Source organism: Crocodylus siamensis, chromosome 3 (assembly GCF_052110815.1).
Source record: "Crocodylus siamensis isolate JL-2025a chromosome 3, ASM5211081v1, whole genome shotgun sequence".
Lineage (NCBI taxonomy): Eukaryota > Metazoa > Chordata > Crocodylia > Crocodylidae > Crocodylus > Crocodylus siamensis.
The window spans coordinates 6,547,132-6,691,310 of NC_143397.1; the positions used below are offsets into that span (position 1 = coordinate 6,547,132).

Consider the following 144,179-nt stretch of genomic DNA (forward strand, 5'->3'; position numbering starts at 1 on the left):
TATGAAATCCCATTTTCTGAATAGAAAATATTGCATTGAAAAAATATTTTGATCATGTAGAGTGGAAAACATTCCTTGTTCTAATGCAGGTTAGCTGTCAGGGTGAGAGAGATGATGTCTCAGGTTACCAGGACCAATTCCTAGCATCCTTTTTTAAAAGGTGCATGGGCATCTTGAACTGGGATCTGAATCTGTTTTCATGAGATTTTTAGATATATATTTTGACTTCCGCTAAGAGCAATCAACAGGATTACATCAGGAGCTGAATTGTTTGGCTGAACTGGGTCTGATGTGCTCCATGTATTTGGAGTATTTGTCAAATACCATGTTCTGTTCCTGGGACAGGGGGACTGGATGAGATGACTCCATGTATTTGGCAAACTTTTTCCAGTTGCTGAGTCTCACTTCCATCTTATCCAAAATACCTTATATATTTCTCACCGCTCCCCACCCCCATATTTTATGGCATGAAGAGTAACACCCCCTATCCTCCTGGTCCCCAATAAAAAAAACAGCCAACAATTGAAAAGCTACAACTACAGTAAGAACATCATGATTGCTACTCTGGGATGTTAGGAGCAGCAGATAATAAAATGCTACATAGTTAGTTTCTTCTTTTTCTTTTTCTTTTTCCTCCATAGGAACTGGTTTCTAAAGTTTGGCCAGTGGGATGTTACTTATGAAATGTTTTGTTCTTCTCAGGTTTGTTTCTATGGCAGTACTGGTGTGCTACCACATGGAAACGTATATGGCATGAAAAGAACAAACGTCTATGTTAAAAGATTATTCAGGTTGCTATGGCAAACACTCAAGTGTAAAACAATATCAAAATTACAGTTGACTATGGGACTTGAATATAGCTCCATTGTGGTACGTTAAGGTACAGCCTTTAACTACATCATTGCACACAACTACATGTCAAGTTGTGTTGACTTTAAACTGTATCTCCATGATTCGTCACTATACTTCTTGAGAGTTACAATTCCAGCTCTTTCCTTCTACTGTTCCCAGTGAGCAGCTCCAACCTGAACCACAGCTCTCACCCACCCTGATCTCTTACGATCACTGCAGATGGCCTGAGCTACATACTAAAATGACCAGAGCCCAAACCGCTATGTCTATTCTGCTTCTCATCCCATTCTGCCTTCAGGATCTGCCACAGCATTGCTTTACACAGAGACGAGAAGGACACTGGCAACAGCCAGAAATGATTGGCTTGGGTATGTGGGCACAATTAATGATGCTCAGTCAATGGGTCCTGTTTGGATGCTCACAATACAAGTGTTAGCCAGACTGGGGGTGAGGCAGGAATTTCCTTCCATGTCAGATTGTCAACTACCATGTTCTTTTCCTGTGACAGGGGCCTGGATGAGACGACCCAGAAGATCCATTCCGTTTCCATCAGAAGAAAAGTTGTATTCTGGAAAACTGCTCTATGTGTATATAAAAAAATAAGGGAATTAAAAGATGGAATAGAATAATTTCTTAGCTTTGTTTGAGAAAACTTAGGTAAATTGGAGGGGTAGAGATGGTGCGTATATTGGGAGAAGAGGAGGAAAGGTTTCTCTGAATGATTTCAGCAAAATAAATAAATATTTCCACCACACAAATGGTGTTGGTTTGAAGCTGCTTAAAAAATATGAAGAAAAAAAGGAATTAAAAAGGGGGGGAAATATGTTTGCATGTTAAGATAAATCCCTGACTTAACAGGTTAAGTACAGTTGAGGAAACCAGAACTACGTGTTGAACTTATTCTGTGGTTCTGCTGTTTGTCACATGCTGCCACTATTTATCACCTGCCCATATTTATGACTTTGATTCTGGACATTCAGATATTTTACCAGTAGATACGTTGATGGCAGACACTTCTGTGGAAGTATATTAAATCTAGCTCCTCCATAAACTATGTGAGGCTGTAGTTAAGCTTCTGTGGCTGTATGTAGTTTATGGGAATTGAGTTCCTGGGCAATATGGGGGAATAATTTTGAAAGGCATGGAAATCAGTATCAATGGGATGAATCTGGTTTCTGGGCCATCTGATGCGTATCTAGGCACTCAGAACCTTATTAGGCTGCAGGAGGAATAGCTACCTCAATTTTTATGATATACCATAGAGCAGAGTAACTCTTCAGCCTGGGAAGGCAAGTATGTCCTTGCTGATGTTCCTTTATAGACTTTTTTTCTCTTCTATTAACTTGTGCTCCAGTATGGCTGTCCTGCACCCTCCCTCACCCGCTTCACACACACTGCCCCATACAAACTTCTTGATCCTTTTCCATAGCACTTCTTCCTACTCCTAATATGGTCTCCTTGTTACTCACCTCCAGTTACCATTTTCATATCATATCCCTTGCTGTCCCCCTGAATTCTTTCATCCTTCTCCACACTCATGTCTCTTGTACCCAGTATATTTACTTGACAACATTGCACAGTGACATTCTCTGGTGAAAATCCATTTGCTCATAACAAATCAAGACAGTGACTTTAAAACTTTAGTTTTTCAAGTGTGAAAAAATATGGTCAAGTTACTAAGTAACATATAGATTCTTAAGTAGCATTGATCAAAACTTCCTAATCTAATGTTTTTCCTCTAAAAATATGGTTTTATTGAAATTATATTATTCCATACCAATATTTTGATGAAACTATTCTACTTTTCAGAATTTCTGTTTTAAATTATTTTTTTCTAGGGGGGAATTTCCCCTTTTGCTTTAAACAGTTATACTTTTGACATTTATTAGCATTCCTGAATGTAATTATACTTACTTCTGGAGGGTTTCCATTGCTGATGGTAATGTTTCAAGGCTTTCAGGTGTATCTGATATGCCATCCAAGTTTTACAACAACCTGATAGATGATACGATTAGTTTTGGTCCCAGTGTCACGATTGTTGAAGACATACTTTTGGAGATGTCCAAAGGCAGCATTGTTAGGTTTTATCTGGGGTTGAGTATCATCAACTATGGCTACTTTTTGGGAAAGCTGGCTACCTAGGAAGGAGAAATGCTCAATATTCTCCAAGGATTGCCCTCTAATTATAATATGTCGAATTGCTGCTGGTTGATTTGCCATAGATTGGTAAACTATCCTGTTTTTTGTGAAGTTGATAGAGGGCACATCTACACATTCCCCTACGGTGCTGCTGTTACTGTTTTATGCCATCAATGCACAGTCATTTTTAGCCACTACATCACCATAATGATGTGCTATAGCGAGGGAGTGTATTGCTACAGTGACATAGCATCTTATGTAGACATGCCCAGTGAGTCCAAGCATTCATATGCTTCACAAAAGCAATCAAAAGTGACCTGGAGTTCTTCAGTTAAGTGGGCACACATGACACAATTATCAGCATATTGAGATCAGTAATGGAAATATTGATTTACTTGGATTTGGAAAACAAACAAACAAATATGTTCTGGATCAAGAAAACACTACAAGTATGGAAACCATGATTATATAGGACCAGCTCCATTGGGTGGGACTTATCATAAGGATGCCTAGCAACTGGCTTCCAAATCAGGTCCTGTACTCCCAACTCAATAAAGATCACCACACAATCCAGCAGGCTTGGGCACTCAAGGGAACCCACTCCTACTCCAGCCCCAGAACAATGTGTAGGGAAGACAAAGGCCCCCAGTGGGACGCTTGCATGCCTGTACACCAATGCCAGGAGTTTGGGGGAAAAACAAACAAACAAAAAAAACAGGAGGAATTGGTCCTCCTGCTAAACAGACATGACTATGAACTCATAAGGATAATGGAGACCTGATGACACAGGTATGGATGGCTATACCTTGTACAGGAGAGATCGTGTAGATAAAGAAGTGCGGGTGTAGCTCTGTATGTCAAGGAAAGTTACATGTCCCTGCAAGCTGACATTAGGACCCAGGGTAGATGACTGGAGACTCTTTGGGTTAAAATTTGTGGTGCTATGGCACAGGGGATACAATGGTAGGAGTTTACTACAGACCACCTAGCCAGGAACAAGAGCTCGACCAGAAATTTACCAAGGAACTGGCTGAGGCTGCATGCTCCTGGTGCATGGTTGTTGCAGGAGACTTCAACTACCCAGACATGGGAAGAGTACTCGGTCAAATCTAAACAGTTGCAAAGCTTCTTCAAGTGTGTGGATGAGCTCTATCTGACTCAAGAAGTCTATGGACCAATGAGAGGCAAAGTGCTGCTCAACCTGGTACTGGCAATGAGAGATGACTTAATCAGCAACCTAATGATTAAAGGGAACCTCTGGGAGACAGTGACCATGAGCTGATCACCTTCACCATCTGCCATAAAGCAGGCAAGTCAGTCAGCAATGCAGAAGTCCTTGAGTTCAGGAAGCTGACTTTGACCAGCTCAGGAAGCTTATTGGCAAGGCCCTAAGGGACCATGACCTGAAGAGGAGGGGAGTTCAGGATAAGCGGGTTTTTTTCAAGGGATCAATCCTGGAAGCTCAAGCAATGTCTATCCCATTTTGGAAGAAAGGCACCAAAAAGGCACAGCAGCCCCATTGGCTCTGCAGGGAACTTGTGGACCTCCTGCATTTAAAAAGAAAGACCTATAAAGGATGGAGGACTGGATCCACCTGAAAGGTGGAATACTCTGCACTGGTCCAGACCTGTAGGGAGCAAACAGAAAAACCAAGGCTGTGACTCAACTCCAACTGGCTACGCGTATCAAAGACAACAAGAAGTCCTTTTTTAGATATGTGGGGAGCCAGAGGAAAAGCAAGGGTAACATTGGACCCCTGCTTAAACATGTGAGAAAACTAACAACCAACTCCCAGGAAAAAGCCAACCTGCTAAATGGGTATTTTGCATCAGTTTTTCACCAGCCCCAAGAGACAGCCCTGCTCAATACAGTACGGGACAGCTAGGGTGAGGGAGAATTGCTCCTGGGGAACTACAGGCCATTCAGCCTGACCTCTATCCTGGGGAAGATCTTGGAAAAAATTATCAAGGAGACCATTCTTGACAAACTGGCTGATGGCAATATCCTGAGGGATATCCAGCATGTTTTTGTAGCAGGTAGGTCTTGCCTGACCAATTTCATCTCCTATGACCAGGTGACATATCACCTCAACAAGGGCGAAGAGATTGACATCATATATCTTGATTTTAAAAAAGCCTTTGATCTGGTGTCCCATGATCATCTCATGGAAAAATTAGCCAACTGTAGCCTTGGCTACATCACAGTCCGATGGCTGGGGAATTGGCTCTGAGGTCAGACCCAGAGACTGGTAGTCAATGGAAGTAAATCATCATGGTGCACCGTGACCAGTGGGGTCCCTGAAGACTCTGTCCTTGGGCCTATATTCTTTAACATCTTTATTAATGATGTAGACATTGGTATCAGAAGCAGACTGGCCGAATTCACCGATGACACCAAACTTTGGGTAAAGCGTCCACACCCGAGGACAGGATGGTGATCCAGGCCAACCTTGAGAAGCTCAGAAAATGGGCGGATGAAAACCTGATAGTATTCAACACTGAAAAATGAAAGGTACTCCACCTTGGGAAGAAAAACCCGCAGCATGCTTATAGGCTCAGCAATGCTACACTTGCTAGCACCATGGCTGAAAGGGACTTGGGGGTCATGATTGACCATAAGATGAATATGAGCCCCCAGTGTAATGTAGCAGCTGGTAAAGTAAGCAAAACTCTGGCTTGCATCCATAGATGCTTCTCAGGCAAATCCCAGGATGTTATCCTCCTGCTGTACTCGGCCTTGATGAGGCCAGTGCTGGAGTACTGCTTCCAATTCTGGGCTCCACAACTTAAAAGGATGTGAAGAAGCTTGAAAGAGTCCAGAGGAAAGTCACGTGCATGTTCAGAGGACAGGAGAACAGGCCTTATGACGAGAGGCTGAGCACCAGGGGACTCTTCAGCCTGGAAAAGCCCAGGCTCAGGGGTGACCTGGTGGCTGCCTATAAGTACATAAGGGATTTGCATCAGGATCTGGGGAATGCCTGTCACTAGAACACCCCAAGGGATGACAAAGTCAAACGGTCACAAACTCCTCCAAGACCAAGATTTCCCAAGGTCTCTTCTAGCCTTAATGTCTATGAAATCTGTGAAACCCATTAGAGGTGGCCAAAAAGAAGAGGCTCAAGAACACCGTGAAGTACTGCATATTAGTGTCAATACCTGGTAGTCTCAGGTGCTGAATCATCCCCAGTGCCATCATGATATACAAAAAGGCATTGATCTTGTTGAGCCAACTCTCTCCACTCTGGAGGCAGGCAGATGAAAGAGACAAGGGGCAAGATCTGTGACCCGACGGCACCTGGATCTGCTCCTCGCTCCCAGAACTTTTGCTATGTCTGAAGTAGAACATGCAGATCTTAAATTGGACTCCTCCATCATCTATGGACTCACCAATGACTTTCATTATTGGAAGACTGTCATCCTCATATTGAGGGACTGCTATTGATGCTGCGTAATTATTGTTTTCCAACTGCCTCAACTGAGAAGATAGCAAAGAAGTGTGAAAAAGTTGGGAAAGGTGAAACTTTGTCTCATGCTGACAGGGGAAAATGATGACATGTTATCCCTTCTAACTTTAAAAGCTATCACTCTGGTAATCAACTTTATTATGCATTTAAATATACACCATAATTTGATTATAACAAACTCCCATGGGAGCAAAAGTTCATTAAAAGAGGATATTCATTATAACCACATTGGTCAACTGGTTGCATATCAATGGAAAATACTGGTACCTGCTATTAGAATTGTTAAAAGTGGGGGCTTGTTAAAGCAGGGTTTCTTCTGAGGTTCTTCTATACAAATGTATTGAGCTGGTCTGTTTGTTAGAAACTGTCCAGTAATGTCATAAATTACAGAACATGACAAGGGATGACTTTCTTCTACACCTCTTTTTATTGCACTAAATGGCAATCTGTATTGAGCTTTGCCTTAGATTATGTCTACTAGGTAAAAGCATTCGTACGGCAGTGAAAAGAAAACTCTAATAACACATGGCATTTGCTCCCATCCTGGACTCCCCACAATCAGGGTGTGAATTAATTGGCTATTAGTGTAGTATTAACTGGTTGGTGCAATATGGAGAGAGTTGATGAATGCCAGAACACCCTAAGGCTTGTACTTGGATCCCGCTGTGGATTTTATTACTGAAAATCATAAGTCTCCTCCCAGAGAGTCAGCGCTATGTCCAAAACAGGTTCTTAGGGATCAAAATTCACCTTGATTTCCTAAATGATGTTTGGGGGTTGGCCTCTTTAGAGCAGGGTGGCCTATCTACGTGCCATGGGCAGCCTATGTATGTGGTATGCAGCAGATCAGGGAAGGAACAGGCAGCACAATGGCAGACAGGGTGGGAAGCAGAAAGCAGAGCAGCACTTTAGCCAGGGAAGACAGGGCAGGGAGCAGAAATCTGAGCAGCAGCTCATGAAAGAGAAAAGGATCAGAATGGCTCTTAGGGAGGGTACACAGATAATGTGTGGCATAATTGCCAAAAAAATTGACCCCTCCCCCACTGTGTTAGAGCATGATCACCTCTGTGACCCACTCTCCCTACTCAGTCTCTGTGCATCAACTCCTAATAATGAGACAAAGTCATTCAAGTAGCTTTGAATATATGCCCCGAGCTAAGATTAGGCTGTCTGACTTCGGTTCATTCTCCACTTTGGTCCCAACATATATGCACGCAGAACAGCAGAGTGGTGAAGGCATTTTCCCCAGCAGGGTTCCCAGGCACAACATAGGGATGGCATAAACGGGCCCCGAGCATCTTCCTCTCTGCACTGTGTCACTGAATAGGTCCAAGGTCAAGTTCAAGTTCTCTAGGGCAAGGATACTGCTTATGGATCAAGGAAATGGAAGCCAATGTAGCTGGGGTGAACGTCACCACTCTGTACATGGTGAGCTGATGGTGGAGGCCTGAATGGGGACAAAATGACAAGTTGCCTTTGACCTAACCCTCTGCCCAGGGGTAGATGCCAGGGCTCACTCTTAGGAGCCTGAGAAGCAGGAAACACTTGATTCAGGTTTAATGATTTTTTTGTTTGTTTGTTTGTAAGCGTTTGGGGAAAGAGTAATATTACAATCCTTCTTTCCTTTTCTCTCATTTACTATTATATGTGGGTGAGTGGGGGATAGTGAACAATAAATTACACTACTTAGAGATGTAGGCTAAGGCTTTTCTTGTCAGCTGTGTCAATAAAGTACACACAGAACATCAGTTTCCCATTACACACATCATTCAGACTCATATATTACTCAGTATAATGGGAAAAGGGGCCACTGAAATCTAAAATGAAAAGAGAAATTGAAGTACAACCAGTGAGTAGCAGCTGAACCAAAAGCAGCTGTGGCAGTGAAACATTTAGTCACTGCTTCTGAAAACAGAGGAGCTACCAGCATTGTACCACCGTGCCATAGCCCGGAAAGATTCACACCAGTTGGGATCTGGGGGACGGGAAAAGAATCCTTCCTTAGCCTCTTCCCCTTTGAAAAGTATTTGCATGTCATTTAAAAAAAGCAAATGTGTGCTATTGGCCAGGTGCCTTAATCGCTGGATGATATTAAGGAGTGAAATTGTACAACCCGTATCTATTCTGCACACCGCTTACCTCACAAAGAACCTCAGCTGTTGGCATCATCCTATTTCCATATCTATCTGTGGGATGCACACTGGTGCATGACCCCAAGGGCAGCTCAAGAAGATAAGACCTCATAAAGGGACAGTTCTTCCCCGACTCCCTGCTGATCCAGTCGGTAGTTAATCTATTGATGGCCCCTAAAACTAAAGAGTGATAGTTAGACCTGTTTGTCTCAAATCAAGCTGAAGAATAGGTAGATTTGCACCTTGAAGACCAACTAAATCAGAAATGAAAGCAACTCTGATTTAGTTAGTCTATAAGGTGCAGATCTACCCTGCCTTCTGCTCTAAAATTAGCACACTACTTCCCTCTGGGCTATAGACTTGAATCCCAGTCCCTGGCCCGCTCCAACAAAGTATGCTGAGGGATCTGATTGGTTTCATAACTTTTAACACAAACCATAGTCAGAAAAAACAGTGAAACGAAATGACTGTTTATCTGTCATGCAGAATATTTTTAATCTTAAACTTCCTATGACACGCTGGGTGCATCTACACGTGAGCTTTAATGCGCATTAATCTATTTTAATGTGCATTAAGCATCCCTTAAAAACCTTGGGCACCGTTACATGGGCACCCAGGCTGCTCCAATGAACTGGAATTCCAGCATGTAGGAACAGACTTGATTAATCAATTAATCGAGTCTGCTGGAGTATGGTAATTGCCATGCTCCAGCAGCCTCCTGTGTCTCATGTATCTGTGCCTCCATGCTTAAAAATGATGGCAGGGGTGCTTGAACTAAAGGTCATCAAATGACCTTTAGTTCAAGCACCCTTACCACTATTTTGAAGTGTGGGGAATGCTGATACAGGCTCCCAGAGCTGCTCTATTTAAAGTGCCTCCCCTCCTGCCCCTGGAGCACATGTGAAAGTGCCCCATGCTCTTTAGTAAATGCACATATAGACAGGCAAATGCGCATTTTCCTGGTACCTGACAGTGGAGGTTCTAGATTTCATATGTATTAACTAACGTGTGTTAGTTACACACGTGAGCTTTAATGCACATTAGCCTATTTTAATGAGCATTAAAGCACCACTAAAAAAGTGTGTGTTCACTACTGCACATTAACGTAGGTTAATTCACATTAGAGCATCACTAAAAACCATGAGCACTTTTCCATGTGCCCCTGGGGGCGGGGAACTGGTGCTTTAATTAGATCAACTCCAAGAGCTGCTCTATTTAAAGTGCCATAGCATCTTGTATCCCTATGCTTAAAAATGGCAGCAGGGGCGCTTGAACTAAAGCTTGCTTGCTCAGTGTCCCATCACCATCAGTGGACACTGATACACGAGATGCAGGAGGCTGCTGGGCCATGATTATTACCATGCTCCAGCAGGCTCGATTAATTGAGTCTTTTCCAATGTGCTGTAATTAAAATGCACTGGAGCAGCCTCTGCACTCGTGTAGAGGCACCCCTTGCTCTTTAGTTAATCCACATTAAGATAGGCTAATCGAGATTTTCCTAGTACCTCACAATGCAGGGCATTTATATATATATACTCTTTTGTCTTGCAACTTGATAACTGAGGAAATCAGCTGAAATAATTGGAGATATATATCTATATCTATATATATTTTAGATTCCCCGCTATTTGTGCCAGAGATCATATCAGACGATTAATTGAGTCTGGTCTGCATGCGAGCTGATGCACACTGCACTGCATGACGTGCAGTTGTATAAGCAGTGAAATGCATGTCAGCATGCAGAAAATGGTCACAATACACTTTTGAACTAAAGCACCTTCTGCATGTTTTAGTTCAAAAGCACACCACCACCATTTTCTCAGTGCTGCCACACATTTCACCACTCATACAACTACAATTGTTGTAGTGCCGGACGCTTTTCCAAGCCTTCAGTGCTGCAGTGCTTACATGTATAAAACTGCTCAGAGGTTCTAGATTTAATGCACATTAACTAAAACACATTAATGAATGTGTAGATGTGTCCAGTGTGAAGTACACATGTGTACTTCCTGTGAGGTAAGGATGTACTCATGGGCAGATCCTGAATATTATGTGATGCACAATGAAACCTCTGTTACCTCAGTTTAACTACTAGACTAGAGGATTGCAGACCACTGGGACTACCCTCTATAATGCTTATTATAATTTTTCTTTGCATTGTAATATCTCCTTACTATTCCAACAAAGTTTGGTGACCCAGTGTGCCAGGGGCTGTTCAAATAGTGCAGGGCAGTGTTTGCCCCGAGGAGCTTGTTTCTCTCTAAGGGGATAAGATAGACAAAATATATATTCATAGATGTTAGGGGCTGGAAAGGACCTCTTGAGATCATCAGTTTTAGCTCCCCTGCGCTTGGAAAGACTGTTGGGGTCAGATGACTCCAGCAAGATGAGCATCCCGGGATATCCAGAGTAGGTGATTGTTCCACTTCTGGTGGAGTCTATTCCAAACCTTGGACACTATATGGCCACTATATGACTTCACTGCAATACAAAACCACCAAGCTTGCCTATTTAAAGTGAATGCAGGTATCTGTACACTACACTGAACTTGGCAGGGGCAATATACCCAGACTTCAGGCACAAAGGAGGAGAATTATTCCCATCTTGTAGAGAATAAGTGGTCCATGCAGTCACAGAGAGAGTTTGTAGCAGGGAGAAGAATTGAACCCTGGACCTGAATTGCCTTAAGAGCAGAACCACCTTTCCTCAACATTGGGAAGACAAGCTGAGGATGGAGCAGCAGCCTCATCTCTGACTTCAGCATGGCAAACAGGAAAGTAAAATTCAGGCTCCTTATTAATTATCACTCGCTGTGGAAGGCCTGAGGAGGGGGAGTGGGGGTGAGATTTCAGTCTATTTCTGGCCTAATACTCTTAAGAACTGGATGGCATCTTCTGTGATTTCATAAACGTTTTGGAAGAAAGTGTAGTGATTACATAATAGCCCATCGAACGGGTGGTTGATTAGTTTAGTCAATTTGGCATAAATTTCAGCTATTATTTTCTACTAAGAAGCAGGAGGCTGAACAACACTGTTGCCTTTATCACGTGCACTTAGCAAATGAGCTACCTAAAGATTCTGCTGCTTTCTTTCACCCCCTGTGCTATTGGAGAATTAGATGGTGATAATAGTGGGGAATCTAAAAAAAAAAAAAATTATATCCAATTATTTCAGCTGATTTCCTCAGTTATCAAGTCAGCCGATATTTTTTAAGAGGTTGATTTCTGCATGGATGAAGTAATTCATCAAGGTCTTTGACAGGTGTTCAGTATTCCTTCTCTGCCCCCACCCTTAATTTGATGATGGAGTCTCTCAAATAAAAATGGATTCTTTTCTGCAAAATTTGCCTTTATCCAATCATGTTTTCTGGGGCTTAATACAGGGAAATCTGGATGAGACAAATAGTATTATATAGGAGGCCTGAAAAGAGGGTCACACTGGTTCTCTCTGGATTTAAAATCCATGGATTATTTTAGGAAGTTGGGATTGGGTTTTTTTCTCTGCTCTTGACACATTGTTGGGATGTCTCCAACCATTGTACTCATTTCCTTCTGATTAAAAGGTCAAGTTTGTGACACTGCCTGAGTGGCTTGGGAACTGAAGTCCCACTATCCTCCACCATTTTGTTCCCCAAGGTGCTTTATACGAAGGGACCATTATTTCTCTCTTTCTCTTGAGTTTACCAATTTCCCCATGGCTTTCCATACCGGGGGATGGGTCTCATATACTTGTGGAAATTTTGTAGTTTTGGGAGATAGGCTATGGGAGCATCTTGTGGATCATGGGCCAGTTCATGCTGGAAGCTGTAATGGAGATTTAGCAAAGGGCAGTGGGTAAACTCAAGGTATCTGCATTATTCACATGTGAATCCTCCAAGTTCCTTGTTCACGTTCCCTGAACTGTGTAAGGTGGATGCTCATACGGCCGTGGAGTGGTTCTTGTGTTACACTGTGGTATACAGAAGAGGGTTTAATGTTGCTGAGCCATTTGGCCCTTCTCATTTTTAGCTTTCTTTCTCCCCCCCATTTCTCTTCCCACAACCATCCCCTTTCCTCCCAAGGCATCCCCATCCCACTTCTCTCCAGGTCTTGCTGTCTCAATTCCTCTCTTATTTTTTCCCCTTCTCTTCTCCCCAAAGCTCTCCTCTCCATCACCTTGCATCCCTCCAGCTCTTCTTGCTCTCCCTATCCATAAAATAAAGCTTTTAAAGTTTATGTAGTTAGTGTATGTTGCTTGCTCTGAGTGAACAAGGGACACAGAAAGTAGTGACTAATATCAGAATCATGAGTGAAGATATGTTTTATTCATAAACCCTGCTTCTCCAGTGAAATTAAAAGCAAAGCAAAGGGTCGAAGCTCTGAACCCTCTTTCCTGGAGCCTGTAAACCAATAAAGGCTTTATATTAGCTATCGATATCTATCTCTGACTTGGCTTAATAACATCTTATTCCCTGTTTTCAGCAGCCATCAATAATATTTCTGCCTGCCCGCTCAGGTCCCCATCTCTGCGTGCAATTGCATTATAAGGGTCTATAAGCCCAATTTGCTTCACATTCTTATTTTTGGAAAAGGCTGGCTGGCTTTTGTAATGAGAGCAGCTGCCAAGAAGGCTTGACAGAATTTGTAGCCCATCTGGCTTATAATCTTCATTCAATATCACAGGAGCCTAAACTCCCAGACCAACTGATAAGTCAGAGCATATAGGCAAGCAATGGCAGTAATCTTCTTTGTGATTTCTCATTAAGGACAGGGACATCTCTGTGAATCTCTCATATCCTGAATCTCACACACATAGACCCACACACCCACCCACAGACATACGCACACATATACATTTAATTTTCTAATAACACCCAAACTGTTCAACCTATAAAAATACGATGATAAAAGATACAAGGATAAAAGGAGCACAGTACATTCATGCATTCACTTTCCCCTGTGTCAGTGTGAGGACGCTTGGAAGCCAGGGTCCAATGCTGCCTTTGAAATCAATAGCTGTTTTGCCAATTGTTTTCAATTGAAGAAGGCATGCATATGCTATGATGATCATAACCATATAAGTATCTGAACAGAGAGCTGTGTACCAGTAGACAGAGCCTGGAAATCTTATTAAATATAGCAGTTAACGATTGAATAGAGCAATTACTTATCATGATTCTCACTTCATACTCCCTAATTATATGCATCATGCTTAAATCATGAGGATTTTTCCTTATGTGTTTTTTAGATTTTATTTTTTTCCCCTGACCTGAGCTTGAACAAACACAAAACACCTAATATTTTCAAAAGCCAAAAGAAAAAAAAAATTATATCTGGCTAATCTAAATGGATCATAGTTTCACAGATGTTAGGGACTGGCAGGGACCTTACAGATCATTGGGTCCAAAGAGAAGTATTTATACTTAACACAGATAAGCATACATACTTTACATGAAGTTGTTAATACCAAGCCTGACATAAAATATATACCTGATAGAAAATTTTCAATTTCGATAACTTTGAAATGTGGTTTTTGTTTTGACTTTTATTTTATTTTTTGGTTTGTTTACATTACCTTAATTTAAATGTTACGTATGTTAGAAATGCTAACCATTAGAATTGGACTTTTTAACAATTTCCACAATTTCCCCCAAATATTTTTGTGTTGAAAAATCCACCCAAACTCACCCTCTCCCGTGAGCTGGTTCTTTTGAGTGAATCAACCTTTTCTGCAGGAGAAAGGGCTTCGCTGAAAAATCACCAAGTGGCAATAATTAGCACCTTTCTCTTAAGACATATTCAACTCATTCTAGATTTGTTGTGGCTTCTATTCCTTTACTATCCAACAGCCTTATAATTTTTAATGTGTTTATTGCCACTTGGTCATATCTCTATGAAGTAGGGAAGTGCTACAGAAAGCAGGAAACAAAGCACAGAGGCTAGGTGCAGACATTCAAAAAGCCCGAGGCAAAGTTGACCTAAGTTGCGTGGCTTTCTAGAAGTGGTGTAGTTTAGATTAGCAGTGAACAGAACAGATCTTCACTTTTTGGTGGAGGCAGGGGGAAAATCTTAGACCAGGTTCCACCATTTTTAAACCACTCCGTGTGTGCTGAACTTCTGTTCTGTTATGGGTGTAGATCAGTTTCCAATCACTTATGCAAGTAAAAGTGTAATGTTTGTACCTGGCCAGAGATACTAAGGGCAAATCCAGAGTGGTCTATTTGGCACTTCCAGTTAGGCATTGCACATTCCAGTTAAGTGCCTGGGTGCAGAAGGGTGATCAAAGAAACAGAGTTAGTTACTTATGCTCCCTATGCCTTTAACACGCTCCTACCCTGGGGGTCTTTAAGAGGAGGCTAGATGCATTTGACCCCAGTACTCTTTCCTGCCACGGCAGGGGGTCGGACTAGATGATCTACTCAGGTCCCTTCCGACCCTAGAAACTATGAAACTATGAAACACTTTAGAGTTAGGGCTTGCCTTTACTGCCTCCAGGCCATGGTTGGGAGCATCACCAAGAGGGTCTACCACCCCTCGCTCCTCTTCTGCTCATGCCAAATCCTGAAAATGAGGCAAAAAGCACTTCTAAGGTGTTGCTCTTGGGTGTATGCTTAGCGAGTCTAAGCCAGCCATACTACCTACCTTCTGGGTTTTGGCACGTGGAGAATGGGAGTGGCAGGGTAGGATGGACTTCTCAACAGGGTTCCCAGACTAAGGACAGAGGCAGTGTAGACATGCCCTTAAGGGCTTCTGAACAGGGATTTAGGGACTTCCAACACTCTTTGGGACAAACATAAAACACAAACACAGGGGCATGTTGGAGTTCCTGTCCCTCTCCAGAGCTTGAAGACCTGATCTAGGAAAACGTGCTACAAGCCACCTTCCGTTTAGGATCCAATTGCATAGCCCTCCTCTGAAAAATAAATGTCTAAATCATGTTGCAGCAGTCGTGGCGGTACTCAGCTTTTGATAATGGCTTACTAATTAATGTAATCAGAAAATGGGAAACTTGGGCTCTAAATCCTCCTCAGCATCAGAGACCTTAATCCACATCTCTCAACTGCCAGGAGCATATCGTACCACCACCTCCAGCCCTCATTTTCCAGTTGAGGGCACTTACGGGCACATCTTTACTACTCTAACGTACTTTGTTACATCTGTGTAAGAAGCTAGCACACACAGAGTGAGGTACTCAGGGTTTCACTGCAGCACCCCTTCACGGAGTCCGTTGAAGGTGTAGAGCTAATGAGAGCCTTGTACCCAAGTATTCAACCTCCTTGATGAGTGCATGAACCATCCAGATATTATGGAAAAGATGGACACCAGCTCTATGCCTTCCTCTTCCTCTTAAAATTTTGGGTGAAATAAGGATGTGCTGTATTGTGTCCTGCACTCAAGGCTGACAGCATTAGTTAATGGATCAGGTACTTCAGCAGCGTTTAGGAATTGCCCTAGCTCCATTCTGGAGTTCAACAAAGCTTAAATAGGAATTAGGCATCCTCACTAATTAAACCTGGGTGTTTCACTGCATGCTCAGAAGCTGAACTTTAGGTCCATAGGGACATTTTTTATACCAGCGTATGGGTGCTGAACGAAGGTGTCTTGGAGCTGCTTCTGAGGAGTTGATCTGGTTTGCTTTTCTGTGATTTGAGTATTTAGATTTTGCCTGTCTTCCATCTAGCTGCTTAGTTTGCCAGTTTGGAGCTGGCCTTAAAGACTTACTAAAAGCACACAGGAAGTCTGTGACAGAGCAAGAAAAAGAATCCAGGCTTTCTAGATTAGCTGCTAGCCCCCCTGTCACTGGCCTATCTTTCCTCTATTAGGAAATTCACTTAATTGGCCTGTATGTAGCCTATTCCAAAGGTTTTGCCTTCTCCTATTTCTTTTTGCTTGAGAAAGAAATGTAAACCCTTTGTGTGTCTGCTTCTAATATGCTAGAATATGATTAGGGTGAATCAGTGGAAGAGTTTTGCATCTTGTTGCATAGTCCTAAGACCCTGACGTCCTGTAACATAAATATTGTAATAGTTAATATTCCTAAATAAGAAGGCTTCCTGAGTATCTAAGACAAGAGATAACTAATAGAATGAAATGTGGAAAAGCCATATAACCAAGTATCACAGTAATATATATATACAAAAACCCTCCAGTAAAACACCATCTCATAAGTAGTAGTAATGTGTATTTCTTTATCACTGGACAGATTATTGGAGACTATGAGCTGTCATAAACAATTAGCAGGGACTTTGCCCCTTTTGCTAAAATCTAAAGCACAATCTGGCATAATATAAGACCTCTTTGGTTTAGGATTGTATGTAGCTGGATGTGCCATTGAAGAACCGGGGCACAGAACAAGCAGTTCAGAAGGTGATTTGAAACAAAGAGAGGGGTTTGAAGGACATTAGGGATATTGGGGGTCTGAGGTAAGGCATGCGATTGGTAACACATAAAGCTAGGACTCAAAGAAGAGTTTGAGGCTAGTCTATATTTCTTCTACCAGCTGACCTAGACATAAATCCAGAGGACAAAGAAATAAAATGAGGTACAGAAAAATCCTTAACAAAGTAAAAAGAAACATATCAAACCATAGCTTCCCATGGAATGATGACACAGCTATCTTTTGACAGATGTGAAGAGTGAGAACATTTGAAAGTCCCATGAAACCCAAAGAGAAAAGAAATAGGACTGGATAGTTCAGAAATTGCCATAATGGATTAGTCAAATGGTCCATCTACTCCAATATCCCATCTCTGAATGTAGCCAGGAGCAGATGCTTCAAAGGAAGGTGTGAGGAACCTCACTGAGAACAATTATGGGATAACCATAGGGGGAACTTTTTCCTAATCACTTTTAGCTTCTGGTTATCTTTTGCTTTGGAATTGGTATGTTTAAAACCCCTTCTAATTTTGTAGGGAGGTGAGAGAGATGCAGAAGGCTGCCTCAAAACCTTTAGTCTGAGATGTAAACTCACTATACAAGTTGCTCAACTGATTTCCATTGTTTGCTCTATTAGGTACTATTCAGTGCATATGGGGAGATCACAATGTAGTCCTTAATGATTATGTTGGTACGATGCTCCAAAACAGTAGTATGAAGAAAACTGATTCACCAATGGCATCTGAGAAGAGTTCTGCTCTTTGCAAAGCTAAGTTGCTGTGGTCTGAGCTGCTGAGGAGAAAATGTGTAGAGGACTCTAATTCCAGGTCTCACAAAGGTGTAGAGATACTTGAACTCATTTTGAAGAAAGATGTTTTGGGAACCATAAAGGCCCAAGCCAGGGACATCTGCTAGGTGGCTAAAGGTAAACAACCACCTGAAAGATATATTTGCCTGTTTGTAGCAGGGAACATCAGCTCATTAGATCATTAACTCACAAGCTCATTAGCTCTCTGCTCATTAACTACTTAGCTCCATTTAGCTCTCTGCTCATCTTTCTGTTCACCTCTCCCACATTACTTCGTCCGTGCACTGGGCTTAATTCAGAGCTGGTGTTAAGCAACCTGGCTGGATCCATTGGAGTCAGTGGGGCTGCATCTATTTACATTAATGAAGATCTCGCTCTGAAACCTTGTACTGCAGCCGAACGAAAATAAAATAATAATACAGCATTTTTCTTTTCTTTTCTTCTTTTCTTTACTTTTATTTGCATTTTTACAGGACTTCGGGAGGAAAATTAAACAGCATGACTAAGACCATTAGAGGAACAGTCTCAAATCAACTTTGTCCACACATTTAGGCTTTTTTGATACTAACATTCATAACTCTACAATCATGTTTCATTTTTGTTCCGTTTCAATGTGGCATCATGAGGTGAGTGGACAAAGGACTTGATTGTGCAAGGTCTGGGGAGTCTGGGTTTTGATGACCACCTGCTTATAACTTCAGGCTATGATTAGGCCCATTGAAGCCAACAAGATTAATCATATCCTTAAAATGAAAATGTGGCCTTCCAGGGTTTCTTGGATCAACATCACAGGACGTTGTTCCAAGAAGAAGGGCTGTTAGGAAGAGACAGTATCCACCTGATGATCTTCATAGAAAGCTTGCTAACTTAGTGAGGAGGGAGTTAAAGTAAGTTCACCAGGGGATGGAGACTGAAGCCCTGAGGTATGTGGGGAAGTGAGTGACATGAAGGAAGTGCAAGCAGGTGTGGGCAAAAGGGGAGGCCTTTTCATTCTTCCTAAGTAGGGCAATCAGCTACTTACCTTAGGTGCCTGTTCATGAGCGCACAAAGCAGGGAGAATCGGAAGTCCTTGCTCAGACATGGCGCTGTCATGATTGGAATAACAGAGGCTTGGTGAAATCTTGCATGACTAGAGCACTGTCATGGATGGATACAAACAGTTCAGGAAGGACAGGCAGGACAGAACAGGAGGGGGAGTTGCACTTTATGTAAAATAGCCGTATGATTGCTCAGAGCTCCAGTATGAACCTGGAGACAGGCCTGTTGATAGTCTCTGGGTTAGGGTCAGAGGGGAGAGCAACAAGGGTGATTTTGTGGTGGGAGTCTGCTATAGAGCACCAGACCCGGAGGAAGCAGTGGATGAGGCTTTCTTCAAACAGCTAGCAGAAGTTTCCTGATCACAAGCCCTGGTTCTCATGGGGGACTTCAATCACCCTGACATCTGCTAGGAGGGCAATACAGCAGTGCATAGGTGATTCAGGATGTTTTTAGAGAGTGTTGGGGACAACTTCCTGGAGCAAGTGGTGGAGTGGCCAGCTACGGGCCATGCTTTTCTTGACCTGCTGCTCACAAACAGGGAAGAATTGGTGGGGAATGTAACAGTGGATGGCAACTTGGGCAGCAGGGACTACTAGATAATTGAGTTCAGGATCCTATGAAGGGACGAAAAGAGAGTACCAGAGCAAGGACCTTGGACTTCAGAAAAGCAGAGCTTGACGCAGTCAAGGAACTCATGGGCAGGATCCCTTGGGAGGCCAGTTTGAGGGGGAGAGGAGTCCAGGAGAGCTGGTTGTACCTTAAAGAAGCTTTACTGAGAGTGCAGGAACAAACCTTCCCAATGTGTAGGGAGACTAGCAAGTATGGCAGAAGACCAGCTTGGCTTATCAGGGAACTCTTCAATAAACTAAATCACAAAAAGGAAGCTTATAAGATATGGAAATTTGGACAAACGACTAGGGAAGAGTATAAGAGCATTGCTCAGACATGCAGAGATGAAGTCAGGAAGGCCAAGGCTCAACTGGAGTTGCAGCTAGCAAGGGACGTGAAGGGTAATAAGCAGGGTTTTTACACGTATGTCGGTAGCAAGAGGAGGATTGGGGAAGGTGTGGGTCCCTTACTGAATAGAGGAGTCAACCTAGTGACAGAGGATGTAGAAAAGGCTGAAGTGCTCAATGTCTTTTTCACCTCAGTCTTCACAGGTGAGATCAGCTCCCAGACTACTGCACCTAGCAGCACAGTTTTGGGAGAAGGTGAACATCCATCAGTGTAAAAAGAACAGGTTATGGACTATTAGAAAAGGTGGACATGTACAAGTCCATGGGGCTGGATGCAATGTATCCAAGGGTGCTTGCTGAGGATGTTGGCCAATTGGATTGCAGAGCCACTGGTCATGATCTTTGAAAACTTGTGGCAACTGGGAGAGGTTGTAAATGATTAGAAAAAGGGCAAATATAATGCCCATCTTGAAGAATCTTCAGGAAAGCCAACTTTGACGAGCTCAGGAGGCTTGTCAGTGAGGTCCTAAGGGACCACGACCCCAAGGGAAGGAGAGTTCAGGAAGACGGGTTGCTTCTCAAGGGAGTGAACCTAGATGTATAAGCTAAGGCTATTCCGCCTCGGGGGAAAGGCAGCAAAAGGGCACAGCAGCCCCCTTGGCTCAGCAAGAAACTAGTGGACCTCCTGCATCTAAAAAGAAAGACCTACAAAGGATGAAGGACAAGGTCCAAAGAGGAATATTCTGCACTGGTCCAGACCTGCAGGGAACAAACCAGGAAAGCCAAGGCTGCAGATGAACTCCAACTGGCCACTAGTATCAAGGATAAGAACAAGTCATTTTTTAGATATGTGGGGAGCTGAAGGAAAATCAAGGGCAACATTGGACCACTGCTAAACCAGATGGGGCACCTGATGACCCATGTACAGGAAAAAGCCAACCTACTAACTGGGTATTTTGCTTTAGTCTTTCACCAGTCCCATGGGACAACCCTGCCTATTGAGGGAGATTCCTTGCCCTTCATCAATGCTGACCTTGTAAAGAATCACATTGAGAAGCTGGATTCCTTCAAGTCAGTCGGCCCTGACAGCTTACACCCCAGGGTACTCAAGGTGCTGGCAAGCATCATCGCCCAGCCCCTGGCACGGATCTTTGAGAACTCGTGCCGCTCTGGTGAAGTTCCTGAAGACTGGAAGAAGGCCAATGTGGTGCCTGTCTTCTAGAAAGAGATGAAAGTGGATCTGGCAAACTACAGGCCCATCAGCCTGACCTCTATCTCGGGAAAGGTTATAAAAATGACCATTCTCATTGGACTGGCTGATGGCAACATCCTGAGGGATAGCCAGCATGGGTTTGTTGCAGGTAGGTCGTGCTTGACCAATCTTATTTCCTTTTATGACCAGGTGACCTATCACCTGGACAAGGGGGAAGAGATTGATGTTGTATATCTTGACTTAAAAAAAAAGCCTTCAGTCTGATATCCCATGATCACCTCTTGGCAAAACTGGCAGCCTTGAGTCCACCACGATCTTCTGGCTGGGAAATTAGCTTTGGTCAGACCCAGATGGTGGTGGTTGATGGAAGTCAATCCTTGTGATGCCCTGTGACCAGTGGGGTCCCTCAAGGCTCTGTCCTTGGAGCTATTTTGTTCAATATCTTCATTAACGACGTAGACATTGGTATTGGAAGTGGACTGGCCAAATTCGCCAGTGACACCAAACTTGGGGTTAAAGTATCCACACCTGAGGACAGGAGAGTGATCCAGCCTGACCTTGACAGGATCATTAAATGGGCGGATGAGAACCTGGTGGTGTTTAACACCGAAAATGCAAGGTTCTCCACCTTGGGAGAAAAAACCCGCAGCATGCTTATAGGCTCAGCAGTGCTATGCTGGTTAGCACTACAGATGAAAGGGACTTGGGGGTCATCATTGACCACAAGATGAACATGAGTCTTCAATGTGATGCTGCTGCTAGTAAAGTGAGCAATATGCTGGCTTGCATCCATAGATGCTTCTCAAGCAAATCCCAGGACGTCATTCTCCCCTTGTACTTGGCCTTGGTGAGGCCGCAGCTGGAGTACTGTGTCCAGTTTTGGGCTCCACAATTCAAAAAGGATGTGGAGAAGCTTGAGAGAGTCCAGAGGAGAGCCACGCACATGATCAGAGGACAGGAAAACAGATCTCATGATGAGAGGCTGAGAGCTATGGGACTCTTCAGCCTGGAAAATCACAGGCTTGGGGTGATCTGATGGCCACCTATAAGTTTATAAGGGGTGTTCACCAGTATCTGGGGGAACATTGGTTCACCAGAGCGCCCCAAGGGATGACAAAGTTGAATGGTTATAAAAGTCTTGCTCAAGAAGTACACATTGGATGAATGGACTCTGAGATGGATAGAAAATTGGCTGGAGCAGTTTGCTCACAGGGTAATAATCAATGGGTAGCTGGTATCAAGTGGAGTGCCCCAGGGCACTGAGGCTGGTTTTGTTCAATGTCTTCATCAGTGACATCTGAAGTACTGTGTCCTGTTTTGGGCCCTCCACTACAGAAAGGATGTGGACAAATTGAAGGGAGTCCAGCAGAGGGCAATGAAAATGGTTGGGAGCTGAGGGACATGACTTATGAGGAGGAGCTGAGGGAACTGGGCTTATTTAGTCTGGAGAAGAGAAAACTGAGAGGGGATTTAATAGCAGCCTTCTACTACTGAAGAGGGGTTTGAAAGAGGATGGAGCTGGACTGGTCTCAGTGGAGGCAGATGACAGGACAAGGAGCAATGGGATCAAGTTGCAGCAAGGGAAGCTGAGGTTGGATATTAGGAAAAATGTTCTTATGAAGAGGGTAGTAAAACACTGGAACAGTTTACCCAAAGATGCTGTAGAATCTGCATCCTTGGAGGTGTTTAAGACCTGGCTAGACAACACCTTACCTGGGATGATGTAGTTGGGGATGGTCCTGCTTTAAGCAGGGGGTTGGACTAGAGGTGACCTCCGGAGGTCCCTTCCAAGCCTAACTTTCTAATAGTCTATGATAGCTTCTGACGTCATAAGCAAAAATTATTAGCTATATTTATTAGTGCTGATGACATAAAAAGCAAAGAGCATTTACCTTTATCAGAATTAGTACCTCTAATTTTCTATGATTCTAGGATTTTCTGAACACCCTGTAACATCTAGCCCTCAGCTCCTGAAAGCAAAGAGAGCACATTCACTGACAGGGACAATCCCCAGCCAAGGTGATCAGAATTGGACCTGTGGATTGCTAACATAATTACATTTTCTGAGACAGGGTCATGAGGTCCTTTATGTTTTGTTGTCCTCAAAGTTCAATCAGAAGGTGGAGATACATTAGCCAACGTCAGGATTATGTCAGACACACGACTATCATTTGTGTTACCAAAGTGTCTAGAGATCTGCAGTGAGACAAGATTGGGATCCCACTACGTTAGGTGTGTTATATGTCTGTAGGAAGAGACAGTGGCTGCCTCAAAGAGCCCATATTTTAGATAGTCAAGATAGGCTTTTTCTAGCTATGTGTGCTTAGACAGAAAGCATCATCCCCATTTTGGACACGGGGTACTGAAGCTCAGATAAGGAATCATTGGCAGAGTTGTGAAATCCCATCCTAATGCCTAAAGTTGAGCAGCCTTCTCTTTGAACCTGCATCTGCTTTCCCAGCAGTGTACATCTACAGTAAATCTTTTGCCCTCAGTTATTCAGTATCTTATTTTGCTTTGATGTATACCTCTTTCAGATATCTATAATTCTCTTCATTAGACTCGATTTATTCCTAATATACACTGATGTAACTGAGATCAGGTTTAGGTCAAAAAGAACTTGTCTGAACTGACATAACTGGAAGTAAGAGCATACATTGCACCTGTATGTCCGGAGGCACTGAGACATACTCCCCATGCATTGCATTGGGGCATATTTCTGAGGGCTTTTTGCTGATATTTGCACTTGCCCACCCTCCTGAAGGGAGGAAATGTCCATAGAGGGTGAAATAGAAGGGGGAAATAGTACCAAATTAAGAGCATATAAAATATTTCTAAACGTTCCCCACAGAGACAGCAAACTGCATGCCTAACAATGTGTGGAACAGAAAGGAATTGGGGAAAAAAGGGGACGTAAGGGGCAAAAACTAGGCTGTTAAAGTCAGCTTCATTAATAGGACATACTGTAGGAGGGGAGTTCAGGGATTCATTATCTCAAAAATAGCAGTCCAGACTGACAGGGGTGGGTGAAAACTTCCTGACCCCACGGGCTACTGGATTTCACAGTTCTCTGTGTTTGCCTTTTTAAAAGTTAGGAGGTGGGGGTGAGAGGGGTGGGGAGTCGAGTAACCTGTTCTCTGATGCCTTGGGGCTTTTCTGCTACTATGGAAAGAAAAGGAAGCAGGGGAGGGGGAAAGATACATAAACACAATATAGTTCTTGCCTGCAAATAACCAACAGAGACTGAAAATGCCGTTCCAACTGTACCATAGTTTAAGGTCAGTGTATTCCCTCTTCTAAGACTATGAAAACCTGACCCATATAAGGTATTAAAATTCATAACACATGAAAATTAGGAACTCCTGGAAGCAGTTTCTCCTTCCATAAGTACAAATTTTCACTGCCTGCATCTAGCATTTAAAGGAAACCATCCAGATAATTAAGATGCCTATAAATGAAATGTCAAAGTTAAATATTTTTCCCCTTCCCATTTTGTCCCCCCTCCCCCTTAGTTATTTTTTTTTAAAGGCCTAATGATTAGGCAAAGCAAAACCTTTATTCTAAAATAATATGGTTTAAATACCGGTATCTTTTTCAGAGAACAGAATAATTAAGGTTTGCCAAATAAAATGGGTCTATAGGTCTAACTCTCTCTCTGTTCAGTGAGTAACCTTTGTGAAGGGGAATATTATAATAAGTGCATATATGGTTTTAAATACTGCCATTATTTCATAATTTTAAACATGAGTCACAGTGGATATAGCTGGGAGTCCAGTGCCTAAGGAAGGAATTAATCACATATACAGAAGACAAAAAATAAAGTAAAATTAAAAAAAAAAAAACCCACTTTCAGTATTTGGCAGCTCTCAGGTTTCTTTATATGGTTCTTATTTTCCTCTGATAGATAGACCTAATGAAAGCGGGAAATAAATTGCGTGCAATTAAAATAAGGAGAAGGCAAAATGATTGAATCAATGATTATGCTAAAAGAGAAAGAGAGAAAGGACTCTGTATTATTAGGAGGATTCAAATATGGATTGGGCTCCGAATTTTGTCATTTCTTGACATCGGTACCTGAATTTTAATTGAAGCTGTCCACGTGGCTGGCTTCTCTCAGAATGAGCTAACGTGTACAGTTTGCAATGAAACAAAGAAAGATCTTCTCAGGGAAGAAATGAGAATTAAACTTGCTGCAAAGGAAAACTTTTGTGCCTAGATAGTCAGGTGAGGACAGTGGTATAAAAATCTCCATCGACTAGAGCAGAATGGAACTGAATTGAATCAAACAGGAGAGAATCGTTGAGAGCTATAGTCTGCAATTAATCTCAGAGGGGGTTGGAGACGGTATCAGGTTTCCTGGGCAGACGTTCTTGGGCTTTGACTTCTGGTCTCATTGTAGAATGGATTTCAGTTGAACTAGGCAGAAAATGAGGGGGACGAAGATATGGGGAGGATGAGGGGGTCCCTATATTGTGGGCAGGGGAAGGGCTATATGATAGGAATCTCTGGTCATGTTTTTTTTTAGGGAGAGGTAGCCTTGACCTGGAGTGGGGAATAAAAGCTTGCTCAAATTATACTGGGCTTATCCGAACCTACTCCCTCTGGCATACCTTCATAGATGTCTTGGCTGAGCTCTCAAGTGAGGAGGCCATGCATGCTGACAGAAGAGTCATGTCTGCTGACACATTTTTTTTCCTGCCAACCTAGTTTCACCATTTCCTTGGACTCCCTAAAATAGGCATATCTGTGTTCATGCCAGGCACTTATACATGATTAGAGGGCATGTATACACATGCATTTCATGCCCGGAGATCCAGCATGTTGGAGCCCACTCGATGAATTGCACACGAGCTAATGCACACGGCACCGCATAGCTTGCAGCTGCATATGTGGCAATATGCGCATCAACATGGAGAAAATGGTGGTGGTGCACTTTTAAACTAAAACACCTTCTATGTGTTTTGGTTCAAAAGCACCATGATGCCATTTTCTCCATGCTGCTGCTCATTTCGCCACATATGCAGGGCCAGGAGCTTTTCTAAGTGCCTGGCGCTACAGCACTTGCATGTGTAAAAATGCCCTTTTAGTGTCCTATCTATTACAGTGAGGAGGATATACTTGCTTATATATGTAACCCTTCTGCCAGGCACCAGCCAACAGCAGAAAGGGCCGGGTTCACATTTTGGGGAACCCCATAAATTATACCACTGGCTCGAGCCCCCCACCCAGAAATCTGGGAACACTAAATTCTGGGGCTTTCTGTATAAACAAAACCCCTTCTCACAAGCAGCGTAAACACAAAAATCCCCAAATTATTACAAAAAAAAAAAAACACACAAACAAAAGGAAACACTAAATGTAATTTAAAAACACTACTAACTTCAAAGCAAGATCAATAATTGGCACCCTCTTGGGGAGGCCTCACCCATACCCAGGCAGTCTGGGACTTGGGGCTTCATGACGGGTAGTTCTGGGGGCCTGCACCTCTACACCTGCCCTTCAGCAGTGGGCTGGAGAGTGGGACCCACACCAGAGTGTCCTGAGCAGTCCTTTGGTTCACTGCACTGCGGAGAGCTGCTCAAGAGCATGGGTCCTTCTGCATTGCAAGGGTATGTGTTGCTCCCGGAGAAGTGGTAGAGCACTGATCTTGACTTCCACATGGTGGCTTTGAGGAGTTAATTGCAGCTTTCATCTGCATACTGCAACCCAACATTACTAGTCCCTATCCCAGCTATGCTGGGCAGAAAACTACAGAAGAATTTGGAGGATAGGTCAGGCCTATCTGGGTTTGGGCCTGAACTGCAACTAGTGCCCAAGCATACCACTTGGTCGAGACATGAGCTATAAAAGGGACCAGACCGGGCAACAAAAGCCCAGCCAGCCCTATACTGCACCGAGGCTTGGATAAACAACAAGTGCCAGGTCCCACCCTGGCTTAAAGTATGCCAGGCTTCACCCCAGCCTAAATCTGCCAGCCAAACATAGGGCTGGGGGTTCAGCCACACCGCTAGGCTGAAATGCAAAAGCTGTGAAACAGCAAAAAAGGGCCCAGGCCTATGGCTGTAATGTGGACATCCAGACTTGGTTATTCCATAATGCTGAGACATTACAATTACAAAACGGGCCAAGGCCCACGTGGCCATTAACTGCCAGGACCCTTTCCTGGTCAGTCTGCTCCAGGGATGAATACCCCTATGGTATTATCCCACTCAAAAAGAAAGGGGGAAAGAGGGAGGAAATAGGGGTCTCGAATTCTGAGACAGACTTTCTCTCCCAGTACCTAAGGCTTTCCCATCCCATAGCTTTTGCTTGCCTCTCCAGTGAAGAGCGGGGAGGAAACCCTCCACTCCACATGGGGACAAGTTTTTCTGGCTCTCAATTCAGCTGTGCAACCATTTGCCATATTTTGTCCGTGTGCAGAGCACATGGCCAAAACAACAGGGGCCATCTTGCTCACATAAAACACACACACATACACAAAACACAGTACACAACAACCAAAAGCACACACTCGACCATATGCAACCCAATTGTGTGTGGGTGTTAAATATACAACTACAAAATGTGGTGATGCTGGAAAAAGTTTGCAGTGTGGGTGTGGCCATTGTTATAAGGAAACAGCCCCACCATATTAAATCAAATGATTTTCTTGGGGGCTAAAATAATTGGTTTTAAACAAAAAGTTTTGATCATTGGTGATTTTTTTTTCAATTCTGTAGACAGCAAGCTGATTTTACTATATATTTATATTCAGTGAAAACCCAATTTATTTATTATGTATCAGAAAACAATTCTGACTTAAAAAAAATTAGCCAGCTCTTGTCTCAGTGGATCAACCATGTTCTGCATACAGAAAACTGCATCATTATGTGGAAGCTGCCATCTTGATCAGTATCAGGTCTTTGAAAGATTTGGAGGAGCTCGCCATGAATAATACTAAAAGCCAGCCGGAAAGAGTGTAATGTATTTTTCTATTTCTTTAGTAGATTGTGCATAACATAGGCTGACCAGTGGATGACATCTATAGAGACAAAGTTGATGGAGCTCCCGGGCTGGGCTATCCCTGTCTTATCTCAATCTTGTTTGAATGGTGTTGGGGTTTGGGGTAGTAACTTACCTTTGTAAGTTAGTGTTGGTTCAGTGAGTATTACCTTTTTTTTTTTTTTTTTTCGGCCTTTGCTTTGGCAAGAATCCACTGGAGTTTGACAAATTTAGTAAACTGACCAATACAATGTCTTCTTGGCTATTGGAGAAATTGGTGGGTTTGAGAGAGAATTTGTGCAGCCCATCAGCTGTCCTTAGACTAGACTCTGCAGAGGTAGGGAGTCCTCTGTTATCCAAGTGGGATAGGAGGGAAAGGAGAGTATGGGCTTTACGAGCTGTAGAGTCATAAGAGATCTGTATCAATTGGCGATTCCTCACAATATTCTAGTTAACTTTTTTGGTGCTGCATTGTGGAAAGCACTGGGAAAGGCCAAAGCAAGTTATATCCAGCTATGTGAAAGTAAAATATCCAAGGTCATCTATAGAGACCCAATACGAGCTAGAAGTTTAAGCGTATCCAACTTGTAATCCAAACATGCTTAGAGGTTTTCAGAATCTCATATATAAACTGGAAGAGAAAAGACAGTCCAATGTCCAGGAGGTTAGTTTGGGACTTGAGAACTCCAAGTTCAATGGTTTGCTATACTTTGAATGTAACCTTCTGCATGACCTGGATCAATTTCCTTAAATCACTCTATACTTTGCTTGCCTGATGTAAAATGGGAACCTTTAATATCTCGTGCAGTTTTTGTGAAGAGGAATACCTGAAAGTCTATCATGTAGTAGAAGTGCCTAAGATGGAAAGAAATAATAAAGCATAACAGAAACTTGTGATTCATCTTGTGAGGCCTCATTTTGCCTTTTTAATGCACCATGCAGTCCAGGGACCTTTATTAGGTTCACATGGATGTACAGGATGGGAGATTTCATTCCCTGATGCTGTTCTGCAACATTAGTAGACCCTCAGCAACAAATGCTTCAAATGGGTGAATAGTTTTCTTAAAGGGAAGTTTGGTGTAAAGGAACATGGCTTGTATCATGGTGATTAGCAATAGAGAATACAGCATTTTCCTTGTGCAATAAAACCCATTGCAGACGTGGCACTAGAAGGATACAGTGGTAATAACGTGGTTATATAAAAAGGGATCAGTGTTCTGGGCAGGAGACATTTGGAATTTACTGTTTCTGATGGAGATGAATATCTCACCATAGCCTTCCACATCTCTTGGTAGACAAAATGGACTAAAAGCAAGTACAACTTGGGCCCTTCATCATAAATGGGACCTTATGGTCCATCATATATAACACAGAATATAGATGCATTTTATCATTCTTAGGCCCACCTAGATTTTCACAGTTGTTACATGCTGGGCTGTGCAGAACCTCATATATTAATGGTGATAGAGCCCACATTCTCCTGCTCTAAAAGCTTAGAGCTCTAAAATCTGAGGATGTGGCTTAGTCGTTAACAGTATAGGGTCTATGACACACAGAGTTGATTCTGTCAGTTGTGTTGGACTGCCTGGAGAACCAGAGTATTATGCCTGGACTTCATACACTTCTCTGCATCGTGATATCCATCACAAAAACTTAATTCTTTAATTTGCTCAAACTGGAATGCATCTGAATCAGTGTACATGGGCTGATACTGCTACAGGACTTTAAATTAAGGGTGATGATAAATAGTAGTGTATTGAGTTGTGGGAAGGAGTCTAATGATGTGCCTCAAGGACTGGTGTTGGGCCCAGCTTTATCTTCACTAATGATCTGTAAATGAGAGTCAATAGCAGAGTTATTAAATTAATGGATGCTACTAAATTGGGAGGTGTTGCAAAGAGTAGTGAGGTGAATGGAATAATATAGAGAGATCCATGAGACAGTGATGAAAGAACAATCTGTGATTCAAACTTTTACTGAAGCCTGAAAATAAGCCAAAAAAAAAAAAAAACAACCCCAAAAACCAGATATACAATGGGAGGGAGACCCCCTGGGAAGCAGTAATGTAAAAGAAAAAAAATCTAGCAGTAATGCTGAACACCAGATTAGACACCACTTTGCAATGTGATATGATATGGCAGTAAAAAAAAATAAAAGAAAGAAAAAAGAAAGCCTGATATGGTTTTGTTCACATACAAAGAGATAGGAATTGTTGTAGGGAGACAGAAACCTGCAGCTTTAGATGCCATTTGTAGAAATTACATATACTGCTGACCACTGTCAGACAGACACTATAATTAGGGATAAATTCATCTGTACAATTGATCTGACTCTGCATCAATAAGCCCTTTTTAAGTTCCATATTTAGGGGTGATCATAGGAAGAGTCAAGGGCCTGATAATCAGTGGCTTTCAGGTGGCTATGTAGGGACATGTACCATATTACAATTTTCAAAACCATCCTCACTGAGTTCAAGAAGAATGAAGAGGTAGAGCCAATCAAGGACTTAGGCACCTCCAGCTTCAACACCTAACTTTTCATATGGGGGCCCTTTCCTAAACACAAAGAAAGGCCCTTTGGATCCTTATTTAGTTGGTGGATGGCTCATACAGTATCTGAGCTCCCATTCCTCTCTTGGGCTTAGAGACTGCCAGGGCTAGAAGAAACTGTCTCCATCCATGGGGAATCCAGAGTCCAGAAATGCCTGGTGCCTACATGTAGGTAATAGATGCCTTCATCTATTTTCTTTAAAAGAGCTGATCAGGGCCCAACCTTTTTATGTATGGCTGCATCCTGCCTTTCATACAATGTCATAATGGTTAGAACACTTGTCCAGAAAGTAGGAGATCTGGGTTCAATGACCTCTTTACCTTAATGGAATTCAAACACCCTTCTCATCTCCCAGGCCTGTCCAACAAACCCAGAAAACCAGCTGAGCTGGGTGAGGATAGCTCCTATTTCTCCAGCTGAAACTTTCCTACTTGATGGAAAGGATTGTGATATTCAGAGGGTCAAAAAAAAGGGATGTGAAGTGGAAGCTGGAGACTGAATCGTAGTGGTTAAGAGAACACAGCTAATGGGGCAGTCCTGGGTTCCAAGGATTATTCCATGAATTCTTTTTTTTAAATGAATGATTATTGAAAAAGAAATGCTAAAGCAGTCCTAGGAGCTGGGGCCAGACCCCAGGATTCCAGTCATGCCAGCAGACTGCCATAAACACTAACCTACAGGGCATGTCTACATGAGATGCTTAATGCTCAGTAGCTTAATAACATGGTGCAGTACTGTGCCAGGCAAAAAAAATGTGCTAACATGCTACTGCACAGTAAATGTCACAAAAAAAGACATTTGCTTGTGCTGCTGTGCAGTAACTGCAGTTACTGCACATTTACTTAGTACTAATTAAGTAAGTACTAAACAAAATCTGCAGTAACTACTGCACAATAATGAACATGTGCAAGCACTCACTGTCTTGCTGCAGTTACAGTCATGCTCTTTTCTTTTTAGTCCCATTAATCTTGTGTTTCCTCCTGCACAGTAGAGCAGCTCAACGGGAGGAATGAAGAGTGCCTTTTCTTATCTAACCAGTCTGTAGCCCAGTGGTCCAAGCGGTCTCATGGGATGTATAGGTTTGAAACCTTTGGGCTAGTGAGGGATGAGAATCTTGGTCTTCTGTTCCCTGAGGTCTCTAAGCACTTGGTTGCTCTGTTAAGATGGAGGTAGTACAGCTCATCAACTATGGACTCAGTTTTAAAAATAAAATATCCACACCTGCACTCTGTTATAGGCCTGACCCTGTGATGGGCATAACCAGGTCTCTCAGAGGAGGTAGATACAAGGGGTGTGTGACACTTCGGTCGCCAATTCGATTTAAAGAAGATTCAGCCTGATTCGGAGGCCGAATCACTGAATCAGAATCAAACCAGGAGACCAAAAAAACCTTCTGAATCAATTCAGAGCCTCCAAATTGATCTGGAAAAGATTTGGGGAAAAGGTTTGGAGATTGGGAAGGCAGTCTTTCAGGGGAAAAGAAACTGAGAAGAGGGAGGGGAGGGTGTGTGTGTGGTGGGGGAGACTGCCATTTGTAGCTGGCCAGTGACTGTGATCTTACCCTGAGTCCCCCTCCAATCACAGTGCTCTGTGGGAGGGACTTAGAAACAGCATATAAGCCTCTGTCTGCAGCCTTGCTGTGCCTTTTGTGAGCTGTTCCTGCCTAAGCAAAAGAGGGGTGGGCAGTTGGCCAGAAACAGGTGGGTGGGCAGAGATCTAATTGGCACCAGGAAGGCCCCCTGTTACAGGCTATCATCCCTCCTGTTTTAATCCAAATCTGCCCCAAAATGACAAAGTTATAGCTATTACAGCAATTTCCCATTATAGCCTATGGCCAAATCACCAAATCCCTCCGAATCACCGCTGAAACTTCCAAAGCCAATTCAGCTGAATCTATTCGGGGCATATATCCGAATGATTCAAATCACTGTCCTCCGAATCAGCCAAATCTGAGCCTGAATTGAGTATTTCCCTATTTGCACAGGCCTACTAGGTAGCTTGCCACCTAGATTTTAGTTAAAAATCATAGGAAAATGGGATCAGAGGAAGCTTGTTTGACTATCCTGTTCAGTTTGTTGTGGACTTAGGCTTGAGCTGAACTCCTGACTGTTCAGCCTGTTCAGTTTTGGTCACAAGCATCAGTAGAATTGCCTGCACCTAGGCAACACTCACATCAGACAGAAAGGTCTTCGATCAGTTCTAGCAGCTGCTGGGCAGGAGATTTGTGGATTGCAATTTTGGACATAGGTGCCTTTAATGTCCTGTTTTAGGTGTGTTTTGGATCTGTCTTCAGGTCCCAAAGTATTTTTGGAATTCCTACCAGGATCTTTAATTGAATAAATGCCTTAAAATGGGGTTTAGCTACCTGTATTATTTAGGCCCCGCAATGGCAAGTGGTTAATGTGAAGGGTCCTCCTGACCTTAACAGCCTACATGGGCACAACCATTAAGGCATATTAGTGTCTGTGGCCAACTCATATGCAAGAAATTGAGATGGCTAACTTCATATCCAGCTGCCTTTGACTTCTCAGCCCAAATAGCCAGGTGTGTATGTACGGGTGGGTTAATGGGTATAGCCTTTTATGCAGGTACTACAGGGCAAGGTTTAAATTCACATCTCTGGAGCTATGGCAAGATACCATAACCGTGCTGCCCCCACAGACCAGAAACAATCAAATGTATTTGAAAACCTGGGCCTACTGTTTCTCAAAGGTATTCAGGTGTCAGCCTCCCCTTGATTTCAGGTTAGTGCCACATAGAGAAAGGAGAAAGGATAAGAGATCAAACAAGGTGGTACGGCTCAACACCTGTCCCAAACGGCAAAAAAAAATTAAACAAAGACAGAGGAAGTGTGATATTGCCAAGGGAAAGAACATATACTGGAGATTAAAGGCAGGATTGAAAGTGGACTGGAAAAAGTCAGATGTGAATGTGTCCCATATATGATAAAACAAGAAGTAACTGTCTACCCTAAATATTATTTGCCTGAAATCTCAATAGATTACAATACTCTCGTTGGTGGCATTTCTGTCTTGACCTTTTTGTTGAGTGCTGACTCCTGTTTTTCAGTTAATTCTTAACCAAATTAGAAATGCTCTATTTCTCTTCATTTCTGTCATAATGAACTTTAAAATAATTATGAGGAATGCTTGTTAGGCATGTCCCTCTTTTTATTAGGAAGAAAGCAAAATCCACACCATCCTAGACACCTCTCATTCAGCTATCAGCTGGTAATCCAGGCAAAACAGAACCTTTCTCCCACATGAGAATTAAGCTGCTTAGACAGAGCATGAGGGAGGGAAAGAAATCTTGCGTGATTGAAAGAAAGCCATGCCAGAGTGCTACGATGTGCTTGCAGTCTGCCAAAAATAATATCAATAGATTTTTTTTTTTATTTTTTTTTTTTAAGGAGCTGCTTACAGAGGACCTTTTATGTTTAGATAGGAAAAAAAAAAATCTATACTAAATTCTTTTTAAACCTTGCTGCTTTGTTGTGTTTCTTTAAATCTGGGTCCAGAGGGAACTGTAGTATCTGTAGTTTATGGAATATGGCATAGATATGATTAAATTACCCTTTCAATTTTGACAACGACGTCAAGACAAGTTGTCAAGTTGTGGGGAAGCCCAGCACTAGTCTCTTTTTCTTTCTTTCTTTCTTTCTTCATACTTATTAATACTTCCTAATGCTTCCCTACTGGAAGTGCCTTTTCTTTAAAAATCTCAACCTGTTTTGCAAAGATGGCTATTGCAGTATGACCCCCTTTTGACAGATTAGGAAACAGAAGCAGAAAAAGGTCAAGTGAGTTGCCCAAGGGCATCCAAGTAGAGACAGACTGTGACGTTAATACTAGCCTCTCTAAGCTGATTTTGTAGGAACAGCGGACACATCTACATGTGCATTAAGGTGCTTTCCCTAAGGCACATTAAATTTATTACCTCCACTAAACAAATGTGCAATAGGCTACCTTAATGCACAGTAACAAATGTTCATGGTGTTTGAGTGACACTTAATGGACAGTAGCCTACTTTACTGAGCATTAGCGAGATAGCACTTTTTATGTTACACTTTAATGCACAGTAAAATAGGCTACTGTGCATTAAAGTGCAGGTGTAGATGTTCTCAGTAAGACTAAAACTGATCCCCTTTTGGAAAATCCCAATCAGAGTATGGACTAGAAACCAGGTTCCTAGCACCAGGTCAACTCTAAACTACCCATGGTCAGCTCCCTGAGTATTACTGTTCTTCCACATTTGGATTACTTTTGAATAAACAAGAGGCTTTCATTTATGTAGGTATGCTCTTTGAAACAAAGAGCCATTTACAAACCGAAAAAAAAAGCCTTACAATCTCCCAAGAGATAATCCTATTCCTATTTTACAGACAGGTAAATTGAGGCACCTGACACTTGAAGACAATTTGATAGCTGTAAGGACTGGGTCACAGGGATGTGTGCCCAAGAGGATTTTTCATGGGGCAATTTTTCCAAGCTGCTTGACTTTTCTTAGTTGCATTTTGATCATGACCCTAAAGTCATAAGTTACTGAACACCTCTCAGATGCTAAATCTGTGACCCCTTACCTAACTTGAATCATCTGTTATCTGGATGTGAAAGGATCAATAGTCCACGATTATTCCATTGAGCTAATCAGTCTTTGAAAAACGAGTCCCTAAGTATATCAAGAACATCAATCTGAGGATTATACCCTTAGGCTACATACATTACTTGTTGCTCATAGAGATAACTAGTTAGATACATGGACAATTGTGGATTCTGCATATGCAAACTGAGGTTCAAAATAATGTACTCGAATCATCAAACCATCATGAGCTAGCCCAACAGAATTTAATAAATAATGATGAACCTTCTTAACCATCTTTTAGAATTCTGTTCTCCAAAGTATCTATAGAAATGTCTCATTCTCTATTGAATTCAATAAATATTGAGAGTAATTTCTCCAACACACTATTTAATCTCTGTGGAAACACATTGATTCCATCTCCATTAAATTCTATAGGACTTTTTCCATAAGGGCAGGCTTTTATAATACTTTGCATTTAATTAGCCACTTTCATTTGAGAGACTGTTTAAGTGCTTTGGTCCTTGAACCTGCAAACACTTACTCACATGAGTAAACTTTATAAAATGACTATTTCAGTTCAGATGTGTAAAATGATCCTCATTGAATAAGGAATTAAAGGAACACCTTAGCTGTCATATCCCCACCTTAAAATACTTTGAATATTCCTATCTAAAAGAACACCTAAAATCGGTATCACAGGATTTAGATTTTATTTCTTTTGTACTCTCTGTGTGCATTTAACTTCCCTTTGTGCACATCTGATTCCACTATTTCTCATGTATCGTGGTTTCCTTGCTTTTTCTCTCCCTCTCCCTCTCTCTCTCTCTTCTGGCAGGGAGTAGTGGTTTTTCATATACTAAGAAGGAAGAGAAAGATGCATTTTAGAACAAAATTAAAATATATAACTAAAACAAGCAGATGCTTTTCAGCAAATGCAATATCTGGAAGCACTTTAGATTATTTGTTCTTAATTGACTTGATTTCAAAGTTGACTGTGTCTCTTTAAGCCACAAAATGCCTTTATTTCCAGCATTATGGAGATAGGACAGAAAATATAAAGGCCTGATATTGTGGGATGATGAAAGCTCATTGCTTCTATTGATTTCATCTGGAGCTTGGCATACTCAGTGCCTTTGAAAATTAGGCCCTAACTGACTTGCCCAGAGTCAAACCACAGGCCAGAGGCATGGATGAAGACATTAACCAAGTCTGCTGATTTCAAGTGCTGGGCTCTCTAAAAAGAGGTGAAAGTAAAGTCCCCAGCTAGTATGACTAAGAATAGAAGTAACCAAGACTGCCAGTCAGTTTGCATTCTGGGGGTTAATCCCTGCAAAACCACATACCACTAAGTTTTTGTTGTTCAGTTAAGGACAGCATGGGTATGCTGCTGTTCCTCCTTCACCTGGCTGGGCAGGCAAACCTTAGACGCTTTGGAAAAAAACCTTACTCTACAGCATTATTAATAATCCAGCACCCACTTGAGTTAAAGGATTGAGTCCTATTGAATGTAATAGGTAGTGGATTAGGTCTTTAATGCAATACCACAATCCAGTGATTTGTTCATTATGGACATGATCCAAAGGCCATTAAAATCAATAATAGTCTTTCTGTTGACTTCACTGGGCTTCTGATTGGTATCCAGCAAAGCTCTTAAGTATGTGTTTAAATTCTTTGCCTGATGGGGGCCTAACTCCTCCTAGATCACATGAATCTCACCAAATTCTTTTTGTGGCTCTAATTTTATTGCAAATCATTACATTGTGATTAAAAAGGTGGGTCTTTGATTTTCATTTCAAAGAGTCTTTGATTAGTATATGCCCGAATTTACTGCCCCACCTGCTTCCTTCTGGGAAGAAGCAATGGCTAATTGTAAGAGCTATGGCTCTTTACATTTGCAAAGATATATGCAATATTTCACCTGATTTGAAAGCAATCCCATTTTGCCTGTTTTCACAATCTTGAATTGTTGTTTTTTTTTTTTCAAGAACCACAGGAATACATTGCACAGTGCTGCACAAAAATTGCACAGGTTGTAAGTGAGGCTAGCCAAAAGCAAGCTTTAGGCTTAGGTTACAATACAGCTGCTAATGCTGACAGATGATAGAGCGTGGACTGTGAACAGTGTTAGATGCTTCTAATGTTGGAGATTTTAACATAATTATCAATGCATTCCATTCAGCTATTATGCCATTTTAACTGCATGCAGCTTATTTCTATGGCTTATAGAGCTATATCTCCAACAGGAAAATGAAAGCAGCAAAATGAAAATGAAAGAATTATGCTAAGGAATCTTCTGAATTCCAAATCAATGCTTTCTACTTTATATGTGATTCATTTTTTTTTTCTGTTTTGCTTTTATGCTTCTATTTACTGTATGTCAACAGTTGTCTATGCCATTCTTCTTTTGAAAAAAACAGTAGTGTTCTCAATATTGGCAAGTCTGAGCATTCAAAAACCATGCTCACGTTACCCAAAATCTTTACATAGACTTATAAAACTCACAGAATTGTTGTTTGTATTTAATATGAATGTTCTGTTTCTTCTATTTGCTTTTTTGGCTCTTGAGCCTTGAGCGTGTACTTGGGTCATGTTTTCTTGCACCTTAGAGGGCTGGAAGCTTATATGCTGCTATTCAGAGGTAATCACATGTATCCAGGAGCTGAAACTGTGAGAGAAGCACCACTTCTAATGTTGTTTGTGAGAATAAAAATAGAGAGAGAAAACTGTACTGTAAGGCTGGGAATAATATATGCTTAACCCATTTTTCCTGGGTGTTGGAGGTGCTTGGGTTCTGTCCCTTGCTCTCGTGCTGAATTGAACCCTATTCTTTCATATATGTGTGTATTTTCTTAACACTGTTTGTGAACAGTTCCCATTGAAGTTTCTCTGACTTTGGTGGAGTTACTCACACTGTGCAATAACCAGAGCAGAATGAGACCAGAGCAGAATGAGGCCCACTCTTTAAAACAAGGGAATATCTTAAACGTCCTGGTGAGAGAAAAAAAAAAAAAAAATATATATATATATATATATGTATGTATGCATGTATGTGTATGTATATATGTATGTGTGTATATGAATGTGTGTGTGTATATATATGTGTATGTATGTATGCATGTGTGTGTACATATATGTATGTATATATGTATATATGTGTGTGTGTGTGTATATATATGTGTGTGCGCACCAGAGGATATGGTCCCTAGCATATAGATATAGATATCTATCTATCCCTAGCATATAGATCTATGTCTATATGCTTGGGACCACTAGGGACAAAAGAGGACCAGAGAAGGGCCTGATTCAACATTAACAATGAAAATGATATATGTAGTAGGGTAAACGCAGAATGTCTGACATTTGATAGCAGAAGTTCGTGCTGCCTGGGTTTAGCAGAGCATAAATAGCAGAAAATAAAGGACCTCTAGGAGATATTCTATACTGCTTCCATGAAACACCCAAGGTTGGTACAAAAAAGCAAGCTCTGCCCACTTGCTGCTTTGTTTTTGCAAATCCCTGATAGAAGTCAAAGTAGTCACCTTAGAGTGTCCCTAACTGTAAGGCTCCATTTCAGATGTGCTCATTGGCATGTACTTATGCCACTGGCTACAGTGCCTCATTTCTAGGCCTTGGTGCTGACAGAATGGGAGCAAGTGGGTGGTTCAAGCTTCTCTGCAGTACTCTTGAGTAACTCAAAGTAGTGTAGACAAGCCCACAGGCCATATTCTGCTCCACCGATTAGGCAGATGAGCGGACTTCAGCATCTAAATGAGATGCTATTCCACCCTGCTTGAGTCCCTGAAAACTTGTTAATGAAATGAGTGGGTGGGTTTTCTTCCTCTTCACTGCTTTTTTGTGACTCAGTTTTAAGGTTTGGGTGACTGTGTGTTAAAAAAGTAGATGCATTTATGGATTTTCAGGGACTTCCTCAAGGTGGAGTAGAATCACACTGAGGCACCTAAGTCTACTTAAATACACAATCGGTGGAACAAAATGTGGCCTTAAGTGTCCACAAAGAGCCATTTTCAGCATAGAAGAGACAGGAGCTGTTCTGTTTTATTCTGTTTCGTTTTGCTCATGGTAGGACATGGTAGCAGGGGACTTCAAGTAACTTGCTACAGGGCTAGATGCAGAATCTGAGGCCTGTTCTGGACACTTGCTGAAGGCTGCTCATAGCTCACTCGGCTGTAAATAGGAACCTCATCAGGCTGAGAAACCAAAGGTGCGGGACATAATTCTACGTGCACCCTTATGTGTGGTTGGGAACAAGAACTGTTGTGCTAACCATGCGGCTCTTGACACAATGCTACACTCATTATTGCAGTATCTAAGCATCCTCTGGTAGTTCATAAAATGATGTGACTCTCACCTGCAGCTTAGTCGTCCATCCTTGCCCCTCGGGGGAAGATTGCATGCACGGCGGAGCATGTTTTATGTATTCAGTTTTAAATGCACATATTGCTCTTGTTTTATGGTAGACAGACAATGTCTAAGAGTGTGGGAAGCTGGAGGTTTGGGGAGGCTGAGGTCCCCAGCGGGGTACAAGCTAGACTTGCGGACTAGTTCCTAAGCAATTCTGTCTCCTAAGCCATCAAGGCTTACCTAGCCCTGGCAAAGCTTCATGTTGTGTCAGAGAAAGAAGAGTCTGCAGACCATCTTCATCTCTTGGATTTCTAAGTGACCTTTTGGATATCCTGGGCCCAAAGGTGTCCAGCACCTTGGAGATAAAGGTGGCTACCTCAAACTTCACTTAGCATTTGCATTGCTAATCCAGCTACAGCTATGCCATCTTCCACTATAGGAATGGGGCGATGCAGCAGTCACGAAAGTTACTGGCACCTTGAAACTACTGGAGACAAAGTTCTCTCCTATGCCCAACTGCAGAAATCTGTGCTGCATGTGACCCATGAAATTGGGACTTCGCCCCTGTAAGAACAATCTTGTCTCCTCATGCTCACCTCTCTGCAGTCTTTCCCCTGTTCTGTTGAAGGGTCTTGAACACAGCTAGCTGAGTACAAACTCGTTATAAAGTGGTGCCTTGTCCTTCTTTCTGTAGCTGATGTTCCCAGCAATGCCTGTTCACTGGAATTTCACAACACATGACATTGCATGTCATCCACTCCCTCCCCCCCTCCAAACATTAATACTTATTACAAAGATTGCCAAAGTAAGGAATTAATAATAATTAGATACTTATTGCCATTGTGAAGCCAGAAACACAGATAGACCACTTGCTTTCCCCTTTACAATTCACTTCTTTCTTTTGGTTAATCAGACAGTGTAGCTGTATCTTGAAGGCTCAGACTGAGCGAAAACATTACCTTCCAATTCAGATATCACCATCATTCCCAGAAGTACAAGTTCCAGTCTGCAATGCTTCTGAATGGAGTTAACCAGTGGACAAAGGTGTTTCGCACTTACACCAGAGACAACCCACAGGGCCATGCAAGATGCTCGGACCAAGAGAGATGACTGCAGCACAGGATTCAAGGAATGGGGCTTGTTGTCTCAGTTCTGCAGCAAGAGCTGTGGAAAGTTGCTTCCCCCTCTCCCTTTCCTCTGCAAAGATTTTTCTGTCTGTTTAGACTGTAAGTTCAGTGGGGCAATTAATGTCTCATTTTATGTGTTCATACAGTACCCAGCACGCTGGGGCTCCGATCTTTTATTGGAGTCCTCCAGATACCACAGTAATTATTATTATTAACAATAGATCTTTTCAATGGTTTTATTATAGTTCCTGTGAATTTGCACTATTGGAACAGAGATCTGAATCAAGCCCCTGTTTATATATATGTATAAATATGCTAACTGCCAGCAAGTGAATGGAAGAAAAATAGGAGGGTTAGGAAATGTCTTGTAGATAAGAATTTCTTTTTAAATGTTAATTTTTTTTCTCACTTTTTTGTGTATATCTGGCTGTAAACTTCATCTTTAAACTTCTTTTTTTTTCATTATCATCATCATACCTAGAGCACATACGGGCAGAACATCGGTTCAGCGTGACCTTTCTGAAATCATAAGCAATTCTTTCTCTTTGTCATAGCGATAATAGAATGGATCAGATACTTCCTGAAGACATTATAATAGAGTTCAACTGTCTAAGCTGTACACTAATGAAAAATGTAAAATCCATCTCTTCTCTACAGTGGTCTCCGGTAGAACAGAAACGCTGCCTTGCAGAGAGCTTTCCATATGGTAGGCTGGGCTCTGTGATATTTCTTGCACTTTAGAGGTAGCTTGTAACATGAGTATGCTTCTTTTACCCCCTCTGTGCACCATTTCTATAAAGACACAAATGTATTAGCTAATATGCTTTTATCTACCTTTTCCCACTCTTCCCTAACTTCCCTCCCAATAGCAAAAGTCTAATACTCTCCCCCCCAACCCCATTTCAAATAGATCAGACGATAGTGGGGGAACATGATAAATACTTAAGTCCTTTTGCTTTTTATGTGGGAGTGGTGTCAATCGGCATAGGCCACGTTACCTCAACGAGACTTGGATGTACAAACCAAATAAAGGATCTGACTCATTGTTTAAACAGATCTGACATGTTAATTGGGTCTTTTTTCCCCCCCTTTCCTTATAAAAAGAAATTGTTAAGCCTTCTTGCATATGAATTAATGCCATTGAACAAAGAAGGGCTGAAAACCCTGGGAGGTGAAGTCTTGCACTCACACAGAGCCCAGGTATGGCATAGTAGTAGAGCTGTTTGAAACAGTGTAACCGATGTAGAGTGCTCCTTCTAAATTGTGCACAGGAAAAGGCCTCTTTCTCCTCGATCCCGCTGGATTTGCCAGGAAAGTGGAAAGTTTTAATTTGAACATCCAATTGTCAGCGTTCTGAAATGCCACGTTACATCTGCCTCGAAAATAGTGGGCTTTTTTGCCAGGGCAGGGAGAGAGCGGGGTTCACTTCTCTGTTCCTGAATATTTTTCAGAACTTTTTGTTCTGTGATCATTTTTATTATTTGTATTTTAATTCTGCTTCAGGCAGCAAACACAGACTGGAGTCATAGCATCTCATCCAGAACAGGAAGGCTATTTTCAGCAGTTTCAATGGCTAAAGCAGAATAGACACTTCCTTAAATAATACTACATTGCCATATGCCAAAAACAACCAACCAACCCTACGAAGTACGAAGAGTGTGAATTGTTCATTTTCAAATATTCAGTCAGTCATTAGCCTCTCTATTATGACTGACAGAAAGAAAATAAAGTTACCAAGGAAAAAAGGGGGGGATTTTTTAATTACGACACTGTCTTTGTTTTAAGATGAATTGCCAAGATGGCTTCATGCCCAGTAGTTCTTACCATAGAAATGTATGCATTTTGCTTCAGCGGTGTGGGTCGTAGGGTGGAACTGAAGAGATCTGGGCTAAATCTTGTGCCCTTTACCCTTCATGCACACCAGTTTTTGGCACTTAGGTACAAATAGGGTTTGGGTTTCTACTTCCAGTTGGGCAAAATAGGATTACTCAGTGGTCGTATACTTGCCGCACAAGGAAATGGAGAGAAGGGCCTTCAGCCCAATAGGAAGTCAAGGCTCTAGTTACCCACAACTGCCATCTCCTCTCCCAAAGAGGTTTGAACATCAACACTGCTTTGACCCCCAGGCCATAGAGCCTAGTCATTGGCAATCACTTACCCCAGTCCATTGCACCTTGCATGTAATATCCAATGGAAAAAAAAGGATGAACAGTATTGGGAGGGTTTCTACCCCTGTGTGGATATGGATTTGGACTAGGAACCCAAGGACCCCAGCCTCACAGGATAGACTCACAGGTCCTCTTGCTTGTTTTCTTCTTGTTCCTGGCCCTACATATCTTTCCTCCCCTGGCTGCCCACTGGGTCAGTGTTAAGAAAAGACCTGAAGAGCACAACATGTAAACTTGGTAGGATTCATAGCTCTGCTGAATCCTAAATGGTATGTAAGTACCAAAACATAAGGATTTGTGGCTACATAAGTATTAATTAGACATGTGGAAGGAAAATCTGGTCCTGGTTTCCATTCCCTGCCCCAAGACAGATCTCCTATATGCTCTGGCATAGGTTATTTCACCACTGCTTCCCTCATAGCCTTTCTTTAATTCTTCTAGTTAGCTTACAGCTCTTTGGGGTGTCTCTTATTGCATGCATGTGCTGCTTCTAGTATCATGTGGCTCGGATTTTGTCTGGGGCCTCTCTCTGCGCTACTGTAATCAACATATTTATAACCTATATATTAAATTTGTTGCATTCAATATATAGTCTAGAGAAAGCATTGTCAGTATCTGTGGCCTGCCAAGCCACATCTATCAGACATTCAGCAAGAAATGTAACGCTTGTTTTGTAATAATAGTCGTAATAAAAATAATCAGGTGGAAATTAGAACTGGCTGGGAAACGCATAATCTTTTCATGAAAAAACAGCCCATGGTTCAGCATTTGGCTTTGCTCAGCATTGGATGATATGGAGAATATTCAACATATTGAGGAAGAAACAAAACAGAGATCCAAACATCTTCAGACAGACAGCGATCCTTGAGTTACTGGGCTTGGGGAGACCCAGGTTCAAGTCCCTAAAGTACTTGATTCGGACACAGGTCTTCTCCACAACCCAGGATAATGTGTTGATCATAGGGCTATTGAGTCACGCTCTCTCTGGGGTACAGTGACCAGTTATATAAAGGGGAATGACTCCACCTACAGACATTCAGAGATTAACACCAACATAACTGCAGCTGAGTGTACTTCAGTAGAATTTAAGAGACCTAGGTTTAAGGCAGGGGTGGGCGAAATGCGGCCTGCAGGCCAGATGCAGCCCACCAGGACGTTCTATCTAGCCCGCAGGGCCCCTAAAAAATTTAGAAAATTAATATTAACTGCCCCTGGCTGCTGTCATGTGGCCCTCTGCTTGTGAAAACTCAGCAAGCAGCCCTGCACCCTAAATGATTGCCCACTCCTAGTTTAAGAGCTAGTAAGGTGTCGTAGGAATCTGTATTTAGGCATTCCAATGGTTGGCACTAGGCATCTCGTCCCAGGATGGTAAACTTTTCCAACTAAGCTTCTGTATATAGGATCTTTTTTACAGTCTTTAAGGAGACTTGGGCATCTGCAAAAGATGATCCAGAAAACTGTAAGGTGCTAAAAGCTAGTCCATGAGAAACACCAAGCAAAGGAGCTGAGATGCTTTATATGGGCTGTACATTCGCTGCTTCTTTTTCTTTGTGATCAAGTCCTGATTTTGAGAGTAAGCACCTGAATAACTACTGAGGTTGGTGGTCCCACTTTTTCCAGAGTAGGTTACGGATCTATGAGTGGTTAGATCACTTGTCTGGGATTCCAGGCTCTCTTCAGCCTGAATGACTTCAAAATCACATCTCTGACTTCCCAGGGGAGTGCCTTAACTAAGCTATAGAGGTAAGCACCTTCTGGCTTGCTCTCCTTTAACCCAATGACTTGCAATGGCCCAGCTTCAACAGTAGGAGAGCCCTTTGGAGAAATGAGGTCTCTAACAACGGCAAAAGATGAGAGATACCACTAATTTGCTTGGGCTGAACTCAGTGCTGTTGGTTTGAGTTAGATATGCTCACTGCACACCTACAACCTTGTAGGTCCAAGTGGAACTTATACAGGAATTAGGAGCCTCATTGCCCAATCTGCATCACTTCTGAGCATAGCCCAGAAGCCCAAGTGTAAGTGACTGTAGAACTTTGCAGGTACAAATGAAGACCTCACCTGAATTGAGTTTTGTGCTATGTGAAGACAAAGACTTGGCTGGGGTGATCTAGCTGGGGATGGTCCTACTTTGAGGGGGCTGGACTAGATGACTTCCTGAGGTGCCTCTAACCTTAATTTTCTATGATCCTATGAAACAAGAGACAACATGGACTGATGTTTGGAATTTATACACTTAATGCACTTTTACATGTGCTCCAGAGGTTGGGGCACAGCACTTTAATTACAGCGGTTCCAAGAGCTGCTCTAATTGAAGTGCTGCTGCGTCTCATGTATCAGCATCCCCGTGCTTAAAAATGGTGGGGGGGGGCAGTTAAACTAAAGCTCGTTCAATGAGCTTTAGTTCAAGTGCCCCTACTGCCATTTTTAAATGACTGATTAATGGAGTCAGCTCCAACACACAGGGATTCTGGCACTTCAGAGCAGCCTCCGCGCTTGTAGATAGGCACCCTTATATTTCATCTCAGTCTTGTTTAGGACCCTATATATAACCAGATTGTTTCTGGACCTCAATCTCTATTTTAGATCAGGCAGAGTAGAGACATGAATTTTGGTTTCTCCTAGGCAGTGACCTAAGAGCTGTGCTGCTTGATATTGGGAGGTGGGAGGGGATGGAGGTGTCATTCTTCTCTCCCATTTTGATGCACAGTTGCACTCTGGACCAAGGAAGCCTTCCATCTAAAGATCTGTCAAAAGCAATGTGCTTCTGCATAAAGTTTTGGTTTTAACCAATGTGTGTTTTTTAATAGAAGAAACAGTTTAGTCAGTAATTCCTGACCAGTGCTAGTGAGACTATTCTCACCCAAGTCTACTTGTGTTATCAAAATATGCCCTTTGGAGAGGAATTAATCACAGTGCAGTTTGAAGACAAGCTTTGAGAGGAGCAGTTGGTGTCTCTATGCTCCCTTAATGTACAACAGAAATCCATTTACTTCTCTGATTTCCCCCTTCGTTCTCAGTAAATAATTTACATAGGTTTTCATTAGCTCAATTTGTAAAAATTGAGCAAACAGTGTATTTTTCTGCAATTACACCAACGCAGGAAAGGAAGGAAAGTCTGACTGGGAGTGAGAGAGACTTTATCTGTACGGAAGAGACATTTTGTAGAAATGGAGCATGAGAAGGAAATGAGGACCGAGTTAAATTGGTTCTGGCCAAAATCAGGGAACCAAATATATTTATGGTAGCAATTGTTTGAAAGGCAGGGTAGATTTTAATTGTTGCTGCTACAGATTCATGGCAATGTCCAGCAAGATACCAAAAAAGATTTGCCTTCAATCAAAATTAAAAAGAAAAAAAAAATCGGACTCATTCTCTAGTAAAGTGAAGTCTTAAATAATGATTCTTATAGGGTTAAGTGCAGGGGTCATACTGCTTATAGGGCCAAGTGCAGGGGTAAGGGCAAATATCCCAGGGTTTTTTCAGTATTAATGTGTAGCGTTACAACTGTACTTTAACCCTTTGCAAAGCAAAAGAGATACGGACATTCATTCAACGCCTATGCAGAAAAATATTCTTTAGCTAAGCACTAAGAAAGCCTGTTCTAGGGAAGAAGTAATTAAATATGCTGGTCTGATATTCTTTCAATCTGGAGAAAGTAGACAACTGAAATTTAAGCACACTGCATTTGGTGCCTGCTTAGCCAGTGTGGGATGCACGCTGGATCTGGCATCTGGGGCTGGTTTGTGGGCCCACTCTGACCCCAAATAATTCATCCAGCCCATGGATAGGCCCCGTGCCACACATCTGTCCTGTAGGGCCATGTGCTTTTGACACACTTGTCTTATAAGATAGGATGCTTCCTTGTGAACCCATTAAGGACCAGATAAAACTACAGATGAATCAGATGAACATAGCTATGCAATTAGGTATATAGCACACTTCTCTTAACACTGGCTAAGCTCTTTTGGGTATAAGCAAGAATGACCTTCAGCTAGCTTTACCGCTCAGCCACCTTTCAGTTGGCTTTAGATATTGAGCAGCTAACTAACCCTAACCCTACAACAGAGTAACACTGGTATTGGTGCTCTATGGTTTATATTTGTTTAACCTTGAAACTCTATCTGGGATATTTTCTTCTATAGATAGAAAAAGGCGACAGAGGATAAGCTTATATTAAATTTATTTATTCGTCAGATTTTTTTTCTTGACTGCTCTTCTTTTCCCCTTAAAATGTAGAAAAAGGAAGCCATAGCAAGAAATCTTTCACACTTAGAAAAAGAAAAACCCAATCCATAGTTCTGTGTTGAAGAAAAAAAAAAAAAAAACTCTTTCTGTCTCTCTCTCTCTCTGTGTCTGTCTCTGAGAAAGTGTGAAATTTTCTTGCTCTGAGAAAGGAATGTTTCTTGGTTTTGGACTTTTTGTCTTTTTGTTTGGCTAAATTTCATCTGTTTCCTTTATAAATGCCACTGGTGTGATGTCAGTAGGCATACATGATTAATAAGGTTGGTGCTATTTATTAAACAAAATGGGTGGAAAATAGTTCTACCCAATGATATGTTGGGTGAAACAATATATGTAGATCAGGTGAAATATAAGAAAGATAGCTATGACAGTTTGACCCCAAGACCCTCAGATCTAAGTATAATTAATTAAATAATGGTGAAGGTATTGCTGTATGACTCAAAAAACCTACGTGAAAAGTCTCTTCTGTTTTCTACTTCTTGTGTGACTTTTAGGTAAATCACTTCTTTCTGTCTACCTCCATTCCCCAACTGTATCAATGGTGATGATAGTATACTGCTATGCCAGAGGACAGAGATGGTGAAAATAGAAAGATGCTCAAATGCTGCAATAATGTGGCCCTTCAGTACGTAGTGACACAGGACAGGTTATTCTTTTTAATTAGGGGTCTGTTTAAATTACTCTGCTCTTTAATACAAAACCACACAAAATCAACTGTATGTAATGGACTTTTGTCAGCTTTGTCTTTGATTAATACACCCAGCATTCCCTATGCTAACTGTGAGAAAATAGTGTAAATATTGTGATACAAAAACCTAGCATGTGGAACATCAATATTGGGGGTATGAAACATGAATGGGAAGCAGTGTGTCTTGCACAATTTCAGATGAGAGATGGGAGGTTTTTATGAGACAATCTTAATCTTTAAATGTACTTCTCCCAGCAGTATTTGCGAATGTGCTCTGTTCAGCTAGCCAAGTTGGGGGGAGGGGGGGGTGTTGCGGGGTAGAGGTCTAGTGACGTCTGTGCTCCTGGCTGAAGAGTCCTTTCCTTCCTTTCATATAAATCACTTAAAAATATTTAGGGTTAAACATCTCCTTGCTTGTTTCCAACTAAAATGATTTCCTTTCTTCCAAAGCTGGAGTTTTGATGTATTCATATATTAATATGAGTGGAGTGGGATTGTGGTAGAAACTGGGCAAAGACATTGTACGAGAGACATCATTTACTCTGAACAACTTGTAGGAAAGACTATAGAATGAAAGGTCAGTTGCAGTGCTGCAACCAGGAGCCAGGTCTACCAAAACCCGATCTGGTGAACCTTTCTATTGGACCACTTGTAAAGCAGAGATAGCCAGATTTTCAGACCTTGGTGTCCATATAGGCCTTGAAGTCCATAGCTAGGGGGTCTGGTTTTATTAAAACATTGATAACCAAGAATCTCCAAATTATTTTTAACGGGGATTCTGAAAATCTTGGCTTATGGACAGGGTTTCTCCCCACCCTATTTTTGGGTTTTTGTTTTGTTTTGTATTGTTTTGAATTATGCCTAAGTGTCATGAAAGCCTAAGTTGCACTTTGAGGCTAAGTACACAGTCAAAAATCCCAGGATTGAATCAATTCAATCTTTGCAGGTTAGTCTAAGATGCACAGATTGAATCAATAAGCAAGTGAACAGACATTCACTTTTGATTCCAGAAATGCATCCAAATGCCTGCAGTGGCTCAGGCCAGAAGCTGGAGTGGGGGCACTCCTGCTACCCTGAGACCGGGGGTTTTCATGGGAGGCACAAAGCATCCTGGGGTACTGTGAGTTAACTTGAATCTGGAGGGGATCTGGCACAGAACTTCAATAAAACTATTTAACTTAAATCAGTTAAGTCTGATCCTACATCCATCCAGGTTTGTCTTAAACCAGTTTCAGCCATTTTGAAAGCAGTTTGTGTGCACCGAACTTCTGTTGTGTTAGAGATTTGAACCAGTTTCTGATCACTTATACCAATGCATGTGTACTTTCTGTTCCTAACCTGAAAGACTTCCCTTACCCATGACATGCTTATCAGCCTCCAGTGGGCCCCAAACAATATAGGCTTTTAAGGGACTCTATAACTTTTAAAAACAGGACTTAAGGGCCTAAAACAATTTGATGATGTCAAACTATTATTCTTAGGTTCCTAAATCACTTAGGACTAGATCTAGGTTCATCACCAACATGGTTCTGCTTTTAGGCACACTCCTATTTCTGCACAAAGGTGGGAAGACTGGATTTCTGCTAACAAACACATATCAAGGCAGAGTCTGAATTTATAATATCAGTCCCCAGTGTTTACATTTGAATGGCGTCCTCTGCAAGCACTTGGACCGATTCCAGATTTGCACTGGTTTAAAAAGATCAGAATCCAGGACACAGAGAAGGGTACTGTTTTTTAAATGATTTAGCCCATCCCATCAAGCGCTGGTATAATAGGTTCCCAAAAATACTCTGAATACACTCAGTTCAAGTGTGGGTTTTAGTTACTCTTTAATAACAGTTCAGCCCAACCATGGTATTCTTCAGGGAGTGGCATGTTGACATGCCCTAGCATGTTAACAGCAGGGAATGGAAAATGAGCTTAGAGCCAACCTCAAAATTATGAGTTCTAAATTTAAATTTGGAAGTTGAACTTTGAGGGTTCAAGGACTCTTTAGGTCTAGAAAAATCTCCATGTTTTTGCTCTGTTCCTTTAGCTATCCTGGTAGCAGGAGGGAAATTGCTATTGTTTGTATGACATAAGTTTCCTTTAGGCTATTCTTTCTGTATGTCACTATGATAGGTAGTATATTAGGTGGAAGAGACAATCCCAGCCCTGAAAATATTACAGCTCGCTTAAGCAAGGAAGGAGCGAGAGTATGGTTACACTGATCAGATCTAAGTAACAGCAGGTCTGAAACAGAGTAGGAACATAATCCAGGTCTTTTAATTCCCAGGACTTTTCATTTGAAACTATAAGATGGTACCACCTGGGAAAATATAAAAGACAGATAGATAGATAGATAGATAGATAGAATCAATCAATTCTTACGCACACGTACACTTTAGCTGGAAAAAATATTACTCTGAAACCCAATGATATGAAGTAAAGGGGGGAAATATAACATTTAATTAAAAAAAAATCATCTCACCCTAAAAAAATTATAAATTTAAGGGACTTGGGAATATCCACAATACTTGCGATATTTTTCTGACACTATGGCCACATCCAGACAAGTGTGACCATGCTGTATGTGGCACTGCAGATCTGCCTGCGGCCCCACATATCACACATTCAGGTATTTCCTGTGCTGCTACCTTGTACTGAAAGCTTGGGGTTTTTTTGACCTTTGGGGATTCAGGGGCCAGAAAAACCACATTTGTGCAGAAAAAATGCAGGGTGGTGCATGTGGGGAGAGTATGTGCTGCCCAAAACTGGAGCCTAGCCAGCCAGAGTCACACTCCAGCTGCCAGCCAGGCTCTAAGCTGCAGAAGCACCGTGGCTGCCGCTTCCCCAGCCCCCAGTACCCCAGGTAATAGCTGCTGGGTCCAACCACTGTTTTGGCCCCAAGCTCTTCTATCCCACCTGGGGTAACCTGCCAGATGGCACGTGGCATGGGGATTCCCCAGGAACAACTAAAAGTGGCACAAGGTGTCCTGCTGCAAGTTGTCTCTGGGGAACCAAACATCCATGCTTGTCTGGACACGGCCTATGTCTCTTCTGCAGGGTTCCTGCAACTTCCTGAGAAGTCAACGGGTATCCTGTGGGTGAGAAACAAAAGGGGAGAGCAACATTGAATTAAAAAAAAAAGAAAAGAAAAAGTAAAATAAAATCAATTCATAACCCCTGGATCCCAGCCTTTTCTCATGTTAGAGTGTTTGGGACCTAGATTGAAGGGTTTCTGTTCATCTGAGTTTTAAAAGAAATAAGAGGTAGATTTTTTTCCTAGTGTAAATTGGGAAATGTCGCTCAGGTCAATGTACTTTTAGTCTTTCGTATATCTTACAATCCAGGTGATCAAAATACAGCCCACAGGCTAGATCCAGCCTACAGAGCCATGTCATCTATCCCGCAGGGCTTCCCATGGGTCCAGAAATCTGGTGGCATAGTGAGCTATGGTATCATTAATTGCTGGGGCTCCTGAAGCCACGGCGATGAATTCTGCTGTCACTCATCCTGTCACCAAATGCGCAGGCCCATGGGGAGCCCCCCGGGCTGGACCCGGTTGCAGAGCGGTGTCATCTGTCCTGTGGGGCTGCTCACAGGGACAGAAAGTCGGGGGTGGCAACTCCCACAGATCTGGTATCCGCAGCAGTTAATACCAGTGTTGCCAAATTTCAGCTCCACATGCAAGATGGCATAGCTCTGAGCTCCGGATCTGACTCATGGACCAATCCTGTGCCACTCATCCAGACCCTGGGGCCAGATGTGTTAGACACCCCTACCCTTTGGGGTCTGTCCCTTAGAAATCAGGATGCTAGAGAGCTCTCTGTTTCAAACTTTCCATTTCTTCTGTCTTCATACAGGACTGGGAATGACCTCCTGGGTCATTTAGTCTAGCCTCCTGCAATTGCAGGAAGCCATGTCTTATAATCCTATTTATAAGCTCATCAACTTCCATTTTTAAAATTATGTTGTTTGCTCCCACTACTATTGATAGCCCATTCCAGAACCTCACTCCTCTGATGGTTAGAAACCTCCTTCTAATTTCCAGGCTAAATTTATTCATGGCCTGTTTATATCCATTTGTTCTTGTGCCAACATTGTCCTTTAGTTTAAATAGCTCGTCTCCCTCCCGGATGTATTTTTGAACTGTTGAAATATCTGTTAAGCTGGAAACACATTAGACACTGGGTGAAAATCCAGGCCCTTCAAAGACTAATAAGGGTCAAAGACAAAGGAATTGTAATTCATATTTGTGTCTTTAATCTATAAGCTGTTTTACAACAGGGACCTGTGCAATTTTTGGCCCAAACAATGCACCTTATAGGGCTGTGTGTCCTTGTGCAACTATATAAATGATAAATGGTGATAGTTCCTTTGGGTTTTAATGATGTTTAATAGAGAGACTGCATATTTTTTAGGGCCGGGATGACATTGACCACAGCGCCAGCCCGGTTTTCAAACTTGGATGCAGAATTTGTCTGTTCATACAAATGGGATCTTGGCTTCTTGTCCAACTTGTCCAACTTGTTGGTTTCCCTGGGAATTAAAGCAGGCAACTGCTCAGCTTGGATCAGCACAAGTTTCCTTTCAACCCTGCCATGGCTGGAACGGAGTCTCATTAGCTGATCTGCCAAATAAGTCTAACTCTTTTTTTTTTTTTTTTAATAGGAGCCATCGCATTGTGTTCCCTTAATTACACCATGTCATGTCACGTCGCAATGTAAAATGACACAGTGTAACCCTTTGTGACATGTGATAACTATGATGAATTACATCCAGAACAAAGACTTGCTTTGAAAGGATATATCTGATCTGGGGGAGAGCAGGTATTTCAAGCACTCCATGGATATTTTGGATTAACGGATAATTCCCCATCACATATCACAAATGTTTAATAATAAGATTATGAACATGCTGGCAGAGGATTTTTCCTGACTTTTATCCTAACATATCAATTTTTTATTTACTGTAGCAAATTAATAACTTCTATGCTTACAGTAAGAAAAATATAAAAAGCTAGCTACTTTCAGAGAGATTAGCTTCCTATTTGATTTCTTGGAATAATCATATTAAGCGATAAAATTAACGTCAGAGAGGAGAGAGGTACTCGCCCTAGCCACGGTGGTTCCAGAATAAGAAGGAAAAAAAACCCCTCCCACCAATATCCCAGTGAAATCGCTGATCATTTTATCAGATGCCACAGAAAGTTTAAGTATGAATTCTCTTAAAAAGCAGTTTTAAAGTAAGAAAAGTGGCTGTAAAATGCCATTTTAGTTGCTGACAAGGGCTTCCAGCTCAAATTTCCTTGGTACATATCAAAACAGGATTTTCAGTTGTTTTTTTTTCTTGATTGCTACTGCTGTAACTGCAACTTGGGATATGAAAATCAAGCTGTGTTCTTCTGTCATTTGCACCATCATCAGCAATGAGGATCCTGCAGACAGAACTTAGCTGCTGAAAATTTTGCTGATGGGACTTAAGACAGACCCAAATCCATCTCTCCTCCAGCACTGTATTGAATCTGCAATGTGGTGCTTATGCTTTTTTATTATTATTATTTGCAACACAGGCCGGTGCGACTCAAAGTTAAACAGGGAGCAAAACTACTGAGAAAATAGGCACCATTATTTCTGGGGGGGTTTCATGCTGACTGTATTATTTCATAATAAAAATCCTCAAGTAAATAGATTTTTAAACATAAATATTCTGGGGTTTTTTTTAAGAGTAATATGAGCTGAGATCCTGAAGTTTTAGAACGTGACCTATTCAAGGTAAAATTAATCCGGCTTTATCGTCTATTGAACACCTAGGGTAAAGTAGGGCGAATATAATCAAACTACGAAATTACTGTTTTGCACAGAGGGCCAAATTATGCAGGAGGATCTCTTTTAATAACATTGAGTTTATTAAAGCCCTGAATGTTTAAAGGACAAATCTCCTAAGTCCTTTGACATATCAATGCTTGCTCAGACTATCTTACAATACAATGTGCTTCATTGGAATCCTAGATAGTGTTAGTGACCCAAATTTGAGGCCATTTGAGTCAGATATTCCTGAAATATGGCCCTCCCCACTGAGAAACACCCCAGCATTTTACAAAATCAGCAGGTTCTTAACCATTTCTGCACATCTCAGGAGCTTTGATGTGCCCCAACTTGTTTCAGTTAATTGAGCTCTCTCTCAGCTAGTGCATAACACCCACTTTCCATTCAGGAAAGCAATATTGCAGATGTTACTGAGGAAGTGTGGGGCTGTCTAAAAAGGTGTTTTTGCTAAATACTCATGCATTAAATATGTAAACATGTTCCTGTGAAGCAAGACCACGTAAGGATGTTTGCAGGCAGGTAAGTTGAGACTGGGGCTGGGGATGGCTGTGTCTGGCGGATAGCTAGGAACAGAAATAGCTGCAAACTTGCTTATAAATACTTGCAGATCTCAACTGAGGTAATGTTGATAACTGAACCTCCTACTTTTTAGGTTGTCTCAAATGGTAAGGAAGGATTTTTTTCCACTTAGTGTTCAATGTATATAAAGGCATGTGTACAGGGGCCTGATGTATATGGATGCATGGGGTTGCCTTCCTGTGAAGGATCAGAGTTTTGCTTGGGATAGAGATAGGGGATCACACAGACTAGACCGGTGCAGAGGTGGTACGTGGAAGCCACTGTCTCAGATGCATAGAACTGCCTGAAGCTTGGCATCTGTTCGGTGGCCAGTCAGACATGGCCCTCCTTCACACCGCATGTCTGGGGGGCAGAAATTGTCCTAGTACTGTCTATCTACTGCATTCGAAGATGGGAATAGAATAGAGATGAATGCAAGGTGAAGAAAAGTTACTAGGAACATGGACCAGAACATATAGACCCTTCTGATGTAGCACACAATCATCTCATAGAGATATTCTCCTACCAGCTTATCTCCTTGCAGCAGTGCAGCGATGCAGTGAGGTGCCTGAGGTCAGGAGAAGCGGTGGCTTCCAGTTGCTGCTGTACTTCCAGTGTCATCATGTGGCACCCAGGGCAGTCGTCTCAATCACCCCACTCTAATTATGTCCCTGCCTTCTTCCTCCAGCCCCTCCTGGCTGCATAATTGGCCAGCTTCAAGAGGAGGGCTGGAGAGGGCTCTGGGCAATGCCTAGATCATGGCTTGGTAGTTACAGACCACTGCTCAGAATTAGACAAAGGCTCATAACCTCACTGAATAAGGACGCTGAGAACCTTTGTCTTTGTGAGCATGTCTATAAATGTATCTATGCATGCCTAAACTTAATGCACCCTTGCTTAGGGTGCATCAAGGTGATTTAGGTGTGCCGCTACATGTGGACCCACTAATGAGCATTAAGGCTCATTAAATTGAGTTACAAATAGCTAAGTCCCCCTAGCATATGCACAGATGCATTGGCACAGTGTATGTCCATTGATTCACACAGTGTTAATGTGCATTAGTGCATCTACATGTGCACTAATGTGACTTAGCTATTCACACCTAAATTTGATACCTGCTTTATGCATATCACATAGCCTTAAATCACCATTTTTAAGGGTGCATATGTGCAGACATGTGCCCTTAATATGCCTTAAAAGGGTGATTTTAGGCTAAACCTACCAAAAAGAGGCACATACAGATGCACTCTGTTTTGCCAGGCAAGTACCCTAACCAGTAGGCTATTGGGCTAAAATGTGGCGGCTGTTCCTCCTCCACTTTTCTTTCAGTGTGTACCTGGATGATCTTATTCTGGAAATAGAATAAAAGCTGTAGAAGTGCCAAAATTGCTCTTTCATGGCTATTTAAGTACCACTTAGAAACTAGGCATAATCTAACAGCTAAATACCTTTTTACCTTTTTTGCTTTAGGAATCTATTATGGATTAGGCTAAATAGGGGTTTGCAAGTGGGTTTCCCAGGTGAGTGCCCAAAGCCCTGGTATATTAGGATTACCATATTGCCTGCTTCAAGCTCCAAAGAGTCTTGGCTCTGGCTGTCTTTCATGTAAAATAGGCACACTCAGATATTGCCTGTTGAAATGGGCTCAAAAGACATTATAGACCAAGTAAGACCTAGTTCTATGGGGACACATGGCCTTAGAGTGACCAGCATAGAGGGCATTCCAGTTCTCTGCTACTCTGTCCTCTGTCTTCTATTGATGTAAAACCCAACACCTTTATGTCTTCTATTTTGCTCTTCAAGAGAAACATAGAAGACATAAAGGCATCTGGTTTCATATCAGTAGAGGACAGAAGACAACCGGACTGTCCTCTATGATGGCCACCCTAAAAGGCTTACAGGCCAAGCAGGTCAGCGACACCAGCAAGTAGGCAGGTTTGCATGTGCTCACTGATAGCATCTTCATTGCTTTGGCCCCTTATTAGGAGAAATGTGAATTAGGAGAAACCTTATGACATTAGGTTGTTGTTGGAGTAAATGGCAACTGAATGGGGTCTGGAGGATCTAACTGGTGTAGGAATTAGGCACCTAGTTCCCTTTGTAAATCTTGCCCTAAATACTTGCCCAAGAAGTCCGATGAGCAGTGTGGACTAAACCCCTGGTCTTCCAGACTCGCGTCTTAGCCACCAGACCACCTCCTTCCTCTCTTGGTTTCTCTCAGATCTCTATCCTCCCTTCAAAAAACACCTACACTGAGTCCACACTAGCTCCTGCATCTTCTTCCCCACTCCGTAACCCATGGGTTGGAAATGTTTTGACGCATTTTTAGTAAGAAAATGAAAATTCACTGAAAACAAAACTTTTTTTTTTCCACAGGAAATAGTCAACACTGACAAATTTCTTGACTTAACATTTTTGGAGGAAGATGAAAAAAAATGTGGTTTGACATTGCTGAAACATCCTGTTTGACATTTTTAAAAATGATAAATTCAATTGTCTCCAGTTACAAATGACTTTCTGTTTTTAGAGAGAGCTAATTAGAGCTGTCAATAGCCACTGGGAATTGCCTACATGCTCTCCAACTGTGTTCAGTATGTTAGGTGCAGCTGTATTGAAAGGCAGAGGGATTGGTTGGGGTAAACTTGGTAGAGCTGTGATTGTAATCAGAAGTGATTTGGGAGATCCTGCTTGTCAAGGAAGGAGATACGAATGTCCCTTCTCCAGTGAATATAATGAAAGGAAATTTGTGTGTATACAAAGGGATGCAGTTCATGGCATTTCAGTGCTGAATTGTGAATGTGCATTAGTCACAGAGCCCGGGGATCTTTCTCCCAAGGGGATTATCGGCGTTGACAGGTGTGCCTGTGCCATGATGGGCATCTAAAGTATAGTGTTATATGGCATCCTGTTTGTAAGTGTGAAGAGGCTGTTAAAATAGGTGAAAGAGGTCTGGCACGTAATAATGTTTTTTGTGGAATAGTCTGTGTATGAAAATAGGACTGGTATCGGCCACTCTTGTTCTTTAAGGCTCATATAAACACAAGCAATGCATTAGCGAAAAGAAGGCATCAGACTCGGTACTACAGTCTATGTGCACCTTATTCCCCCCAAAGCTTAGCACAATTGGGAAAGGAAGTGTGCAAATGTGGGTATTGTGGGTGTGCTGGGGCATTGCTCAAGAAAGTTAGCTTTCAGAAGAGTAATTCTAGCCACTTTACATATTCTGGAAAAATGTTAGGTGCCACTGGACCAGTTTAATTTGGCCATAAAGAAGCCCAGGAGACAATTCATTCTGCTGGTATTGCTGTCAACCAGAATAGCAGCTATGAGGTCCATGGCTTCCCTCTGATTAATGCTTCTGTACTTGAAAGAAACTTGGGATTCAGTGCAAAGTAAAGGTGAAATCATAACACCACTGACCTCCCCCAGTCTTAAGTGGGGCCAGGATTTCATTCGATGAGTCTTATCCTGAGTGGTGCAAGACTAGTAGTGCCTGATCCAGTTTCCATCAAAGATAATTACAGACTTTTCATTGGAATGGGGCACTTTGAATACCAAGGGATTTCTTTGCTGCTAAAGCAGATCATCCTTACAAGAAGAAAAGTGCCTTCAGGCTCTCATTGGAAATCACTAGCAGTTGAAAGCATTTAGCAACTTCCATAACGAAGCAACTGAGCATCAGCAGAAGTTGTGGCTACTGAACAAAGTACTCAACAACTCCTTCTGACCAGAATCCTCCAGCTTTCATTCCTTTGACCAGTCCCTCTAAGTCAGTGGGAACAATAGGGATGAAGACTGAAGCTTATTGCAGAAGTCGAGAGAGAGAAAGAGGTCTCCTGCAGTCCATACCTCACATAAGTAATACTTATTCACATGGTAGTACCATTGCAGGCATGGATAAAGGTCATGCATACAGGTAAATGTGTGTTCTACTGGGTCATAAAATAAGTAAAAGCACTGGATTGAATATATGGTTTCAACTGTGGACACCAGTGATGTAAAAGGAATAGCACTGCATAGACCTAATTGTAGTAAGGACTGTAGGAGGGGAAATGAATAAGAAGCTTAATTAAACAATGGAAAAATGTATTGCCCTGTAGAAAGGAATAAAATAAGTGGGCTACTAATACTATACTCTTATTATTGCAAATATACTGCAAGCGTGATAACATTTAAAAAAAAAACAGATTTATTTAAAGACAAGTTAGAGCTGTGCCTTTAACGTATCATAATTAAAAGACAGGGTGAACTTGTTGGGGGGGGGGGCAGCATGCTGAGACATTGTATTTTAGCTGTGAAAATCAATACATGCTCTAGAGATAGGGCACTTGACCAGAAAGGATATTGCAAGATACAAAAGAGCAGATATGAAATACCATTCCTGCAAAGTTCATTTCTTGCTCTTATTACATCAGTTCAGCAGAAAACACGGCATGCATGAAACTATGGTAGTGCCGACAATTTATTGTTGCTTCTCTAAGTTTCTTGGAAGATCTGCATGCGAATTTAGTTGCACTCCTACTTCTGCTCTTGCTCTACTAGTAATTCAGTTCAAGGTCCAGGGCAATGCATTTCTAAAAGAACATCCATATTCTGCCCCCTCCATCTCCTCTGACTTGCTCCATCAGTAAATCTGTTGACAAGATTTGGGTAAGTCACTCTGGGAAGCAAGAAGGAACTGCAATACACACCCACACACATACACACCCACACAAACAAAACTTGAAGAGAATTTGAGCCCAGGTCTTCAACAGTCAGGTGAGAGTTGCAGGTGGTGAGATATTAGATGCAACAAAGGGCTCCTTTTCTAATTCTTTCTTTCATTTTTGCCCAAAAAACTAGATCCTGGTTGTGAGACTATTTTGCCAAAATAGATAATTTCCTGGAAAATGTTGTCATTTTTAATGTATCCTCTTTTTTAGACCAAGACACTTTTTGTTCAATAATTCCTGTTCAACTCAATTGGACAACCAAAGCTCTCTTGTTATAGCTCTAAAATGGGGATAATGACCTGTATGTGTTCTTGAATAGTGCTTTAGGTCATAACAGCAAAAAACAACAACCACAGAAAATACACCATCCTTTACTGTGAAACTTGAAGCAAATTCTTGAATCTAGCCCCAGCAGACACTTTCCAAGAGAAGAAAAAACAGCATATGGAAAGCTGCTGAGATATGGTATCGCTGGCTTTGGACTGCAGAATGAAACCAAGTTAAGATGAGGAAGAATTAGTTCTTTCAATACTACTCTAACACCATTGAAAATGTAACCATTAAAGGGGTGGGATTATTGCTTTAGAAAAACTATATCAACAATTAGAAGTAATGATGTTTTCACTCTTTAAACTGTGATCACCATATTACAGTTGTTGGTCATTTCAGTGCAACATAGTACACACGTACATGTGTCCTGGCTACCAAGATATTTCAAAGTGACTCCTTTGCCACACTAGTACTGGAATGGGAGGGAATGAACCAAGCAGAAAGTGTTGAGACACATTTCATGAATTACCATCCAGTGGTTCCTGAACAATTAAGGTTCTCATTACCTATCCCTCCCCCAATTGCTCCCCCGGTCCTTCCTTTTTCCTATGAGGTTGAAAAGCAACAGGGAGGAGAAACAGGGACTTTAAATTTGGAAACACAATATTTGCTTTTTCAAATGGTTGTCAAAAGCATAATACACTTATTCCCCTTTTAGTATCTGAACATAATAGTGAAATTAAGAATTAGGGAAATAATAGGACCTGATCCTATGAAATAGATGAGGGTTATTATTTCCATTTTACAGAATGGAAAAAAGAATTGGGGAAAGAAGAAGTTTCAGAAAAGAGGTAAAAGAATGAGTCATAAGCATTAAACCATGACTCAGAATGACAGAGCGAAGCCATTTACAAGTTCATCAGAGAGGAAGTTAGGGAATTCATAGTCTCTGGGTACCTATGGGAAGATGTTTTCATCTGAAAACATTAAAATGTAGCAGACAGTTATTCTCCTTATCCATATGAGGCAAGGGAAGAAGTAGGAGCCTTCCATTTTAGCAGAGGAGATTTTGATTAGATTTTAGACAGACCTTCCTACCAGTGAGGGTGGTCGAGCACCAGAGCACGGTACCCACAAAGGGGATTGAACCTTCATGACTGGAAATCTTTTAAGTGGACATTAGACAAACATTTGTCTTGGATGGCTGCTGGAGTAGAGGCGTGGATGATATAAATCCCTCTTTTCTCTTGATGGTGTAATTTTAAACCTGTTCTCACATCTAGCCACCTTTTGAGAGTCTCAAGAGTCACCTGCTTCACAGAGACCTACTGACTATTCTTTGTATAGTTGAACCTGATACTTCTTTTAAAAAAATACAAAGATTGAAACATCTTGGGACAATTGTGTATTACGCCAGGAAGAAGTGCCTACTTTCCTGAAGTCTGAAGATGTTTGTGGAGCCTGCTGGTAAATGAGTACAACACATTGCTCTCTGAGACAATCCACACAGGATCTGACCCTCTTCCAAACCTAGCTAAAAAGCCCTGTCCTTTATTGCTCAAGCTGTAGCATCACCAGTTTTCAGCCTCAGAGCATTCCCTAATGTGATGTCCAAGACGGCCGCTGTCAGATTTGGAGCCAGAACCTGAATCTGGTGCATGATTTCTCCACCATAAGGTTCATATCTGGATCTGTGGCTTAGATTCTCTCATCTTCATGGAGGCTCACATTCATGCTTTTGCTCAGGGGTGGTGTCTCGTCCTAAAGTGTAAAGAATGAGGTGAGGTTACAGCTACTTTGAGTTCAACTGTCTGACTGCTACACTGCAGAACTAAACCATGAGTACCTCCCCACAAAAAAAAATTCTCTTTGAGAAATGTGTAGCTTGCACAAACACTGTGAATTTTTACAGCAGACCAACACCATGTTATTTAGCACAGGTTTTCTGTAATTGTGATACAGTGGGAAAAATCACAGTGTTCAATGGCCCTTAAACTCTCCCTTCCATCTTCGTGATGGGGTCGTCTTAACTGTTAGTACAAAGGGTGCAGAGGGCTGTAATATAAAATGCGTGGGAATAATGGCAGACTCAGGACCTGTTTAAGAACCTTTTTGTTTCCGCAGCGGTTAGTGCTTCAATTGTTTGTCTGTGTCTTTGCTTCCGTATTTATAGAAAGGGTCACAGTCCCTATGCTGCTCCTGCTGAGCTACCATCAGCCATTAATGTTCCTTTGAAATCTGTGAAATGCTGGAATGTACCTGATTCATTCAGCATCGCAGGAGGTGCATTTTACTAGAGCATCCTTAGGCTTGCTGCAAAACAGGCATTGGATATCTGCACAAATCAGTGAACATCTTTGTAGGCACCTTCCTATCAGCACATTTACTTCAATCACTTGGTAGGTGAGAGGAGGAAGAAGATATATTGTAAAGGAGTTAAAAAAACAACAACAACAACAAAAAACCTCAAAGGGGGTATTTGGAAAGACTTGGGGAATACCAGAGGTGGTTGGGATCCGTTCTTCTTTCATATGATAAAAATGGTGTTTGCATCTTTATCTTTGTGCACGTTGGCATTTTTGTTGATTCAGGAGCTCTTGGCTGTCAGAGACATTACTGGGGATCACTACGTGGAAGTGGCTCTTGTCAATCCCCAGGATCCCTGCGAAGAGTGAGAATATCTCAAAATAGTAACACATTCATACTCACAGACAAATAGGGCTGGAAGGGACCTTAAGAGCTCAACAATGCCAACCCCTTGCTCAAAGTAGGATCCACTCCTGCCTAAACCATCCCAGACAACCGGTTGTCTAATCTGCATGTTAAAAACCTCCAATGATGAGACTTAACAGTCTCTTAAGGTCAAGGGTGAGGGCATGGCAAACTTTCCAGCAATTCTTAATATTAGCAGGACACAGAACTATAAAAAGCCACAAGAAGCTCTAAGACAAAAGTTAGGCTAGACAGAAAAACTGAGAAAGTGCCCAAAGGCCTTTAAAGCCCAATAGCTTGCTAAGACTTTTATTTGCCAACTGCTCAGTTGGTCTAATAAAAGAAATCACATCTACTCACAGAAACTTGCCTGATAAAGGCCTTGAAGAGAGCTAAGATCATACAGGAAAGGTTGGAAAATATCTGAGAGAGCAACAGAGAGCACCAGCAGTGGGTCAGAAAGTAGGGCCAGGTTGTGCTAGCATAGCCATGGGTTCAGAAAGTAGAGGTGGGCGAAGCGGGTCCTATTTGATTCAGATTCAGATTTGACCTGAATTGGGGAGAGTGATTCGACTCATTGATTTAGATCACTGCCCCTGATTCAGTTGGGCTGAATCCAAATCTGAAGATTCGAAGCTGATTCAGAGAATCAGCGATTCAGACATAGACACAGCTTTCAATGTTTTTTCTACATACCTCGAGGTACCAGCATGGCTTGTGAACACTCCAGTGCTGTGGGATGGAGCATCCCACAGAAGGGTCCCCCTGCATGCTCGGCAACAAACCCAGAAGGGAACCAGATGTGCTTCTGGTCCCTTTCTGGGTCTGCTGCCGAGCATGCTGAGGAGCCCTCCGTGATCCTCTGGGACGCTCCATCCACCCCAGCATCGCAGCACTCATGAGCTGCCTGGTACCTAAAGTTCTGTAGAAAATACATTTAAAGCTGTGTCTATGTTCAAATCGCTGAATCTTTCCGAATCTCGCCAAACTGATTTGGAGGGCTCCAATTCAATCTGGAGAGATTAAAGTGTCCTCTGATTCAATTCAGAGTCGGAGATTTGGCCACCGAATCAGGACCGAAGCTTTGCACATCCCTATGAGAAAGAAGGGAGAGAACAATGTCTTTGAGAAAGGAATCAAGCATGATGGAGTCCTTGTATCACCACTTGGCATCACCACTAGCCTGTCCAAGATGAGGGGGATGGTCCAGCCCCTTTCCTACTTTCTACCAGACTGTGGTTAGTACAGAGGGATGCAGATATTGTGCTCTCTCAAACTCCAGAAGAGGCACAGATACCTCTTAGATTTCCAGGTAGGGCAGTGTTTGAGACCACTATCTAACTTGCAGTATAAGAGCAGTAGTTAGATGCTATACCTGAACCAGACTTACTTATCAGATGAAAACCAATTGACTCCTTTTTTGGCTTACGTGGAGTGACTGCATCTCTGTGAAGCCACTTTGCTCCTTCCTTGTGTCCCATGGATTTGGACTCTTCTTCCAAATGTTCCCACAGAGATCCCTAAATGTGGTTATTTGAGCTGGACATGAGCAGAAGGTTTGCCCTTTGCAGCACACTGGGTGGCATTCAGAAAGTGTTTCATTACCGCAAAATGCATTCTTGGATGGCATCCTGCTCTTGCTGAAAAGATGTTAAAGACAAGCCACACAGAAACAATACCAGACAACTTGGAGGATCCAGCTCTCAGTTTGAAAACACAGTGCTCAGATGAATAGCTGGAGATTACAGATATGTATCCACTTGAGGGCATTGTTATGGCCTAGTTAAACTGAAATAAATTGCACACTTTTAAACTTGCAAGTTTTCTAGTGGGAATACTTCACTGTAGAAACATGTTCTAAATATTGGATTAAATGGTAGGGTAGGACCCTAGCGAAAACCATTTTTCAGCTTTGGAATGAAGCATTGTTCTTTAAATATGAATGGTTTTACAAATGAGAATACAGCAATATGGAGCTTTATTTTTTGTTGGTGTTATTATCATAATAAACAAAACCAGTGAATATAATAAGTGGAGAACACTTCCTTCTGATCCACAACATTCAACTCTAATAGGCAAAAACTCCTCTTGTTTGGACTACAGCAATTTTAGAGTCTACATTTAGTTTTTTATAACGAAGAGTAGGTGTAGATGGCTGAATATTTGGGCTGGCTGAATATTTCCCATCAAAATGCGTTTTGTTTTAAAATAGGAAAGTGAAAATTTTCATAGGAGGTGTTAATAATGTTTAATTTTTTGTAAGGTAACAGATTATTTCCCTCCCTAAGATTCTTTTAATTTTTCTTGGCAGTTTGGACCCCAAAGTATTTCTATCTTCAGCTGAAACTATAGAGGTTTCATTTTTCTGGTCAAGCTGCATTTGCAGGTCTAGTAACATGACTTACAAAGGTTGGAAGAACTGGGTACATTTAGTCTGGGCAAGAGAAGACCAGGAGGACCGATAGTTGTCTTCATATACCTACTGGTTGCTTATAAAGGTGGTGGTGATAGGAGGCTGAAGGGGATAGGGCAAGGAGTAATACGTAGTCTTAAATGTCAACAAGGAACTTTTAAGTCATATGTTAGGAATATTTTTTGCGTTATGAGGTAGGTTCAGCCATACAATGGACTACCTAGAAAGGTTGTACAATTTTCATCCTTGGAAGTTTTTAAGAGCAAATTAGTAAATACTTGCCTAGGATGATTTAGACAGACATGAGCTGACCTCTGGAGTTCCTGCCTAGCTCCACTTTTCTGTGATTCCCTGTTTTACCAGTTTCAATGACATTTTCAGTTTTCATATTTTCAACCAAAAAAACCCACTAGACTTTCTGATGAAAATGGTGGTGATTTTCTTCCTCACCATTTCTCATCATTGTTTGAAGTCAGGCAGATTCACACGCACACCCTAATCTGCACTGAAAAAAAAAATATATATGGGAGAAGTGCTCTCATGTCTTTAAAAAGCCCATCTGTTCTGTGTGAATCGTCTATTTTACAGTCGTTCAGTGACATTAAAAGTGTTTCATTCTGTGGGATGAGAAATCCCTCTAGCCCAGCAGATCCTGTAAAGGCCCAGGGCTCCACATACTGAGCTCCACCACTTCCCTTTTCCGTATCCTTGTGACAAGGTATTTAGCAGGATTCACAGATTCGTTGGCATCTGACCAGGGCGTGCCCTGAGTGCTTCTGCTGTGGCCTAGCTTCACCATTACACATCAAGAAATGGAGTTATGGACAGATGTTCAGAAATGAAACCTCTTGTGTACTCTGTTGAGGTGAATGAGTATTATTCCTTTGCATTTTGTGGACGTGTGTAGGACTGAACAGAAAAGCCAAATGTTGCCAATTAAGTCCATGGCAAAGTTGGATCTACACCCCTAGTATTTTTTTTCGCACAGTCTCCTACATCTGCCAAAAGGCAGATCTATTTATTTCCTTGGTCTTGGGGAAAACGAGCCACTAACAGGTTAATCCCACAGCATTGTATCACACCTGCAATTGCCTTTCTCTTCTGAGTTCCCAGCAGACAGCCAGCAGCTTGGCTGATGTAATGCTGTTTGGCTACACTTTAACTTTCCTCTTTGTGCTGTGTGTGTATATGTACTCACTTTATTACTAAGGAGAAAGATAACCCATTTCCAATCCATCTATCCCAATACCATAAGAAGCTGAGGCAATAACAATTATCTCTATCCTTACATTTTCTCCCTTCTCTGGATAGTTCTTGTACAGTAATGAATTGTAACAGCTCCTTCGCACAGACTTCTCCCCCATATAATTAATGTCCTAAGATATTCTATTTACTGGTGAAGCAGTTTGAATCAAGAAGTGATTACTTTTGAAGTAAACAGAGCTGCTAACCACATTTCACAAACAAAGAAGACAGTTTTCCTTAAAAAAAAATAAAAATCCTTGTAAAAATGGCCCTCTTGCATTTGGATTTTCTCTTCATATATGTGTGTCTGTATATATATGTGTATACGTATGTGCGTATGTGTGTATAGAGACACACACATATATCTGCATACATATGTGTATGTATATGTGTAGATATGTGTGTGTGCTTATATGTTTGTATATATATATATGTGCGTATGTATGTTTGTACATACGCGTGTGTATGTATGCGTATATATATATGCATATATATGTGTATATGTATGTGGAAATATAGATATAGTGTGTGTACATATATATACACATACTATACACACACACACATATATATATATATATATATAAAGAGAGAAAATCCAAATGCAAGAGGGCCATTTTTACAAGGATTTTTTGGTTTGTTTTTTAAGGAAAACTGTCTCCTTTGCAGAATGTGGTTAGCAGCTCTGTTTACTTCAAAAGTAATCACTTCTTGATTCAGACTGCTTCACCAATAAATAGCCTATTTTAGGACATTAATTATATGTCCTACATGCATACGTACATATGCATATGTGTATGTTGTGCCAGTTTCCCTTTTCTCGATCACCGTCCATATTGGTCCAAGTGTGGAATGACTTAATCGAAAGACTGATTTGTTTTTTAAGCCTGGAATTGTAATTAGGGTTTGTTGCTTTATACCAGGGCTGTTCATCTGGCAGACAGCAGGCCTGTGAGGGGTGTGTTTGCAGCCCCCAGATTTTTGGCTGGCCACCACTGCCCACACTGCTGCAGCTGCAGACGCAGCAGCCAAAAGCTCTAGGTGTCCCTCCCTTCTCCGGTGTATATCCTGCTCCAACCCCTCTGCGGGGCGGCACAGTTCAGCCCACGGCTTGGGGAGTTGGGCAGGTGACTGGGCTACACACAAGGCACTTGGCACATGGAGGGTCATCCGAGTGTGGCACAGTGCAACAGGGAAAGGGAACCTTCCTGCACGGCTTGAAACATTACAGCAGGGAGGGTGCGGGGGGGAAAAAAGAGGGAGCATTCATGGTGGAGCACAGTGGGGTGGGGCATCTGTGCATGCTGCATGATAAAATATGGGGTGGGGAGGGTAATGTGCATGGCTTGAGGACCTCTGGTGCAGTGTGGGGATGCACCCAGAAAGTGTGCAGCCCTGGGGAGCAAATGGTCTATGCAGGTGAAGCCCCCAGGCTCTTAAAAGTCAGACAGTCCTGCTTTCGACCACATTAAAAAAAAGAAAGAAAGAAAAAAAAAAAAAGCATGAACTCTGAAGAAGCAAAGATTTTTTTTTTCTAAATAGAAAGCTTCGAAGGTAGCTGCACAGTAAAATATTTGAAATGTAGAATACAGAGAATAACATGCTTAATATTCATACAGGAAAAAAGAGAGGGAGAGAGACTCAAAAATGAATACATGCACAAAATGAATGTATTACGGCTGAAAGGAACCAGATTCTTAGCCCTGAAAACCAAAGTCCTTGTATTGTAGAATAACTATAGTAGGAGCACTGACAATGCAAACTTCTCTACACTTGGTTGCAGGGTCACCTGTGTGAAAGGCTTTTTCTTTCTTCAAAGACTGCTTTGCTCCCTGCTACCTATGCTGTAGTTCCCTACCAAGCATGTTAATGAATGCAAACTATAGTGATGGACGTGGGTGTTCCAGTGAGAACCAGACGCCCAACTTTATTTTCATAGTGGCTTCCAAAGAATAAATAGTCTATGTGACTTTGTGTATTGTCTTTGGGAGAAACATGCAAATATTTTGGGTGTTAGATTTGCAGAGCTTCCTCCTCACATATGTATGTGCTCCCATCACCGCAGCATCTGAGAACCTCACAAACCCTTACAACATCCCTGTGAGGTAGGGAAAGGGTATTTCCCTCATTTTGCATGGAGGAAGCTCAGACACAGATGAGATGAAATGCCCAAGAAGAAAGAGCCAGAAAGTCAATCTGCATCTCCCAAGTCAAAGGCAAGTCATACGGCTCCTGAATGATCTTGCCTCTCTTTTGTGATTTTTAAGTTAAGTTAAAATGATCATTTGAAGAAACAGTGTTATATAGCAGAGCTTTAGACAACCATTTCTGTGAACAGATGGCACCCATGAACAAATCTGCAATGGACCCATGATGTCAAGGCTTCTGGAACAAGTGTCCACTCTTGGACCCCCTCGCAATGAGGCTCCCCATGGAAATGGTCACTTGAGCAGAAAGTTAGCAACACAACAAACTACCTTTCCTTTCAAGATTGATCTCTGCAGAAATTATCAAGAAGATAAGATCCTCGTGTCCAAAATCTCACTGACAGACGGTCTTCTCTCCTCCTCATCACTGATCTTTTCAACTACCCTCTTCACATCCTGACTTTTGGCACTACATCCCTTGCATGCAAGCACCCCACTGACTTTTGTCATTATTCTCTATCGCTGTGGCAGGGCACCTGGGCTGAACTGGACTTCCACCCTTGAGTATGAGAGTGTAATCATTGCATGAGAATATAATGATCATCAGCTGGGTTGCCATAGCAGATTGAACGAGGGATCTTCAAAGAAGAGGGTCTGAACCATGGTAGCTTAAACTAAGTATAATGTAGCTGCTCTGGGTTGTCAGTGCTGAAGACCTAAGTCCCCTTTAAATCAAATCCAGAAAGCAGAGAAACCCAGTGACTGGTTTGCAAGCATAGCTGATCAGATAAGATTCCTACTACTTTTACCCTTGCTCTTTTGCCAATGTTTGTAAGAATCCAGTCCACCGAATCTCAACCTTGGCTTGAATTTTGCTTCTGTCAAACACTCATTGTATACAACCTCGCTCACATTTATTAACATAATTTCCTCAGTCCTGAGCTTGAGTTTTTAACCACTCAGTTGCATCACCTTTGCAGTGCTGTGGTTTCAGAAAAAATACTGCTTTCCTTTGTCAAACTGTGAGTTCTTACCTTTTTCCTCTGCGGGTGCAGCTCAGGTATATAACTGAGTTTCAGTTTTATCACAGTTAACATTGTGGTCCCTTTTTCCTGAAAAGATTAACTAACAAGATGAAGCAACTCTTATTATTTGGTAACAAGTTCATATATTTGTCCCGGGCTTTTACTAGCCTAATGTGTGAGTTTGTATTTATTTAATACATTATAATTGCTATTATTTCTCATATGATTATAGTTCGCCTACAAAGAAATCCTCAGCTGCTTTTCAGGCATGTCTCTATGGAAGCCGGAGCCTTTTAGAAATTATGTATTGTACAAGTGGATACAAAGCCACATTTGATCTGCAGTTATTGCCATGTACAGACCTCGCCTGAGTACTACACTTACTATCTCTGATATTCATGAACCACTGGATAGAATGGTTCACTGCCTATTCCAATTGCTTCTAAATAGTTTGGTACATCAAATGTAATCTCAGGTAAAAAAAAAAAAAAATTCCCTTTAAAAACATTTTTAAAATTCAGCTCCTGTGCCTTACTGTTAATTTCAAAGTCTGTTTTTTTTTGAATAACATGGGGATTTAGATTCTCCTGGTAGATGGAAGGCACTATTCTCTTTCCTGAAAATATGGAGAAGAGTCTCCTTGATAGTTACAAGGTATGAAAAAATAAGGCATATGACTTCTGAAGCCCTTTGAATTCAGACAGCAGACCAAGTATGATTTTAGTTCAGCAGCTTACTGAATGTAGATTGATTTTTTTTTTGTGCCTTTTTTTTTTTGCTTTGTCAGATGATAAAGCACAACAATTTCCTAGCTCTGCTTCATTGTTAATGAGTGCTTGAGATTTTAATGCAATTATTGTTCTATGCTGCCATTTACATTTTTCCATTTCCAGACCTTTATGGTTTGGATCTGAGGCAAGAGACTGGGAACGTGATGCTTGTAGCTTTTTTTTTCTGCCTCTGCCATTGCCTTGCTGTGTGACAATAGATGAGTCATTTCTCTGTAGCTCTTGTTACACACCTGCAAATGAATGTATGAGTAAATGGGAGCAGAAAAAGTGGCAGTTAATGATGGAAGTCTTTGTCCAACTATGGACTGAAAAGGGTTTATTAAAGGGGAAACAGGATAAGTGTATTGCTACTCCTTGGATTACCAGGGGGATCGTGAGGTTAACTAAATGGTTGCAAAGCACTTTGACCCAGGTGAGATCAATAGATACCTTTATGTACACCCCTAGGAGCTGGGTCTTTGAGAGTTTTGGGTGAAATATATTAAAAATAGCAGGCTTTCCCACTTTGCTGTTTTATCTGATAGTAGGTCTTCTCAGCCAGTCAGTGGAAAGGGGAGTAGAAGATGTCTGTGCCTGGCACAAATTCCCTGGGTAATTTAGGCCAGCCATCTTCACTCTTAGGCTTTTAGTTTCTCATCTGCAGAAAAAAAGATAATAACTATTTCTTCATGTTAAACAAAGTTAGGCAGAAGGCAGGCACCTTGTAGGCTAACTTGTTCAGAGAATCAAGAGCTCTCTTAGGTCCATCTACTCTAGAATGACGTCTCTCAAGGACACGGCTGGCTCTTACTGGTCGTCCTTGGTGACATTTGGTACTACTGATAAAGAATAAATAATACTAGGTGAATCTACTGACACAAAGGGGTCGCACTTCACATGGCTGCAGAATGCCTGTATCCCACACACACCAGCTATGGCGCTGGTCCCTATAACCGAAGATCGGCTTTGTCCTTAGTACCTACAAGTGATGCTTTAAACTATGTGACAAACATCTGTCATGCTTGGTTGACCCTCTCCTCCTGTCACCAAGGGGAGAACCACATACTCAGTAGTTTTATCCTGGTAGGCTGTTTTCTCATGTTGTATATTTATTAATATGCAAGCTGCTCTGCATAACTGATAAAGAAGTTACCTTTGCCTTCGAAGCCGAAGATGGTAAGGTTTGTAGTGGCCCTTTTTTCTAAAGACTTTTACTGCATAATCTGAGACCAGCCACCCAGAAAAACTCTGTCAGCTATGCAAGGGAGCTCAGAAGATGCAGATAGCTCCATCGTGCCATGGGACTGAACCACAGTCAACCACAGTCTTTCTTTTAGTGCTTCAGGAAATCATTTAGATAGGCTGTCCCAGTGACTCAGGGTATGGAGTGCCTGGGTGATAAGAATAGACAAAGTTTTTTGGGTAAACCCGGCATCTTTTATTATTATATGTTTTATTCCAACTCAAATAGTTGGAAAAATTCTTCTTTACAAGCTTTTGGGTACAAACACCCTTTGTTAGGCAGAGGACGTGTGTGCATATGGTCTGTGCTTTTCCTGGATGGAGTAGTAAATCAACCACAAAACTGTATCTATACAAGAAAGCCAGTCAGTTAAAACGTAAATTGGGTTGGTCAACAGGTGAGAGGCAAGTTGGGTGGGGGGAAGGGGAATGGAGACAGCTGTAATCAAAGGATGAGAGACAGGAGGGGGAAGGGGAATGGAGACAGCTGTAATCAAAGGATGAGAGACAGGAGTGGGAGTGGGGAAGGGAATGAACATAGCTGGTAAGAAATGAAGGGTTTACCCGGGGAGTCAGTTGTTATGCAGGTTAAAATGTGTCATAAATCCAATGTCTATATTTAGTCCATGATTTTTGTGTATCCAGTGACAAGGATAAGATAAGGATGGAGATATGGTTTGATTCAATCCAGTGATAAGGGTTGGTGATAAGGATGGAGTCTTAAGTTTGATTCAATAGTCTATGGAAGCCAGTGTAGCAAAAGCAGGACAGATTGGTTATCTCCACTGTGATAATTGGTGATGATACTGGAGCACTCTGTATGAGCTGATCTCTCCTTGAGGACCAGTGACCCCATTTACAGCTAGATTATGTTTCTGCAGTCCAGACAGGAAGCAATGAAGACATGAAAACCCGAGGCCAGGGGACCATCCATCTGGATGGGAGGAGCACTCTAACCAAGTGGTGACAGTAGAAAAAAATTATTCACATATGTGAATGGACAGCTTCAGCAATGAATCCAGGAGCACTCCTGCACAGCAGCTGGAACTGACCCATAACAGGCTGTAATTGCTCTGTCCCAAGCAGTCAGGGTGCAGATGTAGGGTTTTTTGTTTGGTTGGTGTTTTTAAAACTTTCTGCCCCTTCACAATCCCTTGCAGACAGACCTCTAACATACCCTGTTTGTGCTTGTCCAGAAGGAAAGCTTGTCTAACTTGATCCCAAGTACGTAGTTGCTCCAATAAAAGATAGTGCCCTAATCAATCCCAGTCAAGAAACAGCAATGATCTCTGATCACCTATTGGGTGCTCGTTAATGAAATCTGTTTCTCTGCTGCTAGGAGTAGCAGAAATCCCACAGCACCAACTCTGAATTATAGTGCATTTGCCTTGCTCCATTTCTATACCTATCCTTGGGTTGTTTCTGGCAGCTCGTGGCCATACACAGGACCAGATTAATTAGCAAATTTCCACCTCACTGTCACTCAATTTGGGTGAAAAGTTAAAAAAAAGTCAAGGCAATAGCAGAAGACGGACGGCTCTCTATATAGAAAACATCCTGAACATTATTGCAGCCAAACATTCAACCCAGATCCTTTTCAATCCGGAGGGCTCTACCAGCTCTGCCAAAAGGGAGCCTCCCCCTGGCTGAGCCTGCAGGAGCCCTGCTGAGATTGTCTCAGCTGGAAGCCACCCTTAGTATCTATTACAAGGCTGCATCTGTGTTAATAATGTTTGGTGAGTCCTTTGTTTCCAATTTGAAGCTGAAATGTGCAATCTGTACAGGATATGGGCTTATTTCTAAATCCCAGCGGATGAATGTTCTGTATCTTAATAAATTATTTGTGGAATATAAAACCTTGTTGTAAATTAAGCCCTCTATTCTGATATGGGTTTATCTTGGATGAGGCTGACGCTTGCTGGAGGACTCCAATAGCTTGAGTGTTGCATGGGATACATCCCTCCTGCCCTCTGAATTACATGGTCAAAAAATTGTCATGACAGCTGATGGCAGTCACAGAAGGGCTACCAACATTACCTGGCATGGCAGAAAAAAAGACAGCATTTGATCTCTATATGGAATTGCCTTTATTGCCACTGATAGACATATATGGATGCAAAAACCCTTCTAAAGTTTTTCTAAAATTTTGTGGCTACCAACAATTACACACTACTGGAGTATGTTTTGCAATAACCCATGGCCCCTGGCAGAAGTTACACTTAAGACTTAACTAGCTAACTGTGCACTGCCTGAGGTGTTGGCACGGTGTACCCGCTTTTATAGGATCTCTACCTGCTAGCCTCTTTGATCCGTCTGGCTCCCTCCACCTCTTGTCTGTACTCTCTCCTTTCATGACTTGATGGAACAAGTGGGTGGGGAAAGGCCTCTCCCGGGTGAGGAGACTCTCAGATACCAGGGCCATGTCTGAGCTGGGGTCTTCCTGGCATCGGCCCGTTTTTTTCTTTAACTGTGATTACTAGCTCAGAGCCTGCTATTCAGGGCTGCACGCTTTAGGTGTAGTGGGCATGTCACAGGCCTGAGGGCCTGCTGCCATGTGTCCTGCCACCGGCTTTCAGTCCTGGCTGGCTTATTTCTGCCAGACTCAGAGCTAATCTCCCAGGGCATTTATACACGTGCTCTGGGAGGTGGCAGGGGGGCACTTTAATTAGAGGAGGTCCAAGACCTGCTCTAATTAGAGCGCCTGTAGCATCATGTGTATCAGCATCCCCCATGCTGAAAAATGGTGGCAGGAGCACTTTAACTAAAGATCATTCAACGAGCTTTAGTTAAAGTGCCCACATCACCATTTTGTGCACAGGGACATTAATTCACATGACGCTGGAGTCTGCTGGAGTGTGGTAATTATCATGCTCCAGATTACTTGATTAATTACAGTGCATCAGATCAGCCTCAGTGTAGCTGTACAGGTACCCCTAGTCTCTGCATTTTGCCTTCACAATCGTGTTTGAGCTTTGGGGTGCCTCCTGAGCACCCCACTTTCAGTGGCCTTCATTTCACCTATAGGAGCAACCCAGACCACTGGGTCATGAATCACCCACACTCCTGGGCATTGCCTTGACTCACAACTGGGGTCAGTCATTTTGTTTTTTGTCTCATCCTGGGACAGCACTCTTCATCCAAAACTGAAAAGAACAATAAATTCCAGAACTTATCTGGTTCCCAGCACAGTCACTGGTCTTTTATGCCCATCTTCCATCCAGCCCTTTCTCCCTGGCTCTGAAGTCAGGCCCTCTGACTCTCTTCATGGAGCTTGTGGCTCCAGGACTGCTACAGCCAGACCATTTTTCTGGCCTGAGGCAGCTCCTCTACTTCTACCCTGGGGTCATCAGAGGACGACAGTGCCTGGACCCAATGGCCATCTTGTTTAAAAAATCCTAAGCATGCTAATGGGGTGTGGTAGCACCCTGAAACATGAGTACTCGTGACCAAATGATGCAGGGGTGCAAAGAGAAGGAGAGAAAGCGAGAGCAAGGGGGTAGGAGTAGGGAAGACCACACCCAATGTGGGCAGGGAGACACCTCAAAGGGATAGAGTGAACAGGAAACCCCAAGGGTGGGTAAGGGAGGGATTGAAAGGAAAGAGAAAGGGGGGAAGGGAAAGCCAAAGCATCCCCACCCCTCTAGTAAGAAGGTGGGGAAGCCCCACTACACTAGCCAGTTAACCAGTTCAATTGTGACTTAAAGTATAACCCAGCCACATGTTCAGGCAATAAATGGTACAACAGAAAGCAAAACAGACAAAAATGTGTAATTTGTTTGGCTCTTTTCCACTGTGACTTAAAATGAACAGGTGGCAGAGTGGACTTCACCAGAGTCTGAATTGACCTTGGTGCAATTCCTGCATCCCATGGGGTTTGGAGGCTCGAAGTGCTCAGTGGGCCCCCAGAGCCAGCTGATTATTGGACACACTTGCCAGTGCAGAGGGAGACCGAGAATATGGGCTTCCTCGGTCCGGGAAAATATGGCAGGATTGGAGACTGGTCCTCAATCCCAAAATTTCTTGTCCTACTGTGCATTATAGCATGGCAGGAGGTGTGATTGGTGGGATAGCAGATCAGATCCCAATACGCCTTTAACTGAATGTCTGTCAGTGGCTCATGACATAGAGTAAAGGAATATGCAATAAATGGAACAAATCTTGACTTCTTGATCCAAAGGCCTCTGGCATTAATGGAAGTCTTTCCATTGGTTTAACATGTTTAGGATAGCACTGAATTAGGGCCACATGTCCAGGCTCCAAACAAAGAAAAAAATATTCTGATGGTAAGACTGTGGAATAGTCTGCTAGGGGAAGTAATGGGGACCTACTTATACGACTCATTAGAACTGGAAAGGAGAAAGAATTGAAGAATGTACTGTAATGATCATTATTTGTGTAACAGATAAAGGGGTCTCTCTTCTCTTTAGGACTTTGTTAACATCTGGTGTAGAGTTAAGGCTGAGAAGTAAAACCTGGATCCAAATTGGAATTTCAAACACCACAGAGGCTAGGGTAGCTCAGGTGGGGAAACTAGGCATGATCGGCCCCTTGAAAGCACTCTACAGTTGTGCCCTAACAGAAGTGCACAACTGCAGAATGCTTTAAAAGTGCCCAATCATGCAACAAATTAACCCTAATTTAATGAGGGTTCGAAGTGGAGTGCATTCATTAACTTCTGTTTGTTGGTCTGTGGGAGCAGGTAGCAGTGTAAATGGACATAAGCAGCCGAGCCCTGCCCCTGGTGCTGTCATGAGGATGGGAGGGGGAGAAGGCAAGCAAGGCAACTCCATTCTGGGATCTTCCTTGGCTGCACTGCCAGGGGGTGGATTGAAGCCCCCCACCTTGGAGGCAAAAATTATGGTGTATCATGGGAAACACAGTCTGACCCGGAAGAATGGCAGATAGAAGAGAAAGGGGACATGCGGCTCCTGGGAAATACCATGACAAGCTTGTTGAATCATTTATATTTTTTATGGAAATAATGTTGAAGGTTTTTTTGTTTATTAATTTTTTTGTTTTTTGGTTTCCACTGATTCTTTTTTTTGGAGGGGGGAATCTGAGGGGGGAGCCCCCCTTTTTACTGGGAAACACAGTTTTCCTCATAGGTATGTCTACACTTTCCCACATTGTAGAGTGCAGGCATATCCATAGTCTATGGGAAATTCCAATTTCTGTCCTAGTTGAGACCTTGAAGTGCATATACACTCCATAAAAATAGACAAGAAACAATAAAATACCCATTACAGCAAGCTTTTTAAACTACTGAAATGAGATATTGATAGTACAGTTTATAATGCAAATTTCCTTATTGGCATCAAAAATATAACATCTGACCAGGCTCAGCAACCTATATTTAGGCTTCAAATCTTCCCACCTTCTGGTGTTTACAAGTGCGCTTGGAAACTTAGCTATAAATATTGAGCAGAATCTAAGTTTTCAAAGAAGAATATAAAAGGCTCAGGGGGGTATTTAACTTTTCCTATTGCATGGGAAAGAGGGTTTGAATGATAAAATTAAAGATAGATCTAGAAGTAAGATACTTTTAGTGCTGGCTCTCTAGAGGTCACACTTCGGGCAAAATCCACTACTAGACGGTAACGTTCAATGGGTTCCTAAGTCAGAGCATTAACTCTGGAGGCAGGAACTGTCCAGTACCTTGTACATTGTGGCTGTTACTGGCATTTACGTATTAAATAGTATACATAAGAGTAACTGCTTCGGGGGAAAATCAATTTTAGAAGTGTTCTGCTGAAAAAACAAAGAAAAATTAAACTAGCTACCAACAGAACTAAAGGAGGGTCCCTTGCCAAGTGACTTAGTAGTTAAGTTGTTTGCAAAAGGAATGCGAATCACACATCACAGACCACTGTCGCTCCGCAAGGGTTTGAATCTACATTCCCCACTTCCAAGCAAAGTGTTCGAACCATCAGGCCATAGGCAAGCCATTGCCCACAGTGCTATTCAGCCTGCCTTTTGACACAGGCTATTGGGCAACCAGACAGGAAAAATATGTGGGGCCAGGAGCAGTCAAGCAAATTGGAGAAAGGGTGGCCCAGTGAAATAGGTTGTACCCCACTCCATTCCCATGGTTACCCAACCCCAGTAACACTGATCCCCCTCATCTCCACCACACAGATGCTGAAGTAAGATTACTAGTCAAACTCCATGGTAATCCTATGGTGCCAGTGCACTGAGACATGTTTCACCCACCAATAGCTCAGCTCCCCTCAGGACGCCCAATATGGTCTATGCACCCTTTCAGAATCCTTTGATTTTTCCTTACTTACTCAAGGGCATAAAAAATGGTCAGCACAAGCATCAATCAATTAGCACATCATCTCAGACTCTGCAGTCAGTCAACCAGGATTCAACTGTCCACACCATTATTGGGCACTTCTCAACTCTTTTCAAACTGGGCAGGGTCACTGAGCCTCAAACCTATACCAACTGGGACTTTGAAATGATGACAAATGCCCTTATGGACAAGTTCAAAGTATGGTCCACCTTGTTGCCTTATGTCCATTTACACTGCTACCTGGGGGCCTTTAAGCTCTTCACACTAGTGATGACATTGCCTTAAGATGGCTGAAATAATAAGCTAAAAACACATACTGAATAAGTGATATAGGTGCTTCTCTAGAAAGGGGCAGGGGCAGATTTTGACCCTATCCCCAATAAGGGAGAAACTCAGTTATTCAGTCATTTTATCCAATGGATATGAAATGCAAAGTAGAATAGGCTAGTTTCAAGAGGAGAGCTCTGTAGGAAATGCCTAGCCTCTGATGTCAGGGGAAGTGGTAGGAGTTGCTTCATGTTTCACTTTCTGGGTGTAGAAGCTGGGTGTCCCAATAAGCACCCTTGGGTGAAATGTTGGAGAGTCCTCCTCCTCCATTTTCTTTTTGACAGGCATGCAACTAGGACAATTCCATTCTACCATGGATGGATACAGAATCCAAACCTTGCGTCAAGTATTAAAACTTCAGTCACACAGCTAAATAAGTGCTACTTATGAGTGTAAGGGTGAACTAGATTTTGCCTTTAAGATCTTAAGCTTCCTGTGGCCTAGGTAGTCACATCACTCTTTTCTTTCCTTGGCCTCCTAAGCATATTCCCCAGGCCCATTACTGTTCATGGAAATTGAACCACATGACCCAGAGCCTTTATGCCCCCCAGACTGCCACTAACCCTGACAGATTCCCCACTGGCTGACTCCAGTTCCAATCTTGCATCCCCTTTGGATTTGCATTTCACACAACAGAGATGCGCAACAGCTGAAACATACAGGTTTTACAAAGGTCAGTTAGCCTGTGGAACTCATTATCACAAGGTAGCACCAAGATCAAGAGTTCAACAGAATCAAGAGAAGAATTAGATGTGTATTCATGTAAGGTTACAAGACTATCCAGCGCTGAAAGAGAGGATTTTATACCAAAAATAAATAAATAAATAAAAACAACCAGAAACTTCAGTTTGGAGGTGAGCCCGTGTACAGATACAGAGATGAAGAAGACATATTTCATGTGGGAAAGTTGTTTCTATCCTGATTACTTCAGAGCTTCATGCACCTTCTCCTGAACTGTTGGAGACTCACCACTTTGGATATGGGATATTGGACTAGATCCACCATTGATCCACTTGGCATTGCATTTCTTATGTTCCTATTACACAATTCTACAACACTTCATATACTTTCTTCAAAATAAATTGTCTTGGACTGGGGAGTATAAAGCACCTTCACAGTGAAGTGATTAGTCCATTGTTCAACATAACCCTCCCAAAAGCTAAAGACGATGCTTTCCATTTTTGTACCTGATATATTTATTATGGCTATGCTACATACTTGCCTCTTGGAGGTGGCAGAGAAATGTGTAGCACTTTCTCCTTCCCCACTCTCCAGAAGAAATAAAATTAGGTCTAAATGTAAAGTGTTTTATAGATAAAATAAATTACAAGTGAGTGTTGTGGATAGTTGCTAGGTAAATTGATTTCTGTGTACAAAATGTCTTTTCCTTGATCTGTTGATAAAATTTTAATGTTATACATGTTAGAACTGTTAAACACATCATCAGGACATGCAGAATTTATTCCTGTAACATTTTTCCTGTTTTCATTTGTTTTTAAAGTAGCATCTAGCACAATATTAGACACTTTGCACATCAGGTATGTTGGAATTGAAAAGTTTAACCATTATGAATGACCCAGTAGGGCACAATGCCTACTTTCATATATGCCCCCTCTCTGACATGGATCTTAGTTCTTTTATTAGCTGGGGGAAGGAGGGGAGAGGGATGATTAAAATTAGTATGATAGCTGAGGGGAAAAAAGTCTTAACACATTTTTTTCTTGAAACTGCTTATTAAAAAACAAATTAACTCTTTTGGAAAGTCCCAGCAGATGGAGCTTACTCAAATTTGGGAATACACATAAATACCAAGGTGTAGTGCGAACTAGTAAAGCTGTGTCAGCCTTTGAGATAGAAAGTCAAGAATACTCATGAGAGTGATGCTTTACGAGATCAGACAATAATCGAGGGGTTGAGCCACCAGATTTTAAAAAAAAAGGAGGATTGCCTTTTTTATTGTTATTGGCAATTTGGCTTAGAGGAGTACTTAAAAGTCCAAAGCAATATTAAAGCCCCATTGTGCAGTGTTGCACTTGTTCAGAGTAAAAGACAGTTGCAACTCGGAAGAGCTTAGCTGCAATGTAAGCAACATGCGGGAGAACCAGGATAGTATCGCAGTGTTATGCAGCGGGGAAGAGCAGGATAAAATGACTTGCATAAGGCAACATAGAAAGTCTGACCAGGATTTGAACCAGAACGCATAGGGTGTGTGTAGGTGAAACAGGGGACCTAAATTGAAGTGGTGGGTTTTAAAAAACACCGCTTCAAATTAGAGCGGATTAACACCCTGTGTTGTGCACACACCCCGCTGACTTATCTGCCTCTCTGGTGGGGAAAGGCAGGCAAGCTGCCGGTGGGTGGAGCGGTCCCTGGGGTGCTGGAGGGGGCTGGTGCTTCCTACCATGGCAGCAGTGCCCCCCCCAACACAGCACCTGCCCTCAGGCACCTGGCTCAGGCAGTCCTGGGGGGTGCCACAGCCGCAGAGGGAAGCACCGGGCCCCACGTGCAGCTCAAGCAGGCTCCGGGAGGAGGGCGGGGAGGGATATCAGGCTTGTAGCTTTTCTTGGGTGGAGCCTGCTTTCCTGGGCTGCTGCCAGGCTGCCTGCAGGGCTTCCTGCGGAGCTGCACAAAACCTGGTGCTCTGCTCTGCGGCTGTAGGGGAAGCTAGCTAAAACTCCTTGAAGCAGTTTTAGTTTGCTGCGCCCAAGTCATTTAAGGCACATTATACCACCGAATTTCCTACGGCAGCTGGAATGAATGTGCAATATGCTGCTCAGGTGTACAAACACCAACACCATTAAAGTGGTGCAAAAGCATTTATCCCACTTTAAAGTGTTGTGCACATGCTCCCCTTTTTTGCCTACACACATCCACAAGGAGCAAGTCAGCACCATAATCCAAAGACCACTTCCTGCCTTTGCATTGAGCTTCAGTCAAAAAAGTGAACTAAACCCAAACTGATTTTATTTTGTAATTGTAAGGCCTATAGGACCAAACTGACTCAGGATGTAAGCAAGCATAATGTGAGCAGATGATGTCAACTGTTTGCAAGTGCATGCACCTTGTATCATAATGTTAGCTTATAAAAATGAGTCATAGAGAAGAAGGCAGGTAAGGTTCTTTGGGTCAATATGATAGCTTATATTAGGCCAACCAAGTAGTTGGAAAATAGTTCTTAGCAAGCTTTCAGGCGAGGTCATCCTTCGTCGGGCATAGGCAATCTCTGCTGGAATGAATTAGTTCATTTAGCCCTTTCTTCCACTGACACAGGCTGCATCCAGATGAGCGCAGCTGCGCATTGTGTGGCACTACAGTCAAGTCTTTGGCACCACATACCACATGTTCAGCTGTTCTCCATTCTGCAAGGTGGGGGTTGACCCCTGGATATCCAAGGGTAAAAAAAAAAAAGCCAAAATAAAATGGAGTGGTGCATGTGGGGACAGCAAAACCAGAGCCATGCTCCAGCAGCTGGCCCACAGCAGGATCGCCACTACTGAAGCCCCAGGTGCCTCCCAGGACCCCCGGAGTAACTTGCCGTGAACCAGTGAGTGTGTGGCAGAGGCGTTGCCTGGGGACACGTAGCAGCAGCACAAGGTATCTTGCCGCTAACTGTCCCCGGGGAATGAAATGTCCACGTTTGTGTGGACACAGCCACACCGTCCAGTTCTTTACCCGAGCTGGATTTAAATTGATCTTGCTTCCACCTTAGCCTTTGGCATGACTATTAAACAGGCTAGTAGATTTTATTGCCATAAGGATTACCTGGGATTCACGCAGCATTTTCCTTATCTCTTCTCATTACTCCCAGTGTAAAACCTAGTAACACCTCTCTCACCTTGGTGGTTGTTCCATTAAGATGTGTATACTCTGTTATGTTCCTCAGTAGGGGATCACTTCCCCAAGCTTTTCTTCTTTCAAACCTGAATCATAAGTCAATTTTTCCAATGTATTCTACCTTGGCCTTCCCAGACAGAAAAGTCAAAGTACCTCTTATTCAGAACTTATGAAATATGTGAAAGCAACAGCCAGTTAGGAGTCTACAATGACTCTATATTAGACAAGAAAATGGATGGCTGACAGGTGACCTGGCTGGGTCACAAAAAAGCTTTGAGAGGCATGTTCCAAAGCCCCTGAAATGTGTGTGAGTTTTTTTTCCCGTGACTTCAGGAGGACTTACGTGGAAACATGGAGTTTGGACTGCAAAGAAAGGACAGAAACACATTAGTTTAGGGACAGAAGAAAGACTCTCCTTGTTGGATCAGGAAGTAAAAAAGTGCGAGAAGACAAAGTGGAAAAAGGGAATGAAAAAAGGACCAGAAGGCTGATGAAATTAAGGACGTAAAAGATCTATTTTTATTCAAATGCGTTGTCTACCACTCAGGGGCGGTGCGGGACTGGTCTGGTGCCTACGGTTTATTCCCGAAAGCTTTATGCAGTCTTGTTTTAAATGACTCACGCAATGGGGCTTTCACCACTTCCCTTGCTCAATTTAATCACGTTATTCTTAATTATACTTCCTTGGACCACTCGAAACAATTCCTCTCCCTTCTTGCTATTTACATCCTTCAAATGCCCTTGGCTGTGCATTGTGTTCTCTTTTTGTCCCTGGGTACTTGTTTATTTAAGCTAAACATATTAAGCTCTTTATATCTGATACTATCTTAAAATAATGTCTGAATATATGAGGGTGGGGGGAGGGTAGACGAAGATAAACTCAAGAATTGTTTCATTCAGAGAACAAGGTTAAAACTATATTTCTGGCTGAGTATCCTATTTTATTAACAGTGCTTAATTGATCATGGTGGAAAGGCTGTTATAGTCAAGTGGAGGAGGGTGTTACCTTCCAGAGCATTTTCCAGCAAATTTACTTAATTGTTTCTGTTTACTGCTTGCCCATTAGTGCTCTATCACGCATTAAAGGCAATGGGCAAGATTAATAACAGCCTACTCACCCCCAAAATATCAGAGCCACTTTATGTATTTATGGCCAGTGACTCATTAAGTTTAAATGGGTGTAAGCTATAATTTTCATCACATTCCTGTCTTTTAAAAAATTGTAAAATTCAATGAAACACTAATGCTTTAATCATTTATAGGAACAGAGAACAGAATCAGGAAGGATCAGGCTTTCCCAGTGGCCACCGAGCTCAGTAGTCACAAGAAATGATGGATTCTGGGTTTTATTAACGAATAGTAAAACAGTGACAAATGAACAGAGTTAGCATTGCTATTGCATTTCCAATTTATAGATCTCAAAGCGCTCTACAAAGGCAAGTGAGCAATGGGTAGCGGTATGAAGTGATGCATTAGCGTTTTCTGAGCTGTGGTGGGAATCCTCACAGATGACACAAAAACATGTATTGTATGCTCTGGAAAATGTACAAACTTGCAAACTTAAGGTGGGAAACAGATTGGGAATAGAAAATAATTATGCAAGAGCATTTAATAGGAAAATATGGGTAGGAGTCCAAGGCTTTAAGAATTCTTTTGCCTTCTGCTGGACTTCTCATTTGGTGCACGATAGGTTTTTAGACCCTTGATATTCTCTGCTCCAGGTTTCAAGCTTCATATGGGCTCTCTTTATGAGTCTTATTGTGTGCAGAGGCTCAGAGAAAATGTTTCTATGGGCACTTGAAGACCCTTAATATCTATTACATGATTGCCTTCAACTGTAGAAGAGTGGATTTGGTGACTCATGTAGTGCCCACAGTCCTTAGAGTCCCTATATGTTCATGAATAATTTCATTCCTATATAAGAAATATTCTGTATCTTCTGTTATTCCTGGTTAGCAAGAGAGGAAAGTTGGCAAAGTCTTCCCCTTTTCACCACCATGTTAAGCCAAGGGAAAAATGCAGCAGAGGCTGACACTTTGGTCTGAATGCCATTATCCTTTGTGTGCCTAACAGCATTTTTCCAGCTCTATCTGTCCTGCATGACTAATAGTCACAACCTGTCTGTAAGTATAAAAAGTGCTGCTTATGTGGTTGGAAACCTGCCATTTCAGCACTGAAGGGGTTTAAATAATTTTGCCACCAGCAGGGGGACTGCATTATCCTTTCAAATCCATACCTGATCTCAACTGGAGATGGGCTTGACCAAGCTTGCTTTTCCTTAAGGTTTTAAACACCTGAACATGTTGGGGTGGCTGGACTTTGGTTCAGCCTTTCTTAAACAGGTTCTTTTGGAAATCTTTTGGATCCCATTTCAGAAAATTTGTAAAATATCTTGGAATGGGTCTTAAATCCTAAAAGATGATGGTGACTCTGCTACAGTATATTCACAAGGATCTTGAAGAGTATTGTTGAAACGGGAATCTTTCATGTGCATCACCGCAAAGATCAATTTAGCATGGTGCTCGGAAGAATCATCGAACTGAAGCATGTAATTTAATTGTTGCTTCAACAGGTATGGGTGTTTTACAGTAAAAGCAGAATGGGGATTGTTTGGTGCCCTACACAGGCCATGTAAAGATTAGGTTTGGTTTTCTTTCCATTCTCTCACTATCACACCCAGAGAAGAAACTCAAAATCCTCGTCCTTCCTGCTCTCTCTTTTGCCATAAACAACTCACTGGGCATGTCTGAAGTTAATGTGCCTGTGTTTAAGGCACGCTAAGGGGATTTAGATGCATGTCTACCTGTAGATATGCTAATGACATGACTGTCATTCACATACCCAAACAAGTATTCAGATTTGGATGACACCAGTCTAAATCCAGGGGAACGTTATCAATTCTGAATTCAGCGTTTGAGGTCCCATATCCATTAATATGGCTACAGAGGTTGAAAGGTTCAACTGTTTGCTTAATCTGACAAAGCATTCAGCACAAAAAGCACAACTCAAGACCAATTAATTCATCTCTTCTTTCCTTCCCCTATCAGCATTGTATCCCTGTCCTTAATTTGAGACCACACAATATATTTTTGCACAGTGAAAGCTGCAGGTTCCTATGTATTATCTGTTTAAGTCTGATAAGATGCTCGTTCTGCACATATTTCATCTTTATCTGAAGATGCCTAGTGCCTCTCATTTTTTCTTTCTTTTTAATGACTTTATTTTCTGCTTTGTTTTCTTCCTTGGTCTCTTTCTCAGTTGCAGGATCTTTGGGGCCGTGTAGTCTTTTGAAGCCCCACTGATTAAAACACACACCTATAGGGAGGTAAGGAGGCAGTCTAAAATTATTTTTACCTTTATTTTTCTCAGGATCTTCATTGCATATGTTTTATGCCATAAATAATGCAGATGGGAGAAATGGTAATAAAATCATAATTTCTTTTAGGGTTCCAACACTTGTCAAAGACAATATTTCCAATGACTTTACCAAGGATTAGAAAAAATTAAGGATGAAACACGTTTCTTCCTGTTCTTGAATTCCTTCCAGGTGCTCAGATATGGAATCCATTTTTGCAAACTGCTTCGTACTTGAGGGTAGGATAAGAGCAGGGTGGAACAGGATCACATCAAGGCATTTAAGTCCACTTAGGCACCTACAGTGTAGAACAGAATCTGGTCCTACATACATACGGAGTTTTGTTAACATGATCTCAGCAGTATGAGATGGAGAAAACCTCTTACCTCCACCATCCCATCTCCAGGAGGAGTAAAGGACTGTTTCCTGCAGGGCACTGGCTATTTTAAAATGTCTGAAGTAAAGAGATAGTGCAGTTGGGGGAGGAAAAAGAAAGAGGTGGGAAGTGACTGTGGTGGGTTGGCAGAGGGGTATGTACGTAGAGTATATTATAAATCCTATGGCCAGTATTAAGAGTCTGTAAAATAAGTCATATCACCTTTAAAATTGCTTGTGCGACTTTAGTGTCATATCATTAAAGAGGTTTGTTTCCTTGGGAATGCAGACCTTCAGGTGTTCACTTCTTTGGACACATATATCTGAACTCGGCCTTGTAGACTCAGTATCTAGACAGATTTTTATAATGAAAATTGAGATTTTACAAATGTGAGGAAGTGGTCAGTAAAGCTAAGCTAAGCTAAGTGGTCAGTAGTCGTGCATCTACAGATGCAACATAAGCAGGTCCAAGGAGGTGATCCTCCCCCTCTATGCGGAGCTGGTCAGGCTGCAGCTGGAGGACTGTGTCCAGTTCTGGACGCCGCACTTCAGGAGAGATGTGGACAACATGGAGAGGGTCCAGAGGAGGCCACCCGCATGGTCAAGGGACAGTGGGTCAGGCCCTACAAAGAGAAGCTAAAGGGCATGAACCTGTACAGCCTCCACAAGGGAAGGCTGAGAGGGGACCTGGTGGCTGTTTGCAAATTCACCAGGGGGGACCAGCGGGAATTGGGGGAGGCTCTGTTTCCCCGGGCCCCACCTGGGGTTACTAGGAATAACAGCGGCAGATTGTTAGAGAGCATGTTCAGGCTGGACATCAGGAGACATTCCTGTACAGTTAGGGCTGTCAGGCTCTGCAATAGGCTCCCAGGTGAGGTGGTGCTTTCCCCTACTTAGGGGGGCTTCAAGAGGAGGCTGGACAGATATTTGGCTGGGGTGCTATGATCCCGGCACCTGTTCCTGCCTGGAGCAGGGGGTCGGACCTGATGATCTGTTTAGGTCCCTTCCCACCCTAAGTACTATGATACTGTGATCCTAAAGCATTTTAAAGAGCTAGGCTTTACTAAAGTACCAAGTACTCTAAGAACCACAATACAGTTGCAAGAGTTAGTTAGTTATATATTTCCTTGAATATGTCTCAAATGAGACACCCCCAGAAATGATACAACCAAAACCACTCAACACATTTAAACCATAATGCTCATTGTTCACTCTTCACAATATGCCCTGCACAAAATTTCAGTAACATATTTGAGAGACTTTAGAGAATAGAGAACCACTATATTTATTAAAAAAAAAAAAAGACTGAGAGAGTGATGCTGGTTCTGACTTACATACGTATCCAGTTTCTTTGCATGGTAATTTAGCACTGCACATTGTTTGTTTTGACTATTGATAACATTTCTGGAAGTAAAGATTTGGGTTTCCTTCCAGACCATATTTATTTATTTATTTTTAAAATATACTTATTTGTTTATCCTTTTTCTAAAACGTAAGGCCACGGCTGACGATGTCCAGAGCAGAAGGATCCAAGAGAAATTGATTTTTTTTTCTTTTTCATGACTATTAAATTGGTTAAAGTGTGCACCACTTGCATGAGCCAAAGAGTTGATGCCGGTTACATTTTAATAAATGTACTCCTTGACCGATCAATACATTCCTGGGGAAAAAAAGTGCTGCTCCATCATATGTTAATGGGAAGAAAATCTTTTTACTATAGTCAGTCATCATGACAAACAAGAATATGAAAAGTGTTAATGAAATGACCAGCTGTCTATAAAATGAAAGACTTGCAAGACATTCTCCTTTCTTTGTTTAATTCAATGAAACAAAATGGAAAATTACACTGGAGCTTGTTGAGCAGTCAGTAACGTTAACAGTTAGAAATCAGCTGCTATAATGAAAGACTAAGCATAAATATATGCAGCTATGAGCTAGCACATTGCACTCACTGCATTTTGTTGGTATTAAGAGCATACCTTAATACACACAGGGTGCATGTACACATGCATTTTAATGTGAAGCAGTAAACTCCAGAGCAATAAGCTGTTTGCACGAATGGCCAGGACCACAGCACACTAAGCCAAGTTGAAGCAGCCCCAGCTGGCACTGGACTTTTGGGGTCAGCCTGCCAGCCCAGGGCTGCTCTCCCTAGCTCAACATGCTGCAGAGGGGCTGGCAGGGGAACAAGAATGCTCCAGTATGGGGCTAGCCAAATGGTGCAGCATCTACACGTTCACTGCTGTGGAGTATAAAAAACTCAGCAGCAGAATTGTACTTGTATTTATAAGTACTGTCCTGCCACAGAGTATATTAATTTATTCCAGTTTAATTGGAGTGACGTTTACTGCACAGCTAATTGGTCTACTGTATGGTAAACATCTCATGTAGATGCACCCATGGGTGCATCTATACATGCAATTAATGCAAAACAATAAAGTCTAAAGCAGTTTGAGCCAGAGTAAACTAATTCTGGATGAAGTGTCTACACAGACACCCAGGACAGCGGCAATTTGAGCACACGAGTGGTGAAAGTACAGAGCCTTGCACCTAGACAGCAGACAGGAATTTGGCCCCCTGCTGGCTGGTCTGACTGGGTACAAATTGTGCTCATGCTAAATGTCTACATGTGTGTTTAACCAGTTAACAATCCCACTGTAGGATAGTACTGTCCCGGACAGTACTACCTTACAGCAGTGTTAATTTGTTTACCGTAGCCCAATAGTGTTGCACATGTAGATGGTGACACTTTAGTTCACAGCTAATCATTCTACTCCACAGTTAAGCACATGTGAAAACACAGCCACAGAAGGGTTAATAAGAGCCAGATTATGATATCTTTACTCACTTTGAGCGTTTCTACACATGCATTTAAACATGACTAAATTTAACATTCATTAAGCAATTTTTGTCAGGTGTCTACATGTGCAAGAACTTGGCACTAAAGTTAGCACACCTGTCCCTGCAGCCCTGCCATGTGCCCCTGATGGCTGGGCAGACGCAGCACTAAAGTTACTGCTAGGTCACATCTACCTGTGGGCTAATGTGCTTTAACTAATTGCACCTAAATTTGATACCTGCATTTGCAAGTATCAAATTTAGGCATGGTTAGCCTAATTTCCCCATTTTAATGTACATGCCTATAATGCACATTATATTAGGCTAATGTGCATTAACACGTCTCGTGTAGATGCGCCCTTTATATATTGCCTCATACTAGTAGTCCTAATAAAATCAGTGGAACTACTTCTGGTCTAAGATGCGGTTGGATATGTAGCGTACGCTGGCTTAACTGTAGCAGAGTCTAGAGTTTGATTTAATAGATTCATAGATTTTAACGCCAATGCCACCATTATAGCATCCAGTCCGACATCTTGTATAGCACAGACCATAGACTTTCATTTAGTTATTTTGGTACTGAGCTCACTAATTTGTGTTTGAGTTTTCCACACAGTGAGTGATTATGTAACTTTGTAAATAATAATGATAATGATACACTTGGACAAACCTTCAGATGCACATGTGCCTGTATGAAACCTGTTGTGCGATTGCACAGAATAGTTTGCTTATACCATGCTAAATGCTCGGAAGTCTGGCCTGGAGAAGCATAAAGAGGTCTCCTACAATATCTCCCACACAGTCCAGCAATAGCATCAAATTATACTTATTGAATCAAATATCTACTGGAAGCCAAAAATATCTCACAGAACATTGCCAAAGAACAATTATCCTTTACATGATAATTACAAGTAACACCTAACCCTAACTATGAATTACTTTGATCATATTGTCTTTTACATCACTGTCCTTTTCCTCCCATATATTCTGGTATCAATCAGTCTGATGTCATCTCCCCAACACTGCCTACATGAGACACTGCTTCAGCATTACCATTTTGGAAAACATTCTCTATGGCTTCATTTTCTCTCATCTTGCAATACAAGGTTTGTATCATGCAGTAAGGGCTAGTGAAGAAACATTGTGAAAATGTTGAGGTTTTCACTCTCATGAAAAAGAAAAATGAGATAATTAGATTTTTCCCCCCATTAAAAATGAAAGGATAGGCAGCAATCCCTATTCTTAGGAAAACAGGAAGCTTACATTTAGGTTACTACTCACCCAGTTTTGTCCTTTTGTTGAGACTGGTGAACTGCACTAACCATTAACCTGTGGAGTCTGGCCTTCAGGTATTTTATTAGTTATGCAAAGCAACACAACTCCAACAATGAAAGGGGACCCGATTCTGTAGTTCTGCAATTAAGAAGCATTAAATCTCTGCTGTAAGCCTGACAAAATAAGGGCTTGATCCCAGGATTCCCACAGCCATGGCAAGTGCAGTAATTAGTGACTCTTAAGACTACTCTCCCACTCTGCTTCTGACCAGATAATCCATATTGCAGCTGACATGACCTCTTGACAAATCAGCTTTTTCCAGTAAGAAACCCATGTTTTGTTGGACAGTTCTTGACCAGTTTGAATGGCACCACACTTCTCTGGATCCAGGCCCACATCGAATGTTGCTGCCTTCCTTCATTTTTCTAATCCAGAGAGAACATAAGCAATTTGTCCCCATATTTTGAATTGCTGGGGGGTCAACCTTTTCAACAGGCATGCCACAAATTAACTCCTCACTCTCTTGGAGTACCACTCTGGTCTTTTTCTCCTGCCCAATCTTTTGCTCTGCTTTCTGCTCCCTATCCAATCTGCTGCTCTTCTTTCTGCCCCATACTCCCTGCATGATGCTCTGCTCTCTGCTCCCTACCCTAACTACCACTGTGCTGCCTGCCCTTTGCCTGGTCTGTCACATCTGTCACAGTCGGTGTTACTTGAAGCGTGCTTGTTTTAAACTGCAGGTCTCCCAAACTTGGCCCTGAAGAGGGTTAACATTCCTCTCTTCATTTTTCCATTCCTCAGTGAGCTTGGCTTTCCTTTCTCTGTTCTTCATTCCCTCCATACACTCATCTCATGCTGACCCCCTTTTGTGCCCTTTCACACAAACGTGCTACCATTGGTAAGAGAGCCTTCTCCCCTGCAGCTACTGCCATCTGTAATGGCCTTCTTAGACTATGCAATCTTTTTTGAAGACACATCTCATAATAGATCTTGTCTTGACTGTCTGTGCCTAGTAGTTACTCTTTGCCTCTCTTAGTATGATATTTAACTATGTAAAGGGGAAATAAGTTCTGAGAGAGACTTCATAGGAAGATGTTAACCAATGGAAATTGGAAAAAAGGGCATTCAAATGGCCAAAAAGACCATCCTCTTAATACACTATATAGGGAGCTGTATACTGGTTTTGAATTTTCTTCTGGAGTCCAGGCATCTAAAGGTTAAGTATTGTTGCAGTGCTCAACATTTCAATGCCTTATCCTTTATTTATTTATTTTTTGGCGGGGTAGGGGGTTGGGTTTTTTTGGATCTGGGCCTTTGCTATTGCTATGGCTATTGATTTTACATGGTAGGTCCTCGGTTATTACAGTGGTGGGCAACAGCATAAAAATTGGAGCTAGATAAGATACAAGACACTTGCATTTCCTCCAGATACTACAATGATCAAACCCTACATTGTATAAACCCTGATATACTCTCTCCCTGATATGATAATGAATTGTCATGTCTGGAAGCCAATCTGGCTAAGGGGTCCTGGGAAGCAGAATCCGAGGACAGAAGGAAAAGGCTGTGCTAGGCAGCACACCAGATGGATTTTGGGAGATCTACCTGCTGAAACTAAGGTAAAAGGAGCCTACCTCATGGAGCTTTACAGAGTGTGTTATGAAAACTCAAATCCTTTCTTTCCTATCAATTTGTCTTAAGTTAAAGCTATTGTTGTATAGTAATTCCAGGCATATGCCCCCAAAAGAGCATAGCCTTTAATCTCTAAAAAGGTAGTAAATAAAATCTCTACTGACTCAAATTCTCAGTGAAGCTCTGGCCAGTGAGACTTACACAAGGGCAACCTGTTCCACTGTCCATATTACAAAAAGAGCAGATGAACATAAAAGATGAAGCAGCCTAAGGATTGGCAGATGCAAATTGTTCAGGGTGCTAGGGACAACCTCCATATACCCATGAGATAGGAATGTTATCAGCCATACATTTGTATCAAGGCCTCTCTACTCTCACATGATCCATGAACTATCTGGCTCAAAGAAGAGTATTTAATCCAAAATAGACTAGTATCAACAAGAGACAATAAGGGATACCCATTACCAGTCACAGGTGATTAGCCTTAATTTCTTCTTTGGGTGGATAATCCATAGCTCCATTCACCAAATAGTTTGACAGGCAGTATCTGTACTTCCTCCAAGAGAGGGAAATAGAGTCAAAATTAAAAAAAACAAAATCTGTTAAATCCTGGAATAATGTTTTATAAACGTTCATATGGAGTGTCACTGTGCCACTTTATATATCTCAGTAAGTGGAAGGTGTCAGTCATTGAGACTCTCTTGGATCTTGCAAAATGGAGAGTGGGAAAGAAATGGGAAAATTATATAGGAATGTTGTATACTAAGTCTATTCCATCTTGCTAGAAAAATCTTTTCTTTCCTTATGTATTTCTAGCTAAACAGGTTAGGCCTGGGAGTCAGCAACTTTTAGAGTGTCAGGCCACCACTTGTGACCTGGCCTCCAATTTCCACATGCCATCTCTGCAGCACCCAAGTTATCTGCTGCCTCTTCCACCAGGTTTTGTCGGTTCCAATCCCCAGTGGTAGTGGGAAGTGATGAGTTCACTGGCACAAGGACAAGAGGCAGCAGCAGAAAGGGCTCCAGAGGGGAGGGACATTGAGGAGATAAGCAGCACGATGCTGAGAAGAGAAGGGGGCCAACTGATGTGCTGCTGATGTCCTATTTGGCCACGGGTGGGATCAGTCTTTCATGGGCCACATCTGGCCTACAAACAATAGACTGACAACTATGGATTGGACCCTGGATTAGGCAATTTTAGACAACTAGTTTGGTCCAAAAGGAATCTTATGAGATTCAACAAGGACAAGTGCAGAATCCTTCACTTAGGACGAAACAATCCCATGCAATGGTACAGGCTGGGAGCTGACTGGCTGGGCAGCAGCTCTGCAGAAAAGGACCTGGGGGTGACAGTGGACAATAAACTGAAGATGAGCCAGCAGTGTGTCCTAGTTGTCAAGAAGGCTAATGGCATCCTGGGCTGCATCGGTAAGTGTATTGACAGGAGGTCAAGGGAAGTGTTTCTTCCCCACTATTCAGCACTGCGGAGGCCACATCTGGAGTACTGTGTCCAGTTTTGGGCCCCCTACAGAAAGGATGTGGACAAATTGGAAAGAGCCCAGCAGAGAGCGGCAAAAATGGTGAGTGAGCTGGGGGACATGACTCGTGAGGAAAGACTGAGGGAACTGGCCTTATTTAACCTAGAGAAGGGAAGACTGAGGGGGGATTTAATAGTAGCCTTCAACTACCTGAAGGGGAGCTCAAAAAAAGGATGTAGCTGGACTGTTCATAGTGGTGGCTGATGACAGCACAAGGAGCAACAGTCTCAAAGTGCAGCAAGGGCTAGTTATATTAGGTGTTAGGAAGAATTTTCTTACTAGGAAGGCAGTGAAGTACTGGACTAGGTTACCCAGAGAGGTGGTAGAAGCTGCGTCCTTGGAAGTTTTTAAGACCTGGCTACACACAGCCATGGCTGGGCTGATCATGGGCTGGTCCTGCCTTGATAAGGGGGTTGGGGTAAATGTGACCTCCTGAGGTTCCTTGCAACCCTCATTTTCTATGATTCTTTCTATGAATATTCTACTTTTTCTAATTCTGTTACAATAAGAAACCAGGGCCATTTTTGCATCCAAAGAATTCAGCCTTGCTTTGTGTATGTGGCTAAGGAAAAACACTGCAGCAGCTTTTTTGATAGTCAGTAAGAAACTTAGTAAGCCCTCTTGGAAAGAATATGAAATGGGGATAAAGCACATCTTTGCTTTAAGGAAAAAAAAAATTAAACTGTGGGTTAGATACTAGGCCCCTTACTCTTCTAGAATACATTTGGGCTACAAAATTTTAACCGATACGTGAAATAAGAAGCACTTTCTCAATAGCTCAAAAGCTATCTGATTGGTTATGGCACAACTACGTTAGTGTCACTGATGGCATAGATGCGCCAGCTGGGATATACGTGCTGATCAGCCCATTCCAGATCCTTGTTTCTATTTTCTGCATGAATAGTGGAGGTGGACAAAAACAGGGTGTGCTTATTATGGGGAATACTACTATTTTGATTTTCTTCCTGTCCTAAAAGGGAAAAAAAAATGTTTGTTTTTTTTCCTATAATATGATTCAGAATGAAAGCTGGCAACTTTTTTTTTTTTAATTATCTGTGGAAACAAACTTGGATTTTCTTTTTCTTTTCTTTGATTTTCTGAAAAAATACCATACCCACCCATGCCCCAAAAGCCAGAACTGAGCGTTTTCCTCAGATTTTTTAGGGATTCCTGGGCTGATCCCCTACAACACATACATCCAAGACCCTCCCTCCAGCTACTCCAAGAAAGTCAAGGTCATTCTAAACTATGGGTAGAGATGCCGTGAAGCACTCTGGTTTTCAGACTCCCAGGTACATACCCCCATGTGACCAACTTCAATCTCTGGGCTCTTAAGGCTTTTGAGTTCCTGGCCACAGAACCAGGAGGTTGTACATTGTGAATCCCTGCACAACCCAGAATACACGACGAGTCTGTTTTTCCTGCTGTAGCACTGAGAAGGGAGACATGGTAAATCGTGGGCTCCTAAACCTTCCAGGTTCATAGTTCCATGACAGGGAACACAGAAGCACAGAGAGCCCCAGCTCATCTCTCATCACTGCAGCCTGGCAGACTTGAGAGACCTGGTGTCCTCAACTCCTACAACACTGATATGGCTGGCCGGCCACCTAGGGTCTACAGCCAAGGATGTAAAAGGAACAAAAATGGATGAATTGCACCTCAGTAGGACCTTAATACCAGAGTGGTTGAAATCAGAGGGCGTTTATACATGTGCTCCAGGAGTGTGTGTGGTGGGGGGAGCTTTAATTAGAGTGGCTCCAAGGGCCGCTCTAATTAAAGCACTTGGACTGTCCAGTGTATTAGCATATCGTGGCCCTCTAGGGGCTCCAAGGGCCGCTCTAATTAAAGCACTTGGACTGTCCCATGTATTAGCATATCATGGCCCTCTAGGGGCTCCAAGGGCTGCTCTAATTAAAGCGCCTGGATTGTTTTGTTTATTAGCATATTGTGGCCCTCTAGGGGCTCCAAGCCACTCTAATTAAAGCATTCTTGTATCTCATGTATTAAAAATGGCAGCAGGGTCACTTTAACTAAAGCTCATTCAACAAGCTTTACTTAAAGTGCCCCCACCACCATTTTTAAGCATGGAGATACCGGCGTACAAGATGCTGGAGTCTGCTGGAGCATGGTAATCGCCACGCTTCAGCCGACTTGAATTATTGAGCCTGCTCCAATGCACTGTAATTACAGAACTTCGGAGCAGCCTTGTTGCTTGTGTGTAGGTGCCCGGAGAGAGCAGTAGAGAGGAAGAGATGTGTCTCGTCCTGAAATGGTGGCATCACAGCTATTAACTGGGATGAAACTCCGAAAAATCAGCACCAAAAACCAAGGCTGCTTCCATTTCAGCTAAAAAACATTTTGCAGCTGTAAAAAATGAGTCATACCACTGGAGGGAGACATGATGAGATGCATTTCACCAGAGTACTGAAGATGAAAGGTGAGTGCCCACCCACCACCCCACCAAAATCCTTGCAATGCCTTTCCATTCTGCAATGTGTGCAGCTGACTGAATATATTTCATTGCTTCACTTAATATGCTAAACTGCATCATGCTGTTGTGCATTGCTGAAAAAGCTACGACATTGCACCTCAGAGCTACTGTCATTTTGATTTTATGCACATAGATTCTGTTATATATCTTACCTAATTTGCCTAGAAGCAAGGATTTCTTAGAGTGATATCTTTTATTGGACCAGTTGTATAGTTGGAATAGAGTTAGACAAGCTTTCGAATGCAAGGCATTCTTCTTCAGGTCTGAGCACTACAAGCCAAGCATAGCACAGTTGTAGGATGGGGGAGAGAAGTAGCCAGGAGTAGCAGACAAACAATTAGCCAAAGAAAAGAAGCTGATTACTAGAAGATCAAAGCACATTCAAAAAGGAAGAGGGCCATTCTCACCTTTCATGTGTGGAAAGAATTCAGAAGTCAGGTAGATAATAACGTGCCATAAAACCAATATCCCTGTTAAATCCTTGGCTGCTAGAGATCAGCCAGGTTGTGAATATTTTGTTCCCAAGTTCATTTAATTTGCTTAGTTATTATTAGCAGAAGTGATCAAAATGTTTCATTCATTTATTTTAAAGTATTCATTTTGTCTTCTTTTGTTTTGGGCAAAATAGAAATGTCTGCAGGATGTTTCGCCTAAATCAGACAGGTATGGGCTAGGCATGTGTGTGTAGGGGAGGAGGATTATTTCTTTTGTAGCACAGAGTGGACCCTGGGTCTTATAGGCATATAATAATTGCCTGCTTTCCTGGCAATACAGAAGCAGGGCTTAGGCAATGTCCTCATTTCACATGCTTTTACCTATGATGTGCTATGGGGTGTTGGTGATGATTTGGCTATTGTGCCAGGCCTGTGAGACTTTGAACTGGGATTTTGGCAATTCTTTGGATAAATGATGGCTTGTGAATGCAGTGGACTAGACTTGATGTCCCAAAAGGCCCTTTCCAGTCATACATTGCTAACATTTTGATTAAAACCAAATCATTTTGGTTCTTGGTTAAAATGCTCAACCCACAAAAAAAATGCTCATTTTGGATTTTAATTAAATCCACCAAACGTTTTGAAAAGCACGTTTTGTTTTCCTCCAAAATTTTCAAAAGACCACACACAGTCAACATCTCAGAAAGCTTGAATCTCACGGTTTATACATTTCCCTAGGTAAAAGAAGGTGAAGAAATGCTAAACGAGACCTACAGGGAAATGCTCTGTTCAGCTAGCTAGAGCATTTTACCCACCTGCCCTCTTGTTTACTTACCTGTAGATAGTGCATCAAATCTGTCCTGCAGCTTTTATGCATCTTGTAATAAGTATTTTATCTGATACATACTTTATCCTGTGGTATATATAAATTCAACTGTATAAATAAGTTAAATCCTATTTTTGAAAGATGCATTTATTTACATCTATTCTTTTACAGCGCATCACTGGAAAGTATTTCATTTGATTTGGGAAGGAGAGAGCAGCCTGACTGCAAAAAACAGAATTAACACACAGTAGTGCTCCCATAAAAAAGCTATCTTTCTTTGCAAATACTTGTGCATTTGTGGAAGTGTTCCATGCAGCCAGGAAATGTCACTGCAGATGAATTTTAAATAAAGTGTTCATATTTCTTTGGGGACCTTCAGATCAGAAAAAGAAATGGAATATTTACAATTTGGTGCATAATTCATTTTCTATGAGTAACTTCCAATTTCCCCCCCACCTCCCCATCTGTATAGTACTTGCATCCTGAGACAAAAACAGGGATAAATAACTGAGAAATAAAGAAAAGGGGTTAAACAGTATCGTCGTCATCATTATCGTTACTATTGCTCTTGTTATTATTGGAAGGGGAGAACACAGAGAAATTTCTGGCAGATGTGTTTTAATCTTTTCTTACTTACATTTTTCTTTCACTAAGAAATGAGCCTGGATCAAATTGTGGCATCTCATTTCCCCCAAACTTTGGAAGAGTTCAGAAAAAAAGAGACAGACAGAGCGAGCAAGAGATCTAAATTTTGCAGCTGTGCTGTCTGGGTCAACCTCAGATGTGCAGAAAATGGGTCTAGGTTTGATCTTTCACTTTTCATCAGTGAAGTTACTGAAGATTTGTACTGTTTTAAATAAGAAATTGATTTGGCCCCATGTCAGCATTCCCCGCACACCAACGGAGTTAGGGACTGTCTTTGTACAATTTGTTTGTAGAATGCTTAATAAAATAATCCCTGTTCAGGGACCTCATAAACTACTGCAATGATAATGGCAGCAATAATTAATTACTTTGATATTTATACAGTGCTTTAAGATGAAAGATGAAAGGGGAAGTGCAAAATACTGATGTATTTTACATTTCCCTCTGTGGGGGGAGGAGGAAAAAAATGTAGCAAAGGTCGTCTCATCTCACCACTAACCTGAAAAGCAGTAGATAAAAAGTTCCAGACTGATTTCATGCCTGTCATAGCCCCTATATCACTCTGCATTTATGGAATATTTCAAAGTTGCATTCATTTCTATCTCAGTCAGATCAGAGAGAGGACTTTAGCAGTTGATAACGGAATGAGGCTGCCAGGTTCCTTATAAAAGAGGAAATGGCAGGAGCACATTTAACCTATTTTGAACAAATTGCATTGGCTGACAGTCAAATATCATATTGATTTTAACACTGCTCGCCTTATAATTTGCTGCATGGTCCCAGTCCAGCACATCTCTCTGACCTTCTTATAACCTGAGTTCTAGGCCATTTTTTTGTAGATTTACTGAAGCACGGTCCTTGCTTGTCCTAAGACTGCAGTATCTTCTTCTGCCTACAGATACACCACCTTATAGGCATCTGGTTCCACTAGCCTTTCTTTGGTTTTGACTTTAAATCTAGTTATAAATTATCGGGAGGCCAATATGCCTTTCAGAGGTAACGTCTTACCCCAGGTACAACTGACTTTGGTGCTGTGGGTGAGTTGCACCATATCCAGACACAACTGCTTCTTTCATGGCAATTGCATTGTAGGCATTATTATGCTGCTTAGCTATTGGGAGTCAGTAATAGTCTGTGAGAGAAGTGGGCACTGATATGTATATCCCTGGAGTTTGCACCAAGATAATTTTACTCTTGTTTTTTTTTTTTTTTTTTTCCCCCAGGGTGACTTTAAAATGGGTTGCTAGATGTTACATCAGTGAAGAAGTCCCTGCCCCCTTTTTACATGTAAGAATGCACTAAAGTCATGTAAGCACATCATGTGCCCAGTTCCTTAATATCTGAGGCCTTACTGAGTACTTGAAAATCTAGAGCCAGGAAATTATGCCAATTTATAACAGTTACAATATAGCCTGTACTCCTGCCATATCACTGGGTGCATCTACACATGCTCTACATGTGATTAAATAAATTACAACACACTTTGTGCTGGAGTTTATTGCTCCTGGGTGCAATGTTTCCATGGGCTCCCAGGACCGCAGCACCTTGAGCCGGGTTAGAGGAGCCCCAACTGGCAGGGGGGTCAGCCTGCAAGCCCCGGGTTGCTCTGGTGACTCGACATCCTGCGCAGGGGCTGGCTACAACACAAGGGTGCTATAATGTGGGGCAGGCCCCCGCGCTGAAGCATCCTTATGCCCCATCAGCCCCATTTGCATCTACATGTGCACTGCTAAAAAATATGTTTAAAAGTACTAACCAACAGTGGAATTTATTAGGGACGTAATCTTTTAGACTTTACTGAGGAGTGAATTAGGCAACTCCACAAAAATCGTCTCATGTAGATGCACCCACTATGTTGTACAGAATAGTCCTGTATGACCAGGAGGATTTACCTGTTAGCCTTACAAGTCTTTTGCTGCTTTAAATTCTTCATAGTTTCATAGCTTCATAGTTAGTAGGGTCAGAAGGGACCTGAGCAGATCATTAAGTCCGACCCCCTGCCATGGCAGGAAATAGTACTGGGGTCAAATGACCGCAGCAAGGTAATTGTCAAGCCTTGTCTTAAAGACCCCCAGGGCAGGAGCCAGCACCACTTCACTTGGAAGTTGGTTCCAGATCCTAGCTGCCCTGACCGTGAAGTCGCCTCCTGATATCTAGTCTGAATCTCCCCTCTGCCAGCTTGTGACCATTATTCCTGGTCACTCCTGGGAGCGCTTGGGGGAACAGGGACTCCCCCAATGCCTACTGGTCCCCTCTGACTAGTTTATAACAGGCCACAAGATCCCCCCTCGGCCTTCTCTTGTGGAGGCTGAACAGGTTCAGGTCCCATTGCCTCTCCTCGTAGGGCCTCCCGGAGTGTCGGACATTACTGATGGCACCCGAGCACAGCCAAGTGGAGGCCATCCTTCATTCCCTGCCCAGTACGTACTCCCCACCCCCCTTATACTGCCCCCCACGGGGAGTGAAATGGAGCCCCTCTGCCCCAGGCCCACCCCCACACCAAGTTGGGTCTGCCAAGCTGGAGGAAGCCCATGTTGTGGGGGTGTTTCCCCGCTAACCCCTCCACTCAGCCATGCCAGCTGAACAGCCTTGCCTCCTACAAGTCTCAGCCTCTAACCCACTGGGGAAGGGGGAGAAAAAGACCCCTGCCCCAGTCTCATTCTCTCTGAGCTGGGGTCTGCCCAGCTGGGCTGGGGGGGCAGTCCCACAATGTGGCGTAGTGGGCTTGCCCCATTCCCTCCCAGTCAGGCTGGCTCCATAGAAGGAAGGATCAGGCCCTGCTCCCCAGCATGAGCCCCCCAGACTGCCCGGTGCATCTTGCTAGCTGCTGCTGGTGCCAGGCTCTGGTGGGACACACTAGGTGACTCAGGGACTTGTGCCAGGCAGCAGGGAAAGATGAACTCCAGAGAGGGACGAATCAGGTCCCACTGCCCACTGTGGGCCTCCCGGGCTGCCCAGTGCATCTTGCTGGAGCCCAGTACTAGTGACAGCCAGCAGAATATGATGGGTAGTTTGTGGGCTTATACCAGGTGGCAGGGCCCAATTCTTCCTTCTATGATGCGCTCCTGCCCTGCACTCTTGTCCTCCCTGCTCAGTGCAAGCCCCCTGGGCCACCTGGCACATCTGGCCAGTTGCTACTGGTGATGGGCTCTGGCAGGATGCACTGAATGGTATAGGAGGCCTGTGTTGGGCAGTAGGGCCTGATTCTTTCCTCTCTGGAGTGCTTCTGTCCCCACTGCCCAACACAAGCCCCTCAGGCTGTACAGCATGTCCCACCAGAGCCTGGCACTAGCTTCACCAGAAAAGACATGAGGCAGCCCAGGGGGCTTTTCCAGGATGGGAGGGAGGGGGTCCAATCTTTCCTTCTATGGATCCTTCCTAGCTGGGTGGGGAAGGGGCAAACCTCCCCATGGTGTGAGGCCCCACTTAGAGGCAGGGCAAGACCCCAGTCTGAGGCAGGGCAAGATAGGACAGCACCCAGCTGGGGGGGGGGGTCAAGACAGGGGTAGAGAAATCCTTCCCCCATGGCATAGGGATCCCCCCAGATGAGCAGAGCCCAACTCAGGAGGACTGAGACCAGTTTAGGGGCTTCATTCTCCCCTAGCCCCTGTGGTTCAGAGGCAGAGACTCTTAGGGAGCAAGGCCGTGCAACCTCTTGTCTGGGCAGACCCTGCAAGGAAGGGTTAGTGGGGAGCCGCATAGCATCCTGGGATGCCAGGAGACTGACCTAATTTGAGCTGGGAGAGGATCTGACACAGAAGTTCAATAGATCAGTCCAAACTAAACTGAGCCAGTGATACTAATCCACCCAGCTCTACCTTGAACGGGGGGGGTTCCACCATTTAGAAACTGGTCTATATGCATTGAACTTCCGTTCTGTTACAGGTTTAGACCAATTTCCGATCACTTATACTGATTTATGTGTAATGTCAGTTCCTAACCATACTATGTCTTTCACCTCTTAATGTCTGTTGTTCAGTGAGAAGAGTTAACTTTTATCAGGCATAGACTTTGAGCCAGATCATGCGCTACTATGAATTTCCACAGCAACATTGATCTGTCCCATTGCTAGAGAATAGTAGTAGGAGGGAGGAGGTTCATATTTTTTGTGGTTTCTCTAAACATTTTTCAATCTCACCTTCTGTTCTCCAGGGCAGTGCTAATCAGATGTTGAAGGCAACATGTAATTTGGAAAAGGGTGACTTTTTGCTTAAGGCAAATTCACAAATGTTTGCAATTTTGCTGCAGGGCAGAAGTAGAATGTAATCGTATGTGGCACAGAAACTGTTCTTCTCACAGCCAAAATGGAGATCTGTTTTACCTTGGATCAGATTTATCAATATTTGTAAAACTTGCACTTTGCTTGTGTTTAGAAGGCTGTAAAGTAAGAAGTACATTCTTTCTATAAAAAAAGGTATTGCATTTCTAGAGTGGAAGTAACTATGCAAACATGTGGCTGACATGAGGAGAGGGTGGAAAAAAGGTAACCTGTTTAATTAAATTACTTTAATCTTGCCATTTTTGATGCAAAAGCAGCCTGAGGTCTAGTTTAGAGTATCCCTAAGACTGCTCAAATGGAAGCCATGTAGGATGATTTCATCAATCTACGGCTGCTTAAAGCACCATGAGTTGGCCCTTCCCTTTCATAAGCAAGAAATAATCTGACCTTGCAAACAATGGCAAATTGTTCTCACTCTTTTTAGTGATTAAAGAAAATCATATTTTGTACTAACGGGACAACTGAGATAATTCATTTAATTGTGAACATACTACATATTTGCATACTACATACTTCCATCCCTGGAGATTTTTAAGGCCCAGTTTAAAAAAGCCCTGGCTGGGATCATCTAGTTGGGGCTGGTCCTGCTTTGAGCAGGGAGTTGGACTAAATGTGACCTCCTGAGGTCTCTTCCAACCCACATTTTCTATGATACTGTGATTCTACAGGCAACCTTATAGTAAAACATTATGGCTTCTCTGGACCTGGGTCAGATTTGAATGACTAACTCCAAAGAGAAAAAAGCTCAGCACCTCATTACTACTTCATTTCTGCAAATAGCTGGAAGCTAAGCCCAGTACTCTGTTTGGTGGTTCTTGTGGGTTGTTTTTTTTTTTTTTTGGGGGGGGGGGGCAGTTAAGTTGCCATAACCTGTGTTCCCCTCTTCATTTATACTAATGAGACTAGCTTGCACCAACATTGCTTTGTCATCACTACCATTTCCCCGTCCTTGTTTGCACGCTGGGTTGTAAAACTTTACTGCCAGGGATGGCTTAAAAAAATAAAAATAAAATAAAATCTAATTTACATTTTTGTTCCAACTGCTTTTCTTGACAGACAGTTGCCCACAGCTCAGTGGCTGCTCTGTTCAGTGTACTTTAATTTTGAGCTTTCAAGTTTTTCTGCAGCCCATTCAGAAGTAAATTCTCAGGGAAAATTGAGCTCTGTCATGGATGGATTAGTACTATAATAGTTGGTCACATATCTTGCATGAAACCTTTCAAAAGCAAGGCAAATGAGAAGGAAATGAAATTCATTTCATACTTCTTCAAGCACGCTAAAAGACTTTCTCTCCAAGTAATCTGTGAAGTACCACTAGTTTATTGGAGGTTCACATAACTACCATTACATTATACCTTGTCACAATCTCATATATTGGGTGACTGCTTTTTCTGAACTGATGGTACCTGCAAAGTGTTCTCCATAGGCACTGAGCAGAGAATACTGTTTCTTTGATCAAAATGTATAGGTCCAAGGAATGGCATAAATAAAAATATTTGAGGCACATTGGAACATTATAGGTCATAGGTCAATGAAATCTGAAAGGAAGATATATTGAGGAGACATCACATTTGCTATTTGATGATTTGCTGAACAAAAAAAAAAAAGAACGATGCAGGGAGTAGGGAAGAGAGAGAGAGGGAAAGAGAGATAAAGTGGGGGTGGAAAAAAATAATAAAGTTCTTTCCAGATATCTAGCTTACAGAAGACATAGCCATTTTCCCTTGTGGAAGTCACAGAGGCTATATTGCTTTTAGCAATCCATTTGGTTTTTTTGTCATTTGCAATGATGGCAGCACTTCATCCCTTTAGCGTATATGTGTGTGTCTCTGAGTGTGTATAATGTGCATTTTATTTCTTCTTTGGGTAAGATAAACAAATATCTGCATTATTTTGGATAGCTATTTGATTTAGCCTTTCAGATGCAGCCCATTTGTGGAAAATAATAATAATAATAACCTGCAGAGATATTGTATATGAACTGATGGTGTATTAAATATCATAAATATAAATGTCGCTGATTATATGATATGGAGCAGATGGAGCAGTTATATATATATTCAGGTCTTGATTCAGCACAGCACTTAAGCATTTATTTGCTCAAGGCCTATTGGAGCAAAAGCACGTGAGTAAGTTGTCTGCTCCACACTATGAGTGGGACATAACGGCATTAAAAAGTTGGAAGTGGGCTTTTGCATAATGGGGGGGGGAGGGGTGAGAGGGCACAAACCCTGCTTCTTACACCACTGTTGCTGAATCAACATATCGGTGAGGTCTCTTTGAAACCAATTCTGCAGTGATCAGATCCAGGAAGGACAGATGGTAGTCTATTCTTGGTCAAGTAGGATGGAGGGATTCTTTCTGGGGTTTTTCTTTTTGTTTGGTTGTTTTTGTTTGTTTGCTTCCTTTGGTAATAGTTTATCTACTGAAAGGGGGGGGGGGGAAATTCCAATTTGGGTCGAATTCAATGACTTGCTCAAATGGGGAAGTTGAAGTGTTTCATTTGGCTTTTTTCATTTTGAAACACTGAAAAAAAATACATTGGTTTGCAGTCTATAAAGAAATATAACATTTTGTTGCAGGTCATATGTGTCATTTCAGACAGTCCAAACCTTGTAAGTTGCTGCCCCCCTCCCCCAAAAGAATGGTGAATTTTCATTTGGGGCCAAAAAAGGGGCTGGAACCCCTTTTGTTAACGTTTTGTTTCAGCCAACAAACTGAGAAATGAATACACAGCTGCATAAATAATTGAAATCAGTGTTGGCAGAACTGGCCCTTTTAATTGATGATGTTCAAGGATTTTGATTAAGGCCTCATCCTGGGAAGTGCCCAAGAAATGTGTCACTGAGAAAAGAGGGCATGAAACCTGGCTAAAAATCTTAAAAAGAAAAAAAAATGTGCTTGAAATGTAATAAAAATAAGGGGATTTTAAATCTATTTTAATCTTCATTTGGTTACTTCAGTGGTACAGTTCACTTTCCCACCATTATTCACCATTCAGTTTAATGTTATTCATACCCATGGCACTAGCCAAATATCCTCTCATTATGCAAATTTATGTTTTGTTTCAATTACTGAATTACTAAGCTGCAAATATTAAGTGACATGATTCTTATCTCAGACCAGTTTTAAACCAGTGAAATACCTTGGATTTAAAGTGGAAGCACTCGTTTTTTTAACCACTGCTTCTGGTCAGTGCAAAGTAAAATGTGGGGTTTGTTGCTGTTGGTTTATTTACAACTTTTCTTTCAAAATGTTCCTCCTCCTCCTCCCCACCTCCACCTACTCATTATTGCTGCTGCTACAGGTTTCTGCTATAGTTCAAAAGGAGAATAAACACATTCAGATAAGAAATACCACAAGAACTAAAGTAATAATTAGTGGAGATGGATCTAAAGGGGTGAAGTGGATCATGTAATCCCTTTCTTCGGTTGTGTGGCCAATCAGGGCGCCCTGGTATATCGGGGCAACATGGCTCAGGCAGGCATCCTGGCCACAGCCATCCAGGGCTGTCAGCATGCTCCTCCTCCCCTCCAGCCAGGCATTCTGGCCACAGCCATCTGGGGTGGGCAGCATGCTCCTCCTCCTCTCCAGCCAGGCATCCTGGTCACAGGCACCCAGGCTGGGAAGTATGCTCCTCCTCCCCTCCAGCCAGGCCAGGGCTAGGTGCTAAGGCAGGTAAGGGGCTCCCTGCAGGCAGAGGTGGCTTTCTAGGGCCATCTGCTGCTGCGTGGCCCCATGTGCAGCCCCATTTCCTGCTGTCTGGGGGCAGCTGCAAACACCAGCACTGCTGGAACAGGAGAGGACAAGACAGCCCCACCCTGCTGAGGCCAGGAGAGGGGTGGGTGGGCAGCCAGGGGCAGTGTGGAGTCCATGCCCCCCACCGAGGCCTGGCCCAGCCTCAGCACCTCCTGTGGTGCTGGGGGACTGCATGCCAGGCTGGGTGGATGGGCTGGATGGAGGCTGGGCCGCCTTCACCTCAGCAGTGCTGGTGCCCCCTGGCTCAAGTTAAAGAGGTGGAGAGAGGGCCCAGCTGCAGCCCCCTGGCAGACACAGAGGGAACGTGCCCTCGCCTGGTGAGCAACCTCCAATTTTCTGTTTGCCCTGGGCTGCAATAAATCTTAATCCGCCACTGTCACTACCAAGTTATTGAAGCTCATGCCACAGCCCCACATGTGCCATGAGCTCTGACCTCACCAGCTGATCAGCTCAGGTTTGTCCGTTCACACTCCTTTTCTCCCCCTTTCCCACCTTCCAACTGCTAAATTCAGCAGCAGGGAAAAAGAGCCAACAAGGAGTATGTGTGACTGCACTTAGACCCAGGGCTCCAGAGCTGTGCAAAAGCAAAAACTGAGTGCCAGCACTGGCACACATCCACTCTTTTCTCCTGCTGTGTTGACGTGCAGGTGAGCTCACAACATTCACTGACATCCAGGATCACAATGAAGGAGGATGTGGCTGCATACCCGTAGCCACAATCCTGTATCTTCCATGGTAATAATTATAGAGGAAGAGAAGAGGATGACCAGACAGACTCAATGAGTAAAACTTGGATTTTCCATCCACTTAAGAAACACAAAACAATACGAGTCAAGTCTCCATTGAAGAGCACTCAGTTTGCCACCTCAGCCTCCACCACCTTTTTCTTCTGCCATATAGGACAACTTCTCATGGACCACATTTCCTAGTGTGCACCATATAAAAAAAGCAATGCTTGCCCTAAAGATCTTATAGTCTAAGTCTAAGATACAAGACAGCAGATGGATACAGACAGACAGGGACATGCAGGAAAACAGTGAGAATCAGCACTAACCCAAGTGCATGAACAACCCTCTCTAAAAAAGCCTGAAAGCTAAGGGCAAAGGTAGCTGCTATACTCACACACAGGATAGTCTTTAGAAATTTAAAAGTCAGGTACACAGACAACAAAAAGCCTCACAATATTGAATAGCTGCAAGCACCATAGTAGCTACTGAAAACACTCTCTTTGACTTAAACCCTTTCCTTAGGAAAATGGTGATTATGGACATACCTCAAAACTGTGATTCATACTGGATTTCATCCCCCACTAAATCTGCTCTTCCTGATCAGCCAGAACGTGTGAACTAGTACCGTAACTTTGTGAATAGAAACATGTAACATGCACTGTTGTGAATGTCAGTGGAGCTCCTAGCTTTTTTCCCAAATTATAGTATTACCACTGATAAATATGAGTTAATGCTTCAGATTATCAGTATCCAACAATTTTCAGGCAAACTGTTATTATAGAAAGTAAGGGGCCCCTAGGCGAACCTAGGCCAAGGGTCATGAAGGATCTAGTCAGGGAACTTCTTGAGGGACTGAACGTATTTAAATTAGCTGGTCCAGACAATCTCCACCCCCAAGTGCTGAGGGAATTAGCTGAGGTCATTGCAGGACCCCTGGCATGGCTGTACGAGCACTCATGGTGCTCTGGTGTGGTGCCAGAGGACTGGAAGAGGGCCAATGTGGTTCCCATCTTTAAAAAAGGGAGGAAGGAGGACCCTGGGAACTATAGACCAGTTAGTCTTACCTCGATCCTGGGGAAGCTTTTTGAGAAAATTATTCTGGCACATGTCCATGAGGGGCCAGCAGGGGAGATTATGCTTAGGGGCAACCAACACGGGTTCATTAGAGGCAGGTCCTGTCAGACCAACCTGCGGCCTTCTGTGACCAGGTCACCAAATCCTTAGATGCAGGGGTAGCAGTGGACATTGTCTTCCTGGACTTTCAGAAGGCCTTTGACACTGTCTCTCACCATGTTCTCATTAAGCAACTGGGGGACTGTGGTGTCAACACCCACACAGTCAATTGGGTCTCCAACTGGTTGGAGGGCCGCGCCCAGAGAGTGGTGGTGGATGGGTCCTTCTCAACCTGGAAGGACGTGGGCAGTGGGGTCCCCCAGGGCTCGGTCCTCGGGCCCGCACTGTTCAACATCTTCATCAGTGATTTGGACAAGAGGATAAAGAGCACCCTGTTCAAATTTGCTGATGACACTAAGATGTGGGGGTATATGCTCACGTTAGAAGGAAGGAATAGGCTACAATCAGACCTAGACAGGTTACAAGGGTGGGTGGATGAGAATAAGATGGGATTCAACACTGACAAGTGCAGGGTGCTGCACCTGGGGAGGAAGAACCAGCACCATACCTACAGGTTGGGGAACTCCCTTCTCATCAGCACAGAGGCAGAAAAGGTTCTTGGGGTCATCATTGATGCCAAGATGAACATGGGTTGGCAGTGTGGGGATGCAGTCAGGAAGGCCAACTGCACCTTGTCATGAATCCACAGATGCATCTCGAGCAGGTCCAGGGAGGTGATCCTCCCCCTCTATGCGACACTGGTCAGGCCTCAGCTGGAGGACTGCGTCCAGTTCTGGGCACCGCACTTCAAGAGGGATGTGGACAACATGGAGAGGTCCAGAGGAGGCCACTTGCATGATTGGGGGCAGCAGGGCAGGCCTGCAAGTGTGCCCCCCACCTCCTGGTCTCAGCCAGCACAGGCATCTGCCTGTCTTCCCCACCCAAAGAGTGAACATGAGTTTTATTTGTTAACGATCCAATCTCCCCAAGCTTGGAGAAATCTGTGAAGATTGGATCAACTCCCCCTCAAGCTTTTTGACTGTCTGTACTTAGCCAATACATCCACCTTCTGCCACTGCAGGCCCTTCGCTAAGATACCCTGCCATGCTTTGATGAAGGCCCTGTTCACAGATCCCTTCAGTGGGTTTTGGAAGCCTATGCTAGAGGAAAAGCCCACAGCAAGTAGAAAATACTGCTGGCCAGTGCAATCTCATAAGGACAAATTGATTCTTTTTGCCGATGCTCTGAAGGCATTTTCAGGTGTTGGGATTTACATAATTTTTCAGTGGTGGGATTCGCTAAGCTTCAAAAGCTCACGCCTATTGAGGGAATCTCGTGGCATTTCCTGTTCTTCCAGTGAGTTATATTGTACTGAGCCATTGCTATAATTTTTTTTTTTTTCTTCTCCCCTTCGCTTATAGTAGAGCAAACATAGTCCTTGTATTCCTGGATAAAGCATTCATTGGCTTCCACTGTGGTTTTACCCCACTGACAGCATTTGGCTTGTCCCTATTCATTCTTTTTTTTCCTTATGGGTCAAAGAATTGTAGCTGTGCACTGTCTTTGATACATATCACCTTTCCTAACCTGTTTCTTGCAAGAAAACCTAGTTCAATAAAAGACAGGATTATCAGCAACTAAGTGCAGGGGGAAAAAAAAGTTTAACAATATTTTCCATGTACTGAGTGGGTATTTTAATTCTATAGGCAGAATGTTTGCTTGCATTTAAATGACATAAATTGTCATAAAAGGTCTTAATATCATATTGAAAAGATATCTGTATTACAGCAGAGGTTAAAAATCTCATTTATTTATAAGACTCTGGGGTCCACAAAAGGTCTTTGGTCTCTTTCTGCCTGCAGTCAGTTAATATCATTGGAAATAAAGAGCTGTTATATTATATGACAGGTCACACTGGTATAAAAAGCAAACACAGAGATATCTGAACCAAAGAAGCTCCCCAGTCTCAAGTAAAATGTTTGCTCCAATCAAGGAAAAAATTCAACCCATTGCTATGGCTTTCCTTCAGATATGCTTTACAGGTGTAATCTGGTTTATAGGGTTTCAACAAGTAGACTTTAAAAGTGAGACTTGCTTTTGTTATGGAATAATATGGCAAACATCACCAACATGGCTGAGTGCCCACCTTTGGATTATGGAAAGCAAGTGGGAACATAAAGTTTTAGGAATGAGTCTTCTGGACCTGAATATTGGCTAATCGAATCCAGCATCCTGTCTCCAAGAGATGCAAGAAGCCCCATAATAGGAAGATATGGAACAATCTGTACATAGGAAAAATGTCTTCTTAACCCCCATTAGGTAGAGATTGTTCATGTTTACAGAGTGGGAACAAGATCTCTTTTTGTTAGTAAAAGAATAATATATTTTAAGGTATTATTATGAATTTAAAACAGTTGTAGGCAAGGTTTTGGAACTGGAGGTGGGATCAAACTGACTCAATTCCCAGGTGGGCTGGTGTTCCTGACCTATCCTTCTGCTGCTACTTCTCCCTGCTGCCCCTCCAGTTCATGGATAAAGCCCATGTGTAAAGTCCACCCTGGCTGAGCTGCACCGTGGCGTGTACAATGGCTCCTGGTTCCATGGGGGAGATCCAATGGTTCTACAAGATGGATCTGGCCTGTGCGTCATATATAGCTGGCCCCTGCCTTACTGTATAACCTCTTGAATAACATAGTAATGCATATAAGCCGATCAAAGCTGAATGAACTAGAGCATTTTTTTTTTTTTTTTTAGAAAGACACTGTATTTAGATTTTAAAATATTGTGTGAGGAGATGGAAGGAATGAAAGAAAGGAAGAAGGAACTAATACACATTCTTTCCTAGAGACCAGTGTATAACAGGGACATCTCTCATTCCCCAATGTATAACAGGTTTCCTATCAAAGCAATCTACATACTTTTATAACCCTGCTCACTTTAGTGGCTTTGTGATTGCTGAGGCCATGACTGGAGGTTGTTATCATCTGATGGCTCTTCCATTGGCTTCATCAAATGGCCATCTCATTTCAGTCTGGCAGGTGTCCAGGTTGCATACAAACAGATGGATCTATGACTTATAAATATTACACGGTCCCATGGAGGCATTGCACTTCTTGCAGGTCCTGCCAAATTACTTGTACTCTTCAGTTCCTGTAACTCTATCAACACCAACATTAACAACCTGCTTAGAAATTATTAATAATATCTAAAGGCTAAAGTAGCCATCTGGGTCATAGACACAGGACCTCTTTAGGGCCGGCGATGATAGTCATGTCTATGAATGTGGAAGGGATTTCAAAAGCAACGTGTCACCTAATGGGCAACCTGTGCACTGAGTATGTTTGCCAAATGTTATGCTAAAGGAAACACTTCAAGGACTTAACAACATATAGCTCTGCATACCAGGAAGGGAGCTCCCCATGAAAAACCACATAAGCAATGAGGACACACAATATTTGTTATGTCTGGTACTATCCTCTGTATGACATTGCCGGTATTATTTCACAGGATCCTGTTATTGTTATTAAACAGTGTCACAGCCACATTCTTCCAAAAATTTTTGCTTCTGCTGATCCTCCTAATATCACCCACAACAAGCAAATGCCACAGTAACTATGGGACTACAGTGAGACCAACAAGAATGGTGAACTAGTAGAAACTTAAGCAGATGCTCAATAATTCTGTCTAATACAAGATCCAGAGCAACCCAAGTCCTTCAGTAACATCTCATTCATTAGTAATAAAGTACCAGAACTATGGAGCAAATTTTTTTCAGACCCAATCCCACACCTTCAACATTGACCTTCTGGCATCCAGCTCAGTGCAACAGTAACCCAGAAAATCATGCCATCTGGCTTCCACATCATCTTTAAAAAATGGGGCCAGCAGGACTTTGTGGAGGACCATTTAGCAGCTAGAACCCCTGGTTGTAAGTTTAATAGCTTCATGACTCCTGTATGAACACCAGCAAGGAAGACCATTCTTTGAGGTTGTAGGATAAGCTACATATCCATCCTAATGATGAAAAGTACAGACCTTTATGAGCAGTACAGGTAGGAGTTTTGATTTCATAGATTTCATAGACATTAGGGCTGGAAGGGACCTCGGAAGATCATCGAGTCCAGCCCCCTGCCCAAAGGGCAGGAAGTCAGCTGGGGTCATAGGATCCCAGCAAGGTAAGCATTCAGTTTGCTCTTAAAGGTGTTCAATGTAGGTGCTTGAGCCACCTCCGATGGCAGGCTGTTCCAGACCTTGGGGGCTCGGACAGGAAAGAAATTCTTCCTTATGTCCGGCCTGGAATGGTCTTGTAGTAGTTTATGACTGTTCAAACTCGTCATCCCTTGGGGCGCTCTGGTGAACAGACGTTCCCCCAGATCCTGGTGGTCACCCCTGATAAACTTATAGGTGTCCATCAGATCACCCCTGAGCCTGTGCTTTTTTAGGCTAAAGAGCCCCATGGCTCTCAGCGTGTCATCGTTCCCTTGCAGAGGTAATCACTGTCCTAGGGAGAAAGAATGCTGTCATCCTTCACAGGCAAAAGCTGAAAAACTTGGCAGGTGCCTATTGAAAAGACTGATATGATGTATAATAGCAAGAAGTTGTGGGCTACAATATGCAAATTCACAACAATCCAAGGAAGACAAAGTAGCATTATAACACCATGGCAAACGAAATAGCCCACAACTGATCATGAATGGGCCTACACTAAATAGACAATCAAAACTTATCCCATACCAGTACTCATATAAACCTGGATTCACAAAACCGTTCACAATGACAGAAAAATATTAAAGCATCATACCTGGACAGTATCCAACCCAGACAAAATCATTCAAGCACTTCTGGTGGGAAACCAGGAACCGGTGACTTCTTTGCAGTTACTCATGGGATTCGAAAACTGGTGATAGGCCCAAAGAGTGGCACTCCTCAAACTGGGGAAAGAGCCATCAGAAAACAGGAGTTTTTAATCTATCTCCCTTCTGCACCATGGGTGCAAGCTGTTTGAAAGACTCAAACTGAACTGTATCACACTATATGTCTACAAGAGGCTAATCCCAGAGCAAGCTGGATTTTATCCCAGGAAATCAAGCTCGAGGCAGCTGCTCAATTTTACACAGCATATTGAAGATATTTTTGGAAAAACAAGGTTTGATCACAGGAGCTGTATTTGTAGACCTAGCAGCAGCAGACAATATTGTCAATCATTGACGACTACCAACCAAATTATTGCACAGGACTAAAGATAGGCATCTCACTGAGCTCATTTGAACTGTACTTGAGAACCAATGCTTCTTTGTAAAACTGGATGTAAGACAAAGCGGCCGACACAAAGGGAGAAATAATCTTCCAAAAGGAAGAATGTTGGCACCATTATTCTCTCTGACCACAAAATCTCTCAGTTAATCTGTAGGCAGCATGTGGCTTGAACTGTGCAATGCATTTTAGCAAGCAATACAAGATGGGGAAGGTTGGACTGCAAGCAGTTCAAAGTCTTCTATTGGGGTCAAAAGACCTGTAGACCATTTGGCAATGCCAGAATCACCTTTGTAAAGTGTTTCTATGAAGTAAAGCTTAGGAAACAAGATTATATCAGCCAAACTCTGCACAATTTTTATTTATGATAAAAAAAAAGATAATTCACCTGCTTGGACATTATCTGTTGAAGGAGCCTTGCAATACTGATTAATTAAGCAGTTACTGGCACCGTGAAGTTGTGTGTCCACAAATGGCTGTCTCTGGTCTGATTGCATTGGTACAAAATGAATGACTATTACAGTCACCTTCTGTGATATTGTCATTACTGATGCCTTTCTAGGCAAATTCAATAGGGGGAATAAGGACCATCAGACACTGGATATGGGAACATTGCCAGAGGTTGCACTATACCTTCTTCTAATGAGATAGCTCTTGTGGTGACATCTTGCCATCTCCACTAAATATGATCTTTCAGGTCAGTTAAAAATGTTTCTGTCTTCATAGTAAGGATGCACCAGTCAAAACTGGGACTTGTGCATCTCCAAATGCAGAAGCCAGTACACTATTACTGTCCTTTGTTTTCCTAACCACTTTTCAATTGAGATGACTTCTTGTATACCCAATATATGCCTTTTTTTGCATGTGTCTAAAGTAACTTAACCAATCCTTAAACCATCCTTTTTCAAATCAAGTCTTGAAAGCCAATTTATTTCCGTGAAAAGCATGTTTTGTGTCATGATAAGAATCGGAAATATGTACTTCCAGGCTTCCTATAAGATAGATCCCATAGTATTAGAACTTATGCCAGCCCCATTTCTCTGTGTTACTCCTTGTAACAAACTGATGTAGTGCACACTTTTGAGACCCACACCAGGCTGCTTCTGAAAGTTTCCGCCACCCATTTCAGTAGTTTGAAGTCCTGCTCACCATGAAAGGATATTTCTGGTGCCAGAAACCTGCATCTTTGTAGATTATTCTGGACTGAATTATTTTTGCTGGCAGATACAGTCCAGGAAGGGATATAAATTCCCTGAGCTAGAGACAGCCCCCATTTTACAGGCAGGGAACCTGCAGCAGTGATAAATTTAGAGCCTGATTTGGTCAGGTGTTGAGTACCAACTGAGATCACTTCCAGCTCCCTCCGGCCTTTGCCAAGGCTGTTTCCATTAGCCCATCACAAGATGGTCTAAGCAGACTAAGATGTGAAAGGATAAATCTGCCTGCAGAGCTACTTAATGCTGCAGGAAACAGAGTACCTTAGGGAAGGATTACATCTTTTTAACAGTAAAATTAAGGAAACAAAGAATAGGAAGAATGGAGTGTTTTGCCCTTGCACTTTTCAAAGAAAAAATAAATAAAAGCATGTTGCACATAGGAAAAGACCAACTATAATGTAGACCTACCGTGAATCACTTCTGTTACTCCAACAATAGGGGAAAAGGCTTTTGTTGAGTCTCTTCAAGTCCTAATTTCCTTCACATCCTAAAATAGGGATACTATGCTTATGAGAAACATAAGAACAGGGCATTAATGAATGAACATAAGTTTGTAAAGCTGTTTGGAAGTCATCAATTGTTTTATGGGGAGAGGGAGCAGAGAAGAGCTCTGTGGGAAGTGGTAGATATATAGTCTTATAATGGTCTTGTTACTAGATCAGATTATCATAGAATCATATAAAATTAGGGTTGGAAGGGACCTGGGGAAGTTATCTAGTCCAACCCCCTGCTCAAAGCAGGACCATCCCTAACTATAACATCCCAGCCAGGGCTTTGCAGATGCAGGTCTTCAAAACCTCAAAGGATGGAGATTCCACCGCCTCTCTAGGTAGCCTGTTCCTGTACTTTACTACCCTCTTGGTGAGAAAGTTTTTTCCTTATATCTAACTTAAACTTTCCTTGCCACAACATCATTGCTCCTTGTTCTCTCATCTGCACCACTGAGAACAATTCCACTCCATCCTCTTTGGTAGCACCTTTCAGGTAGTTGAAGACTACTATTAAACCTGGTCTCAGTCTTTTCTTCTCTAAACTAAATACACTCAGTTCCCTCAGCCTCTCTTCAGAAGACATGTGCTCCAGCTCCCTGACTATTTTTGTTGAAATTCACTGGACTCTCTCCAATAAATTTGTCCACATCCTTTCTGTAATGGGGGGCCCCAAACTGACTCCAGATATGGCCTCACCAGTGCTGAATAGAGGGGAACAATCACTTCCCTCAGTCTGCTGGCAACGTTCCTACTACTGCAGCCCAGGATGCCGTTAGCCTTCTTGATAACAAGGGCGCACTGTTGGCTCATATCCAACTTATTGTCCACTGTAACCCCAGTTCTTTTCTGCAGAGATGCTACTTAGCCAGTCAGTCCCCAGCCTGTGGCGGTGCATGTGATTTTTCCATTCTAAGTGCAGGATCTTGCATTTGTCCTTATTAAACCTCATGACCTTTCCTTTTGGTCCAATACTCCAATTTGTCTCGATCTATCTGAATCTTAGCCCTACTCTCCAGCATATCCACTATCCCGAACAACATGGTACCATCTGCAAACTTGTTGAGGCTTCACTCTATGCCATCTTTCAGGTCATTGATGAAGACATTGAATAAAACCTACCAGAGCCTCATGATCCAGCCAGTTTTCTATCCACCTTACAGTCCATTCATCCAATGCATACTTCCTTAGTTTGCTTGCAAAAATGTTTGGGGAGACTTTATCAAAAGACTTGTTAAAATCAACATATATCATGTCTGCTGTTCTCCCTACCTTCACAGAGCCCATCTCATCATAGAAGGCAATCAGGTTGGTCAGGCATGACTTGCCCTTGATGAACCCATGCCAACTATGCCTAATCACCATCTTCTCCACGTGCTTAGAAATGGATTGCTTGAGGACCTGCTCCAAGATTCTTCCAGGGATGAGGTGAGGCTGATGGGTCTGTAGTTCCCTGCATCCTTCTTCCCTTTCTTAAAGATGGGCAGTATATTGACCTTTTTCCAGTCATGTAGGACCTCTCCCAACTTCCATGAATGTTCAAAGATAATGACCAGCAGCTCTGCAATTACATTGGCCAACTCCCTCAGCACCCTTGGGAGCATCGTGTCTGGCCCCATGACCTTGTACACATCCAGCTTTTCTAAATAGCCCCTAACCTGTTCTTTCACCACTGAGGGCTGTTCACCTACTCCTGAAAATACAATGATATAAACACTTCAAGGTATTTCACCTGGGATTTTCACTCAAATCAATATAACTTTGCGGAAAAAAAAAAAAAAGTATTATTGGAACAATTTTTTTTTTTTCCCAACCAAAGAGCTGCATCAGTTCCAATTTTCTGAACAGCTTGACTTTCACTTGATCTCTGAGAGAAGTGGAGCAGGGTAATTAGGCTATACAAACCAGATGCTGCCCTTGGTTACAACTCCGAAACCCAAACCTATAAATTTCAAACTAAAGAAAAAAGATGGTCCAACAGTTAGGATGTTGGGCTTTGTGTTAGAAACCTGGGGTTTAACCCCTACTATATTACAAGCTTCCTTTGTACTTTGGTCAAGTCACTTAATCTTGCTATTCTTCAGTTTCCTATTTGTGAAATGAGGATAATTGTACTTTCATCTATGCTTGTCTGAGGGCCAAAGGTACTAAAACCACATTGTAGGTATCTCCACTACCAATGAAATTAAGGGTCAAATGTGGTCCTTTGATAAATATTGTCATTTCAATAAAGCACACTCAATACCTGGCATAACACTTTGAGTGACAAGCTGTCTCCGTTGAAGTGAATGGGAGTTTTCTTTAACAGGACCAGGATTTCGACATTGGCCTTGCATCAGAACTTGGATTAAAGGTTCATCCTGAAATATTAAGGTGATTCTTAGATTTTTTTTTAAAAGAAGGAAAGTAGAAGAAGACAATGAATAGCAATGAAAAAAGAAAGGTTGACATCTGAATTAAAAAAATACCAACATAGAAAAAAGGGCCATGAATCTAGGCAGCTCGTGGGAACTTGCGGGGGGCCTCCTCTCTAGCAGGAAGAGACTGGAAAACAAACACAAACATAAACTGTGTATTCAGTGTGTGCCTTTAAGCCATTGGCATTAATTAAGATTCTATGGCTTACAAACAATTATGACATAATTAAAGTAAGATTCTTTCTACAGTAAAACAATAAGAAATGACTTTTAGAAACCGTGGGAACTATTAAAACGGCACATCAGTACCAAAATGAGCAATATTTACTAGTATTAGCACTATTAAAACGCCTTTTGAAGACAAACTTAGGCAATTATTACTCAGAAAAACTCACATTTGGAGATATAGAACAGTGATAATTAAATCCCTCTCTCTATATATCTCCGTTTTTGGTGTTTGACAGAATGCAGTCTTTAAGAGAATCTATTTTAATGGTCTTGAATTAGCGAGACTTTCAAACAGAGAGAGTGCACTTAGCAGGAGGTTGATATCTACTGAAGAAAGCTTTATTATTAGTATTATTTTAAAGGTCAGGGAGCTGATTTTAAGGGATCATTCTGCTCTAAAATACATACTTGTGAAGGACTACTGTATCCTGTAAACTCCCAGAGATCTGGACACTGTATGAAAGGACTCACCCAGTTGTTTTTTTTTACTGGGGGGGGGGGTCTAAAACGTTGCATATATTCTCCCTCATTATTGCTATCTCTAGCAGCATCTAGAGGCTTCAAAAAATTAGCTTGATGCTGTATATACATACAGTGAGTCTCTACAAGCATCTTGGGGACAGAAAAGGCTAGGAGGGGAAACAAAGACATGGAGGAGTACAGGGACTGACTCAATATTTTAAAACAGGTTGATGACTGAGACAAAACTACATAATCCAAGCATTAGGGGTGTGTGAAGCAGTCATTATTCAATTCGGATTCAGATTCAGCCCAAATCAGGGACATTGATTCGATTCATTGATTCGGATCGCTATCTCTGATTTGGCTGAATCTGAATATTCTATGCTGACTCAAAGAATCAGCGATTCGGGCATAGACACAGCTTTAAATGTTTTTTTCTACTTACCTTGAGATCTAGCATAGTTTGTGATTGCTGCAATGCTGGGGCACATAGAGTGTCCCAAAGGAGTGCGGGGGGGGGGGGGTGTTACATGGGTGGCGATCCCAGAAGTGGACCGGAAGTATTTCCAATCCACTTCCAGTTCTGCCGGGGAGAGCCCTGGGGAGCCCGCCAAGTGGGCACGAGGGGAGCAGCATGCTCCCTGGCAGACCCAGGAGTGAACAGAAGTGCTTCTGGTCCACTTCTGGGTTTGCTGCCGAGTGCATTGGGAAGCCCCCGCGCTTCTGTGGGGCGCTCCACATGCCCCAGCATCTCAGCATTCATGAGTCCCTGCTACCCAGGTAAATAGAAAGAACATTTAAAGCTGTTTCTATTTCCCAGTCTCCTAATCTTTCTGAATCTCTTTGAATTGATTTGGAGGGTTCCAATTTGATTCAGAGAGATTAAAGGGTCCTCTAATTTGATTCAGATTAGGAGATTCAGCCACTGAATCAGGCTGAATCTCCACTGAATTGAATCAGGAACCAAAGTTTTGCGCAGCCCTACCAGGCATCCTCTCTCACAGCCCATTGCTGGCATATACATAAAGGAGCACTTCCACAGCTCCCAAAACCCCTGCTATGGTGACTGTGTCTAAAGAAGTTACTTGGGTTGGAGACTGGTGAAAAGATTTGGGAGATGAATACAACAGATGTATTTCTTTCTTCCTGGGAAAAGCATGGAAGAAAAAATAATTCATGATGGATGTTAGTCATATTCTTTAATATGCTACTGGAAGGCACTCAGAGACTCCAGTGATGAGCCATATATATGTAGATCTATCTATCTATCTATCTACATAGAGAGAGAGAGAGACAGAGAGAGAGATCTATAGATATATATATATACATATATATCTATAGATATATAAAGCATGGAACAGAATATAATATAACAGTTTAGATGCACATCTTTCTTCCTGGGCATCAAAAATTACTCAGTTCTTTATAGGAGAGACAAGGATTTCTTAGGGTGTATCTTTCACTGGACCAGCTGCATAGCTGGGATAAAGTTAGACAAGCTTTTGAACACAAGGCATTTTTCTTCAGGTCTCAGTTCTTTAGAGCAGCATTAATAGGACACACACAGACAAAGAAGAGTGTCTTAGCCATGACCTAGGAAAGGCATTAATATTCCGTTAAAGATTTGACACGGGTCAGAGAGACACGTGTGGACATCATACATACTGTTGCAATGGATTTACCAAAGGAGGCCAGCAATGCACATGTTGATTCATATTTGATTAAAAAGCAGAGAGGCAAGTCTAAATAAGCTGATACCAATAAGAACATTCGTTTTTGAACAGAAAGGATAAGGAAAGGCATTGAAGTAAATGAATATGTACAAACAGACATAAAACAAGATAAGTATTTCTCTACAAAATAGAGATTGTTGGGAAGTTTTCCACCATTTATTTTCTGGGCAATCAAATTTTTCCACTTGAAAATATGCCCTTGGTTTACCCTGAATTGAAGCCTTATGATTTATCATGCTGAAGTATTTCATTCAGCAGTAATGAGTGCATCTACACATGCAATTAGTGTGCAGCAAAAACCTCTGGCACAGTTCAGAGTTTACACATGTTCCTGGGACCACAGCACATTGAGCCAGGTTGAAGTAGCCTGGGGTTGTCTGGGGCACGAGGGGGATCCAGTGTGGGTTAGTTAGCTGGCAGCCTCTCACTGTAGTACCCTTGTGCCCCAGCCAGCCCCGGTCACCCGTCTACAGGGGCATTTCGGCTTATATAATTATTCTGCAGCAGAGCTAATTAATTCACTGCACCCTAATATGGGTTCATAGTTTCATAGTTGATAGGGTTGGAAGGGACCTGAGCAGATCATCAAGTCCGACCCCTTGCCATGGGCAGGAAAAGATGCTGAGATCAAATGACCCCAGCTAGGTGATTATCTAGCCTCCTTTTGAAGACCCCCAAAGTAGGAGTGAGCACCACTTCCCTTGGAAGTTGGCTCCAGATTCTAGCCACCCTGACTGTGAACTAGTGCTTCCTGATGTCCAGCTTGAACCTACTCTTGAACAACTTGTGGCCATTATTCCTAGTTACTCCTGGTAGTGCTTGGGTGAACAGGGCCTCTCCCATTCCCCACTAGTCCCCCCTTGGCCAGTTTATAGACAGCCACCAAATCCCCTCTCAGCCTTCTCCTGTGGAGGCTGAACAGGTTCAGGTCCTGTAGCCCCTCCTCTTGGTGCCTGCCCTGCTGAATGCTCACCTCTCCCCACTTCTTAATGTTTTCCATGAATTTGAACAGAGTGCTTTTCACCCCCCTCATCCAAGTCACCGATGAAGATGTTGAACAGTGTGGGCTGAGGACGAAGCCCTGTGGAACCCCACTGCCCACATCCCTCCAGGCTGAATATGGCCCGTCCACCACCACTCTCTGAGTGCAGCCTTCTAGCCAATTTGCGACCTATCTGACTGTGTAGGATTCAATGCCACAGTCCCCTAGTTTTTTTAATGAGAATGGGGTGAGAGACAGTGTCAAAGGCCTTCCTAAAGTCCAGGAAGACTATGTCCACTGCAACACCTGCATCCAAGGATTTTGTGACCTGATCGTAAAAGGCAACCAGTTTGGTCTGACAGGACCTGCCCCTAATAAACCCCTGCTGGTTGCCCCTGAACATGCAGTCCCCTGCTGGTCCCTCTCAGATATTCTCCTAGATAATTTTCTCAAACAGCTTCCCCAGGACCAAGGTAAGACTAATGGGCTCATAGTTACCTGGGTCCTCCTTCCTCCCTTTTTTGAAAATGGAGACCACATTGGCCTTTTTCCAGTCCTGTAACACACAGCCAGAGTACCATGGGTGCCTGTGTAGAGAGTGACGTTTTCTGTGGAGCTAATTAGGATCATAGGAAGTTATGGTTGGAAGGGGATTCAGGAGGTCATCCAGGCCAACACCCTGCTCAAAGCAGGACCAAATTAATTAGCTAATTAATTGTCTTTGCAGTAAAGTGCACGTGTAGATGTACCTGATCTGTGTGCTTTGGCTCCTGTGGTTCTTCATGGGAGTTGTGGTTTGGGAATCTTATCAGACCACTTTTTTTCCTTTAAGCTATATTTCCTGACTGGGCTGTATCTCCCATGGTGCACATTGTTCTTTTTTCTGGATGGCACCCAAACTGTAGTTCCCACGAGGCACTGTCACAGCTCCAGTCAGCATTAAACACAGATGGGATGAAATATTTTGAATTTGAAACATGGGTGCATTGGCACTTCTCTGATGTTCACACTGGCTTATCACCTATGAGATTTACTCACCTCCTACTCTCACCCCCTCCACTCCCTTTCATACCCCACTCCTGACCCCCACCAACTATACCCTAAGGAAATCATTTCAAAAAGACCTTAAGGAAATCACACACTGAAATCTCTTTGCATATGGTGTTCTAATTCTCAAAGGCTCTTTTGAAATTCCCAACCACCTTCTGGAACATCCCAATCCTGCCCACATTTTTGGATCCTACACTAATTTACTGGGACTGGGATTGTTCCCCAGACAAGTAACTTGTCCTCTTCTGTAAGGTGCTCGGTGAGTAAAGTCTATACACTATAGATCCCTTTAAGCTATTATCCTTTTTCTTGTTTACTATCCTTTATCCAATTTTGTTTTGTTATATTTAAATGTTTTTCTTCTTCCTTAATTAAGAAAATCAATAGAGATTTCATTACCAGAAAGAGTCATGTGATCTCTAAAAAGAAGTTTAAAAATGGTCTACAGGGAAAGCAATTGGCCTCAGAAAATGATGCTTTGTCATGCATATCGGATGGATGGATGCTGATAGTTCCAGCACATTAGAATGATTACCCTTCCATACCTTTTTTTTTGCACTGGAAATTTTAGCTGATGGCAAACTGAGAAAGTGTAGAAGCCAGGGTCTGACATTTACTAAGAGTCAGATCTGGGCAAACATTTTCCCCAGTGTTTTGCTGCTGGTATTTTCTATTTGAGCTCCCCTTGCCAAGCTGATGAGTCCTCATTAGAAATTTCTCATTTAGTCCCACAGCCAAATAACAATGGAAACAAACCATGTTGCAACCCCGCTTACTTTTCCCGTCTTATTTTGTATCTAAAAGTTAATGTGCAAGATTGATTTTGGCCTTGGCTTCTGAACTTCTGTTCTATGCTTGGTTTGGAATTCCTGCAAAACCATACATGAACACAGATGGGTCAGGGCTATGTTAACAGTGTTGTTGTTTTGGTATTAAATGCCGCTCTTTTGTTGTTACAAAGTGCCTCAAGTATTCAATGGACGTTATAGAAGCTAGAAAGCAAGCCCCACTATGAAATTAGAATAAATAAATAAATAATTAAATAAATAAATAAACCCAACTACTGGAAGATCAACAGCAACTCCCATAAATGAACAATCTGAATTTTGGGTTGCCTAATCTGTGATTTGTTATTGTGGTTACACTTAAGCCACTTCCCAAGGTAATGTCTCTAGTGCCCTGTAATATATATATATTGGGTAAGTCTACATGTCACCCTCTGGTGATTTTGTTACTGTGCCATGCTTTACCGCATGGTTAGTTTTCACTGCTACTTCACTGCAGTGGCATACTAAAGCAGGGGGAACATGCTGCTATGGCAAAGTAGCTGCTGATCACGTGTAGACTCACGATTGCTATGTCACTGTACTGCATAGTACGATGACATAGCATGTCACCACAGCGATGCAGGATGATATGTACACGCAACTATTATGTATGTAATAAAAGTCCCTTTAGATAATAGAGGAATTCAACAGCTTATGAGCCTCATAAGAGAGATGCATGTCTTCATAGTGTGTTTGAACCCAATTCATTTACCTAAAGCTGACCTTAGGGAAAATGATGCCTTGAGTCAACCTTGTATTTTACTGCCCACCCCCATCCCCAGTCAGTGGCTCTGATGCAGGAAGAGGCAGGCTGAGAGGGACACAGGGTACAATCCAGCAGTGAGTCAGAGAGGCATGGTGCACCAGGCAAGCAGGTGAGCCAGAAACCCAGAAACTCCGCTGGGTGCAAAAACATGGAGCAGAACCCAAGGTCTAGTGGGCCAGCTCCAGCAAGAGAGGTGGGATGCGCTCTTTGCTCTATCTAGCCAATGGGCCTCTTCTTCTGATATTGAATAGTCACTAGTCACCTTTTTTATTTCTAACATTTCAGGGACTTCGACAGTTTTTGTGCCTTCCTGGATGAAACAGAATTCTTCTGAGCATGCCCAGAAATGCAAAGTGAGTTGTAGAGAAGGGAGTAATTGCAGAAATACATGAAAGCTGCCCTCAGTGCTAATTTTTAGTGCTACTTACTTGCCTAGAGAGGACCTGGAATTGGGCTCAAGTACTCTCCCTTTCTTTCTCATGAAATCACTTCTGAGGCCTTCAGCTCAGTGCAGCTGGAATCTGTCCAACTTCAGTTACACTTATTTTTATTTTATTATTTTTTATTATTTTTGGAACAGTGTGCTCGATGGAAACTAGAGTATAGAAAATTAATGACCTGGTTCCTAGCCTTTGGAAAACTGTCTGAAAACCAAATCAAGTCACCCTACACCAGACAAATATCATGGCCTCTACAATGCAGCTCCAAGACAAGTAGTTTACCATAGGCCTGCTATATATAATGTATTTCAGCAGAATGCACAATAGTCAGCACCACTCAGAAAGAGGGGGGGAAAGAAAAAAGATGGAAAGCGTATCAGCATCTAATTGCACCTGTCATCCCAAAAGAAATGGGTCTCTCCAGATCCAGAGAGAAATTTGTTGCTGGAGTAATGTCAAAGGCCACCCTGACCCAGCTGTACTAAGCAACATGAAGCTTAACACTTCAGGGCTATTCATTCATCAGCTATTAAAAAAAAAGAGGAAAAAAAATCATAAACCAGAGGAAAAAGAAAGAAAAAAACATTGTAAATGAATGCGGGTATCACTAAGTTTGAACCAAGAAAAAATTAAGTGGTGACCTGGTGTTGTTTGAATATATGCCCCAAAAAGTATGCTCTCATATACATGCATACCCAGATGCCAATCTAAACAAGTAAATGTACCAAATCCTAGACATGGAAAAAGTTCAAGAAAACAGAAATGTTTTATTTGGGTATATATGCTAGAAATTCTCCACTTGGATACATGAGAGTTCCACAATGAGTTTTTTTAAAACATCTATCTTGTGATTTTTTTAAAAAAATATATAGTTTATGAGAATTCTGTAGTATCTGTCTCAGGGTCACTCTGTACTCAATGCTACTACGTTAAAAAAGGAACCAGAATGCAGAAGGTCATGTATTCAGTAGCACAAGTGAATCCACCTAATTTTATAGCATCCCCAATATAACCACTAACTTTAAAGGTTATATTGACATTCCTGCAGCAGCAGGACCCCAAACCAGGATATTCCTCCATTCGTTGTACCCAACTACTCCTTCTCATCAGCTCCACACCTGGAAATATGCTAGGGGGGCATTAACCCCGGCTCAACCCCAGTGGTTTGTTCTAAGTATAATGAGACATGTGTAGATTAAATGAGGGGCAGGCATGCACGACACTTTAAAGCATGTTAAATGCTTTTGTACCACTTCAATGGCATTGGTATTCGCACACATCAGTGGTGCATTGTCTATTAATTTCAGCTGCTGTAGCATACTTGGCGGCATAATGCATCTTAAATGACTTTGGAGCACAGCAAACTAAAACACCTCCAAGGAGTTAGTTTGATGCTCTACAGCACTGGGCTCCATGTTGCTCAGGGACTGTGCAGGTAGTCCATGAAGGCAGCCTGGCAGCAGCCTGGGAAAGCAGGCTCCACTGTAAGGAAAAAAACAAAAAGCAGAGACCTTGATCTTTTTTTTTTTCCCCCCTCTAGAGCCAGCCTCTCTGCATGAGCTGTGCAAGGACCTGGTCCTCCCCTCCATGGTTGTGGTATCCCCTGGGACTGATTGCAGTGTCCCCTGGGACTGCCTGAGCTGGGTGCCTGCTGATGGGTACCGCCTGGAGGTGTGGGGCTACCACTGCCACAGAGGAAAGCACCACCCTCCCCCACCCCTGCAACCCAGGGACATCTCTACCTGCTGGCAGCTCACCCTCCCCTCCCTGCCACCGGAGAGGCAAGTAACACTCCATCCTGAGAGGAACAGAGGGACCCATCTGTCACTCTGACCCCATGGCATGTGAGGTTTGTTGCCGGCCTGGAGCTCAGATTCAGGATGTTGCAGAGATGGCCTTGGACCTCATCCAACCCTCTGATCATGGTCCTCAAACACATGGGAATGAATATCATGTCCAGGGGCAGCCCAGACCATGTCATGAGAGACTACAAGGCTCTAGGGCCAAAGCTAAAGGAGACAGGGGCACAGGTGGTTTTATCTTCTATCCTTTCAGTGAGCAAGCATGGACGACACCACGAGGCCTGCATTGGCGACATCAACCGGTGGCTTCAGAGCTGGTCTTACCACGTGGGCCTTGGGTTCTTGGACCATGACCCACATTTCCACACAGAGGACATGATCAGGTAGGACGGGCTCTATCTCTCCCCAAAAGGTATGCATGTTTTTATTTCCAGGCTGGCTGATCTTGTATGGCGAGCTTTAAACTAGGTTCACCGGGGGATGGGGACACAGAGGAATATAAGGATACTTTGCCGTCAAGCCAGGTGACATGCACAGGTAGTACCCAGATAAGTGACAGGGGCCAAGGCAGGTGTAGGAACAAGGGGGAGGCATGTGCACTTACAGGAGGCCTCAAATGCCTCTACACAAATGCTTAAAGCATGGGGAATAAGCGGAGGAACTTGCCCTCCTGCTATCTAGGAAAAACCCGGACCTAGTGGGGCTCATGGAAAACTGGTGGGATTCTACCTATGACTGGACTGTGGACATTGAGGGCTACAGGCTGTACAGGTGATACAGAGCAGGGAAAAGAGTGGGGAGGGGTGTAGCACTCTACGTCAAAGAGCAATACACATCCTAAATGATTAGGATGGGGTCAGAGGAGGGGAAAAACGAGGCGCTCTGGATAAGAATGCAAGCAGGGCATGGAGAAAGGGACTTAATAGTAGGTATCTACTATAGACCACCTCACCAGGGGGATGAGTTGGACCTGGAATTTTCAGGTCAGCTCACAGAGGCTGTGAAGTCAAGGTATGTGGTTGTCATGGGTGACCTAAACTACCCAGACATCTGCTGGGAGGAGCAGTCAGCCAGGTCTGACCACTCATGTAGGTTTCTAGCTGGGATACAGGACCTCCACCTAACCCAGGAGGTGCATAGTCCCACCAGAGGAAATACCTTGCTGGACTTGGTCCTTGCCACAGGCGCTGACCTGGTGAGGGGTCTGTGGGTACTCAACCACCTAGGTGACAGCGATCATCACCTGATGGAATTTACTATCCAGCGCAGGGTGGTAAAAACAGGCAGCAAGGCAGAGTCCTTGACTTCAGGAGGGCCAACTTCTGTAAGCTAAGAAGATTGGTAGGAGAGGCATTGGGGTCTCAGAGCTTCAATGAGATGGGAGTCCAAGACAGGCGGTTGTTCCTCAAGGAGACGATCCTCCAAGCTCAAAGGGAGTCAGTCCCAATGCACACCAAGGGAGGCAGGAGTGCTAAGAAGCCCCCATGGCTCAGCAAAGATATCCAGGGATGCCTGAGGGCAAAAAAAGGAGGTGTACTAACAGTGGAAGCAAAGAGGATTACACCTCTCTTGCTCGGGACTGCGGGGAGGCTATTAGGAAGGCCAAGGCAGAGATGGAACTAGGGCTAGTGATCAGAATTAGGGATAATAAAAAGTCCTTTTTCAAATACATAGGGAGTAAGAAGAAGGCACCAAGTAACGTGGGGCCCCTACAGGATAGGCTTGGCAATCTGACGATTGCAGCAAATGAAAAAGTTGACCTCTTTAACGAATTATTTGCCTCCATATTCCTGAACAGGGACTGGGACATTTGCCCCACTAGAACTGCAGATGCACCCACCAACATGCCTAGGGTCAGGGGTGACCTCATTAGGGAACCTTTGGAGGGGCTGGATGTGTTTAAATCAGTAGGTCCAGATGCTCTTCACCCATGGGTGCTGAGGGAATTGGCAGGGGTCATAGCAGGACCCCTGGCATGGCTCTATGAGCACTCGTGGGGCACTGACCAGGTACCAGAGGATTGGAAAAGGGCCAATGTGGTCCCAATTTACAAAAGGGGAGAAAGGAGGACACCGACAATTATAGGCCAGTCAGTCTTACCTTGGTCCTTGGGAAGACCTTTGAGAACATTATCAAGGAGCACATCTGCAAGGGCCCAGCAGGGGAGGTAATGCTCAGGGGCAGGCAACATGGGTTCATTGAGGGCAGGTCCTGCCTGACTAACCTGGTTTCTTTTTATGATCAGGTCACAAGGACCCTGGATGAGGGTGTTGGGGTGGATGTCATCTTCCTGGACTTCAAGAAGGCCTTTGGCATGGTTTCCCACCACATTCTCTTAAAAAAACAAACAAACTAGGTAACTGCAACATTAATGCCTACACCACGATATGGATAGCAAATTGGTTAGATGGTCGCACCCAGAGAGTGATAGTGGATGGGTTATTTTCAACCAAGAGAGGTGTGGCAGTGGAGTTTGCCATGGCTTGGTTCTGGGCCCTGTACTATTTAACATCTTTATCAGAATATCTGCATGTGGGTGTGGAATGCATGCTGTCCAAATTCACGGGCTGAGGTGGTCATGCTGGAGGGGAGGGACAGAATTCAGTTACACCTAGACATATTATAGAGGTGGGAAGAAGAGAATAGGATGGATTTCAATGGAGACAAGTTCAAGGTGCTGCATCTAGGTAGAAAGAACCAGCAACAGATCTATAGGCTGGGGAACATCCTTCTTTTCAACATGGTGGCAGAAGGGAACTTGGAGTCACTGTTGACTCCAGGATGAGTATGAGCCACCAATGCAAGGAAGTGGTCAGTAAGGCTAGCCACAATTTATTGTGCATCCACAGATGCATCACAAGCAAGCCCAGGAAGGTGATCCTTCCTCTTTATGTGGCATTGGTCAGGCCACAGTTGGAGTACTGCGTCCAGTTCTGGGAGCTGCACTTCAAGAAGGAAGTGGCTAACATTGAGAGTGTCCAGAGGAGGTCACTCGCATGGTCAGGGGACAACAGGGCAGGCCCTACAAGGAGAGGCTAAAGAACCTGAACCTATTCAGCTCCCACAAGAGAAGGCTGAGAGGGGATCTGGTGGTCATTTACAAACTCACCGGGGGACCAGAGGCAATTGGGGGAGGCTCTGTTCCCCCGGGCACCACCTAGGGTTACTAGGAATAATGACCACAAATTGTTAGAGAGCAGGTTCAGGCTGGACATCAGGAGACATTACTTTACAATTAGGGCTGCCAGGCTCTAGAATAGGCTCCCAGGTGAGGTGGTGCTTTCTCCTACTTAGGGGGGCTTCAAGAGGAGGCTGGACAGATATTGGCTGGGGTGCTATGATCCCGGCACCTGTTCCTGCCTGGAGCAGGGGGTCGGACCTGATGATCTGTTTAGGTCCCTTCCGACCCTAAGGACTATGAAACCAGGAAGACACGGGTGTACATGACGCGGGTGTTTACTTTGCCCTAAATTGAAGCAATGTTTTTAAAAACCCACCACTTCAATTTAGATCAAGGTAAACCCCCATTTTGTCTACACACACCCATGGAAACTAAGTTCTCAAGGTCAGTTACAAAGGGTCAGAAAACAGTGTCAAGAAACAAGAATCAAGTCCAAATTCTTAGTTCATCGTCAGACTCTGCATTGGCTTGGCCCCAAGTAACTTATGGAATGCCTATCTTTTTCTGCTGGCATCCTCTCCCCATGAATATATTGTTCAAGGACCGCATATGTCAGGTTTAAAGGGGATGCTTGTGACAGCAGGAGACCAGGTATTCTCAGCTGCAAGACAAAAATATTATGGGAGATTATTATAATGTCTCCAAAACATAGTGAAAGCAGATTATGATTTAATGGAAGGGACTTGCTGCTGCACTAAGAGGGAAACTATGACTCTGGGAACCACAGTCCGCATCCCATTGCTCCTGTTGCTCCAGGAATGCACTGAACCGCACCATTCTAAGTCTATTCTATGTACAAATGGATTCTCATCATGCAGATGGCATTAGGCCACTGGACACATCTCAGTATAGATCCAAAACCCAGAGAAAATGGGCTTTAAGGCAACAATATCCAGGTCATATGTAAGAATAGGTGACTGTATATTAGGAAGAAGAAACTGAGGATGTAGGGGTCATAGCAGACAAACACCACAATGTGAGCTCTGCATGACCTAGAAATCTCGAGACAGCTCTCAGAGGTAGTGCACTCAAAGGACCTGATCATCATGGGTGACTTAAACTTTCCAGACATCTGCTGGGGAAAACAGGCAGCCATGGAAGTTTCTAACCTCCTTATAGGACCTTCACCTATTGCAGGAGGTATACATTCCCACTAGGGGAAATGCCTTACTAGACTTGGTACTGGCCACAGGGGATGACTTGGTGGGGGATCTAGGTGTAAGGTAATCTAGGGGATAGTGACCACCTATTGACAGGGTTCACTATCTGGAGAAAGGTGAGGAAGAGGGCAGAAATGCTAGACTTCAGGAAGGCCAACTTCCAACAAGCTCAGGAGATTAGTTAGAGAGGGACTGACTAGTAAAAGCCTTGGAGAGATGGGAGTCCAGGAAGGGTGGGTGTTTCTCAAGGGACTAATCCTGACGGCACAGAAAAGGACCTTCCTAGTACACATAACAGGGGGCAAAAAAAGCAAAGAAACCCTCTTGGTTGAGCAGGGAAATCCAGGAGAGCCTGGAGGGGAAAAAAGACGTACAGGCTGTAGAAGCAGGGGGCTGGCACCAAGGAGAAGTATACCTGCTTGACTCGAGCTTGCGGGGAAACAGTGAGGAGAGACAAAGTGGAAATGGAGCTTAGGCTGGCAGCAAAAGTTAAGGATAACAAAAACTCATTCCTTAAATACTTAGGAAGCAAAATGAAGCTGCAGGGTAATGTAGGTCCCCTTCGGGATGAACTAGGGCAACTGGTAACAGATAGGATGGCCAAAGCAGAGCTGCTAAATGATTTCTTTGCAACTGTGTTCCTGGACACAAATACAAATACATAACTCATTGGGATTTTAGATAAGCCCAGTATAGATACCAACCCACCAACTAGTTGTGCTGACCTAGTAAAGGGGCACCTGGAGGGTTTGAATGTATTTAACTCAACAGCAGGCCCTGATGATCTTCATCCTAGGGCATTTAAGGAATTACCTGGAGTCATAGTGGAGTTGCTGGCACAACTGTTTGAGCAGTCATGGGGGTGTGGGGGGGAGTTGGGCAGCAAGAAATAGGGGATACAATGTTTGCCAAGGTGCCAGTCAGGGTAACTAGAAACTAGAAATAATGGCCACAAACTGGAAGAGAGCAAATTCAGATTGGATACCAGGAAAAAATTCTTTACAGTGAGGGTTGCCAAAATATTGAATATGTTTCCAAGGGGGGTAGTGCTGTCCTCTTCCTTGGAGGCATTTAAAAGGAAATTGGATAGACACTTGGCTGGGGTCATCTGACCCCAGCACTCATTCCTGCCCAGGGCAGGGCATCGGACCCGATGATATAATAGGTCCCTTCCAATCCTAACATTTATGAAACTATGAAATGCTGTGGTATTAAAAATGCCCTTGTAGGAATCATGAGGGAGAGTGAAGGAAGTTGATTTGACCTTTGTATACAATATTGGTCAGATGGATTATACTGAAATACTGTGTATAATTCTAGTGTCCATATTTAAAATAAAATAAAATAAAACGTTGACTTATGAGACAGACACAAAATGACTTGATGGCCCAAGAAATAAAGCATTATAGTAAAAGTTTCAAGGATTATAATCATCTCCATTTTGTGTAGTTTATCAAAAATAAAAGGAAGGTCTGACCTGATTATAGTGTGTAAATAGCTCCCTGAGAAGGAAATGTAAGGTACTGAAGGACTCTAACTCAAAGAAAACCATGAAAAGAACCAATAGCTGCAAATTACTGTCAGATGGATTCAGATTATAAACAAGCCTTATTTTTTACAAGAGAGGAAGTGTTGGAAACTGTACCTTTTGTATTGTTTTTAGATCAAGATAGGATGCATTTTTGGGGGGAAAAAACAACGTTGCATTACTCATACAAAAGATACTGAGCTTAAAATGGGGGAAACTACATTAAATGTAGTGCTTTGGGGCACACACAGCTGATTTTTGATCCTCTGGCTGAACTGCAGTTGTAAGTAAAAGACACTTTTGGATCAACCCCCCCTCCCCCGCTTTTTTTGCCATAGGTTTTTGGTTGTTTTAGTCCCCCACCAGAAGACCCTATCATCCCATTACCCACTTTTATCTTTGATTGAATTAAACATTTTGATGAACTTTGCTATTTTCTCTTTTTATTGTATTTTTAAACAAGCTGAACTAAATTTAGTATTAAAACAAAACTTCCCTCAAAACAAGGGTGAAAAATCAAAGCTTTTTGTAATACCCTTTATTGGACCAACTGTATAGCTGGGAGACCTGTTGGAGAAGCTTTTGCACATCAAGTGCCCTTCCTCAGGTTGTTTGTCCAATAACTCTCCCAAACATATAGTTTTTTCAATAACAGATGTCACAGTAAAACCCTGCCCTCATACATTTCATGGACCATCATGGCTACAACAACACTCGAACCTTTCTACATAAAAAATCAAAGCCGATAATAATTGTTTTATTTTTGTTTTCTCCCTGACTGAAACTGTTTCCTGAAATTGGCATGAATGCCTGAATAATTTTGATTGATCTAAATCAGCACTTTTAAATGAATAAAGCATTCAGGCAAAAATTTTGCACTGCTCTACATGCAGGATAATCCCAACCTTTTTGATAAATGTGGCACACTTTTTTTCTGGATTAAAACTACTGGCACACTTCACTCTCTTACCCAAAAAGGTGTGTGTGTGTGTATGTACATATATGTGTGTATATATGTATGTATATATGCATATGTAGACATGTGTATTTTACATATGCATATGCATTAGGGCTGTGCAAAATTTCACTGGCTGTTTTGTTTCAATGCTATTTCGACTTGTTTTGAGTTTGAAACAGCAAAATCGAAAAGAAACAAACGGCTTTCAAATGGCCTTCAAAACGAAACAAGGGCAGTCAAAACATTTCAAAAGTTTCAAAATGTTTCAAGTTTTGAAGTTGAAGCTGGGCTTGCCTGCAGGGAAACAGAAAGGAAGGAGAGGGAGGGGGAAGAGGAGGGAAGGACTGCTCTGATATTGACTGTGACTGTTTGGCTGCCTGAGATGCTGCCGGTGCTCGTATGCTGCTGACTAAGTTATTACTTGTTGTCTTTTAAAGTGGTGGACTGGGATGAGGCTGCTGGGGAAGAGGAGGCCTCACTGGGCCACGCTATCATGTTGTGTAAAGGCTTCAGTGCCAGTGAGGGTGTGCCTTAAAACATATATACTATCACGTCATGAGTTTTGCTTGTCAGCAGCCTTAGGTACAATTTAACAGAAACTTCTACACTTAGCTCCTTGAAACTTGCCAGACTTTGTGGCCTTGGCAGGGGCTACTATCCCTGCAGTTTTCACCCCCCTGTGCCTTCACACCTACAAGTGACATGAGTTTTGCTTTCAAGACTTTGAGGTGCAGTTGCCCAGAAACCCTGCATCTATCTCCTTGAAACTTGGCTGGCTTCATGCCCGCAGAAGGGGCTATCTGTTATGATTTCATCCAAATCTGCCAAAAAATGATAAAGTTATAGGAAGTTTCATGCTTCCCCATTATAGCCTATATTTTTTTGGGGGGGGAGGAGGGTTGTCCCCACAACTTACAACATACTCCATTCCCCTGCCAGAGGAAATCAGACCAGTGCTGAGACATACTGTTAAAAAAACAACCCCAATAACTCCATAACATAGCTGAATTCCTCAGCACCCTAGCTGAACATCACTGTAGAGAGAGAGAGAGAGAGAGAGAGAGAGAGAGAGAGAGTCTCACCCCACATCTGCTATCCTGCACCTTTCTCAACTTTTTGAATCTCAAGGCTCCCATCCACATCTTTTCTGAAGTCAGACCTATCTATCTATCTATCTATCTCTACCTCCTCATATAGGAGGATCTCTCAGCACACTTCCATCACTATTGCAAGAACCTAGTGTGCTGAAGCCCACCTTTTGAGAATCACTTCACTAGATCAGTTGTACTCAGCCTTTTGACACCATGGGCCAGATGAGCAGTGTGGGGCCAGTCCATAGGTCAGATAGAGCCTTGTGTGCCAAGATTAGGCCCAGAGGTCTGGCACCTGCTCCACCCTTATCTGTGTGCTAGGATTATGCCCTGGGAGCCTGGCACTGCCCCCACCCACTCCTGGACCCCAGAGGCCTGGTGCCTCCCTTTCCCCGCCCCCAACACCAGGATTGGACACTAGGGCATGGTGTCAGTCTCACTTCGGCCTGGCTCTGCACACTGGGATCCAGTGTCTGATCCTCTGTTCAGGGGAAGGGGCTCCTCCTTGGGACTGGAAATGTGGCCTCAGGGGAGCAGGGCCACGGGCTAGATGACATGGCGCCAGGGGCTAGATCTGGCCTGTGGGCCCAGGGTTGAGCATCCCTGCTCTAGGTGGTCTAGTCACCCCCTCTTGTCTTAAAATCTGTGAACTGATTTTTTATTGTAAATGGCAAGAAAGGAGAGAGGGAGGAAGAAAAGGGAAAAAAGTGAAAGACAAGAAGGGAGGAAAGAAAAACACTTTTCTTACAGGTCTTGAAAGGAAAGTTAAGAACATCAAGCCTCCTCATTCCTGGATTGCTAAAAATGTCTGTTGAACATATTGCCAAAGTGTGTGTTGTATCCTTTTGTGATGACACAAAGTAGATGACAACCTACTATGGCTATCCGTTCTACTTTTGACTCAACTACTACAGATGTACGTGTAGATTTTAAGGGTTCATACACTGCCGACAATCCACAGGATACCCTTGTAGGAGATTTTCATTTCTCAAGTATTTTCTTTTTCTTTTTAAACCTAAGAAATTGCTTTTTCATATGTGCCTGAACACACACACATGTACAAACACAAGCTGTGGTGAAACAATATTATTGAAGTTGCAAAGTATTGAACTACTAGGAAAAAAATGAGAAGTAAGGATTCAATGCACTTTACTTAGCTGGAAAAGGCATGTGTCCTGTAGGAGAAAAATTGTATATGGTCATTTAATTAAAGACCATATTAAAATGCCCACACACAGGGTGGTCAAATTAAACTTGGACAGACAAGCTTAATTCTAGCATTCCCTAACTTGTTTTGAGTGCTTGACTTTGCAACCTTAATAATGTTCCTTTAATGTAGTTTTATGTGCAATTTAGATAGAACTAGCTTAAAGAAGCTTTTTGTCTGAAATATTACTGTTACTGAATCTTATTTAGACTGTGTTATTATATTATCATGATTTCATGGCATTTTAATTTATACTGCATTATTGGACTGTTAACTCACTTCCACTACTCAATTAGGCTGGTGATATTGTTTCACTTTTAATATGCTTCTCTTCCTTTTCAATGTATTATAATTATTAGAAGCCTATTTATATTTACCTAATATCAGTTTTTCTTTCTCTTAAGCAAGACTCTTCTGAGTGTCACCATGGTATCTGCAGACCTCAGTAGGAAGGATAATTACCTTAATACATTTATATAAATGTGTTTAGATGAATCCCTCCATCTTGTGTTAGAATATGATTTAACTACTGTATGACTTAATAGAAATATATGTACTCTTCCCCCTATAAAATGAGGCAAGAAAGGGTTTGGTTGTATGTGTATGTGTGGGTGTATGACATCATTTAATATAAATTATATTTGACCCTGATTCAATCTATTCATTACTTGGATTACATATATTTGAAAATATGGCACGTCTGCTTTCATCCATATTCTATGTGACCTCTAGTGACTCCCTGTATACTTAATACATTCATTTTACTCAAAACTACTAGCACTGCTCTTATTACGATGACTTCCACATTCAGCATTATCACAAAGTGAGCTATGGAAGATGCAACATCGCTTGTCCTCTGTAGGGGCGAAGTTGGAAAGCCTGTGGCCAGCTGAAGGTCACAATTGGTGGTGGGAGGATGAGGTGCATGTATCACGTGTTGTTCATTTTTCCTCCCATTTCCACCAGGAAAAACAAACAAAAGTCACAATATTCAGATACCTTAGGGACTGGGGTATTGTATGAATTGCAATAGGAAAGAATAACTTAGAGGAGTTATAGGTTGACATAATAATGCATGGGCAATACTGGATGGGCTTCTCCCATGCTTTGCCATCATTTTGGCTGAGGGAACATTGTTCCTGCAGAACAACTCTTCCCATTTTGAAAGAAAAGATAGCTGTCTGCTGACTCCTTCCGCTGCCCAGAAGTTGGCAGACAGACTCCACATATCCTCTTTTGAAAGCTTGAAAATGCTGCCAAACAGGTGAGGGATGCCATATGAAATGGAGGTGGGTGGGAGGGCATCCATCCCTCTTGATTCAAAGATGAATATATATTTCTTCAGCTTTGCTACTCTTCTAAGCCTTGCTCTATAATATCAATAAAGGACATTTTCTTTCTCGTTCCCACTAATCATCCCCTACATGCACCTGGCAATCTTATCTGTAAGAATCTGTCTATAATGCTCTAGGTCAGTCTCAGACAGTTGGGAAAAAAGCATATGTGGCGCCTTTGAGCATGGGGAACCTTTAAGACAAAAAGCTACAATGCAGGGCAAAGCCAGTGGACAAGAAAAAATCAGTTCAAGTGGGGCAGAAAACACAGGCCTCAATAAATGTAAAGGAGGCTTAGGCATTTCTTAACAATAGGAAGGAGTTGATGCTCAAAGTGACATGATTCCTCCTCCTTTTTTTATGACATGGATCTCATCAACACTGTGAACTGCGGGGCCAATATCCTCTACCTTGATTTCACTGGAGCGCATGTGAGGAATATGTGGCTCCCTGTTCATCTGTAGCTGGCTGTGTATGTGGGAGGGGGGCCGAGGGAAAAGTTGTTAATTAAATTTGAAGGCGAGATTCCGCTCTTTGCAGCTGAATTAAAAATAAAATACCAATTGAAGTTTAATTACTGTCTTTGCTTACTTGTGCATTCAAACTTGAAAGATGACTTAACACTTCGTTTTAAGCTCCTGTGGCTCAGAGATGCTGTGGAGTGTAAGCGCGATGTGCCGCATGCTCTTATCAAATACCGTAATGCTACTACTGAGACGGGTATGCGGTGGAGACCGTAAACAGCAAGTGAGATGCCCCGGCCAAACTGACAGGTGAAGTAAGTTAACATGTGACTGTGCAGATGGAAGAATGGGCTGCTCCAGGAAATCACTAGTTCCCATTGGCTTCAATAGCAGTAATGATTGCTCATTAAATGGTAGCAGTTATTCATTACTCGTCTAACTATGAGATAACTGCTCAAGTCCTGCAGTGGGAGAAAAGACCCAGGGAGTCTAATTAGGACTTGGTATGTGTAAGGAAACTTAAATAGATAGGCACAGTAGCTTCTTCTGCCCCTTATGTCTATGAAATGGGGTATCTTATATAACAAAGGGTTGAAAGGATGGAGTTTGGTAAAGCTTGCTGATGCTCCCGGGCCCACTTCACAGCGTCCTTTCATGGCTAAATATATAGACCGCAGAAGTCTGTGCTACCTATACCTATCTGTTTAGTACTGTTAGTCTATAAGGTGCAAATCTATCTGGCCTTCTCCTTGATTTCAGAATAACATGGCTAGCTATATCTACCTGCTGCTAGCCCAGTAGCTGCCACTGCCCAGAGTACAAAAGCTGCTTGCTATGCCTCTGGATTGCAGCCCAAAACATCTTTCTGACCCTTTTTGAAAATCCTACTCCTCTTATATCACTCAATTAAAGGTTTCAAAATATAGCCGATAAACTCCTTTGCTCTTTTTTGTCATCTTTAGATGTTTTTCCTCTGGTTCAGCAATTTACAGGAAACTCAGGTGGGCTCCATGACCTATAGCTGTAGCAAATTAAACTAATTACTTTTGCATTAAAAAGAAATGTCCACAGTGGAGGATTTTTTTTTTCTTTTTACCAACTGTTAATACATCTTTAGTTAATCACTGTGCTATAAAGTTATTCCCTTGATGCAAGAAGTAAGCTGAAGCAATCGTGCAATCTTTTCCTTTTCCTTCAAAGCCTATACCCCTATTTGCAGTACTAAATCATTAGGGCTTCTGTTTGTCAAAAAGACTGAGACTCAAGACTTTTTTCTCCCAGCCTCTTATGTCTTCTTAGTAGAATAGAATTACACAGATAGAAAACATCTCTGCTGAAGAGTTTCTGCTTGTAAATATTGTTTAGCCGGCTCTTTATTTGTGCTCTCTATATACTTTTGGTTCTTCTTTTGGCTGATCCTAAGCATTTTGCCTATAAGCTGACCTGTGTCAGCAGCCCCCTTGTACCTAAAAGGAGTCCCGCTGGGTTCAAAGAGGCAAAGTGGCAAAAGACACCACTGTCTAATGGCCGGGCAACTAGAGATGGACTCAAAACATGTGACTTTTTCCACCACATGGAGTCTGTAGGTTTGGGAAAGTCACTTCAAGTCTTTGTGGCTTTATTTCCCCACCTACTCTTTACATTATAGGATCTTGGGATACGGGCTAACTTTAATTATCTGTGTGTTCAATGCTGAGCCAGTTCAGCTGAAGCTTCTACATACTATCTACACACTAGCTATTACAAAGGAGCAGGATAAGTGGTGCAACATATAATCAAAGTGGGCTTTTTGTCTTGATATATAACACATAACAATGTTTATAGTAAAATAAATGTATGATCTTGAGATGCACACATTCGAGCATCTCAGCCTAATTATCATATTCTGTTTCTGTCCTTCTACCAAAGGGTTAATGTTTAGAGCTGGAAAAATAATACAAAGGAAAAGTATTATGCAGAGTAAGCTTAACGATACACAATTTAAAACTGTAGCAATTGTTTTTGGTCAGTTTTGTGCAATCTGCAAGGTAATTTTTTTCAATTTATTTGGAATTAGTCAAGTGCACTCTTGAAAAGGCAGAGTGAATTGATGTTAAATAGTTTTTGGAAGATGTAATTGTCTGATGATTTGTAAATAGCCAAGCTTATCAAAAAAGTAATTTAAATGTTATGCTGACAATTTTGTTCAGTTTGGTGTACTCTGTAAACTTGTGAATCCAATTTTTAGCCGTCATTAGCATCAGAAATCTCTTTGCACTGCTAAATGATTTAAGGTATTTTGTGTGTATAACCAGTGTATCTGGCTCTGAACTTTTACTAATCCTTCACTCAGCCCACTGTAGTTATACTTGGAAATCCAGATTGTGCTTGTTTTTCAACACCTAGAATGAGCTAGATGCTCCAATACCATTGGGATAAGAGTGCTGTTAGAATAGAATATAATAAAATCGGATCAAATAGGTGGGGAGTCAAGTGGACTGGAGTGGTAGCTTTTTGGCTTAAAATGTCTGTTTACCATATGCCAGTCATTCCAAAATCATGAGTTAGGCCCCAAAGTAATGAGATTGCCTTAAGATTAATGCGCTTCTAAAATAGTTCTTCCTGTTTGCTTTTTAATGATTGAACTTTTGGAGCCTGCATGTGCTCCCTTTCCTCTCGAATATGCGGGAACTAGAACTAGAAGGTGTTTTTAATGAAAGATGAAGTGTTCATGTGATCACATGACGCCAATAGTAAAGCTCCATCTATTACAAGGCTAATGGATCAGTAACCCAATGTTTACATGATCAGTGCTGGGTATATTCTTGTTCCAAGCAACAACAGTCTCAAGGATGCTCATGCAAAATTGTCCTCTTATTCTTATCCTTCTTCCATTTTCCTACTGTATTAGTTTGGTCTCCATGGACTATTTTGCAGTACTTTGTCAGGTCTTGTTTTGGGTGTCTCAGATTTTCGGGCTCCCATCACTTTTTTGGGTTAGAGTGTTTCACTACTCTAGAAAATCACCCTGAGCCCTGTGCATTTTTTATTATATTTTTAATTTTGTGTCTAAAACACTTTGTTGTTGTTGTTATTTGGGGGGGGGGGGGGAGGAAAAAGACCCTAAAGAAGTTTTGATTTTTGTGGGCTCCAACTCTATTATTATTTTTTAATGGAAGAAATAATTTCATTAAAAATAAATATTTTCTTTGGCATTCTTTCCCCACAGGAAATGAAGGAACTTGGGCCCAACCCCAATTCTACCTCCAGATAGTATGTAGTACCTACACAGCTAAATTTAGTTGTATTGGTAGCATGTAAGTTGACAAAAATGCCTAGTGTTTGGGCTGCTTTCCAAGGGAACAAGAGGGACAGCTTCTAGGCCTCTCCTTCAACCAAAACCATGGCCCAGGAAAATGCTGAAACCACAGGCAAAGTGTGGCCAAGAACGCCCCTCCTTTCTACCTACTGAAGCTCTGTTGCTGGATATGTAAAGCTAGATGGATAGCAAACTGCAGAAAGTGTGGATCAGTGGGGCAGACTGTAGTCTGGAAAGAGCAGGGTTGCACTCAGTTCTGGTCCCTGTGAGAGCTCATGTAGATTGGAGAGTGAGTGAACAAGATGGGTCTTGGACTATAATCAGTCAGCATATACTTGGTTTATCAAGAAAGCGGGGTATGAGGTGTTTTGGTTGTGATGCGTATAAGTTTTGACAGAGGAAGACAGTACCATTTACTGAAGGCTCTTTAATTTAGCAGAGAAAGGCCTAACAAGAATAACAGCTGTGAGTTTGAGAAATTCAGATGAGAAACAAGGCACATTTTCTTGTTAGTGAGGGAGATTAATCATTGGAACAAACTACCTAAGCCAAGTGGTCAATTTACCATCTCATGATGTCTTCAAATTGATACTGGATGTCTTTATGGAAGATAGGCTTTAGGCAAAACACATTGGGGTTGCAACAGGGGTGCTAGCTGAAATGATTTGGCTTGTGTTACACAAGACAATAAATGATCTACTCATGGGTGGATCTAGAATTTGGAGAAGGGGACTGCAAATGGGCAGGTGCATCATCAAATATGAAACAATGCATGGTTTTTTCTCCATTTAAACGTGAACTAGAAGCTTTACTAATATGCTAAGGACCTAGGGCTGGACTATTCTGTTTTAGATGGAAGCAAAAATAAACATAACTTCTTTGAAATGAGTTAAAAAACAATCTGCAAAGCTGTGAAATAGGAGCTTCATTACCAGGAGCAGCTAATGGACAACAGAATTGCAGAACAAAGGATATCTTGAGTGGTGAAACATCAGGACCGTTAAAAAGAGGAGAGGACAGTTAACGCCTGTGGAATGAAGAGTTTAGAAGGGATCAGGTAGATATTCAAGTTTCCCTTGTTTTATGCAGTACATGCATTCCTGAAAAATGGCATATAACCTGAATTCGCATAAAGGGACCCACTTTACAATGTAACAAACCGGGGTACATTCCAAGACCTTGGCTGCACTGACCCCCAAACCCATTTCTGCCACTTTTACAAGACAATTTTGGTACTCACCAACAGCAGACAGTACACACATGGACAGAGGGCCCCTCACCAGCTACTGCAAGGTTCAAAATCTCCAGTTTTGTCTCCAGCGTTAGTGAAGGTTTCTTGCGCTTCATTGATAGACCAGGCAGAGGGGTAGGAGATAAGCTAGCAGGACACTTAGAAGCCATAAATGGGAAATGGCAACTACAGAAACACGTGTCGCAGACAACAAGCGAGGAGACTCATGTTTTGGTGCGTGTCACTCCCACAATGCACCGCACAAAGTAGTTGACGGGCTTCCACCACACCAATCGCATAAGAGTGAATTTACCTTGCATATAACACATTTTTGGTAATCTCATAAGAATGAATTCGCCCATACAGAACTTGCATAAAGCAAGGGAAACCTGTAATGACCCATGAAGTCAAATGAAGCCCTCGGCACTGCCTGACTAGAAATGCTGCTGCCACTGCCAGGCTGTCGGTTTTAAACTCAGTGTGAACCAGAGCTATCAAACAGGAGTGCAAGCGTACCACTGCACCCCCTCTGGATCTGCCCCTGGATCTAATGGCCCTTTTTGGGCCTCAAATTTATAAATCTTTTTCCCTTCTTCATCTACTCCATGACTACTAAATCTGATGGGAAAGTAAAGCGACACAGTGCCATTCTACTCCTGTGTTCCTGGAGCCAAGGTCTGGGCAGCAAATATTTCTGTACAAGACAATTTCATATATGCCTCTTACTGAAAGCTTAGGCTTTTACTCCAATTCACAATCTACTCCTTTGAATTTCAATTTTATATAAACGTACAATTATTCTGAGCACAGGGCACGAGACTCACTCCAGCGCATGGTTTTTCCACTAAATATCACAACTTCAGACAGAGCAGGGAATACAAACTAGCTTGGTTAGTTTAACTTTTCAGCAGTATATTTCAATTAGCGCTGGCTATATCCTCTCCTCTCCTCCTCCTCTCCTTCTTTTTTTTTTTGGTTGGAATATAAGTGCAGTAAGAAGGAAACCACATGAACCACAGGTATACTGCAGGCATCACTGCTCTGCTGTTATGTTCTATTGCATTGAGGAAAATGAATCTTTTTGAACAGGTGAATTTTCCAACAGAAATGGACCAAACAGACTCAGTTCATTGAATAGAAAATGTAATGGTGATCTAAACCTATTACCTTCAATGGAGTCTGTGACATTTTCTTCAAGCATATTGATCTGCCGGAGAGAGAGAGGTGGGGGACTGAGGGAGAAAGGGAACTTTATTTTTTTGCTCACCGTGTTGCGTCAGTCATTGTAATGCTAGTCACAATGTATAAAAGACTCCCAGAATCAACAGGGCTACCTTTTTTTTTTCCCCCTAGAAGCTGTTATAACTGATTTTATAGGGCAGAATTAAGAAGCTGCTTAAAATCAATTCTGGAGATATCTTGAAATTGCTAAGAATTAATCAAGATTTGCCCCAACATTTTCCCTTGCACCAAGTCAAACCTATTTAAATGAGCACACCTCCAGTTCAACCAGTGGTCCATTCTTACTTTAAAATTAGCCATATCTTTCTGCTAGTTAACTGCATTCCTGCCTCCTCCCCATCCCACCCACGCATATTTCTTTCTACTAGGATGTTGACAGAGACTGAGCTAATTTCGTATCTTATTTAACCTAATTTGGATTGGCATTATGTCCTTTGTGGAGGAGTGGGGGGAAGAGAGAGAAAACAACATCAGCCCATTTCTTGTATATTTTGTAAGGGTTTTTGTGGTTGTTTTTGTTGTAGACTCACGTCTCCAGAGATTAGTAAAGCTGCAGAGAATTCTGCCTCATTACAGAATTACCACTTGTGCAGCTGTAGTTAAGGTTATGTCAGTGTTTCCATTATAATGTAATCGAATCCCTCTCTTTTCTGTAGAATAAAATTTCTGCTTATTTGAAAACTTTTACATTGAATGTAACTGAACTTAGGTTTTGTTCCTACACTTCTGGGTAACAGAGATGCAATCTTAGCTTCATATAGATTCATTTTGGAATATGCCACATACATTTTTGTATTTAGAGAACATTGGTAAGCCTTGCAAAGTAATACTTTGACAGCAACATTACCAGTATAGATGGAAGACACATTAAAATCCCTTGGCAACATCACGGTGCTAGTAAAGTTTTTTATTATTAACATAATATTGAGTCAATTTATTTCGGCATTATCTTAATTTGATCTATTTTCTACCTTGTCCATGCTATACGTGTATTTTTTTTCCCTTTGTGCTGCTGCATTAAACTAGTACAAGTTGTTGTAATCTGAATTTTATAATCTTGCCTATTACTTACAAACAATCTGCCGCTGCAGTTGTTTCTAGGTGTTTTTATAAACTAATTTAACATCTGTTTGTACTATATAACTGTATCAACCTGCAAATGGCCAACAGAACGTAGCATTGTTGAGAATTACCATGCAGATGAATGGAGATACATTAGTAATTGGAAAATCCACTCCATATTTCATGGTAACTTGGTAAATTGGCTGTGTTATCTGGACTACTTTATTTTGTATAGGGCTTTTGTATTGAATATTTTCCCTAAGATATTTTAGTGGCTAAAGTGTTTTTTAAAAGAAAATATATAAGTTAAATCATAGTCAAATTGCATTAAATAATTCCAAATCATTCTTTATCCATAATGTTATGCTAAGATCCAGAGACACATATATGGTATGTTGTAAAGAGAACAACTTTAAGGGGAAGAACAACTATTCCCACTCATTAGCAAGATTTAATTAAGATATAAAGCCAATAGTCTTGTGTAGGTATTATAGAGATCAGGATTTAGCTCCAAAGGTATAGCCCCCAAGCTGTCAGTGTATGTGCAACAAAAACCATCTTCAATTGGATTTGTTTACTTACCTTGATATATTTAATAGGAAAAATATTGTCTAGTGTTGTACATTTCCTTCAGGGCCCCACTGTACTATGGTCTGTTTAAGTATTTCCCAAAGCTGTTCCAGCTACACTTGTTAAGCATTATGGGCAAAATCTGGATTGGTCCCTTAGGTACCTCCACTTGGGTATTGCAATGTGTACAATTAAATGCCTGCCCCTGGGAAGAGTGGTTCCAAGAAACAAGGTTAGGCAGTTAGGTTTCCTATGGAGTCAATGCAGAGGTTAAGCACCTTCAAAAGATCATTTAAAGCTCAGCATGGAGCTGCCTGGAGTTAAAAATAGGGGAGTATCTGGCTATCCTCTCTGGAGCTTAGGAAGTAAGAGAAGGATGCACAGCAGGTTCCCCTATCTATTCAGGATCTAGAGCTTGAAAAGTCATCTTCCAAGGGTAAATGCTTAACTGACATCCTTGTAATGACACTAATTATGGTATCTGCACCCACTTCTTGCACGGTAAACTAGTATCTGCACCCACTTCTTGCACAGTAAACTACTGGTTAGTGCCAGAAGGGTGACACATGGGTTTTAGGCCTACCTCATGCTGACTTGAAAGATCAGAAGAGTGCCCTAAGTCAGTGGTTTTCAGCTTGTGGCCCACAGACCTCTGAAGGTCCATGGACTATGTCCAAAGGGTCCACAAAAAATTACTCTAATCAATCAAAAGTATGTAAACACTCACACCTACCATTCAAAGCGGTCTGCACCTCCATCTGACATTTCCAAAGGTGTCTGCACCTCCATTCAACATTTTTTAGGGATCTACAAATGAAAAGATAAGTTGAAAACCACTGCCCTAAGCAACAAGCTGTAGCTTTCTGTTGAAACTGTACTCCAGAAATCCAAGAAGGGAGTGTAAGGAGATCAAGCAAAAGGGAACTTAGTTCTTTAACTCAATGATAAGGGTATTATGTTCAGAGGGGTGAGTTGTAGGTTCCAGTCCCTGCTTGTTAAGATTATCTCAGTGACTGCCTAAGGTCAAATGTATGTAAAATCCTGGAAGCAAGAGCCAAACTCAGGATACTGTGCTACTGCAGCTTCACTCTTATTGCTTCCCATGGGCACATACGTTTAATGCACCTTTGTTTAAGGCTCATTAAGGGATTTTAGGTTGGTATCTACATGTAGACATGCTAATGCGCATTAAAGTGCATTAAACTTAGGCTGGCATAGCTAAGCTACATTAGCCCACTTGTAGCCACGTTAATGCACATTAAGTACCTACATGAAGTAATTCATTTAGCTATGCCAGCCTAAATTTGGTTCTTGTTGTCACAGGGCGGGGACCCAGGGGCGGCCATGATCTCCCCTGTTGCCCCTACCATGCCAAGTTGCCTGTTTAGCACCCTCTTTCTCACCCGCCGTGACTTTGCTGTTCCTATAAGATTAATGGGAGTCTGCCCTTACTTGGCCCCTTGGACCCGGTGCTCTTACTCTTCTGGTCCCAGCTCTGTACCCAATGGATTTTGGTGCTCCAACGCTATGGGCGTTGCAGGCCTCCAACCTCCCCTGTAGCACGCCCCAAGCCTCGCAGATGTGCCGGACGTTCTTGTGTCTCTACTCATCTTATTGAACCCTCCCGGGTCGTCTCGTTCTTCTGCTCACCCCCTTCGGGGCCTCTCAATAGGTATGCACCCTCTCCAGGGCCTCTCAATATGTCAATCTGTACGCGCCCTCTCCGGGGCCTCTCACTCTGAACGCGCCCTCTCCAGGGCCTCTGTATAGCTCACCCTCTCTTTGGGGTCCCGCAATAGGTTCGTCCCCTCTCTGGGACTCCCCTATATAGCTCGCTCTCTTCAGGCTCTTACCCGCGTATCTGCCCTCACCGGGCTCTT

The 144,179-nt window shown here is 42.5% G+C and overlaps 1 long non-coding RNA gene across 1 annotated transcript; it reads right to left on the reverse strand.

Annotated features, from left to right (window-relative positions):
• Positions 1-60,476: 60,476 nt before the first annotated feature.
• On the reverse strand, positions 60,477-111,267 carry LOC149867949 (uncharacterized). Its single transcript, XR_016440936.1, has 3 exons — positions 111,110-111,267; positions 61,270-61,672; positions 60,477-60,771 (listed from the first exon to the last, which is right to left on the reverse strand). It is a non-coding gene; the product is annotated as an uncharacterized LOC149867949 (long non-coding RNA).
• Between the last annotated feature and the right edge of the window lie 32,912 nt (positions 111,268-144,179).